Source organism: Mustela putorius, unplaced genomic scaffold (assembly GCF_011764305.1).
Source record: "Mustela putorius furo isolate JIRA1106 unplaced genomic scaffold, ASM1176430v1.1 tig00003853_pilon_pilon_pilon, whole genome shotgun sequence".
Taxonomy (NCBI): domain Eukaryota; kingdom Metazoa; phylum Chordata; class Mammalia; order Carnivora; family Mustelidae; genus Mustela; species Mustela putorius.
Window position 1 is genome coordinate 5,098,410 of NW_025422005.1, and position 141,308 is coordinate 5,239,717.

The following is a 141,308-nucleotide window of genomic DNA, read 5'->3' on the forward strand; positions in this document are numbered from 1 at the left end:
TGTTAGGGAAGTGGCCTTCTGTTTCTAGTTTGCCATGTGTTTTCCTCAGGAAAGAGTGAGCCCCTCCCTGCTCCCTCCTTTTTAAATGAAAGTGTGGCTCAGAGTAACCAAGTGCTGACCCGAAGGGAAATGAGCCCTTTTACTTCGCTGCGAGTTCTGCTTGTTTCCCCTCCCTCTCGGTGTAACTCGGCGTGCTTGCGTCCGCTCAGGTGGTGGACATCATGAGAGTCAACGTGGATAAGGTGTTGGAAAGAGACCAGAAGCTGTCGGAGTTAGATGACCGCGCAGATGCGCTACAGGCAGGAGCATCCCAGTTTGAAACAAGCGCTGCCAAGTTGAAGAGAAAATACTGGTGGAAGAACTGCAAGGTGATTTTCTTTCGCCTGTTTTTACATGGAGTCACCCTCCCTTCTCAGAGGGCCTGCGGGTGTTGGAGAGGAGTTTGATGTCCCGTACGTGGAACTCTGGCTTGACTCTGAGTCTCGAGCCCTGACCGCATGCCCTCTTCCCGTGCCCTCAGCTAGGAATGCTCCGTGAGCCATGGCTGACCTTAAGCAGCGTATAGAACAGGAATGTCCAAAATCGGGTCAGCAGCCCACCAAGGCCCTTCCACATCTCTACCCCCGCAAAGCCCTGCACACACAGTGGCAGGAAAGGGCTGGGGTTGGCAGCCCACTGGCCTGTGGTTCAGTGAAAGGCTCCAGCGGCACAGGATAGGGGTGCTTGAAAGCCAGTATGCTCCACAGAAGTGCAGAAAGCAGCCCCCTAGCAGCGCACCCCAGAGCAGACCTTAACACCTGCCGCAGCTCAGATGTATCTAGCCCCTTAGGGCACACGAGTGACCCTCCCCGATGCACAAGACGGGTTTAGTAGCCCATGCAGATGCCTTCCTAGGGACCACAGATCATTGGACCATCTTCTAAAAAGCAGATAAATAACTTCATACTATAATCGAGAACAGCAAATTTAGGCTTTAAAAACTGAATTATTTCAGATTATAGTGTACCTTAACTTCTCGGTCCATGACTAGAATGTTACAGTCTTCAGTGAGCACGCTTGTCTATATGTTTGGAAATGTGAGATGGTCTCTGTTTTGTCGCAGATGTGGGCCATAGGGATTGTCGTCATCGTCATCATAATCATCATCATCATCGGTGAGTTCTTCTGGCAGAAATCCACTATTCAGGTCTTCTCGGTGTGGTCACAGCTGACGTCACATACAAGAACTTGGAATAAAAAGTTCCCTCAGAATTACTAGTTCACTCCAAAGATTTTCATTTTCTTCAGTAAATATTTTTTTTAAGATTTTATTTATTTATTTGACCGAGAGAGAGAGAGAGAGAGAGATTACAAGGAGGCAGACAGGCAAGCAGAGAGAGGGGGGAAGCAGGCTTCCCGCCGAGCAGAGAGCCTGATGCGGGGCTTGAACCCAGGACCCTGAGATCATGACCTGAGCTGAAGGCAGAGGCTTAACCCACTGAGCCACCCAGGTACCCCTCTTCAGTAAATGTTTTAAGTACTTGATTATTTCATTAAAATCCAAGGGTTTTTTAAATACACACATTGATCCTTTGAAGTCAGAGGAAAATGTGTTCATTTCCACTGCCCCATCTGTTTTTACTCTGACACATTTTCATCCGATACTTCCTCGTACGAGGAACAGTCTCCTCTGTTGATTACAAGCATGACTGCCTGTCCCCTGTGGCTCCGGTCCCGTCCAGCTGCGCAGCCCTGGGCAAGCAACTTAATGTCCCGCGTCCTCAGTTTCTTCACGTGGAGACTGGGGATGTAGTAGAACACCCATCCGCTTGCTGTGGGGACACCGCTGCTCAGTCTGCGAACGGCACGTAGCATGGTCCCGGGCACGAGGTACTGACAGTAGCGGGGGAAGTGCCCCTGTCGGTACGGCCATGCCTGTGCGCACAGAAGTCGGAGTGCCGGAATCCCCACTCCTGCTAGCGTACGTGATGCCGGAACAGGCCGTTGATGTTTGTTGCCCGGGCCCTGGGAACCATTTGCAAAAGCGGTTCTTCCCACCCCTTCTCTTGACAGTGACCTCCAGCCCTTGGCAAAGTGTAGAGACGCCACTAGTAAGAAGGTGGCCTAGTTGACTTGCGCATTCAGACCGTGACGCTTACTGTTAACTCCGGGTTTGCAGTGCGAGACTGAACTGCTGTTTGCTCTGCTTTGTCCTGTCTCCCCCTTAGTGTGGAATGTCTCCTCGTGAAGAACCAGTGCCGCCCTGCCTGCCGTTCAAGAAACCTCTTCGAGACCTTTGACTTAGAACCCGCTATATTCTCGAGCTCGCCTACTGTTCTGTCTAAGCTGATTAGTTTCTGTTTGTTACTGTAAAGTTGAATTTCTAGGCCATGTGCCTTTGTGATGTCATAAACACTCCGAACTTGAAGTGCGGCCGCCCAGCTCACGCCCGGCCCGGTGCCTTCACAGATGGCCGAGTGGCTGATGAAGAGCGGCTCTTAACTTCCCGAGTGTCGTCACCTCGAAGTAAGGTTGTCTGAGGAACTGCCGTTAATTCCAGTTAAGGGACTTTGTTCCAGGCTAGCTGTCCCTGCCGTATGACATCTTCTGAACCACATTCTAAGCCTTTAGGTAATCAGATTTCCAGTTTGTGCCTTCCAGAAAGAACACTACTGCCTAAGCAAATCTGTAACAGTAACAGGTTGTGCCTTACTTTGCTATTTTTCGGATTCCCTAGAAGAGAACTTTCTACTGTTTATAAGCACTACTGACTCTTGCGCTGTATTTAAAAATAAGACGTGGATAAAGAGTTTCTGCTCTTACATTAGATATGAAGATGTTTACTTTCTTGTTACTGTTTTTGTATCACTTGCTAAAAATAGTATTTTAATCAGAAATAGCCTCTTTAAAACATTTTTACAGAACTATGGCTATGACCAAAGTTTCTATTTTGCCAAAAAGTTGAATGCCCAGTACAGTGTCCTTACGTCTGATCCTGACACATAAATTCAAAAAAGTGACAAATGGAACTTAAGGTGCCCTTCAGAATTAAAGTTGTAATACTGTCTGTGAACCCTCTCCATCCTGACAGGCCTGTCTTGCCTCGAGTGCAGTGGGTGGTGCAGCTCCCCGAGTCCGCATTTCTCCCAGGGGCAAGAGCAGGTGTAAGCCAGACTATGAGCATCTCCTCCCGAGAGCCTGAGCTCAGTAGGGCCTCTGATCATTATGGGAGCAGCAGTCCTGCAGCCTTCGAAGGAGACCATCTGTGAACTGGTCATTAACCGGCCCGGTCCGCATAAACAATAGCCTTTGGTAGTTTTGTTTTCCTGTTTTTATCCATATCCCACTTCCTAAATCTGTCTTCTGAATTGTACCTTCTACTGGGCCTTGGTCAGGGGTGGATGATTGTTCCCAGAGGACAGCTAACCAGAGACTCTCTTTCGTCAACGTCAGAAACTGTACAAGATGCTGCTTTGGAAACAGCTTTGTCACCTGAGAGACTTGTGGTGTATGTGAGACTTTTACCATCAGGGCGGGTGGCTTAAGGATGGGAATTCAGGTTGGCATGCATACAGGCAAGGAGGCTCCAAGGGAGAAATGCTGAGGTCTTACCACCCTGACCCGTGGTTACTAGAGGATTCTAAAATTCTTGTCCATATGCCAGCGTGTGACTCACAAAGCAGCAGTTGAGGTGCACCAGGACACGGGCTCCCTTTAACATCTCTCGCCCTGGCCTCACTGAGACGCTGCCGTGTTGAGGACACGCCCCGCACGACGCCCCACAGGAGGAAGGAAGCAGCCATCAGAGTGGGGCAGGCCTTGAGGCCGCCCTCTGCTCAGGGGCTCTGGCCGGGTCTGACTCAGAAACCTTGGTGCGCTCTCCTTGCCTCGTGCCCGGTCCCTGTAACCCGCTGGCTCCTGCACTGACCCGGGGGCACCTTGCTTGTATCTGTGCATTTAGCTGGGAACTTACCCACTCTAACGAACTGAATAAACTGTTTATAAGCATGATTCTGGTATCTTGTGTTGCTTGTAGAAGAATCGCTGTGCGCGGTCCAAGTCACAAAACTGGCATTCCTTGTTGCCGGCCTCCCTTCTCACTTAGAGACCCCCAAATGCACTTTCTCTTCTTCCCAGCCCCCAGCATTTTCCCCTACCCTAGTGAACCCAAGCAAACCCTTCCTCTCGTGAGAAGTATAGGAGATGAGGGGTGGGGGCGCCGGCTTTCCTATAATTGCCAGAATGCTCAGGAGCTGGCTTTTGAGTTTCTTAAATACACGTTCTTCAAAGACCACAGAGCTGGCCCTCTTTGGTGGGATAGCGAGCTGCCTCTGTGGCCCTCGGGGGAAAGGGAAGGTGGACGGTCGGGAACCTTCTCCAAACACAGCTCTCCTTTTGATTCTGAACACCCTTCCCCTAGGGTGTGAGAATTCCACCCTAGTGGAAGTGTATCACTCTTAATCTACCACCTCCAGGGAACAATACAATATGGGTAGAAGTAGCCTTTGCTTATGGTTACAGTGAAATGCCAGTTGCCTATATAAACCTGAGAGAGAAATGGTTGACTTCTTCCATTGCCTTGACCTTGGAAAGATGGTCGCCACTTTTCTTGTCTGCCATGCTATCGCGTCCTGGTAAAGCACCTACAGCAGAATCGTACCATTTGTTCGGGACCTTTATATAATGAGATCTATATAAATTTTGGCTCCTTTCTCAAGATTTTGAAGGAAAATCTACCATAAAGGGCTCTTTTCTGCCTCTCCTGTAAATGTCAGGATTCCTCAGTCAACTGGGTCCTCAGCCAGCCTCTCCATTCTACTCAGTCTCCCCAGGGGCAATCTTATCTCTTCCCACATCTCTATCTTGAATGTACTGAGGATTCCTGGTCTAGTGGACCAAACAGAATTAGGCATTCCCCTGCAGCACGCTCCTCTTCCTACCGTTAACAGAGTCTGTTCCAGAAAATGGCACCACCATCCATCCAGTGTCCACGCCAGACCAGTCCACTGCACTTGCTGTTACTTGTGACCATACAGATCACCCAGAAGGTGCTGGAGCGCTACGTAATAAATGTTTTCCAAATCTCAACAGCTTGAAGTTATTTCCTCACTCATGCCTCATGTCCAAAGCCAGCCAACAGGAAGGTTCTACCGTCAGTCCCTCGGGGAGGGACTTCCTGTAAACTTTTGTTTCAGGTTACCACTGTGGCAGGAGGAGAACATCAGGAACTGTGCGCTGGCTCTCAAAGCTTCCATCTGCAAGTGCGGTTCTTAGTTCTGCTCACACTCCTGGCCAAAGCAAGTCACACGACCCCGCCTAACCTCAGGTGGCAGGGACCACATGTCACTGGAGGGAGAAATGCGATGTTTGTGAACAGTTGCCTTCCTGATGACAATTTCAGTCAAAGGATATGGCAAATTCCCCTCAACTCATATGTATTTTCGAATGAGTTGTGCATCCTACGTGATAATTCCATATTTGCATCACTAAAAGAATGTTTTTTAAAAGTATGATGATTTTTTTTAATTGGTTTTGAGTGAGGATTATTTGTTTAAAATTAACTGGACTGCTCAGTGCATTTAAAAATAGCATCCTTGGGGGCGCCTGGCTGGCTCAGTTGGTGGAGCGTGAGACTCTTGATCTCAGAGTGGTGAGTTTGAGCCCTACATTGGGTATAGAGATTACTTAAAAATAAAATCTTGAAAAAGCATCCTTATTTATAACTGAGCTGCTTTTTACACTAGCAGAAAATTCAATCTATGAAACCACAATTTACTAAATAAGTCAATTATGGCATAATTATTAGAAAACAATTGATTTTTTTTCCCTTCATCCTCTAAGTAGCAAGCTAAGTGCACTGCAAAATCTTCTACTTGTCTTTATACTGTCGGGACCATGGGCAATCTCCTGTTAACACAAGTGCCTGTCTTTAGCCCAGGCTCTGGGTCCGAGCCTAGTGGAAGCCTTCCCTCCAGCCATTCCCTTTGCGGCTCCTCCTCCTGCTTCATCCCTTCTCCGTCCCAATTGGTCACCCCATCAGACCCTAATGTGGTCCCTATGTCCCTCCCTTGGGCAAATAAACACTTGTCTGCAGCCCCGCACAGCAAAACCCCTCCCCAAGGCTTGCCGTGGTTACTGCCCCCCATTGCACTTTTCTTCAGCCAACACCACTGGGACATCCTTAACCAAGGTCACCATCTCGGTGAAGCACCACAAAAATTTCTCTGCCCTTGTCATACCCTGTGCATCACCAGCATTTGATATGGTGAATAGCTCTCTCCTTGAAATATTTATCTAGCTCCCATGACCCAACGTTCTTCTGCTTTTCTTTCAACCTCCTCTATGGCTCCTTATTCTTCACCTGGCTCTCTGCTTGCCTTTAAATCTCCACGCCTCCCCCAGTCTTGGCCTTTGGCCTTCCTCTATCTGCATTTTCCTGTTGAGAATTTCACCCATGACTGTAAATGCTGTAGGGACTCTGGCCTCTTCCAAACGTCAGTCCTCTCGCCATACCTGGCCTCTCCCCTGCATCCCGGGCTGGGACATCCAGTCACCCACCTGACAATCCCACCTGCGTGCTCAAACATAACGTGTGGGAACCAAGTCTCCATTCTCCCCTCGTCAGAACTTACTCTCCCCAGACCTGTCCGTCTATGCTGATGACCCATGACATGCAGCTCTGCTTACACCAAAGACCCAGGAGTCACCCTTGATCACTCTCTCTCTCACACACACACACTCAACTCATCCGCAAGGCTCTGTGCCCCAGATGCCTCCCACGTCTAGACTGTCCTTCCTGGCACCACCCTAGTCCAACCGGTCCGCAGCCCTCTTCGTGTAACTAACAGCCACCTGTTAACCACTCCCTGGGTAGAAGTCTGGCCAATACAGATCGCTCTCTTGCTTCAGATCCTCTTTCTGCTCCCTTTAGAAGAAAACCCAAATCGTGTTCCCTAATTATAATCTGGCCCTTCCTGACTTCCTGATCGCCCCTCAAACTATTTCTCCTCCCTCTGGGAATTCTCCTAAGTAGATGTTCTTTCTGTTCCTGAACAACACACCTGCTCTGCCAGAGCCTCTGCAGGTGTCTTTTGCCCCCTCCCTTCGGGCCACCCGTACCGGCACCCGCACCCCCACCACACACACACTCAGGTTTCAGTTCGCCCTGTCCCAGCGGCTTCCCCGATCACCAGGTTAACGTGTCTGTTGCGTCCCTCACCCTTCACCCCGCTCCCAGCCGCATTTCTTCTTCGTTTCACATTCCACCCAGCCTATCCACTTGCTTGTGTCTTCCGCCTTCATAAAAGGTAGACTTCCTGAATGGCAGGGACTTTGGCCACCACTCTTTCTCCGGGACCACAGTCATCCCGGCCCAGATCATCCGCTCAGTAAGTGTCTGTTGAACGAAAGCAGTGCGACAAAACGACAAAACGAGAGGAGACGGACATCTGCCGTCATTTGGAAAAAGGAGGTGGTTTATCCAATACATGACGTGAACAACTGGCACACTTCACTCACCCCTTTTCTGTACAACTCCTTTCATTTTTCCAAAAAATACTGAACATTTTTCATGTACCCGACACTGAAAAGGGGCGGAGCTCTGCCCTTCGGAGGAGTCGACACACAATCTAAAAAACCTTCAGACTTGATATTTTTACAAAGGGCTTGGCTACACCTTCCTTTTCTGAAACGGTGTCTCTTAACATACACTCGTCTTCCCCCAATTGACAAATCAACCTGTAACTTCAGGAACCAGGGAAATGTTCAAAGTCCGCCGTCAAAATTCCGTTTCTGAAACAGACTTTGATCTTCCCGGGACTGCTCCGGGGTCAACACCTCCGAGCCCCCGGAGCTGGCGGGCGCGAAGCACCAAGGTTGAGCAAGATGCAAAAAGGAAACCCGAGAAGGTGCAGACCAGGCGCTCGGACGTCCAGCGCTTCTTCCCGCGGCCGGGCCTGGCGCGAGGGCGCCCCAGGGGGCCGGCCAACCCCGCTCGGGTCCCGCCCCCTCGTGATTGGCGGCTCGAGCGCCCTATCCCTGTCGCGCTGGCTCCGGCCTCCCGGTGGTCCCGTTCCCCACCCCCCAAGGGGGCGGAGCACTCGACTAGCGCGGCCTGAGCTCCAGCCCCCTCCGGGCCCCTCCGCCCCCCGCCTACGCGCCGGCCTGCCGGGATTGGCCGAGCACCTCCCTTCGCCCGACCCCCGTTATGTAACTCGCTCCCCGGCCTTCTCCCCTCCCACTCGCCTCGGGTTATGTAACCGGGGCGCCCAGCGCGGGCTCCGCCCTCGAGCCAATGGGGGTGCGCAGAGCCGGCCGCGGCAGCCAATCGCGCGGCTGGGGGCGGGGCCGCGTCACGTGGCGCACGGGGGGCGCGGCGCCGGCGGCAGCCAGCACGCGGCGGGCCTCGGGACTGCTTGCTGCCCGGCGGCACGGTGGGGCGAGCGGCGGCGGCGGCAGCTGGTGAGTACTCTGCTGGGGCGGGGAGATCTCCCCGAGTCCGCCCTCCGTTCTGGGCCCGGGGGAACCTGGGGCTGCTGAACTTGGCGCTGGAACTTCCGCACTCCCAGGTCCAGTTTTGGGCGCACGTCGCGGGTGGGAGCCGCGGGTGGACAGGCCTGCGAATGCGGGAGCCTGGAGGGGGGCGGGGTTGTCACAGCCCGGCGTCCGCAGCATATCGCCCGTGTCACTGGACACCTATCCCCTCATTCGCGTCCCCCCCGCCCCCCGCGTCCCCAGGCTGCCCCCGTCAGCCGAGCTATCGGAGACTGCATGGAGATCCTGCAGAGGAAACCGGCCAGGTGACCAGGTACCCGTATCCGCCGGCTCCTGATGACCAGTCATCTTCGCTAAGGCAATGGCGAGGTCCAAAGTGAGAAATAAATTCCTGTCGCTGACTGCAAGGTGAAAAGGAAGCAGGCGACAGACCGAGGGCTGCTGAACAGAAGATGGACTCCTGTGAAGACCTGGAAAGGTCCGGCCGTGAATGTCTGGACTCCAGGGGGTCTGAGCCTCTGGAACTTGAAAGAGCCCAGGCCCGGGCCTCGGAGGCCCTGGGGAGAGGACAGGAGGAGATGTGGAGCCAGAAGTTCCAACTGCAGAGCCTACAGGTGGAGAGCAGCAACAGGTGACAGGCCTGATCTGTTTGTTGTTCTTCCAGGGCTAGTACAGGAACTGGGGGGGGCTTAAATCACTTTATCCTTTTGTTTGTAAGCCCAGGAGAAAGTTCAGGGGGATCCTCAGACAATGGAATGAAAAGCCCTGGGAAACTGTGAGGAAGTACCAAAGAGTGCCGAAGTTCGGGAACAGTGGTTAAGGATTTATCTGAGCCGGGGAGCTGCAGTAGGGATGAGAAAAAATAGAAAAAATGGAAGATGTTTGATGTTTACCAGTTTCTTTGGCCAGGATCCCCCACCTTCCAAAGGGGAAAATAAACCTGGGAACAAAATGAGATGACCCGTAGGAAGCACTTAGAAAGTTGCTTGGCACATTTGATCAATGCGGGCTGCTCTTGTTTTGAATTTTAATTTTATTTGAAAGTGTGAATCGATGGGTTGGTTCTTTGTTTTGTTTTGTTTTGTCTTACAGTGAACAGCAAGATAGAAACAGAGTTTCTGAAGAACTTGTAATGCTTGTGCAAGAAATGAAAAAATACTTCCCATCAGGGAGACACAGTAAGCCAAGCACTGTCGATGCCCTCAACTATGCCCTTCGCTGCGTGCACAGAGTACAAGGTAAATGCGCAGGAGAAAAAGTACAGTCCTGGGAGTACATCATTTTCTTCGTAAACGTGGGCCAAGCCGGGAGAGCTGTCAGTTTGGTTCTGGTCCCTGAAATGTTTTGAGCGTTTGTGGTGCTTGATGTGAGATGAGCAAATAAATCCACATGGATTGTATCATGTCTTGGTTTGGCAAATTAGGAACATCAGGAGAACCTTGTTTGTGTCATAGTTTAGGAACTGTTGTTGTTGAACTGTTGTTCTGCCATGTTTTGATGATTTGCTTTAGGAGAGCAGAGTTTAGCACATTTTAAAGCTCACTTTTTAGAGGATCATGGTTTTCTCAGGGTATTGGGGAAAAAACACATTTGGTAAATACAGCTCGCCTTTCCATGTCATCCACATACAGTTGCAATGCATTCATGGTATATCACGAATTTGCCAAATTAATTTTTTATTATTAACATATAATGTATTATTAGCCCCAGGGGTACAGGTCTGTGAATTGCCACGTTTATGTACTTCACTCACCATATCACATACCCTCCCCAATATCCATCACCCAACCACCCTCTGCCTACCTGCCCCCCCGGCAACCCTCAGTTTGTTTTGTGAGATTAAGGGTGTCTTGTGCTTTGTCTCCCTCCCGATCCCATCTTGTTTCGTTTTTTCCTTCCCTACCCCCCAAGCCCCCCACGTTGCCTCTCCACTTCCTCATATCAGGGAGATCATATGATAGTTGTCTTTTTCTGATTGACTTATTTCGCTCAGCATAATACCCTCTAGTTCCATCCACGTCATCGCAAATGGCAAGATTTCATTTCTTTTGATGGCTGCATAGTATTCCATTGTGTATATATACCACATCTTTTTTATCCATTCATCTGTTGATGGACATCTAGGTTCTTTCCATAGTTTGGCTATTGTGGACTTTGCTGCTATAATCATTGGGGTGCACATGCCCCTTCGGATCACTACATTTGTATCTTTAGGGTAAATACCCAGTAGTGCGATTGCAAGGTCGTAGGATACCCTTATTTCCAACTTTTTGAAGACCCTCCATGCTTTTTGCCAGAGTGGCTGCACCAGCTTGCATTCCCACTGACAGTGGGGGAGGGTTCCCCTTTCTCCGCATCCTTGCCAAGGAATTTGCCAAATTAAAAACGAACCACTGCTAGCACCTTTCCCTTTCTATCTCTGACCTTTCTTTTTCAGGGATTTAACAAAGTACACATTTTCTTTAGCTAGCACAAACCTCTGTGATGTCATGTATGACACACAGGTCCTGAATACGAAAGTAATATTTCTGTCATAAACACACTACGTGCATGTATTTGGGATTTGGGGTTTTCATACCTTATATTGAGCTTGCTCCTTGTGACACAGAACATCAGAAAATCCTAAACACCAAAGTTGGTACACTGGACTACCTGTTTATTTTCCTGTGTTTCTTAGCAAACAGTGGGTTTTCCCAGACCCTCAGTCAGAGTGGAGCACCTCAAGCAGCTGCGACCACCTACAGTCTCGAGGAGCTGGGAATGGCTACCTCGGGCTACCCTTCCAAAAACACAGTAAGAATCCACACATTTTGCCATATCAGCCTGCGTGGTTTTTCCTAACAACTTTATCTAGACGTAGATACTGAAACCTAATAACGTTGGAGCTTCAGTAACCATGATGCAAGGCAAACACCAGAGGCTGCCCAGGAGGCATCCTGTACTTAGTTTCTGCTGCCCTTGCGAGAGCACAGATGTAAACTCAGGCGGCGGCCCGGGGGTGGTGGTCTGCTGGGCTCCCCTCACCAGCCGCCCCTGCCTCCTGAGCACCCCTGCAATCTCTCGACCAAAAATAAAATAAAAAATAAACTGCAGCATAACCGCTCTCATTTTATTCTAATTTCCGACTTGTTAATTTGTATTTATATCATTCTTAGTTCCAATACTTACTCCTTCAAGTTGTAACAGCTGGATTTTAGAACCAGCTGAGTTGAGATGCTGTCATTTTTCTGTAAAATTGTACAAGAGACATGTCGTGTATCTTTTTTGAATCTCTTCGCGTTGGCAGAATCATTCAGCCTCATGCCTCGTTGTTGGGATGGGCATGGCTTGGTTTCATGTTTAGACCTCAGATGTAGAGATCTTGTCATGTCGGAGTGAGAGCGCTCCCTGAGATCACAGCAGTGTTTGTTTCACTGACTGCGGTGTTTATGGGACTCTGGTGGGTGTGGCGGAGTTGGAAGAAACAAGAAGTTTAAGATAACATTTTCCCTTTAAGATCTTCAAGATAAAACTTAGAAGGATATGCCAGTGGTAGGGGACAGGAACAGTGGTCAGTTTGTAAATGTCACTGCTGTCTCGTGGAACAAACGGGAGACATGATTCTTACGTAGCGAGGCATGTCCAAGACAGTGTCTTGAAGGAGGCGGCTCTTGAGCGTGGTCGTAAAGCCTGGAGTTATGTATTGGTCATGAGAAGACAGTCCTGTCGGTTTGCAAATGAGAAGGCATCGGAAGTGGTTACGCCGTATGCACATTTAGTCAATGTAGGATGAACAGGTACATTGTCTGATATAGAAATCAGACCTTCAGAAGATCAAATGTGGGTTTTTCGAGGACCACTAAGGCATATGTTGGAGAATCGCGCTGCCTTTGCAGGGTATGTGCCTGTTTTGATAACATTAGGAGTCTAGAACAAATTGACCTTTCAGGGAATATTATTCACATGTGTCTCAATATTTGCATTTATTTCAAATGTTTTTCCTAGGATACCTTTGTGGCAGTTTTTTCCTTTCTGTCTGGAAGGCTAGTGCACATTTCTGAACAGGCTGCTTCAATCCTGAATTGTAAGAACGATTTCTTGGAGTCGTCTCACTTCGTGGAACTGCTCGCTCCCCAAGATGTGAGGGTTTTCTGCGCACACACTGCCCACGCTCGCCTCCCCCTCTGGAACAGCTGGGCCCAAACAGGTAATGGGGCCGAGGGGCGGGTGTTTACCTCGCCTCAGCACGATCAGTTTCATTCTTTCAGAGAGAGGACCAAAATTAACGTATTGCTTTGGACCTGCAAACTATATGGTTTTTTTAATTTCTTTATGTAAAAAATGAGAACGTGGGGCTCCTGCCTGGCTCAGTTGGTGGAATGTGCAACTCTTGACGTTGAGGTCATGAGTTCGAACCCCACATCGGGTGGATTACTAAAAATAAATTTTTTTAAAAAACAAAGGCACGTAAATGAATAAATAAAAAGTCAGGCTGTGTTGGAAACAGCATTTTAAATCCTCTAATAACAAAATTCCAAGTAATACACTGACTTCGTGAAGTTAATTTTATAGGTTCCATATCATACATGTTTTTTTTTAATATGGTTTGACTGCCTGCATCCCATATAACAGTTTCATTGTTTATAAGGATTCTGTTTTCTCTAATAAAATTAAACGTTTTCCCTCTCACATTGACTTCATTATTTCTTTGCTTGGCTTTGGAGAGAAACTTCTCATGATTAGCTCCCCTTCCAGTTTTGCTTCTCCGCAAAATTTCATGAATCTCATTTTCTTCTGAAATAGTTATTTCCCTGAACTGGGAATGCCTAGTCCTGGTTTGGTTTGTGACTTGCAGTCCTGTGTGATTCTGTAAATAATTCATTATTTCTTTTTAAAGTCAACCTTTATTATTTCATATTCTTTGTGAATATTAGTATATTAGTAATTAGAATTATTAGTAATTAGTAATTAGATTAGTAACATTAGTACAGATCAACCCTTTTCTTTTGATTCCAAGCCCTCTTCTTTTTTTTTTAAATTTTAAATTTGTTTATTATAGTAAAAAAAAAAGTATATATCTTATTAAAGTAAAAAAAAAAATGAAAAAAGACCCATTACCAAATGTACCATCTTAACCATTTTTAAGTATACAGTTAAGTAGTGTTAGACATTGGCACGGATGTGAAACACCCCTCCAGAACTTTCTCATTTTGCAAATCTAGGGCCCCATGCCCATTCTGACTTTCTAAGGCAGGCCGTGGTCCAGTGGGAACAGGCGCTCACGCTCCTTTTTTCCATGGCAGACCTTCGGCCCTGTCTTTTGGGCGTAGCTCATGGACACTTCAAAATGCACACCTGTCTTCCTTGCTTGTTTCCAAGTCTTTCCTGTTCCCCTAAGAAAAGGTTAATTTCATTTCTCTTCCTTTTTCTTGAGCATGTATTTTCAACCTCTAATTGTCCATTTTCCTTTGTCTGATTTTATCCACCTTCCTCTGCTCCATCACCATTTAGTGGGCCAGCGCTGGGGGCCGGGAGCTGTTCAGGGTGCTGAGATGGCCCTAGGCGCCCTGCCCCCACCTTCCCTCCACCGTCAGTGCCCTCTGGGGTCTCTGTCTGCTCCTTTCAGCTGTGTTATCTTTGCAAGTTAGTTATTGCCGTGATATCTCCCCAACATGTAAAAAGGTAACATATCCTGAAGTCGCTGTTTTGGGAACCTGAATTTTGACTTTCTCCTTAAAGAGTTGGTGCTCCTCCTGGCCACTGCCCGCACTGGGCTTCACCTCGCACACCTCTGTGATTCCGGCTCTTCTAGAGCCGTTTCTGGGCTGGGCCCCTACTGCCTCCTTCTGCCCTTCCTCTGAGCTCCTGGAGCATGAAGGGGACATAGGAAGCTGGGAACTCAGCAGATGTCAGCCTTTGGCTTGGCGTCAGAGGATGTTTCCACTTTGGCTCGTACAGACCTCCCGGGAAGATCTGACCACTGATCTGTAGAGCGCACGTCCGAAAACAAGGATTCACCCCCACAGCCGAGGTGTGGAACTGAGAAGGGACTCGTGTCCACTGTTTGAGATCCACAGTCTGGCTCTCGGTCCTGCATGACTCCTAGAGACTGCAGTGCCCGCGTCCTCACACAGACTGCACGCAAGCCTCCCTTCCTGTAGAGTTGCCGTATTTCCTATGTGCAAAGACTTTTAAGCAAGGAAATTGGAAGACCTGAGTTTTAAATTGAGTTTTGTCCCTTCTGGAACCAAGGAGGCCATTTTGCTTCCCACATTAAAATTGTCCTGTCCCACCAGCCTGCTAACACACGGCCGCTGAGAGAAGCACACACGCCGGCAGTTGGAGCACTTGAGGTATCTGGAACATTCTGCAACACGAGGGCTCCTCTTCGTTGCTGCCGTTCTGTTGAACAGTTACTGTTTGCCTGGGCCTTTCTTCATGCTTCAGTGGATTGACTAATTTAATCTTCACAAAACCTTAGGAGCGGTAGACCCCATCACTGTCCCCAGTTGATGGATAAAGTAACTGTGTTAGTTTGGGTCTCCTGAGCAGCAGACGCCAAGATGGGGTTAGCTGTTGAAGCGACATGCTGCAGGGGGTGGGGGACGGAGAGGAGTCCACGGTTCATGCCTGACCCCCGTGGAAGGAGCAGGAACCGGGGGACTGGGGAGGGGGAGGCTTGGCCTGCCACACGGCTCACAGCACCAGTTGGCCGGCCATCAAAGGGAAGTCCCAGCCACCGTCACACAGCAGAGGAGCCCAGCATCTCCATGGAATGGTCCTTAGTACCACTCCGTGCGCGGGCCCTGGGTGGGAACAGCCACCAGAAGTGGGGCCCTGGGATAGCAGCTGTGGTCTGTGGTCAGTGATGACCCCTGAAGCCAGGAGCCATGTCCTTTCACAGTCTCTCTGATCCTGAGGCACAGAGCTAAGGGACTCATCCAAGGTCACGCTCCTGGCAGACTCAGAGCGGGATTTCACCCTGGCGGTGTGAGTCAGGGCCCTTGCTGGGATCTGCTGCCCCTCTGGACCACGTCGGTCCCTTGCAGTGGGAACCATCAAACAGGACGTCTGTGGCCACACGAAGGTGGGCATTTGAAAACGACACCAAGGAATAGGTCCTGTTTATAAAAATCATCTCAAAAAGTTAGGAGTATTTTTGAGACATCCTTATCTTGCCATCATCCCTCCACAAGCTTCTCTGAGCCTCTCCTGGGGTGGTTTTGATGTTTGGGCCCGTTGGGTGTCTCAGAGCCACCAGTTCGGTGAGCTGACAGCTCCGTTCCTCCTCACAGACGAGCTGTAAGGACAGTCTTCTGGTTTCAGAATTCCAGGACTGTGACTTCCATAGTGTTCTGAATTCTGAGAGTTGGATCACTGGTGTCTTTGAAACTGGGAGTTTTTGCGGTTTGGTTTTTCTGGTTTTTTTGTTTGTTTGCTTTTTTAATCATGTACATTTTCCCTCATCGTTCCAAAGCCCATTTTCTGACTCTTCTGTGATCTTCTCAGAAGTGCAAAGACCTGGACCACGTGCCCTGTCTTGGTTCCTCAGAGTTCTCATTGTTTTTGCTCCTTTGGTGTATCTTGTAAAACATCTCCTTGGTTTTAAGCATTTCCTTGGTTCCTGTAACTGAGGCTTTTTCACCCCAGTGGGCAAGTGCCCCAAAGATCAATTCAAGGCGCTCTAAGTAGAGGAGAGCTAAATAGTCGATAAACACTTGGGAAAAGGTTCAGCCCCTCGATCAAGGTAAATTAAACATTTTGGAATTACCACTTGACAAATCATTGAAATTAACATTGAAATCCACAAAACCAGCACAAATGTTGGCATGAGGCTGGTGAGAAGGTGTCCCTAGAGACCCTAGTGGTTGGTACGATCTTCTGTAGATCAGGGAGGCACTCCATGGTGAGAGGCCTAAGACAACCATGTCATTTCTGGGCCCCAACTTTGGGGATTTTGTCCAAGGACAGAAAACAGTGAGACATTTCTGTATCCTGTACCTAAAGGCTGTAAGTGGTCCAGATCGGCAGTTTTTGAGACCTGTGTGGACTATCACCATGAAATAGAACGTGACCACCAAAGTAATTGTGTCCCCAGATCATTGCTTTGACCTTGGAAGGAGGAGCATGGGCAGTTTCAGCAGCTTGATGAGGGAAAGCCCTCAGTCCTACATACATATGCTTGCTGTCTCCCCGAGGGTCACAGCTAGAGTACCAAATCCCCCTGGAAAATACTGGATGCAACTCCATCTCAGAGGGAGGGCAGAATCCCTGTGTATCTCCTTTAAAAGAGGAGTTTCTTATTTGTCTGGGGATAATTGGAGTTTGTCTCTTGGACAGTGAGCTGCTCTGGCCTGTTGCTCTGGGAGGGGGTGATTAACGCTTTGTCTCTGTTTCCTACAGCATCTCAGTACGACTCCACTCCGGTGAAGTCCTTTTTCTGCAGGATCCGGTAAGTCTAGGGGCACGTGAGGGGCAGAAACGATGGGTTACACTCTGATTGGGGGGGGGGGGCCCTTTTTAGATTCTTTTGTATTCAGCTAGCACTGGGTTCTTGCCACAAGAAGTTTGTGTTTTGATTGAGGAGAAGCAGCGTACACTCAAAATGACGAGATAATAAAGCAGTCCAGACAAAGAACAGAGAGATCATTCTTAGCCAGGGGGTGCTCGCGCTCTCTCGTGCTCTCTCTCATGCTCTCTGTCTCTCTTTCTCACTAGGAACCGCTGGATGATGTTAAGTACACTTTCAAATGCCCATTGTTTGGGAATCTGTTGGTTTTTGTTTGCTTTTTGACTCTTGGTCACACTTAAAATTAATTTTTGAAATTTTACTTGATTTAAAAAAAAACTTTTTTAAGCAAGTTCTGTGCCTACAGTGGGGCTTGAACTTGTGACCTGGTGAGATCAAGAGACACACACTCTACTGACTGAGCCAGCCAGGAGCCCCTAACTTCCTAAATTTTAAATAACTAAAGAAAGTAAGATACCTATGTGTAAGGGAAGGATTTAAAAAGTCCAGATGTAGTAAACTGGAAGAAAACTGACCCAAATTTTAATTGTGGTTGGTTTCTGATAGGATTTGTTAGTGATTTTTTTTCTCTTCTGAATTTGCTGTGCTATGTTCATGTTACTTTTGCAATAAGGAAATGTGGTTCAGTGACATCACAATTGCCAGCGTGAGTACTGAAGTTACTAAAGGGTCCAGATGTGGAAAACTAAAGAGAAAAGTCCTTGTAATGGACCAGTCAGCACTCCACAGGGTCGGAGCCCTTGAGCTCACAGCGTTCCAGTGCTTGGGGAAGGCTACCCCAGAGACGGGCCACAGGAGGGAGGGCTGTGTTGGTCCGTTCAGTCCTTCACAGAGGAACTGTTAACGAAGACCTTAGAACAGTGCTGTTTGTGCTTATTTTGCTAGTAAATATATTTCTTTGCCTTTTTCTGAGCCAGGCAAGATTACAGGTGCAAAGTTCTGGCCCCGGTGGACCTTCCATTCTGTGTGTGGAAGGGAGACGGTTAACAAACAGGTACCTACGTGTGTGTCCGCTGGCGGTAAATTCCATGTGGAACAGTGAAGGGGAGGGAAGGAGCGGGGATTCTGGGCAGGAGAGAGATTACTAGTGTGTTCAGGGTGGTTAAGGAGTGTTCTATAATAAGAAGCCTGATTGGAGCCAGAGCCTGAAGGTGGTCAGGGAGCAAGCCATACCTCTACCTGAGGGGAGAGTGTTCCAGACAAGTGCAAAGGCCCTGGGGCAGAGCACGCTTGGCCTGTGGAGGAGTAACAAGGAAACTAAGAAGAAGAGTGGAAGGAGATGAAGAAACATGGACCAGACCACAGGGAGCTTTGACTTCCGAAGGGAATGTTTTGTTCAGGTTAATCATTTTTTTGAAAACTTTACTTTTGGAATTTGCAAAATAACATGGAAGTAGGGGAGAGAGTACAGTGCACTGGTACAGACTCACCATTCAGCTTCAATGACTTTAACCCACAGCCAGTCTTCTGTCGTATCTGTTAGGGTCCGTGATCAAAGGAACGAGACTGATAGAAAGCGAAGGTCAAGCAAAGCTTTATTTTGCTCCAAGCATCAAGAATCAAACTGGCCGGTCAGGGCTGTCTCTTACGAAAAGGCGACGACGATGATCCCGACAAGGTCACTCCCAAGAAGGCCGCTCCGGACGAGGCTGCTCTAGACGAGGCCGCTCTGCAGATGAGGCCGCTCCGTGATCGGAGCCCTCTCAAGAAGAGGCCACTCCGGACAAGGCCACTCCCAGGACCAGGCCACTGCTCGATGAGGTCGCTCCCCGGACAGGGCCGCTCCCAAGAAGAGGCCACTCTGGACGAGGCCGCTGCCCGGACGAGGCCGCTCCCGACGACGAAGAGGCAACGATGACAGCGACGATGACAAGGAGGACAACACGATGACACGGAGGACAACCCGATGGCACAGACTCTGCTCCCCATGATGCCACTCTGTCCAGGCTGCCACCCAGAGGAGGCCACCGCTGCGGACAAGGCCACTCGTGGCTCGGGGTGGCGAAGCATTTTGCGGCGAGGCTGCTGGCGGCTAGGGGCCGTTGGCGACTCCGACCGCTGGCGTCTCAGGACTGCAGGCGTCGGGACCGCTGACAGCTTGGCCGCTGGTGTCTCGGGACCGCTGGCGTCTAGGGGCTGCAGGCGGCTCGAGGCTGCAGGTGGCTCGGGTCAACCAGAGGTGGGACACCGCCAGCAGCTGGAGGCTACAGGCAGCTGGAGACTGCCAGCAGAGGGACCACAGACGGTGGTTCTTCGGCTCCCGCAGACTCTTCCTTCTGCTCCAGCCAACGGCTCTCCTGCTTCCTCGGACAGCCAGGAACACCAACCTTTATGGGGTTGGCTGAGCCCCGCCCCTACACAGGTGGCCAATTGGATCTCAATTCACCCTAGTGGATATACGTGCGCCCCACCGATTGGACGTCTCCACCCGGCCTGCCCCGCCCCTACATCTGGGGTCCACAAGCAAGTTCCTCTGGGAGGGGCAGGCCCTTACAGTATCTACCACCGCCAGCTCCTCAGCCCACCCTCCCTCTGATGCTGAAGCAGTTCGCAGACCGCGGATCATTTCCTCCATCAGCATTTCAGAATGTGAGCAGAAACAGAAGGTGCTCGTTCATCTCTGTGATGCTCAAATGGTCTCGCTTGTGGCCAGCACGAACCCTTTCAGGTTCACTCCAGTGCTGTGTGAGGGTACCCCCGTGGGCGCTGACAGCTGCCTTTGCTCTGGGCACAGCGGCCCATGCGCCACCTAGACGTGTCGTACTGCACATGTGGAGTCTGTCATTTCTCCCATGATCCCTCCTTCCTTGAGGTGGGAGACGGCATTACCGTCTGGAGACCAACCAGGCTTCACACAGCTTCTGGGAATCCTCAGTGGACAGAGACAGGCCAGTTGCATTTTTTAGAGGGACGCGGCTTGGCCTACGAGGACCTCGCCAGGCGCTGCGCTGGAGAAGGGGCAGGGATAGGGGGCAGGAGGGAAGGCCGGGAGAGAAGGGCTGTCACTGGGCAGTGGCAGCAGGAACACATGGACGTACCTTGGGGATTCCAGATACCTTTGTTCGGGAGAGCTGTTGGAGTTCATTAATGGGATCAGTTTTGGGTGTGCAAGAAAAGAGCCGCTTGCCGGAGCGAGGAGGGAAGAGTCCGGCGCCTGGTTTTAGACAGGTTGATTGGCCTTGTCTGGTGGAACTTGAACTCTGCGGTGTTGTCAGAGCATCGGTAGGTGGGTCTGGAGTTCAGGGAGAAGTCCGGGCTGGAGACGGGTGCTCGGTTGGTCAGCGCACACAGAGCATGCAGAAGCCGAGACGGGATGAGCCTGGGAGATGCAGGCCCAGGAACAGGCGGGAGACGCAGGACAGCTGGTGGGTCAGGGTCAGGGTCAGGCTGCTCTTTCCTCAAACGGAAGCAGGGACATGGGAGCGGAGGCACCAGGGTCTGCGTAGAGGCAAGGAAGCGAGGTGGGGTTGGGGGGGAGCACCAGGACACAGGGAGATGGAGCTTCTAGGCAGCTGAAGACCACCTAAAGTGACTTCGGCCAGTGGTGGGAGAGGCAAGGTGTGACCTGTAGAAACAGGGGGGTATGGGTTCGGTTGCGGGCACGTCGCTACTAAGGGGACCACAGTGTATCCAAGGAGAAATGTCCTCTGGGCAGCTGGAGCTATAAAACGGAGTGAAAGGCTGGGAGTCGAGCTGCCCCTGCCCAGCTGGGCCAGGGCTCGGCCAGCAGGTTCTAACCCTGCTTTCCTGATGCCTGCTTCCCCCCACACAGCGCCCTGTGCCCATCCAGGTCGTCGTGAAGCTCTGCGACGAAGTCAGCCCCTCGAGAGAGTGTAGGTAGGAGTGGTGGAGAGCTGGCTTTGGGGGGCATGATCACAGGGAAACCTGATTGCTGTCATGTGGTACTTGGTTGAGGCATGTGAGGTAAGACCAGGAGGTCACATGATTTGGGTCAGAAGAAAAGTCATGGAATGGCAGGTTCCACTTTTAACCCACTAAGCTGGTTCCCCATAACTCCTCTTTTTTATTGGATAAGGAATGAGTATAATTATCCTTGGGCATTGAAAACGTAAACTAACATTTCTTTTTAAAATAAACACATTTAAACATTTTAGATTTGGGTAGGTCTCTTTCAGAAATCACCAAGAAGGCGTCTCTCAAGGCCTTGTTTCACGCTGGGCTCCCTGAATGCATCAGGACAGGTTACTCACCATCTCTGTGCTTTTCAGGGGAGGCCAAGACACAGAGCAAGAGAAGCATTACTGCCCAGTCCGGATTATCCCCTATCTGCTGCATGTACGTAGCTCTGCCCAGCTGGAATCTGAGCCCTGCTGTCTCATCCTGGTGGAGAAGATTCACTCTGGTTATGAAGGTAAGACAGGAGGGCCAGCTTCTGGATCAAACGTAACCTGACAGCAGTGCAGGTAGGAGCAGGTGGAAGCCTGTTAACTGCAGCTGCAGCACCAGAAAAGAGTGCTCGAGGCTTCATGTTGGCCCTGAACTCTTGGGCATTTAGAGCTGATCTGCCCTGGTGTCTCTGTTTCCCGACCCTGACTTCTCCATAGTTGTCTCCTTCAAGGTCAGTGCGGCCTAAGATCTAAGCACAGACTTGGCCACTGATAACCTGGTCTGATCCAATCTGTACTGGTGACTGGTGGCCTCTGGCTTCTGCCGTGTGTGAAACGAGAGCATGGAACTTGGGGTCACCTAGGTGGCTCAGTCAGTTACACGCCTGACCCTTGGTTTCGGCTCAGGTCACGATCTTACCAGTTGGGGGATCGAGTCGTGAGTCAGACTCCATGCCCAGTGGGGAGTCTGTTTGAGATTCCCTCCCTCTGCTTTTCCTCCCCGCCCTCCCCCAGACTCTCTCTCAAGTAAATAAATCTTTAAAAAAAAAAAAAAGAGCATGAAAACTGTTGCATAGTTTCTTATGAGGTCACAAGAATGAATTTGTATTTTTTAAGTATTCTGAAAGGCCTAGAGTGGAAGCTGTAGTTCTGTCCTCTGATGGCAGAACTACATTTCTAAATTCGTGCGTTAATACAGAAGCACTGACCGTATGAGTTTTCTGACCCAGATTTTAAAAACTGACACCAAATTCATTGTACTTAGTCACACAGCACCACCAAATACCACCAGAACCCCCAGGCCTGACCTTTCATTTCCGCCAGCTCGGCCTGCTGGATTGTGATGAGGGATTCCGGGCACACAAACTCGTCTTACAATGAACTTCAGTAGCCATTGCATTTTGAGCTAATCAAAATGTAGTTAGTAACGACAAGTATTATATAATATAACCGTAGCCTTGGCTTCTTGAAGGCCAGGCCCCCGAGTGAGGTTTCTACCGGTTCATATGAGATACTTCTTTAATGTAAGTGGTCAGTTAAGGGCATGACTAATTAAATATTTGCCTTTAGGTGAGTCTTTCTGTTTCTCGTAGCTCCTCGAATCCCGGTGGATAAAAGAATTTTTACCACAACACACACCCCAGGATGTGTCTTTCTTGAAATAGATGAAAGGTAAGTGCTTCTTTAAGCCTGGAAAAAATTTATTTCTGAAAATAGAAATATGACAACATTTACATTATGTTTATGTATATCCACATTATGAAACAGATGTCTAGCCATTTGCATGTTTGATTTGTTAGCTTGAAGTTTATGTTTCAATGTAAGGATCTTGCGTGTTCTACTTATACAGTTTGCAAATTGTGTTTGATTTGACAGTAGTCTGCTTTAGGTAAGTCAGGAATTGGTGTTCCATGTTACACAGGAGGACAGTGAACCTGGACATGGTATGTGATTGTCCTCAAAAGGAGACCAAAACTCTAACTCTGGCCTCCAGCTCCTGTACCAACATGATTTCCATCAGACAAGTGCTTTCCTAAAATACCTTTCGATGAAATGTTTCTTAGTCTGAAGTGAAGGGAAAAACAAAAGGAGAAATAAGAAGTGGTTTGTTTGTTTTTTTTTTTTTTGTAAAGCTAAGTTTACTTAATTTAAAGCATCAGTCATTTTGAACTCATGTCTTTTTTACTTTTTTTTGGTATTAAAGTGCTCTTAAAGAATCATGATAGCAGATAGTAGTCATTGCTTATTGTTTTTTAATACTTTTATTTGGAAAAATAAATACTGTTATCCCCTGTTGAGTACCCTCTGTTTCTTCCCATGTTTATTTTTGAATTTACTTATTCACGAAATCAGAAAATCAGGCATTCAGTGCACCAGGGCACATGGAAGTGGAAACCAACAAAGTCAAAATGGTTGGCACAGTTATGATAGCTTTTCATTTTGATTTTTAAAAAATCTTACCATCTGAAAATAGGTTTATTTAATAATAGGTACCCTGAAACTAAACAGTAATTGATGAAATACTTTGTATCATGGAATCTGTAGGGAGTAAGAATATTTAGCTGCAGATACCCTGGTAATGGCTTAAATTCATTGTATTAGAAACTGATTGTGAAAACACTCATGGAGTCCGTTCTTTCAACTTGACCATGAGAGCTATGCATTCACTGCCTTCCTGTGAAGCTGCATTCTGCACATGTCTTTGTGTTCCTGGTGTCTGTCTGTTTCTACCTTCTGGAAGACACTGTTTCTGCACAGTTTTAATCGTGCTGGATAAATGTGCACCCTGATTTATTCACTTAACACCATCAGCATTCTTCTGCATTGCGATGTAACCTTTGTAAACTTTGTAAATTGGGAGGGGTGTCTGAGACCATTGTGGAACTTGCTAAAAATACAGATTTCTGGTCTTACTCCAGAAACTGATTTAGTTAGCCAGTAGTGAGACTGTGAATCATTTTCTAGAAAGTTCCATAGGCGACTTCAACACATGTCCAGTGCCCAGCATCTCTTAGATTGTGGAACCATTTCCCCACGACCCCTTTTATAAATGCTGGAATGATATCTTCTGCATGCCTTTTCTTTTTCATAGGTAGAATTAAGTTAAAAAGTATTGTTGAAAGTGTATAAAGTCTGAAAATTACTTGCTGCATGTAACACGCTATCTGTGCTCTATCTCTATCCCAGAGCAGTGCCTTTGCTGGGTTATCTACCTCAGGATCTAATGGGAACATCCGTTTTAGCTTATCTGCATCCAGAAGATCATTCTCTCATGCTCACTGTACACCAAAAAGGTAATGACCTGCTTCTTTATAGGAGGAAGATTTTCTGTAACGACTCCTCTGCTCTAATTTTTCATTTCATTTCATGTTAGAGCTTCTCATAAACTCTTTATCTCTAGAGTTCAACCTTTAACAAGTGAGCACTGTGTTGAAGCTGCTAAAACTATTTTTTTTCTGTATTGACATCTGAAGAACTTACAAATAAATTCCTAGAAAAAATATTTGCACTAAATATGCATTCAATAAATTCTAATCTTGTGGTATTATCTTCTACAGTCTTGAAGTATGCAGGCCACCCTCCCTTTGAATACTTACCCATCCGATTTTGTACCCAAAATGGAGATTATGTCATCTTGGACTCCAGCTGGTCCAGCTTTGTGAACCCATGGAGCCGGAAGGTGTCTTTCATCATTGGTCGGCATAAAGTTCGAACGTAAGTCAGTCAGTGTTCATGGTTCTAGAAGACCGTTCTTACCATTCTTACCAAATAGTATTCTTCCACACATGACTCCCTTTGACTCAGTTGACACATAACTAAATAAGGCACAGATTTTTTTTTTTTTTTTTGGTCTGCCAAGGACCTTGAAAGATTTCTACCTCTTTGCCCTCATGATTACCTTATGGAAACAGTCTAAGGAAATGGGCCTAAATATAGAAGAGCTTTATAAAGAAAAGATATATTGCACCATGTTCAATCATAATGGCAGACTTAGAGTAGCTTATATGTCAATCATTAAGTTCTAGACTATTTGTTTGACATGTTGTATAATTGGCCAAAGGAAATTTTTCCAAAGATTATATAACATGAGAAATATATATCAGATTTAAAAGGCAGCATACAAAATTGTTTATACTGTATGAATATAAATGTGTTCAAATGACACATAAACACTGTGAAGTAGGAAGAAGAAGAAAGGAAATAAAATACAAATTTTGACTCTGTGTAGGGTAATGGGGTGAGGTGTCTTTTGTGTGTGTGGGTTTTTTTTCTTTTCTGAATTTTAAAGTTCTCTTTAGTGACCATGTAAACCATTTTATATCAGCTTCTGCTGTCAAATTCCACTTATTTATGTCCATTTTATCAAATCTTTATTTTTAAAAATTAGATGCTTTAGTTTTTCTTTTCCTGACAACATGGCTGACTCTAGCCTCTTTGATTACTGTTACTTGTCCAGTGGCCCACCTCTCTTGGAGCCTAAAATACTCCCAGTCCCTTGCCTTTTTGGCTTAAAATTAAAATTGACCTGTAAATTTCTCAGCTGGGCCATAGGTTCCCCTGTGGTATCTTTTGGGGTTTTTTTTTTTTAAGCATGGAAATTGTACTTAACTCTTTAGAATCATGCTAAGGTTGAGAAATCATGTCTTTTGTGTTTTGTCATACAGCTTTGTGCACATAAGCATAAAACTGAAAACATAGGTGTACCAGTTAAGACTTATTTTGTTGTGTTTTAATACTACATAATACAAGATACCTAACAATGGTGAAAAATGGTCCCAAGGTCCTCCTAGGTCTTTGTGCTTTGGGATTGGCTTCTCAGTAGAGCAGGTCTAGAACCTAATAGGAGAAAAGGGCTCCTTGCTGCCCTAACTCAAGAGACCAACTTCTGCTAGAAAACTCATGTAGTAACTAGGATCAGAAATATGACTGCCAAGTCAGTGTTATTCATGTTGGCCAGAAAGGACCCTTTTTTTTCCTGGTAAGGAAATCTGTAGGGAAAGGAAAATAAAATCAGGTGGTTGCTTAGTAGGACTATAGGAAACCCTAGAGCAAGTACGATTGCTCTCATGAGGTGTCCCCTGGGTGTCTGTCCATTGGTCTTTGTGCCCTCCCCGTCAGTGCCAGAGCCATGTCCTAGATGCCCCAATTGTCCGTTCAGTGTAATTACATGACATATGAAATTAACTGATAACGTAAGTACTCACAGTGTTTGCAATTAAAAAAAAATCCTATCAGCATTTTCACCTCAATTTCCAGGATGATGTGAGGGAAAAATTTAGAGTCTAGTAAATGTTCATTGCTCTTTTGAAATAATCATCCATTATATTTATACAACTGTTTTTACGAGTACTTATGTGTCACCTGCTATGCTGGGCATTGTGCTAGACTCTGAGACTAAGATGGTAGAACACACAGACATCATCTCCCCTGACCTGGGGCCCACAGTGCAGTGGGACCTAGAAATGGCATGTTGAGTGGAGTTTTGGCAAGTGTGAGGTTGAAATGGGAACAATGAGGGGGTACAGTGAGGGTGTTCAGCAGGGAACCTAGCCACCTCTCTGTGGGCATCCTCCAGATAATATCTATATACTTGGCGACAGAGTAACTTGTGTAGAGGTCACTTGAGGAGGAGGTTGGGAAGTGGAGAGAAGAACTAGGTTTTCTCCCTGACTCCTCAAGCAGTATCCTTCCATAGCCAGTGGCCTAGCACTCCATGGCATTTGCCACTTTAGGGTCAAGACTGGATCTCCACAGCCTGCACATTCATTATCTCGAGTTATGTGATTACTGACTAAAGGTACAACCTGGTTTTGTAGAAAGCTTCACAGACAGGAATAGATCTCACAACACAAAGTAGTTGGTTCTATTTCTGTTCCAGAATTTCATTTGACAAGCAAACCAAATGTTTCTGGAATGTATCAAGCTCATAGTGCATAGCCATATTTATCATGGGTCAGATGTAACCTCACCCCCCACTCCCGGCCAAGACTGCTCCTTCACTGATGGATTCATTCTTCTATGTGCCTGGCACAGCTGGAGGTACCAGAGAGGTGAACACAGCAGGCCAGAGAGACTGGCCCCACAGAGCTCACGTGCCAATGGGAAGCTGAGGAGAACGGGTAGCAGACGGGACAAGGGGGTGCTGTGTACAGTGTGTCAGGTGGTGCATTCAAGCACAGTTTGCCATGTATATTCCACATACATCATGCTGTGTTGATAACTATCGGTGGGCACAACCCACGGTCTGCATGCTAAAGAAGACATTGCCATGGGGCTCTGTCTCCAAAGGCAGAGCTCTACCTGACTACTTTTATGACACTGGTAATTAATAATTATTTCAATCTTTGGGAAAGTATCTCAGTTCTTAGGGAATTGAGTTGTGTGTCAAAAGTTGTGAGAAACAGCAGGGTGGTAGAATAGAAGAGGGAAGGCACTGGCTTTGGAGTCAGGCATGTAGATTCAAACCCTGACTGCTGCTTTTCAGGTATGAGTGTCAGCAAGTGACCCAACCTCTCTGGCATCATGATGATTCTTGCTTCTTAATTCCTGAGTTGTGGGGACTCAGGAGATGACATGTCTAACTTAGTGTATCACGTTAATAGTATTTGAGTTACTGAGGTACTGAGAGGCGATACACTGTGGTGGCAAAAGTGTACTCCAAAGCCTAGACTCTGGACCCTTCATGAATACCTGTTTAGACTTTACCAGCTAGGTGACTTCGAGAAGTTTTCAGCTCCAGTGAAGGAGAGCACTTGGAATGGTGCCTGGCACACTGTAAGGGTTTAGAAAATGTTATTCTTGCTGTATAAAAGTGGCATGGTTCCTGTCACATAGAAGGTCCTTAATGAATGTCATTTTCTTCTCTGTGATGTTTTCTGCTGGCACATCTAACTCGTGCTGTGTTCAGGTCATGGTTTTGAAATGCTCTGGTGTAAACAAGACTGCAGGTTTTGACAGCCACGGTTGCACCAAGAGTTGGGTTGCTGAAGTGATTAGGTATGTTAAACATCCAATGTTGTTTGGCGGACCTAGGGCCTTAAAAAATTTCTACAATAGGTTACTCAGTTAAACTTTGAGACCAGTAGTTGTTGCAGATATTTTGGTATCTAAAGAGGTTACTCCTCACTGACTTTAGATTTCTGCAAAACAATGCCGACATAGATGTCGAAAGATTAGCGCTCTAGGGGACCCAAAGTAGCCTCATAACATCTTAGTTTTTTTGTTTGTTTGTTTGTTTGTTTTTGCCTCCACGGATGGGATTTAGCTTTATATTTTCTTTCTTTTTTTTTTTAAAGATTTTATTTGTCAGAGACAGAGGGAGAGAGAGTGAGCGAGCACAGGCAGACAGAGAGGCAGGCAGAGGCAGAGGGAGAAGCAGGCTCTCTGCCGAGCAAGGAGCCTGATGTGGGACTCGATCCCAGGACCCTGGGATCATGACCTGAGCTGAAGGCAGCTGCTTAACCAACTGAGCCACCCAGGCGTCCCATAGCTTTATATTTTCTATTTGAAGTCAAAGAGTTGCTTTGTACAAGTATAGATTTATTATTTGAACATTCTGTTTAAAAATCACTTTAGACTTCATTATAAATTAATTTTGAATTGCCTGACCCCATCTTCTGCTTGGCATTTCGCAGGAGTCCGCTGAATGAGGATGTTTTTGCTACCAGAAAAAGGAAGACAAACAGTCATGACAAAGACATAACAGAACTACAAGAACAAATTCACAAACTTCTCTTACAGGTAAAGTGAGATTTTAAAAAAGCAAACACAGAATTTCCATGATCGTGTTGTAACAGTCGATCTTAGCGAAGTGACCTCGCAAAAAAATACACCACAAGGGGGTAGAAATCTTCACGCCCTGCATTCTGGGAATTTTTATCTTCCTAGTTTTGTCGTCAGCTTCTTATTCATCTTGTTTTCCTTCTACTGAGAGGAGTAAATGCACAGCACATTCTTGTAGGATCGCCCTCTAACCGAGCAAACCAAGCCGGCAGGGAAGACAGGGAAGCGGTTCCTAAACCAGAGCCGCCGTCTTGTTTCCCGACCGGTACCGTTGCACGGAGCTGCAGGGCTGGGCTGCAGCATTTTTAAAAAAAATGATTCCGATTTTAAAGGTGGGGACCCAGGGATGGCAGGTCTCTGCGTCTGGCTGTTACAAGGCGGGCGCGGGGAAAACCACCTGTCGAAAACAAGTGCCAACAACGATTCCTGCTGGAGCTTCCATTAATAAACCGGTAGCCGCGAGCCCGCTAGTTTCCAGACGGGAGTTCACGAGTGATGTTCCGGAGCGAAGCTTGGGGTCTGTTGCATTTCTCCCGTCCGTTCTCAGCTTGGCACAGGGTTTATTTCGTGGTTTGTCACCTCCGTTCTCTGCGGCTTTCTAAAGACTCGCTGTTCTGGAAGCGCCCGCGTAGACTAGAAAACGAGGCCCTGCCCCGAGAAGCTCCGGAAGGCGAGGACGGGCTCTTTCTGTCAGCAGCCCAGTCAGGGGCGGCCGCCTCCGCCCGGGCGCAGGGTATCAGGGAGGCCGCGGCAGTGTAAGCTCTGAGGGGGCGGCTGCCGCTCTCCGCCCGGCGGCGTCGCCAGAACTCGAGCGCGGCTCCTCCTTCCTTCAGCCGGTTCACAGAGGCGCCTCCAGCGGCTTCGGAAGCCTGGGCGGCAGCGGCTCCCACGCGCCCTGCGTCCGCCTCGCGGCGTCCAGGAAGTCCAGCGGGCCCCGCGCCGAGGCCGCGCCGGGAACCGGTACGTGAGCGACGTCGTGCGTCCGTGTGCATGCGTGCGCGCGCACGCGACGTCCTGTCCGTCTCCTACCGGGTGCTGCGAAACGAGATGGGAGCGCGTCTGCCCCTCAGCGCGGGGACTCCTGCCGTATGTTCCTGGCCCGCTGGGACCGTGTTTGAGGAGCAGACGTTCTCGTCCATTTTGGTTTGCAAACTGCCTGTAGAAGGAAATTCGCACCTTCGGGAGGGGCTGCTCGGGGTTCTCGCGGGCCTTCTCGCAGCTACCGTGCTGGGAAGGGGAGTGTGGAGCGGGTCGCGGCGCAGCGGGACAGCGAGTGAACGCGGTTCCCGCGCCTCTCATGGCCCGGGAGAGCCGGAAGGGACACGTGTTCTTTTACTGGGCTTATTGTCTCGCTTTTGATTTTCTAATGTTTGAAACGTATTCTGTCGTTCTTTTTCTCGAAGTTGCCTCCGCAGCAGGTGTGCGCCAGTGGAAACAAAACTACGACTCTGGGACAGCAGCTCTACGTGGAGTCAACGGCCAAGCCCCCAGATACGCGGGTGACAGGGACGCGCCCGGGACGGCTTGGCGGTGAGTCAGCGGGGCAGCCCCCAACCTGTGCCCGCGGGCCCGCCCTCTTCTGCGTGGGCGTGGCGCGTGCGAGCACAACGCCGCCCCCAGTGCTGCGGCCCTTCACGCCGACTTGCGGGTGATGGTGGTAATGATGCTGGTGGTCGCGGCAAATGCTGCTCTGAAAGCCAAACGGCATAGAGAGTGATCTCCGCGTATTTCCACTGAAGAACTCATGTTTCTGATAATACAGATTCGTAGACCACCCCTGCCTCCCCCGACCATGAGGCATCTGTCAACCGAAAGGGTTAATTTTACAGTGCGGCTCTAGTGATCCCTTCCTGTCCTTAACAACAAATGAATATTTATGATCTAAATTGAATGAAAAACTAGGGACTCTTTTTTTTTTTTGGATGCACGTTTACTTTTCTCACATATGAGGTAAGGAACATTCCAGAGGAATTGGATCACTCATGATAACTGACGTTTTTTAGAAAAATCAGCCTGCTCGCCTTATATATATAGTAGAGGAAAGATCTATAATGTAGAGATCAAATTACATTAACTTTTTAGTTTAGCTGTCTTTCCCTTCATTTGTCTTCCCGAATGTTAATATAAGTTTGGAAGCCTTTATTGGTTTGTCCCCCGAATGTTATTAATGGTCTCTATCATTGTCAGATGGGGGTATTTTACACAGTAGGGGTGAAATTCTCTTAAGGCCAATAAAATTTTTTAAAAATAGTAGCTATATTTTTCAAGTCTTGTCATGATTCACAAAACAAAAACGTCCACCTGCTGTTATAGATGATATCATGAGGAGCTCCTAGGCAGCCTCTGGATAGACCATGTCCAGTCTTTGAGAGTTTTTTGTCTCCTTGATAGGGAGTTTAACATACTACTTGTCTCTTTTGCCATGGATATAAGGGCATGAGATAGACACAATAACTTTTTTTTTTTTTTTGGTCCCTTGAAACCATCCAATTCCCTCTCTGCAAAAGAATTTGTGTATCTTCTTTGCTGTTTATTGTTAACCCATGTCCTAGCACTGGAACTTCTTTAGGGGTATTTGAAGGCTAAAATTTCTAAATGTTTTCTTTATTGTCTGGTCCACTTTGTGCTGCTCACTGCTGCTTGGGCCTAGGACCTCATGTTAGGTCCACGATTTTATGTCCTGACTTCTGTGTTTCTTGTCAGAGTACAAATTGTTTCTCACCTTCTGCTTTGTTCCAGTTCTTATCATCTACCATTAGTCTGCAAATGCTATCAGTACCATGGTGTGAAGGCCATGTTTTTAAGCAGACACCAATATTCCATCATTTGCCATTTTATAAAATTCAAGCTATAACTAATTCTGTGTATTTATGATGCTGTTGTAGAGAATGATACCTACTTAGGAGAATAATACCTACTTAGTTATTTGACTCTAACACATAGCATATGACTTTTGGGGAAAAGGGAAAATCTGCCATTTGATACTGTTTGGGGGGAACTAGTGTTACTTGGGCATGATTTTATTAATATTTTAAGACCTACAAGTTTAAAGAGCTAGTAAAATTTTATTACTTCTTACTCAAGAAAAACAAGTATGTAACTGAAAGATAAAATGTTGTAATTTAAATATTAGAAATAGCACAAATCATGAGGAAAATACTGAATAATCATTGTATACATGTTCTATATACAGGGTGTCAGAGCCAACAAGAACATAAGTTTTTAAATTTGTATTTTCACTTTTCTTATGAGGGCAGGTTTGGTTTTAAAATAGAATGAGAAGGGAAATTTTAGAAGTTAATATGGAAAGGCAAGGAGTAATGAAGATAAAAAGCCCTTTCATCAGTTACAGATACTGATGCCAGCTTCCAGAAGCAGTTGGGGAACCTGGGGAAAACGGACTATTTCACTTCTAGAGTGTCAGTGCCTGACGGAGAAACATTGATCCATGAACTGAACTCATTCAGGGTGAGTGTGCTTTGGTTTGTGGTCAAGGAGAACTGGAAAGAGCATCATTCCAAATGGACAAGGGAAAAAAGCCATATGGCAATAAGTTCATGAGCTTTCTTGAACCCGTCAGTGTGCTAAGGCTCCGGGGTAGCCAATAGGCCTAAAATCTAAGGGGGACACATGCATGTAGGGAGATGTGAGATCACGTCCTGGATACTGGTGCATCAGCTGATGGAATCAGTACTCACGAGAGGCACAATGAATGCAAAGGGAAGATCAAAGTCTGCAAGTGGAGCAACGACTGGCAAAGACCCAAAGCTCTGTAGCACACTAGCCACCATGTACGCACAAAGTATCACTAGAACAATTTGAAAGCTGTGATATATGGAGTGAAACCATAGCAACAACAAATCTCAGTCCTGGCCAACAAATTAGGTTAACTTGAACACAGCCCCAGCAGAAGGAGAGGCATGTGCAGTCTCTGCTGTCTTATCAAGATGGTTAGTTTTCAACAAATTATGAATCATATGTAAGGGCAAAGGAGAAAACCCCCAAAAGACAAAGCAGTCATCAGAACAAGAGTCAGACATGACACAGCTGTTGGAAACGATCTGACAGAGAATTTAAAGTAACTACAAATAATACATTAAAGGCTCTAATGGACAGTAAGCAACATGCAAAACCACATAGGTAATCATAGCATAGCGATGGAAAGGATCAAATGGAGACATTAGAGATGCACATATACATCTGATGGGCACTCAACACAACCAAGAAAAGAATCGGTAATCTTGAAGATAGATTACATAGAAATTACACAAACTTGGGGCACCTGGGTGGCTTAGTGGGTTAAAGACTCTGCCGTCGGCTCAGGCCATGATCCCAGGGTTCTGGGATCGAGCCCCGCATTGGGCTTCTCTGCTCAGCAGAGAGACAGCTTCCTCCTCTCTCTCTGCCTGCCTCTCTGCTTACTTGTGATCTTTGTCTGTCAAATAAATAAAAATCTTAAAAAAAAAAAAAAAAAGAATTGTTAGATTTAAAAAATATATATATATACAAACTGAAACACAGAAAGAAACATACAGAATAGAGCTCTCAGAATTTGGAGACACGATCAAATGATCTAACTTAAGAGTGATTGGAATCCCAGAAGAAATACTTGAAATGATGGTCAAGAATTTCCCACAGATATGAAGAACATCAAATAGTGTGAATACAAAAATAAGAAAGAAAAACCAATCACAAAATAAAAATACTACGTACTTGAAAAAAGGAAAAAACCACCACATACTTGGAAATATATTCAAACTGCTGAAAACAGAAGCAAAGAGGATATCATGAAGCCAGCCAGAGCAACAAAGACAGACTACATACAGAGAAAGATAAGAATTAGAGAAGACATTTCTTTAGACACCATGTATACTAGAAGACCAAATGTCTTCAGAGGAAAAATAAAACTGCTAGCTCAGAATTCTCTACCTAGTGGAAAGTATCTTTCAGAAATGAAGGAGATAAAATTTCTCAAACAAAAGTGGGGAGGGAGGAATGTATTGCCAGCAGATCTCTTCTGTGAGAAACACTAAGGGAATTTCTAAAGATGGAAGGAATACAGTACCAGATGTAAAACTTGTATCGGCACAACAAAATGAAAAGAACTGGGAATGGAATTAATGAAGATATTTTATTTTTTACTTATTTTTAGTTGCTCTAGAAGGATCGGGAGAGGCACTGGGAATGTGCTGCTATGGAATCCTTACACCAGAAGTCAAATGTTGAATTAAGAGTCCTTAAAGGTATATGTTGTGAACTTTAGAACAATCATTAGAACTGATTTCTAAAGAAGTATAAATAATGTCAGGAGGAGATAAAGTGGAATTTAAAACATTCAATACAAAACGAGGTAGAAAATAAACACCCAGATGAAATAAATGGAAAACTGCTAACAAAGTGGCATATTTTAATTCCGTTGTTTCAGTAATCACATTGAATGTGAATGTTCTCAGTGTACCAGCTGGGAGACTCAAATTGTCAATTGTATGAAAAAAAAAAATAAGAGGCAGCTGCATAGTATCTGCAAGAACCCATTTTGCAAATAAAAACATAGGGTAAAAGCAAAAGCTTAGAAAAGATATGCATACTAACAGGAATCCAAAGAAAGCTGGAAAGCTGTATTCATATGAGGTAGTGTAGACTTTAGGACAAGCAACATTATCAGGGTTTCAGGGATATTGCATGACAACAGAGGGGTTGATTATCTGAGAGCATGTAACCGTTCTAAAAGTTTATGCACTGACCACCAGAGCTTCAAAATACATGAGTTGTAAACACTGATGAAGACTTTGAAAAATAAATCTGTAGTGGTATTAGAGACTATAATTCACCTCTCTCTGTAATTGATAAAACAAGTGGACAGAAGATCAGTAAAGATGCAGAAGACCTGAACACTGCTGTCAACAAGATTGGTGTAATGGACCTTTATGGAACACCTCAACTGACAATGCGATGCTTATTTTTTCCAAGGGCAGATGGACCATTATCAAAATAGTCCTTATTCTGGGCCATCATACAAGCCTTAGCAATTTTTTAAAAATATAAATCAGACCAAATATATTCTCTGACCTAATGGATTAAACTAGAAATCAGTAACAGGAAGGTTTATCTAGAAAATGCCATATGTTTGGAAATTAAAGACCATACCTCTGAATGACCCACAGGTCAAGGCCTTAAGGGAAGTAAAAACATTTTGAAAAGAATGAATTGAAAACAACAACAACAAATTTGTGGAATACAGCTAAAACAGTGCTTAAAGGGAGATTTATGTAGCATTAAGTGGCTTTATGGGAAAAAGAAGAAAGGTTTCAAATCAATAATCTAAGCTTCCTCCTTAAGAAACAAGAGCAAGAAGAGCAACTTAAATCCAAGGACAGCAGAAGGAAAGAAATCATAAAAACCAAATGTCAATGGAATTGAGAGCAGAAATCATTAAGAGAAAATTAATGAAATTGAGAGCTGATAAAATTAACAAAACTTTAGCCATACTGAATAAGAAAAGAAGACAGAAATCCCCACTATTGGGAATGAAAGACCCTGTAGGTGTTAAAGGGACTACAAACTACTCTATTCCTATCACTTTGGTCTATTAAATAACTTAAAGAACCTATCAACTCAGTGAAAAAGAAACCGCTAGAATAGACATATCTACTACAGATATGGAATTGAAGTTAAATACTTTCCCAAAAGAAAACTCTAGGCCCAGTTGGTTTCACTGGAGAATTCTATCAAACATTCAAGGAAGAAATAATGCCAGTTTTTACATAATCTTTTTCAGAAAATAGAAGACAGAAGAAAATAGAAGAAGGCAGTTTGAAAAGGAAACTCCGGGACTCCTTTTATGAGCCCATTATTACCTTAATACTGAAACAAGATAAATACAATTCAAGAAAACTACAGACCAGGATCCATTGCCAACATATTTGTAAAATCCCCAGTTACATATCACCAAATCAAAACCAGTAATGTATAAAAAGGAGAAATATATTACAACCAAGTAAGAGTTATCCTAGGAATGCAAGGCTGGTCCATTATGTGAAAGTCAGCTACATTTATTGACCATATTAATAGAATTAAAAAAGACAAACCCAACAGGTTATTTTAATAGATGGAGAAAAAGCATGTGACAAATTGAACACCCACACATGATAAATGCTCAAAAATTAGAAGTGGAAAAGGGATTTCATTAACCTAACAAAAAAGGAATCTACAAAAAACCTATAGCTAACATTATGCTTGATGGTGAGAGAATGCTTCCACCCTAACCTGGAGAATAGGTGAAGGGTATCCACTAACCACATCTTAACATCAAACTGAAAGTCCTGCAGTGCAATAGACAAGAGAAATAAAAGACATAACAGATTGGAAAGGAAAAAATAAAACTCTATTTGCAGATGACAGGATTGTCTAACAGAAAAATTCCAAAGAATCTATAAGAAAGCTTCTACTGACTTTAGCAAGGTTATAAATACATGGTCAACATATAAGACCAGTTAAAGTTCTATGTACTAACAAGGAACAATTGGAACAGAATTTTTTTAATTAAACTACTATGTAAATTTTTAATTAAACTATATAAAATACTTATATAAAAAATCCAACAGAATATGTGGAACAATCCATATGCAGAAAACTTCAAGACACTGATAAAAAGAAAAACTTCAAAATAAAAAGTACTAAGTAAATGAAAAGATATATCCTGTTCATGGTTTGGAATACACAATATTATCAGTTCTCCCCAGTTTGATCTGTACATTTAATGTCAGAAATTCTAAGTACACTCTCAGCAGGATTTTGTTTATGAATAAGTATCATCAGATGGATCCCCAAACTTCTATGGGGGAAAAAAAAAAAGAACCTAAAACAGCCAAAACCATTTTGAAAAAGAGTAACAGTGTTGGAGGACTCACTTTCTCTGATTTCAGGACTTAACCATGAAGCTACTGTAGTTAAGACAATGTGACACTGGTGAAAAGATCAGTGGACAGATGAGAGAGTTCCAAAACAGACCTGCACAAATACAGTCAGTTTTTGAGGTGCAAGATCAAATCAATGGACAAAAGGTAGCTTTTCAAAAAAAAAAAAAATGCTACTGAACAATGAGATATCCACATATGTAAAATGAGATATCCACATATGTAAAAAATAAACCTCAGCATACTGCTCACATGTTATACAAAAGTTAACTCAAAATTGGTCATAGACCTAAATATAAAACTTAAAACTACAAACTTCTAGAAGAAAACCTAGGAGAAAACCTTTGTGATCTTAGGTTTGGCAAAAAGGTTTTAGATCCGACATCAAAAGTGTGATCCATAAAAAAATTGATGAAGTGGACTTTATAAAAATTAAAAACTTCTTGAAAGACATTGGTAAGACAATATTTACAAGTTATAGATAAAATTAAAGATGTCTTGAAAGATGTTGGTAAGACAATGAAAAGACAATATTTACAAGTTATAGATAAAATTCATATCCTGAATACTTAAAAAAACTGTCAACATTTAACAATGAGTAGATAATCCATTCAAAAAATGGTCAAGAGACCTAACACTTTTCCAGTGAAGTACACACAGATGGCAAATAGCATGGGAAACAACACTCAATTTCAGTTGTTAAGAAGTTAACACCACATGAGAGGGGCACCTGGGTGGCTCAGCGGGTTGAGTGACTGCCTTCGGCTCAGGTCATGATTCTGGAGTCCCGAGATTGAGTCCTGAGTTGGGCTCCCTGCTCATTGGGGAGTCTGCTTCTCCTGCTGACCTCTCCTTTAATGCTCTCTCTCTCAAATAGTAAAATCTTAAAAAACAAACAAACACATGAGATACCTTCACACACCCATTAGAATGGCTAAAAGTAAAAGAAAAAATACTGGGAATACCAAGTTCTGGCAAGAATGCGGAGGAACCAGAGCCCCCAGGCAGTGCTGAAGGCAGTGTGGAATTGTACATCCTCTTTAAAAAGTTTGGCAGTTTTTGGGACACTTGGGTGGCTCAGTTGGTTAAGCATCTGTCTTTGGCTCAGGTCATGATCCTAGGGTCCTGGGATCGAGTCCCACATCAGGCTCCTTGCTCAGTGGGGAGCCTGCTTCTCTCTCTCCCTCTGCCTGCCACTCTACCTGCTTGTGCACACTCTCTTTCTCTGACAAATAAGTAAAATCTTAAAAAAAAAAAAAAGTTTGGCAGTTTCTTATAAATTAAACATACTCTTACCGTATGACTCCGCAATTCCATTCTTATTTACTCAGGTAAAAGAAGAACTCAAATTCACACATGAACTTGTCTGTGTATGTTTATCACAGTTGTTCACACTCATCCCAAATTGGAAACAACCTAGATGTCATTCAACAGTGAATGGATGTATGTAACCGATCTTTAACCATTTTTAAATGTACAGTTTGGTGGCATTAAATCCATTCACCAGTAGGTGAAAGTGTAAGAGAAAGCCTGCATGGCCTCAAAGCGTGACTTTGAAACATTTATTGTTTACATCATGTATTACATGTAAAATAGTAACTTTATGTGGAAGAAACCTGGCAGACAGACCTTAACCAGTGATCAAGGCTGACACACCAGCAGTGAACATGTCAAGGTCATGTCCCCTTGGCGTGAGGTACTGAGAAGGGCACAGCACCTCTGTGGGACTCTTCCCCAAGAGGCAAGGCCTCAGACTCATCATGATAGAACATCAGGGCAACTCAGGTTGAGGGGCATTTCCACAGAATTCCTTTCCTGCACTCTTCACAAGAGTTGAGGTCGGGAAAGACACACTGACAACTGAAATCACTGTGAGACCCCCAGGTTGGACCCTGGAGTGGAAAATTTCACAGAGAAGCTAGTTTCCCCTTCCATTTCTTAGTTTTCTTTGTTCTGGTAATAGTTCTGTAAGGTGTTACATCGGTAGAAGCAGGGTGGGGGGTATACGGGAACTCTACTCTTTCTGTAACCCTCTTCAAGGCTGAAATTATGTAGAAATTAAAAGTATAGGAGCTCCTGGCTGGCTCAGTTGGTGGAGTGTGTGACTCTTGATCTCAGGGTCATAAATTGAAGACCCCTATTTTTATTATCTTAAAGATAATCTTTTTAAGTATAGAAGTTTGGGGCGCCTGGGTGGCTCTATTGGTTAAGCAACTGCCTTCAGTTCAGGTCATGATCCCAGAGTCCTGGGATCGAGCCCCACATCGGGCTCCCTGCTCAGTGGGAAGCCTGCTTCTCCCTCTTTCTCTGCCTATATGGGTGTATGTGTCAAATAAATAAATAAAATCTTTAAAAAAAGTTAACAAGTGACAGTTAAACAGGCCTTTTTCTGTAATCCCCTCTGGAAGTGAAGCAGCATCTACCAGGCAGCTAAGATGACCTTCACTAACAGCAACAATGGTAGCTAAGTCAGCTTCTCAGCAGTGTTTGACGTAACTGGTTCCTCATTCCTTGACCCAGTTTCCCCGTCTTGATTTCCATGACGCCATGTTGGCGGGCTCTCTCTTACCTTTCTCCATGCGCTTTTTCAGCCTCCATTCTTGGCTTGTCGTTCTCCACACAAGATTTAAGTTTGTCACAGTTCCAACCTGAGGCCTTGTGTCTTCTCTCTGTACCCACTCTGTCCAGTATGGTAGCTACTAGCCACACACTAAATTCAAATTAGTTACAGATAGATAAATCTTAAAATTTAGTTGCTCAGTTGCTGAAGCCACATTGCGAGTGCTTAATGGCCACCTGTGATGTTGGTGGCCACGGTGCAGGGCAGCACAGATGCAGGGCGTTTCTGTCACTGCAGAAAGTCCTGTTGGACACAGGTCTGGAGGGCACTGCCTTGCACTTCACTCTGTCTGGTCACCCCAACCCCGGTAAGGCCACCATCGGTCACTTGGCAGGTAGTGTCAGCTCAGTATCGTGAAGTCCTCATTAGCCTTCCACCTGATAGTTTTACTATTGATCTTTGCTGAAACAACTGATTCACTCCTTTTTTGTTAAAAAAAAAAAACAAAACACATTAATTTAATCATTCCATATGGATATCTTTCTGTATTGGTGCATTTTTTTTTTAGAGCTGAGTTCGTCTTTAATAGCTACATATTATTCTCTTGAATGTATAATGCTAAAGGACCTGATCTAGCTTTGTTGGGTAAATTCTTACATATGTAATAGATTTTTTAGAGATTTTATTTACTTATTTGACAGAGACACAGCGAGAGAGAGAACATGAGCAGAGGGCGTGGGAGAGGGAGATGCAGGCTTCCTGCTGAGCAGGGAACCCAATTCCAGACTCAGTCCCAGGACCCTGGGATCTTGACCTGAGCCGAAGGCAGACGCTTTACAACTGAGCCACCTGAGCACCCCAGGTATATAATGTTTTTAATTACACATCCTTTTCTTCTGTTTCAGATGAGCAGAAGGCCTCATCTACCTTCCAGACATTAAAAAACAATAGTATGCCCCTGGAGTCTTATGAAGATTGGAGAAAAGACCAGCATAACCCATCACACCAGCAAATAAACTGCATTGACAGTGTTATCAGGTGTGAGACATGAGTGTTGAGAACATGTCCGTTTTCTAAAAGTATACATCATCGTAGCAATAAAACATCCCTTTTATTACTGGTTGTCTTGATTTTTCACTCTTAAGTCACTAGATATTTATGGAGTGCCTACTTACATATAGTTTATAATAAACTGAACATTTCAAGGGCTGCAAAAAATTAGAAGATGGAGCCCTTCTTTGAAGGAGCAATGGCATGGTGGAGAAGAAAAGACCTTGATCATAAAAATTAAATGAAGCAAGATTTGGAGATCAATACAAGGTCACAGTAAAAGAGATACGACAGGACAGTGATTGAGGCTGGGATGGTCAGGGAAGACCTCATTAAATATGAGAGTACAAAGTACCCACACAGAAGTGTGAGAAAAGCAGAAATGTGGGAAGTGGAAGAGTTAGGGGACAGGCAGGCATGCGTGATCTAATTCTGTTGTTGCAGATACCTGAAGAGCTACAACATTCCAGCTTTGAAAAGAAAGTGCATATCCTGTACCAATACAACCTCTTCATCCTCCGAAAAAGACAGACACAACCACAAGCCAAATGATGCTGAAGACTTGCATGGTAACACAAATGCCCTCCTCGATAGAGGATGATTACAAGCCATCCCTTTCTGTTTCTAAATTTTTATCTTATTTCATTAATCACAAATGAGGTTAAGTTTCTTATGGCTCTTTTATGGCCGAGAAGTTTTAGCTCGTCAGTCACAAACATCTGCCAACTGAGTCTTCATTGTAAATTTCCTATGGGGATTCTTCTTTTCATTGTGACTTTCTCTTGTGCCCCCAGTGGTGTCTCAGATCCCAGCCATAGCCAACCTGGAGATGCCGACCACCGGGCGGCCCGCACTCGCTGCAGGAGGTACTCCGAGGACCCTGGCCCCCACGGCACTTAGCCTGGGCTCTGGCCTGAACCAGTGCAGCTACCGCAGCACGCTCATTCCTGCCCCACCACCAGAGACAGGTGCTGCATTCACCTTCTGCTCTCAAGTACACTGGGCGGGAATTACACTACCGTGAGAAAACGGAAGCCCTTAACATCAGTTACTTAGGAATAACTTCTAAATTATAATTACATTTTCCTTTCTTTGACTCAGTTAAAGAACTTTTGGAAATACCGTCATGTTTATATTGGTTACATAGTTGGGACTGTATTTCTAAGTCATTGTCATTTGTTGTCACATCAGCTGATGTGTGGGAAGCACTTAGAAACAGTACCTGATAACATAGTAGTAAGTCCTCAGTGTTAACCGTCACTAATGAAGTTTCCTGTGGGGCTGCATTAGGTCACTTTGTTGCTGCCCTTGAAAGAAGGTGTCCTTGTCAGACTCTGTGGTTGTGACTAGATTGACCAGTGTACATCCACATTTTCCTATTGGCCTGGTGATAATGAGGAGGGTGTGTTTAAAATCTTTCAATAACATAATGACTTGGTAAATTACTCTGATGTCTTCTTTTTGTTCCTTTTTACTGCCTCCCATCCTTTGACTTTGTCATTATAACAATTTGGTGGACAAGAGCTGGTGACAAAAGTGTTAAATCAGGTTTTTCAGTTCCTTTACTAGTCTTCAGTGGCAGATCGTCAACACACGTGGAACTGTTACTCTGTGCCGCCATCTCTCCCAAGTCCTTCATAGGAATTAACTCCCTTAATCCTCACATTGACCCTCGGAGATGGCGAGTATAGTATTGACGTGTGGGCTGGGGGTCGGTGGGAAGACGCTGGAGGCACAGCTGTTGGGAGATTAGATTATGTTTCTAATAAACTGAAAATAGTTCTATCAGAGCTAAGCTTGTCCCTCAGGAAGGGGAAGATGCACATTTTTTAGTGTCACTTAATACTTTCAACTCCCATGTGGACATACACTGCCCGTGCTAGTCCGTACGAGGTGGGTCTCATCCAGCAGGGAAAGATTTGTTTGATTATGCCTTTAAACGTTTTGTACTGTGGTATATATTACCATTTTGAAAGAACTCATACTGAAGTCTTTAAGCTTTCATTTCAGGGAATATTTACTGATAATTGTTTCTCCAGATCTAAACCAGTCACAGCATCGGTGGTGCCACCTCTTTATTCCAAGGACAGTAAACAGAATCAGGAGATCTGTAGAGTATTCATATGACTTCTGCTTTCTGGAAAGCTTATATTCCTGTAGCTTACGCCGTGACTCTACTTATAAATGGGGTCTGAGGACTTTGACCACATATACATTTCCCTGCCAGTCATGATCTCCATTATGTATACAGAGCAGTTAGGGCATAAACAGGTTAAATCCCTTAACTTGCCCAAACTCAAACAGCAGATGAGTGGCAGAGTAGGGAATCCGACATTAATAAGTAGCCTCCAGAAACCATTCCATTAACACATATTTTTGAATCTGTAGTAGGGTCAAGTTGGAGTGTGAAATAAAGCCAGGAGATAATGTGTGATTTTAAGAAATACCCAAACCTAGGCGGCTCAGTCAATTAAGCATCCGACTCTTGGTTTCAGTTCAGGTCGTGATCTCAGGGTCATGGGGTCAAGCTCTGCACTGGGTGTGGACCCTGCTTGAGGTTCTCTCTCCCTCCTCTCTCTGCCCCCTCTGACGCCCCACTCACATGCGTGCTCGCTCTAAGAAAAAATAATGAACACACAAAAGAAGGGCAGAAAAGGAGGAAGAGAGCAACAGCCATGACCACCAGAGGGCGTATGTCAAACGAATAATAATCACTCTAAACCCGGCTATGTCTACTCCCATTAAAAGGCAGAAATTGTCAGAACAGATTAAAAAAAGAAAAGACCCAGCCGAATACAGTGGGGAATTACAGCTTAAATAAAAATCCACAAATGGATTGAGAACAAAAGGGGAAAGAAGCACAACACAAATGAGAAGCTTAAGAAGGCTGGCGAGCCCGTATGATTCAGACTTTAAGACAGGGTCTTCCCAGAGACCTTTCGTGGTGGCAAACTGTTCACTGGGGAGACACCGCAATCCAAATATATTATACATATTTGCTAATAACGAAGCTTCCAAGATAGGAGGTAAAAATAGAGTTAAAGAAAGAAATAGACTTTCCATAACCATAGTTGAGGAATGTTACACCCCTTCTGCACAGTTGATAAAACATCTAGACAGTTAAGTAAAATTTTAAAAAATCTGGACAGAAAATGAGTAAAGCAGATGATCTGAGCGATGCTGTCAACGACATTGACTAATTGACCTGAGAGAACACAGTACCCGATACTTGAACAATACTCATTCTTCTCAAGCGCTCACGATGTGTTCGCTGAGATATAGAATATGTTGGGCTGTCATAGGTCTCAAATTTAAAATGACTAGGAATCCGTGAAGCCATGTGGGGTTAGAGTTTTCCTGGCCAAGTGTTGAACAGCAGATTCAGTTTCTGCCGTAGACACAGGGCTGTTCAGGGTTTCTGTTTGTTGAATGAACTTAGTTTGTGTCTTTCAAAGAATTGGTGTATTTTGTCTATGTTGTTAGGTTTATTGGAATAAAAGTGTTCATGATGTTCCCTTATTCTTCTTTTGATACCTGTTAGATCTCTAATGATGCTCCTCTGTCATTTCTGAGGTTGGCCCCTTCTGTCTTTCTTTTCTCTTTCCCCTGATCTGTCTGGCTGGAGTCTGATTGATTTGATTGGACTTCTCAAAGCACAGGCTTACGATTGCACTGGCTTTGTTCATTGTTTTTCTGTTTGCTGCGTCACTGACGTCTGCTCTGATCTTTGTTATTTCCTTTCTTCTGCTTACTTTGCTTTTATCTTCCTCTTCTTCTCCAGTTTTTCAACTGGAATAATCAGATGTCAGACATTTTTTTTTCCTACTGGAGTTTAATGTAAATTAAAATCTGCATCCCATACATTTTGATGGATTGTGTCATTTTCATCGTGTTCTGATACTGTCTACTACCCCCAGCTGTCTCCTTTGAAATCACTCATCATCACGTGTCTCTGGGTTTGTTTTTTATCATACATTACTTCAGCACCAAGATTTGGGGGTTTTCCACGGCTCTGTTACTGATTTCTAATTTAATCGCATTGTGGTCAGAGAAAATACAGAACCCGAATTTTTCTATATTTGTCAAGACTTGTTTTATGTCTGTGATATGGTTTCTCTGGATGACTGTTCTGTGCACACTGGGAAGAACGTTTATTCTGCTGCTGTTGGGTTGAATGTTCTCTGTGTAAACTAAGTCAGGGTGGTTGATACTGTTGTTCAGGTCCTGTCTGTCCTTACTAATTTTCTCAGTACTTGTTCTGCTTCAGAAGAACAGAGATCTCTGACCTTAACTGTGGATTTGTCTATTTCTTCTTGTGGTACTGCTGGTTTTTGCTTCATGCATTTTGAAAGCATTCTTATTTTGTGCACAGATGTTTAGAAGTGTCATGTCTTCTTGATGAATTGGCCTTTTTTTCTTGTGAAATGACCTTCTTTATCCCTTGTATATTCTCTGCCCTAAAATATACTTTGTCTGCGTGCATTCAGGGCTCAATAATTTAAGCATCTGCCTTTGACTCAGGTCATGATCTCAGAGTCTGGGATTGAGCCCTGCATCAGGGTCCCTGCTCCATGGGGAACCTGCTTCTCCCTCTCCCTCTGCTTCTCCCCTCAGTAAATAAATAAAATCTTTTTTAAAAAAAATTAAAATAAAATACATTGTCTTGTATTAATGTATTCACTCTAGCATTTTTTTTTAATTAGTGCCAGCATGTTACATCTTTTCCTCCTTTTTACTTTTGACCTGGGTATGTTAATATTTAGAGTGGGCTTTGTTTTAGTAGTTGCCTTGGGGCTCCTGGTGTACACATTCGATTGTTCACAGCCCACCTTCTGGAAATATTATATCATTTCATGTATAGTACAAAAACCCAACAATAGGGTACTTCTGCTTCCCCCTTCTGGCATTTGTTTGTTGGCTTGTGTTTTCCTTCTACATATGTTGTAAGTCCCGCCCTACGCTGCTATCATTCTTGTGTAGGTAGTGGTTATTTCTGCAACTGTTTACCCATGTAGTTACCTCTTCCAGTGGTTTCATTCTGTTTTGTAGACTCACCTGAGATCATTCTCCTTCTCCCTGCCTGAGTTTCTTAACTACTTCTTGTCCCATGGGTCTAGTGGTAGTGAAGCCTTTCTGTTTTCGTGTGTCTGAAAATGTCTTTGCTGTCCCTTCGTGGTGTAAAGGTTTGCTGGCAGAGCATAGAATTCTAGTTGGCAATTTCACCTTTCAGTACTTTAAAGATGTTGCTCCGCTGCTTCGCAATGCCCTGTTTTCAATGAAATCTGCTATCCATGGTTTACTTGCAGCATGGCTTCTCTCTGGCTACTTGTAAGAGGTTCTCTCCTTTTTTTGTTAAGATTTTACCTGCCAGAGAGAGAAAGCAAGTGCTCGAGAACAAGTGTACGAACGGGAAGCAGCAGGCACCCCGCTGAGCAGGGAGCTCAACATGTGATCATGACCCTGGGATCATGACCTGAGCTGAAGGCAGACACTTAACCACTGAGCCAGATGTTCTCTTTATCACTGATTTGCACAGTTTGAGTATGATATGCCAAGATACCCTGTCCTGGTTCATTGAGCTTCTTGGATTTGTAGGTTTACAATTTCCAGCAAATTGAAAGTTTTCCCTCCCAATTTTTTCCAGTACTGCTCTCTCTCCTCTTTTCCTGCGACTAAAGTTACATGCATATAGGCCGCCTGTGGTTGTTCCACAGTCCACTGACACTGGGTTCAGTTTCCCAGTCTCTTTTCTCCCCCCCTAAATTTGATTTTGGATAGGCTCCTGCTGGGTCTTCAAGTTCGCGAATCTTTTCTAATGCGGTATCTGTCACTTGGATTTCCATTCAGTGTATTTCTCATCTCAGGTATTATAGTTTTCACTTTGAGAAGTTCTGTTCAGGCCTTTTCTTTTGTTACATCTTCCATGTCTCTGACACGATTGATCTTCTCTCTAGCAGTGTGGAGTGCAGTATAGTAATTCCTAATGTCCATGTCTCTGATTCTGACATCTCTGCTAGTCCCAAGGCGTTGACCAACTTTTTTCTGTCTTATGGGTTTTATTTTCCTTGCTTATTTGCATGCCTGGCAGTTTTGGATTGGATGCCAGATATTGTGAATGGGTGCTGATGAGTATCCATTCCCATAAATATGGACGAGCTTTATTCTGGGACCCAGCTAAGTTACTTGGAAACAAATCATTCCTTTCAGGCTTTGCTTTTCAAATTTGTTAGGCAGAACCAGAGCAGTGTGTAGTCAGTGGCTAATTATTGTCTGCTACCGAGGCAAGTTCCTTTGGAGTACTGTACTCAGTGCCCCATGAGTTAGGAGATTTTCAGTCTGGCTGAGGGGAGCCCGGGCTATTCTCCATATAGTGTGAGCTTCGGTGATTGTTCCTTCTCCCATGAGTACACTGGTGAATACACCAGGGGGTTCTGTCTGGCTGTGTGGAGCCCGCTATCTGCAGCTCTCCTCCCCAGTACTCTTCCCTCAAAACTCTAGCCACCAACCAGACTCTCGGCTTTGCCTTGTCAACTAATGGGGTTCACAGGCTTCACCTGGTTTCCCCATCCTGTATCTCAGAAACTCTCAAGGCAGTAGGCTGGGGCAGCCACAGGGCTCAACACGTTTGCCTCCCCCCAGGGGTCACTCTCCGTTGTTCACTGATGTTCAATGTCTTGGAACTTACTGGTTCACATGTTTTGTCCATTTTCTTAGTTGGTTCAGGCAGGAGGGTAAATCCAGTCCCTGTTACTCCATCTTGGCTGTGCTGTGTTGATTTAAATGAATCAGAGTGCACTTCTGGAAGTGGAGTGGGGCCAGGCACATCCATGCTGCCTGGATACTGCACAGAGGGGAGAGGTGGAAGGGATGTTGTGGGGAAGCCACTGTGTCCACCATGAAGCCTCTTGTACTGGGGAGAAGTAATATTTAGAAGCAACTCAAAGTCTGTCTACAGGTGTTTACTTGAATAAATTATGGTATACACAAGAAATGGAAGCCTATGATACAGAAAAAGTATAAGATAGCTGTCATTGAACTGGTAGAAAGGATAGCATTAAGTGGGAAAAAAAAACCCGCTATAGATAATGTACATATTACATGCCTTTGGGGTAAAAAAATCTATATTCTTACTTCTTTATAGGTACATAAGAAAGTGGACTGATAGATAAAGATATAAAAGAAATGGTTTTCTGTGGTGAAAATAAAGAAGAACTAGGCATATAGTAGGCAAGGAGTGGGGAGGATTTAATGACTGCTTTTTCAAAGCTTGTTGATTTTTGAACCCCATGAATATATTACATATTTGAAAAATTAGTTCAAAGATAAAAACATTTTGGAAAAATCTACAAAGCTAAAATATTTACAGTAAGATTTTAATAAATACTCAATATACATATTGAGTATTACAACTCTGTAAAATATATATACAAGTGCACAAAGAGTATAAAGAAAAGCAGAAAAAGGAAACCAACTTATTTGCTAGGTTGATGAAGTTTTATATGCCTGCTGTTGTAATAATAGTTGTAAGAATTTATTGAAAATAAGTTAAATTTAGTGAAAATAAATAAATGCAAATAATTGGTAACAATTAAAATGAAATCTGTCAATGATTAACAAGGAAATAAGGGCTTTGAATGCCACACTGGACCAGATGGACTCCACAGATACATTCAGAACATTCTATCCTAAAGCAACAGAATATACATTCTTTTTAAGTGCACATGGAACATTCTCCAGAATTGATCACACACTTGGTCACAAATCAGGTCTTCAACTGGTACCAAAAGATTAGGATCATTTCCTGCATATTTTTGGACCACAGTGCTGAAACTGGAACTCAATTACAAGAGGAAATTAGGAAAGAACTCAAATACATGGAGGCTAAAGAGCATCCTACTAAAGAATGAATGTGTCAACCAGGAAATTAAAGAAGAATTTTTAAAAATTCATGGAAACAAATGAAAATGAAAACACAACTGTTCAAAATCTTTTGGATGCAGCAAAGGTGGTCCTAAGAGGGAAGTGTATATACAAGGCATTGTATATAAGAGGGAAGTGTATATACAAGGCATTATAAGCCTTTCTTAAGAAACAAGGTCTCAAATACACAACCTAACTCTACACCTAAAGGAGCTGGAGAAAGGACAGCAAATAAAGCCTAAACTCAGCAGAAGAGAAATAATAAAGATTAGAGCAGAAATCAGTGAAAGAGAAACCAAGGGAACAGTAGAACAGGTCAAGGAAAGTAGGAGCTGATTCTTTGAAAGAATAAGATTGATAAACCTCCAGTCAGACTTATCAAAAAGAAAAGAGAAAGGACCCAAATAAATAAAATCACAGATGAAAGAGGAGCAATCACAACCAACACCAAAGAAATACAAACAATTTTAAGAACGTATTATGAGCAACTATATGCCAACAAATTAGGCACTCTGGAAGAAATGGATGCATTCCTAGAGATGTATAAACTACCAAAACTAAAGGAAAATTGAAAACCTGAACAGACCCATAACCAGCAAAGAAATTGAAGCAGTCATCAAAAATCTCCCAACAGACAAGGGCCCAGGGCTAGATGGCTTCTCAGGGGAATTATATCAAACATTTAACGAATTAATACCTATTCTTCTGAAGTTGTTTCAAGAAATAGAAATGGAAGGAAAACTTCCAAACTCATTTGATGAGGCCAGCATTACCTTGAACCCAAAACCAGACAAAAACCCCATCAAAAAGGAGTATTACAGACCAATATCCTTAATAAGCACGGATGTAAAAATTCTCACCAAGATTCTGCCAGCTGGCTCCAACAATACATTAAAAGGATAACTCACCACGACCAAGTGGGATTTATTCCTGGGCTGCAAGGGTAGTTCAACAACCACAAATCAGTCAATGTGATATATTATATCAATAACAGAAAGGACAAGAACCATATGATCCTCTCAATAGATGCAGAAAATGTGTTTGACAAACTATAGCATACTTTTTTGATTAAAACTTTTCACAGTGTAGGGATAGAGGGAGTATACCTCAATATCATAAAAGCCATATATGAAAAGCCTGCGATGAATATCATTCTCAATGGAGAAAAGCTCTCATTTCCCCCTAAGGTCAGAAACAACACAGAGATGTCTACTATCACCACTAGTACTAGAAGTCCTAGTCACAACAATCAGACAATGAAAGAAAAGAAAAGGCATCCAAATTGTCAAGGAAGAAGTCAACTCTCACTCTTCTCTGATGGCATGATACTCTGTGGAAAACCCAAAAGACTCCACCCCAAATTGCTAGAACTCATACAGGAACTCAGCAGAGTGGCAGGGTATAAAACGAATGCATGGAAATCAGATGCATTTCTATACCCTAATAATGAGACGGAAGAAAGAGAAATTAAGGAGTCATTCCCAATTACAATTGCACCCAAAACCATTAGATACCTAGGAATAACCCTCACCAAAGAGGCAAGGATCTCTACTCAGAAAACTATAGAAGACTCAGGAAAGAAATTAAGACACAAAGAGATGGAAAAATGTTCTATGCTCATGGATTGGAAGAATACTTATTGTTAAAATCTGTATGCTACCTGGAACAATCTACACATTCAGTGCAATCCCTCTCAAAATACCATCAACTGCTTTCACAGAGATGGAACAAATTATCCTAAAATTTATGAGAACCAGAAAGACCCTGAATAGCAGAGGAATGTTGAAAACAACCAAACCTGGTGACATCACAGTTCTAGACTTCAAGCTGTATTACAAAGCTGTAATCATTGAGACAGTATGGTACTGGTACAAAAACAGACACACAGATCAACAGAACAGAAGAGAACGCAGAAATGGACCCTCAACTCTATGGCCAACAAATCTTCAACAAAGCAGGAAAGGATGTCCAATGGAAAGAAGACAGTCTCTTCAACAAATGATGTGGGGAAAATTGGACAGCCACATGCAGAAGAACAAAAATGGACCATTTCCTTACACCATTCATAAAAAATACTCAACATGGATGAAAGACCTAAATGTGAGACAGGAATCCATCAAAAATCCTTAAGAACACAGGCAGCAGCCTCTCTGACCTTGGCCACAGCAACTTCTTGCTAGACAGGTCTCCAAAGGTAAGAGAAACAAAGGCAAAAATGAACTATTAGGACTTCAAGATAAAAATCTTTTGCACAGTGAAGGTAACAGTCCACAAAACTCAAAGACAACGGACAGAATGGGAGAAGATATTTGCAAATGACATATCAGATAAAGGGCTAGTATCCAAAATCTATAAAGAACTTATCAAACTCAACACCCAAAGAACAAATAATCCAATCAAGAAATGGGCAGAAGAGAGGACAGACCTTTCTCTAAAAAAGACATCCACATGGCCAAAAGACACATGAAGAAATGCTCTGCATTAGGGGAATACAAATCAAAACCACAGTGAGACACCACTCACACCAGTCAGAATGGCTAAAATTAACAAGTCAGGAAATGACAGATGTTGGCAAGGTTGTAGAGGAAGGGGAACTCTGCCACACTGTTGGTGGGAATGCAAGCTGGCGCAGCCACTCTGCAAAATAGTATGGTGGTTTCTCAAAAAGTTGAAAATAGAACTACCCTACGACTCAACAATTGCACTACAGGGTATTTACCCCAAAGACACAGATGTAGGGACTCGAAAGGGGACCTGCACCCCAATGTTTATAGAAGCAGTGTCCACAATAGCCAAAATATGGAAAGAGCCCAGATGTCCACAAATGGATAAAGAAGATGTGGTCTATATCTACAATGCAATATCATGCAGCCATCAAAAATGAAATCTTGGGGCACCTGGGTGGCTCAGTGGGTTAAAGCCTCTGCCTTTGGCTCAGGTCATGATCTCAGGGTCCTGAGATCGAGCCCCACATCGGGCTCTCTGCTCAGCAGGGAGCCTGCTTCCCCCCTCCTCTCTCTCTGCCTGCCTCTCTGCCTACTTGTGATCTCTATGTGTCAAATAAATAAAATCTTAAAAAAAAAAGAAATCTTGCCATTTGCAATGACGTGGGTGGAACTAGAGTCTATTAGGCTAAGCAAAATAAGTTAGTCTGAGAAAGAATTATCACATGATTTCACTCATATGTGGAATTTAAGAAACAGAACAGAGGATCATAGGGGAAGAAAGGAAAAAAATAAAACAAGGTGAAACCTGAGAGGGAGACAAACCCTAAGAGACTCTTTTTTTTTTTTTTTTTTAAGATTTTATAAATTTGTGTAAGTGCTGGGAGATGTGGAGTTTTGCTTTTAAGAAAGTGGAAGATGGGGGTGCCTGGGTGGCTCAGTTGGTTAGGCAACTGCCTTTGGCTCAGGTCATGATCCCAGGGTCCTGGGATCAAACCCCATGTCGGGCTCCTTGCTTGGCAAGGTGCCTGCTTCTCCCTCTCGCTCTGCCTGCTTCTCTGCCTGCTTGTGTTCTCTCTCACTCTCTGTCAAATAAATAAAAATAAAATTTAACAAAAAAAAAAAAGTAGAAGATGATGATGGAATAAATTCATCTTAGCAATTTGTTATCAAAGATCTTTCTTAGATCCTGGATCTGAGAAGCTGATTTTCTAAGGAAAGTGATTGAGAGATACTGAAATAAGTTTACTTTACAACAGCTTTTATCCGGGATCTTGCTCATGTCTTCAGGAGTAGTGGGAGACATAGTTACTGTTGACAAGTGTCTCTTCTTTCCTAATCTATTTATAATTACCTGCCAGTGGCCTTCTTGTCTTCTTTTTTGGTTTGAGTTTTTAATAATATGCCTCCCTCTCTATGGTTGCAGGAGACTCTGCTTCCAAGCAGGCCGGGTCAGCTGGCTGCAAGAAGGGGAAGCCCGGGCGGAAGAAGCCGTCGGGGCCGTGGAACAGCAGGGACGCCCAGGACACCTTCTGTCCCCGCTTGGGAGGAGACGGCCGGCACAGGCAGCCCTGGAGCCCTTCCCTCGCCTCCAGCCTTCCCTCCCCGGCTGCCTTGATGGCTCCCGACCTGGCTACTTACCTCGTCCCAGCCCTGCCTTCTGTGGGAAGAGATCATGCAGTGTCCCTGACCGCGCTCAATCGGCTGCCTAAGGCCACTTTATGGAATGACTTGCAGACTTTTCCTGCGCTCCCTTCTTCTTTAGATACTGTGATGACCATTTTCTTGCCTGATCCCCATGGCTGTCCCCTGTTGTCACCATCCTTCTGCCCATATGATTTCCTGGGAACAGCGGGCTCTTCTGGAACGCTGGCCTCACTATCTGCCGTTGCTCCACACCTGGAGCCACTGTCCTCTGTCCCCGGCCGGAGGCGGGCAGAGGGAAAATGGGAGATGCGGTGTGGAGAGCACCCCTGCGTTAACTCAGGGAGCAGCTCACCGCTACAGCTAAACTTACTGCAGGCAGACATGCTCGGATCCTGTGAATCTTCAGATCAGACGAGAAGGGATATTTGTCCGGAAGCAAAGTCTGTAAGTGACACTAACCTCCAGCACATGAGCGAGAACATAAATGTGGGTCCTTGTTAAAATTAAGGCTCTTGCCCTGAGACCCAATACTGAAGGCTTAGCAGATAGTTGACTTCATGGCTGGGGTTGATGCAGCTTTGTGTTCCAGAAATATGTACTGTATCTGCCTGGCTCTGTTTCAAAAGCCGGAGTTAAAGAATCTGCTGTGTTCTGGTTTCTTAGACACTTTGTGAGGTTTGTTCCCAAAGTGCTGTCTTTCACGTTTTCTATGTGAACTGGGTTTCCACCCCCTGCCTTTTAAAATTTGATATCCAGGATGCCTCAGTTGATTAAGTGTCCGACTCGTGATTTCAGCTCAGGTCATGCTCTCAGGGTCATGAGATCGAGCCCCACGTCAGGCTCTGTGCTGAGCACAGAGTCAGCTTAAGTTTCCCTCTGCCCCTCCCCCTGCTCACACACACACATGCTCTGTCTCTCTCTAAAATAAAAAGAAATAAAATGTTTAAGAAAAATGATACCCAGTCATTAAACTTAACATACCCATTGCCTGTAAAATGTGTTTTCTTACTTACAACTGGGGTTGTGGGCGGTAAGGCAGGAGTAAACCATACTAACAAGACCCGACGGGAGTGAGTGTGTTCCTGCAGGCACGGCTGAGGGACACCAGCTATGGACTGAGCCGGGGAGTCCCTTTCTGCCCATGACTTCTCAGTAAAGTAGGCAACTTCTAGTCCCACACGAATGCACATCATTTTCAAAACCAAAAATTAAAATGGTCATTTTCCTTTAACTTTTTATCTCTTTTACCTAAAAATCATTCTCAGATGTATGTATCCAGTTAAACTTGGGAATAGGATATTCCTATATTTAGGTACAGGATTCAAGACAAGTGTGAATTTTTACAGTTTTTCTTCAGTCTTCTTTTCAAGGCATAATACCCCTTTTTGACAAATAGTCACAATCTGATGTTCCAAAACAAGAAAATACGCTGAAATTTCAAAGCCTGATATTAGTGTCCTTAGAAATGTGCAGAGTGTATGCCCATGAGCGAAGCCGGCCTGTGCAGCAAGACAGGGACGCAGGTGCTCTGGCCCGGGTTCGGTGTGTTAGCCGAACCACGGCCGCCAGCCTCTCTTCTTCATTCCTCACTTGGAAAATGAAGAGATTAATCCTCGCTGCCTTATTCTGAGGCTTTAACGAAGTAATATTCATATAATGATTCTTCCCATGCACCATAAGCTCAGGATAGCTGGACTTCTGCTTTGTTCATGACTCTAGTCCCAAGTTTTGAGAACAGTGCTTAGAACTTACAAAACGTAAGTACCAGCAGTATCTCTAGTATTACATAGGGAATATTACATGGAAAGGTAAAAGCCACATTCCCCGGGACAGGCTGCACTGTTTGATCTGTCCCTTCTGTCTGCTCTTTATTCTATTTAACGTGAAGTTGAAGATCTGCCAGTTATTTTGTAATAGGATGCTTGAGAGGTTAAAATCTTTCCTGTGTCCTGACTTCCTGCAGCGCATCTCGGGCAGTCGTGGGAAGAGCAGCGGTTTTGCCACAGGTGAGCTGTCCACGGCACTGCTCCACGAGGAGCCGCCGTCTGGAACGGGTTCTGCGGCATCAGGTAGTGGGTCAAAATGTGAATTCTTTCAGCTCTGTGGCCAGGAGAACCCTGTGCGATGGGCCGTCTGGCTTTGGCACTGGTGTGGAAATAAAGTATTTTTTCTTTTTTTTATGAACTTTTTGGGGTACATATACACACAATAGAACTCACCAAATTTGGGTATACAAGACAAGAATTCTGACAAAAACATACGTGAGTGTCAGAGCACCACAGTGAGCACGGAGGACGTTTCCCTCACCTGGAGGCGCTCTCGTGTGACCCGGTAGACTCGGCTTCTGCCCTGATGCTCCAGCTCCCGGCGGCTGCCGATTCGCTTCCTAGCACGACAGTTTTAGTTTTTCTATAATGTGTCAGCCGAAGGGTCCAGCTGCAGCCTTTCGCATTCAGGGCCTCCCAGTTAACACGGTGCTGCCGAGGATGGATCCTGACTGGTGCGTGTCGGTTGCTTGTCCCTTCTTAGGACCGGGCAGGGTTAGATTGTGCGGAAGTCCGTCCCCCGCAGGGTGGTCATTCAGGTGCTTCCCGTTTGGGGCTGTCATGAATCATGCTGCTGGGCCATTGGAGCCTGCGTCCCTTCGTGGACGTAGGTTTTCCATTTCTATTCGGTGAATATCTAGGAATGAAATTGCTAGGCTGTGTATTAAGTGTATGGTTAACTTTATTTTATTTTTATTTTGAAGTCTGGTTTGCACGCAATGCTCTGTTAGTTTCCAGTGTACGACATAGTGATTCAACAATTCTGTCCATTATGCGGTGCCTTGTGTGGCACTTTTCATCTCTGTGACTTACTTGTTTACGACTGGAAGTTCCCGCCTCTTAATCCTCTCACCTATGTTGCTTCTCCCCCAAGCCCCTGCCCTCTGGCAACCACTAGTTCTTTATACGTATGATCTGTTTCTACTTGGTTGGTTGGTTCTTTTGTTTTTTAGATTCCACATACAAGTGATACAAGTTGTGTCTTCTCTGTCTGACTGACTTCACTTAGTATAATGCCCTCTAGGTTATCCATGTTGTTGCAGCTGACAGGATCTCATTCTTTTTTGAAGGCTAAGTAACATTCCAGTGCATGTGTGTGCACACGCATATACACACATATGCATGTGTAAGTGTGTGTGTGTGTGCATGTGTGCTCATCACATCTCTTTTTTTAAGGTTTTTAATTCCAGCATAATTGTAGTCATATACTATACTATATAGTGTATATACTATATACTATAACTAGTAACATACAGTATGAGGTTAGTTTCACATGTACAATAATAGTGATTCAACACTTCCATATAATACCCAGTGCCTGTCTCAGCAAGTATACTCCTTAACCCCCATTCCCTATGTCTCCCCATCCCCCACCCATCTCCCCTTTGGTGACCATCAGTTTGTTCTCTGTAAAGAGTTTGTTTCTTTGGTTTGTCTCTCTTTTTTTTCCTCCTTGGTTCTTTTGTTTCTTAAATTCCACAGGAGTGAAATAATATGATACTTGTTTCTGTCTGACTTATTTTGTTTAGGTTTCTACTCTCTGGCTCCATCCATGTTGTCACAAATGGCAAGATTTCATTCTTTTTTATGGCTGAGTAATATTCCATTGTGTATATATATATACGCTGCCTCTTCTTTATCCTTTCATCTGTTGATGGACACTTAAGCTACTTCCGTATCTTGGCTATTGTAAATAATGATACAGTGAACATGGAGGTGGATATATCTTTTCAAATTAGTGTTTTTGTGGAGGTTTTTAAAAATTTTATTCATTTATTTGAGAGAGAGAGAGAGAGCAGGAGCAGAGGCAGAGGGAGAAGCTGACTCCTCACTGAGCAGGGAGCCTGACATGAGGACTGATCCTAGGCCCCTGAGATCACAACTTGAGCCGAAGGCAGAGGCTTAGCTGACTAAGCCACCCAGACACCACAATGGGATTATTTTCTTAATTTTTCTTTTGGCTGCTTCATTATTAGTATATAGAATGAGACAGATTTCCCTGGATTAATTTTGTGTCTCACACTTTACTGAATTTATTTTTTCTAATAGTTTTTTTTTTTTTTTTGTAGTCTTTGGGGTTTTCTATATATCGTATCATGCCATCTGCAAATAATGATGTTTTATTTCTTCCTTGCTAATTTGGATGCCTTTGATCTCCTTTTCTTGTCTGATCGCTAAAACTAGGACTTCCAGTACCATGTTGAATAAGAGCGGGGGTGGGACACCTGGGTGGCTTAGTTGGTTGAGTGTCTGCCTTCAGCTTGGGTAGTGATTCCAGGGTCCTGGGATTGAGTCCCACGTCAGGCTCCCTGCTTAGCAGGGAGGCTGCTTCTCCCTCTACTTACTGCTCTCCCTTCTTGTGCATGCTTTCTCTCTCTCTCTCTCTCTCTCTCTGACAAATAAATAAATAAATGAGATCTTGAATAAAAAGTTGGGGCATCTTTGTCTTGTTTTTGATCTTAGAATGAGAGCTTTCAATTTTTTCACCATCAAGCATGATGTTAGCTGTGGGTTTGTGGCCTTTATTATGTTGAGGTATGTTCTCTCTAAACCCACTTTGTTGGGAGTTTTTATCGTGAATGGAGGCTGAATTTTGTTAAATGCTTTTTTTACAATTATTAAGAGGATTGTGTGGTTTTTATCCTTTATTAGTATGGTATATATCATGTTGACTGATTTGCAGATACTGAACTATCCTTGCATTTCTGTAATAAATCCTACTTCATCATGGTGAATGATCCTTTTAACATATTGTTAATTCAGTTTACTAGTATTTTGTTGAGGATTTTTGCATCATCAGGGATATGGACCTGTAGTTACTTGTTTTGTAGTGTCTTTGTCTGGACTTGGTATCAAGGTAATGCTGTCCTCATAGAATGAATTTGAAAGCTTTCCTTCCTCTTTGATTCTCTGGAATAGTTACAAGGTATCAGCTCTTCTTTAAATGTTTGGTAGAATTAGGAGTACCTAGCTGGCTCAGGCAGTGGAACATGTGACTCTTGATCTCAGGGTCATGAATTCAGACCCCACATTAGGTATAGAGATTGCTTAAATAAATAGAACTTTTAAAAAAAATTTTAATAAATGTTTGGTAGAATTTACCTATGAAGCCATCTGGTTCTGAACTGTTGTTGGTGGAAGGGTTTTGATTACTGATTCATTTTCATTACAAGTAATCAGTCTGTTCAGATTTTTATTTCTTCCAGATTTTGTTTTCGAAGTTTGTATGTTTTTAGGAATTTATCCATTTCTTCCAGGTTGTCTAACTTATTGCATATGATTTCTTGTAGTAGTGGCTTTTAATCTTTTGTATTTTTGTGGTGTCAGTGGTTACTTCTCTTTCTTTTCTGATTTTATTTATTTAATTCTTCTTTCTTTTTTCTTCATGAGACTGACTAAAGTTTTAGCAGTTTGTTTTTTTCTTTTCAAAGAACCACCTCATGGTTTCATCAATCTTTTCTCTGTTTTCTTTTTAATTTTTTTTAATTTTAGATTTTTTTTTTTGATTTGTCAGAGAGAGAGAGAGCGCGCGAGCAAGCACAGGCAGACAGAGTGGCAGGCAGAGGCAGAGGGAGAAGCAGGCTCCCCGATAAGCAAGGAGCCCGATGTGGGACTTGATCCCAGGACGCTGGGATCATGACCTGAGCCGAAGGTAGCCGCTTAACCAACTGAGCCACCCAGGCGTCCCTTTTCTCTGTTTTCTTAGTCTCCATTTCATGTAGTTCCACTTTGATCTGTATTTTCTTCTCCCTACTAACTTTGAGCTTTTTTTGCTCTTTGTTTCCTTTAGGTGTTATAGCTATATTGTTTTGAGATTTTTCTTGTTTCTTGAGGTAGTCCCTTATTGCTATAAAATTGCCTCTTAGAACTGCCTTTGCTGCTTCCCATAGGTCCATTGTGTTTACGTTTTCATTTGTCTCCATGTGTTTTTTTATTTCCTCTTTGATTTAACAAATTAGTTTTTTAGTAGTATGTTATTTATCCTCCACGTATTTGTGTTTTTTTCCCAGTTTTTTCCTGATAATTAATTTCAAGTTTCATATTATTGTCAGAAAAGATGTTTGATATGATTTCAGTCTTTCTAAACTTACTGAGATATGTTTTGTGGCGTAACATGTGATCTTGCCTGGGGAATATTCCATATGCACTTGAAAAGAATGTATATTCTGCTGTCTTTGGATGGAATGTTCATATGTATCTGTTAAGTCCTGTGTGGTCTAATGTCGTTCAGAGCCATTGTCTCTTTTCGTCTGATTTGTCTTTTAAGTGGGGTGTTAAAGTTTCCCAATATTATTATATTATATATCATATATAATATGTTATATGTTAATAATATATTAATAAATATTATATACATTATTATATTCCCAATATTATATAATTTTACTATTGTCAGCTTCTCCCTTTATATCTATTAATATTTGTTTTGTATATTTAGGTGTTCCTAGGTTGAGTACACAGGTATTTACAAGTGTTATAGCCTCTTGTTGTATTGAGCCCCTTATCACTATGTAATGCTCTTCTTTGTCTCTAAGTCACTGATAGTCTCCTATTTCTTTTTGAAGTTTTATAGCTTTATCTTTTTTTTTAAAGATTTTATTTATTTAATTGACAGGCTGAGATCACAAGTAGGCAGAGAGGCAGGCAGAGGCAGAGAGAGAGAGGCAGGCTCCCTGTTGAGAAAGGAGCCTGATGCGAGACTCGATCCCAGGGCCCTGGGATAATGACCTGAGCTAAAGGCAGCTGCTTAACCAACTGAGCCACCCAGGCATCCCTATAGTTTTATCTTGTTAAACAAAAACATTTAACTGAGTAAATGTGAAGATCAAATTGGCTTTGTTCAGTGTTTCATGAATTGAGCAGCATCCCATCTAGCAAAAGAAAGGAGTTCTGAAGAGCTAAATGGAAAGGGTTTTTTTTTGTTGTTTGTTTATTTTTATTGTTTTTTGAGTTTGGGTTTTGTTTGTTTGTTTGTTTGTTTTTGTTTCGTTTTTTGTTTAGCAGAAAGGGGACAGGAAAAGAAAGTTACTACTAGTAAAGGATGTATTATTTCAGGCAAGGTCACAGTCCTAAGGGAAATGGAGGGGTTTATCAGGCGATTTATCTCATTAGTCCTGACCAGGTAATTCCCTGTGGATTGGTTAAGAGTTACATTCATGGGAACGTGAAACTGTAGTTAGGTTAGTATTAAGTCTTGGTTTGTTGATATAGGCCAAGCACAAGTGACTCCATTTGGGGCTTGTTGTCTTTTTTTTTTTTTTTTTTTTTTTTTTGAGAGAGAGAGAGAGGAGCATATATATGCGCAAATGGGTGGGGGCTGGGGCACTGGGAGAGGGAGAGAGAGAGAATCCCAAGTGTGGCGCTCGATCTTACAACCCTGAGCCAAAGTCAAAAGTTAGCCACTTAACTGATTGAGACATTCAGGGGTCCCTGTTGTGTCTTTTTAAAAAAAAATTTTTTTTAAAGATTTTATTTATTTATTTAAGAAAGCACGAGCAGGGTGAGGAGCAGAGGGAGAGGGACAAGCAGACTCTGTGCCAAACACAGAGCCAATGTGAGGCTTGATACCACAACCCTGAAATCATGACCTGAGCCAAAATCAAGAGTCCCACGCTTAACCAACTGAGCCACCCTTTTTTAACAATCTTTGGTAGCTAGGTCTGTGATCCATTTTTAGTCAATTTTTATATGTGGTATGCGGTAAGGGTTGATATACCTTCTTTGCATTTGGCGCTCCAGTTGTTCCTTTCCCATTTGTTGAAAAGATTAGTCTTTTCCTCTGTTGAATTACTTTGGCACCTTTGTTGAAGATAAATTGGCCATACAGGTTGGGTCCATTTGGAGACTCTCTTTTCTGTTCTATTTATCTATATGGCTAGCTTTATGGTAATACTTATTCTTTTGAGTAATAGAACTTTCAAATAAGTTTTGAAATCTGATAGGGTAATTCTTCCAACTTTATTCTTATTTTCAAAGTAATTTTGCATAGTATAGGTCCTTTGTCCATATAAATTGTAGAATCAGTTTCTTAGTTTCTACAGAAAGTCCTGCTGGGATATTTATTGACATCATGTTGAATCAGTAGACCAATTTGGAGAGAATTATCACCCTAATAGTACTGAGTCTTCTAATCCACAGCATAATGTATTTCTTATTTATGTAGGTCTTTAATTTTTCTCAGCAGCATTTTGTAGTTTTCAGGGCACAAGTTCTACACATACTTTACTAAATTTATCCTAAGGATTTCATTTTTTTATGCTATTGTAAAGGGCATTGTAAAATTTAAATTTCCAAGTATTTGTTTTTGACATATAGAAATCTAATTGAATTTTTATTTTGAGCTTGTATTTTGATATCTTGCTAAACTCATTAGTTTTAGTAGCTCTTTTGTAGATTCTGTAGGACTTTTCTATACAGACAGTCTTGTTTTTCAAATACGCTTACTTCTTCTTTTCTGATCTGTATGTCTTTATTTAGGACTGTTAGGACCCCTAATATTGAACAAGAAATGGTGAGACTAATACCTTTATCTTATTAGCAGTCTTAGGGGAAAATCAGGGAGAATTTCACCATTAAGTATGATGTTAAATGTAGATTTTTATTAAATGTCTTTTATTAGTATAGCTGAAGAATTCTTTTCTATTGCTAATTTGCTGAGATGATTTTTCTGCATCTTTTGAGGTAATTATATGTTTCTTCTCCCTTATTCTGTTAAGATAGTGAATTATACTAATTTTCAAATATTAAACCTTGTATTTGGCCATGCTATTTTATCCTTTATATATATGGATATAATATATATACACACACACCCACATTTTAGATTTCATTTATTTATTTGATATATATTTATATATGTGTACATATGTGTGTGTGTATATATATATATATATATATATATATTTTTTTTTAGATTTTATTTATTTATTTATTTATTTGACAGAGAGGGAGATCACAAGTTGGTAGAGAGGCAGGCAGAGTGGGGGGGGTGGGAAGCAGGCTCCCTGCTGAGCAGAGAGCCCAATACGGGGCTGACCCAAGCCAAAGGCAGAGGCTCAACCCACTGGGCCACCCAGGCACCCCTATCCTTTTTATATATTGTTGTATTCTCTTTCTAAGATTTTGGCAAGGATTATCATTTCTAAGATTTTGGTAAGGATTATCATACTATTAAAGGAAATATTGGCCCTTTGTCTTCTTTTCTTGTAATATCTTTGTCTGGTTTTGGTATCAGGGTGATGCTGGTCTAAAAAATAAGTTGAGAACTGTTCCCTCTCTTCTCTTTTCTGGAAGAGTTTATATTGAGATGATATTATGTCTTCCTTATATGTTTGGTAGAAGTCACCAGTATAGCTGTCTGGGCCTGAAGTTTTCTTAGGAGAAGATTTTTGGCAACAAATTTAATTTCTTTTATATATATGGGCTTCTCAGTTCATCTCTGTCTTTTTGAGTGATGTTTGTGATTTGTATCTTTCAAGGAGTTTGTCCATTTCATCTAAGTTGTTGAATTTATTGACATAAAGTTGTTTATGATATTTCCTTATCCTTTTAAAGTCTGTAGAATCTATAGTAATGTCTTCTCTCTTATTACTGATATTAATTTTCTTCTGATTGTTCTGGCCTTATGGTTCCCTATTTTATTAACTTTTCAAAGAAGCAATTTTGGTTTTACTGGGGTTTATATTCCTACTGTTTTCTGATTCTGTATCTTATCAATTTCTGCTCTAACCTTTATTATTTTCTTTTGTTTACTTTGGAAATTTTTTTGTTCTTTTTCTGATTTCTTAATCTTAGAGCATTGCTTTGGTACTCTTTTTTTCCTTCCTAAATATATACAATTGATGCTTTTTTTTTTAAAGATTTTATTTATTTATTTGACAGAGAGAGAGATCACAAGCAGGCAGAGAGTTAGGCAAAGAGAAAGGGGGAAGCAGGCTCCCTGCTGAGCAGAGAGCCTGATGTGGGGCTCGATACCTGGACCCTGAGATCATGACCTGAGCCGAAGGCAGCAGCTTAATCCACTGAGCCACCCAGGTGCTCCCCAATTGATGCTTTTAATTTCCCTTTAAACACAAGTACATTCCTCAAATTTTGATGTATTTTCATTCAGTCCAAAATATCTTACAATTTCTATGTTTTCTTTTCTGGCCATGAGTTATAAAAATGTTTTTAATTTTGTAATATTTGCGGTTTGCCCCAGGTATTTTATTGGTTTCTAACTTAATTACAGTCAGAAAACATAGTCTATATTTTTAAAAATTCACGGAGACTTATTTAATGGTCCAGTATTTGGTCTATTTTGGTAAAAGTTTCATGTGCACATTGAAAAGCATGTGTGCTTTTCACAAAAGAAATCTCTTCTATAAATGTAAGTCACATCAAGTTAGCTAATAATGTTGATCTAGTCTTCTGCATTCTAACTGATTTTCTGTTTTATCAGTTACAGAGACAGAGCTGTTAAAATGTCCAACTACGGTTTTGAATTAGCCTATATCTTATGTTTCAGTTTTTGCTTCATGTATTTTAATGCTTTTATGAAGTACATACACATTGAAGATTGTTAGTCCCTTTTGATTAATTGATCTCTTTATAATGGAATGTACTTTGCTTTATATCTACTTAAATATTGGTATATCCACTCCAGCTTTATTTTGATTAGTGTTTATCTGGCATATTTTTTCCATTTTTTTCTCTTATCTGTATATTTAAAATTGTTTTCTGATAACCAGCATATGGTTGGGTGTTGATTTTTTAATTCATATTATGGTCCCTGCCTTTTAATTAGAATACTTAGACCATTTACATTTAATGTGATTATTTATATGGTCACGTGTAAATCAAATCTTCCAACTTGCTGCTTATTTTATGTTTTTCTCCTCTGCTCTTTTTTTTCCTCCTCCCTCTTTCTTTTTGATAATTATGTATTTTTAATGATTATTTTTTCTCTCCGTTGCTGTCTTCTCAGCTATACCTCTCATCTTTCCTTTTTTAGTCATTACTCTAAGATTTACAAGTTCATTTTTTTATCTAGCATAGTTAACCTTCAGACCTTATATGTATTACATCACTTTATGTCTAAGAACCTTAAGAGTACTTCCATTTCCCCTTCATGTTTTGTGCTATTTTTGCTTACAAAGAAATATTATTTCTACAGGTATTATAAACTCCACAATAAAATTGTTATTGTTGTTGTTTTAAACAATTATCTTGCAAGATAAGAAAAGAATGATCTGCAAAGCTCCATAACAGCCATAAAGGGATGGGCCTTTATGGATGGATGGATAGATAGCTTCTCTGCTGTAACAGGAATAAGTGAGGAAAGAGTGTAGATATGAGCAAGCTTACAAATAGTGTCAGGATAATGAATTCTGTTTCTAACAGATGAGAGTGAGGGAACGGAGGCCTGGGGCAGGCTGGCGTGCTGGCTGGAGACCATTGCAGAATTACCCAGCATCTGGATGATCCTTTTGGTGATGATGAACCAACGTACCCTATTATATATGACTTTGCTCCATATCTTTGGCTACTAGGGTTGACATAAGAATAGAATTCACAGTTGGCTTTATGAGCATTGACATTTGGGTAGTTGTGAGAAGTCAGAGGGAAGAAGAAATCTTGCAGAGCACGTGACTGAATGATGAGCACTGGGCTCTGAGCTGAAGGGCCAAGGCATGGTTTCAGATTTGTACGTGGTTCACTCAAACAAGCAGACGAGCTAGTAAGGCTGAGTGGAGGTGTAGCGATTGGGAGATGGAGCTGACGTGGAGCAGCTGCAATGAAAAGGAGCGAGGTATGGCCTTGACCACACTCATCACAGGAGGAGGGACGGGGATCTAGCGAAGGCAGAGGAGCCGGGAGGTGAGGTCACCCAGGACCATGGCTGGGCTGTGTGGGGACAGACTGTTAGCTGGTGGCCAGAGTCTTTGAGGAGAAAGTTTGGCAAATCAGCCCCCAAGAGGTATCTGCTAACCTGTAGCTGTTGCTGATCTGTGACAGGAAGCAGGGACAGTAGTGTGGACTTCGCTAGTACTGATTGTCCTGAAACCACCTCCAACGGGCAGCAGTCTGAGGACGCACAGGAAGAGGAAACATTTCCTGGTTTAGCTGACGAGGCCATGTGGAGAAGGAGAAAGCAAACTCCTGAGCGCGTTCTCATGACGTACCAGGTACCTGAGAGGTAAGAACACACTTTAGGAGGCCCACTTTTATGAGTTTTATTTAATGATTTCTTAAGTATGTTGGTTAATACAAGATGATTTTCAAATTGTGTTTTTATACATGCTCTTAGAGAACCAGATTTTATGGATGGTTCATTCACTCATTTGAAGTCAGATGATGAGTAGGCCTAGGACAGCGGCCACGGTGGCGGTGCCCCACACACACTCCGGTCCACACTGAACCCACATGTGCATCATGAGACCAGAAAGCCATCAGACAGCACTTCCAAGAGGGCGCACAAGTACCAGAACTTCTCTCTCTAGACTCTGAATTTTTCTGCATTCTGCAAGAGAGGAGCTCAGGGAAATCTGTTTCCTCTCAAGCGCTGTGCAGATGCTTTCCACCAAGAAAAAGTGCTCTAGCTTCACCCATTGACCAATAGTGGATTTGGTTATTTTTTAATATGTGCATTATATATTAGCAAGAGATAGAAAGTATATCGCAAGCCCAGAATTGCTTTTCTTGGATGACGGAAGAACCCTGTGCTTTATTTCAGGACTAAGGTTGCTCGTTTGTCCTCAGGGTGACAGAGGCTGTACTGAGCGAGGACCTGGAGAAGCTGGCGGGCCTGCAGGGGCGGCAGCCCAGGTTCTTATGTGGCCAGAGGGAGGAGCTGGCCAAGGTGCACTCTTGGATTCAGAGCCAGACTGTCCCTCAAGGAATAGACATCCAAGTAAGCACTGTGACAACAGCTGTGCTGTATGATGTCTCTCTGTGCCAGGCAGTGCCTGAGGCACTTAATATGCATTGCACCATCCCACTGAAAATTACAGTCCTCACAGATGCTTCTACCTTACCAATGAGCAGCAAAGTAACGTGTACAGATGTTAAATAATTTATTTACGGTCGCACAGCCCCCATGATTTTGAATGCCGGTCTTTGGAGTGCAAGTGTGCTTCCTGGTTGGAATGCTGCAGGGCCCCTGCTTTGAAGTATGGCTGATGGGGAGGCGAGGAGTGAGAGATGCGCGTTTCAGATATGCAGGCGTGTTTGAACCGAGATCAAACTCAAGATGCGGGATCCACACTGGAGGGAGTATTCATAGCTAGCAGGATTTTCCATGAGGCCCGGGGGCTTTGGCTGTTAACGAGATCTTCTTAGTGAGAGCGCATGCGAGTGGGTTGGCAATGGAGCTCTGGTTTGCCCGTGGCCCCTGTGGTGGCTCTGTGGAACCTTTGTGGAACTTGTACCAGGAATGAGGACTTTATTCCCTCAAGTGTCAAGCTGTGGATGTGGGAGGTGACAATGTGGGGAGTTACAAACGATAGCAAGAGAAGAAAGCTGGGTGTTCAGAACAGTGTGGTGTCAAGGCTGCGGAAGTAAACAGGTGCCCCCCCTTTAAAGAAGAACAGAGCGCGTTCCCGCAGCCGGCGTCTGGTTAGATGTGGCTTTCCCGAAAAGCAGGAGCTGCGCCCGCTCCTCATTTCAAGTGTCTTCATTCTTAAAACACTATTTTTATGCTTTTTGAATAGGAGAGTAAACGAATGAGCCCCAAAGTGATTTAAGCAACAATTGTGGAAACAATTGTCCTCTTCCTTCTCACAACAATTAGGAGTGAACTGCCACATGGGCTCCTCTCAGACACACAGTGGATAAACTGGGGACTAGACGTAAGGTACCTGGCCAGCATTTTACTGATTCAGTCCTTCCAGATGACATTTCGTCATGCTGCCCACTCTTCTTCTTTCTCGGAGGGCTGTGTCACTTGCGAAAGCCAGGACTCCCCGGGCGACACCGCAGAACCCTGTGGTCAAGCTCCAGCAGCAAACAGCGGATGAGCGGCCGTGGAGGCGCCCCCGCGGGGACCCGTTGGACAACCAGACTTCTTGTGTGGGACGGGAGGGAGGTGTTGTGAGAAATAAAGTCTCCTCGTTCCTCATCCAAAAAAAAAAAAAGACTCTAAGTGACCATGAACTTGTCACTGAATGTTACGGTTTTCCCTTCTTGAGTTTTTAATGGGCTTTGTTTTCCTGAAGCAAACGCCATGTATCCAGTCCTTTATGTCCACGTCCCGGGGGCATTAAAGCTGTCAGTTAGGTGTTTTTTCTAGTTCTGCCATCCTCTGAGGAGATCGGATGGCCTCTAGAGAGGTGTGTGCTCAGGCGGCACCCGAAATCCACGGTAGTCACAAGTACAGCCAGAAATAGCCCCCAAACTTGGCCACCTTCCTTTCCTTCTGGTGTTACAGGAATCAGTTTCCCTGTGAGAGGGCTCGACATTCCACCTGCGGGCCGTCCGCGTTCAGAATCGTTCCCAGAAATGAACTTTCCTCTGGTCCTCGTGCAGCTTGGCCTTTCCCTCCGTAATTCAGGTGGAACGTTCTCGTTTGCCCACAGCACGAGTCACTTCGGTGTCCACTAGTGGTAGCAAAGACCACCCGTCCGTACACTGGAAGTACCTGCTTGTCGGGGTTGGCTTTTGAGCTTTGTTCTTGTAGACGCCTTTCTTTTAATTCTCCGCCTTCCACTGAAGTTCCCGAAGTCCTGCCCTCACAGTGGATCTGCTCACCACGAGTGTGTTCCTCGGAAGCTGAAGTTAGCTCTTGCGTGTGTGACGTTCAGAGAGAGCTCCTCACTCAACCCGTGGTATTCCCCTTTCTGATGTTTTTGTTTTTAAAATAATGACTGCAAAAAGGTTCAGAAGTCAGGTTACAAATAATTATTGTTCTTTCATGCCTCAGTGTTTTCATGTCTCACCCGAAATCAACAGTTAACTCTTTCTTTCCAACCAATTCACACACAAGAAGTCTGGCCATCTTTGCTGGAGATCTGTAAGTGCCATGAAGGGCTGCGTGGGACAGCAGTGGCCCACGGGGACAGCAGTGGCCTGCGGGAGCCCCGCCATCCTCACAGGGGTGCAGCAGTCAGAGATCAGTGCTTCCTGCGTGGCCATAATTGTGTCTTCAAGGAAATGAGTGGGTTGTTTACTTGATAAGTTCGCTCCCTGCTCTTCAGAGAAGTCCGTGGTTCCTGCCCAGACTCTGGATGACGTGGGACCCACACAGAGGAGCAAGAGGACTAGAAGCCAATAATGGAGCAGCAGTGACCTTTCATCTTCTATCTAACAGACTGAGCTTTCTTTTTTTGTTTTATTTTGTTTTTTTTGTTTTGTTTTTAAGAAAACACTCTTCCTCCTCTGAAGTTTTATACCTTTTTATAAAAGTATATCATGATAATGGTTAGGAGACTTAACCTTTTTATCTGTGATTGCATGATGACTGCTGAGCCCTGATTCTCAATTCCCGTAGCTCAGGTTTGCTTTCTAAAATGGGTTTTCCTGGAAGGCAGTTCTGTGCGTTCCAGCCATTTTTGAATGCTGAGCTGTTCCGTGCAAGTGTTGCAGCGTTAGGACAGGGGAGCTCTCATGCTCTGCTCGGTCCGGATGATTTCTGAGCCCTCATCGTGGCGGTCAGGTGGTGTGGTATTTTTGCCCTTGGTGAGAAATCAAATTTTAAAAAACTAACCAGCCCGGATGTTGTCCATCAGTGTACTCTTCATAACCTTCTGCAGGGACAAAAATTTTAATCTGCATAAATCAGAAATGACACGTGGCTGTCAGAGGTCATGCAGCTTCATGCAGCACGTTTTGTACCTTATGTTCTCAGTCGTGGAAGCAACTCTTTTTCAGTCTTTCTGGTACTGGTTTTATCTCACTTTGCTGATCTCTTTGCCTTAGCACACATCTTACGGAGTGCACCTGACACCAGACTCGGTGTGAAACTGGTGCTTGCTGTAGGCAGAGCTGTAGTACCGCGTGTAACTTTCATATGTTGACAAGTAGCTCAGTTGGCGTAGGTAGGGATTGGACCGTGATGCTTGCGCTGCTGGAGCGAGGTGGAGGCTCAGCAGTGACGCTGCTGTCCCCCAAGGGGGCTGTACCCACTTTTACACTTTGTCGTGCAAGTTTATTAACTTTTTGTATTAATAACTACAGGAATGGATAATAAAAATGTGTATTATAGGTTTTGATGTTTACACAAATATTACCCAAAAGGCTGCATTTTCTTGGGTAGGAGGTCAGGATTTATGAAAAACAGAATGCTGTGTGAACGGAGTTGTTATGCAATTAAGTAAAACTTCATTATAATTCTCAAGGTCAATTTAATCTAAACTGAAATTTTGTTTCAGTTTATAATTGTGTGAATTTACTTGTTTTTAATGGTTATTAATACTTCAATCAGATATCTTTTTCAAGTAAAAACAAATAAACTGTGTACATGTAGAACCTGATATACTTTTGCACTGTGTCAATAAACCTTTGTCCTGAATATGTATTTTTTATCATCAGGAAATGTTTACTAAGAGGCATTGCAAGGTGCTCAGATGAACGTTGGTTTTCTCAGCAGCACGGTGTGTGCCGTCCGGCGTCTGAGCTGCTGCTGCGCTGGCGAGTCCCTTACCCCCCCTCCGGCGTCCCTGAGACAGCGCCCGTCGGGGCCTCGGCGTCTGTGCATCGTCAACGCTGTCGGAGCGCCTGACTCCGAAGTCAGTGTCAGACGTGTTGTGTCTGGTTCCCTAGAGCACACGTGCGCGTCACGAAGCGCGTGTGACACTGTGGCAGCAACAGAATCCCAGAGTTCAAACACGGGTCGAGATCCCGAAGCCCAGACTAGATGTTAGAGGCTTCAGGTCGGTGGCACCTTCCTGCCGCAGAGCAGTGATCCCGGGGAGAGGAGACAGCCGCGGGCTTACCCCGGGCGCGCGGCTCTACCCAGAGCCGCTCCGGGCGCCTGCCGTGAATTTTCATGTCCGCAGCCGCCCGAGGCAAAGAGAAGCCTCGCTCGAACCCTCAACTCGCAGCAGCCCGCGGGCTGGAGGGAGCCCTTCCCTGGCGGGCGGACGACTCGCCCTGCACGGCGGGGGCAGGGGTGCGAAGGTCCCAATCCCACCCCGGAGCCCCATCCGCGGGGGTCGTCACCCCCCCTACCCCTGAAACACAGCCCCGGAGTTCCTCCGAGGCCTTCTGGTGTCGAAAATATGAACCGGCTTTGTGGTGCCCGCGTTGTGCGTCGGGCCGGGGAACGAGCATAGCTTCGTTTCTACAGCGCGAGATACCAGTGTTCCCACGGCCGCTTCGTGGCCACATGGCCCCCGAGGTGACGCATCCGTTCTTCGAGCTTGAGACGTCTATCCCTACAGATTTGTCCTTGAGGTCTTAAATCCAGGAAGTAAAAGGTTTTCCTTTTTTTTTTTTTTTAGATTTTATTTATTTCAGAGAGAGCGAGCGCAGACACACACACACACACACACACACACACACACACTCACACACACACGTGTTCTTGCAAGGGGGTTTGTGTGGGGCAGGGACAGAGGAAGAAGCAGACTCCCCAGTGAGCAGGGAGCCCTGGGAGACCCAGAGCTTGATCCACGGACCCTGGGATCATGAACTGAGCTGAAGGCAGCCAGCTTAACTGGTGCTTAACTGACTGAGCCACCCAGGCGCCCACAGACTTTTTTTTAAGCAATAACATTAGTTGTGATTTTTAAGGTTGAGAGGACATAAAGGTAAGATAATGTTTAAACAATTTGTAGTGTAACTCTCTTAGCTAAATTTTACTTTTGCTTCTGTTCACTTACTAGCTTCACTTTTTAAATTTTCAGAGAATTCAAGGATAAATTGATGGAAAGAAAAGTAATAAATTTTCAGGATACATTTATAAGTAAAATGACCACTCATGATATTTGCAAAACATACAGGATTTATTTTCCAAATAATAATGAGCAGGGTTAAGTTTTTTTCTATACTATTTTCAAATCAGGCATTTTTGTTTTTAACTTTCTAAGATGGTTGTTTTTGGGTTGACTAGTAGATGTTCATTTCACTTCAGACACAGTATTTCCAGAAGCATTCAGAAGGAGACCCACGTTTCTCATCTTGTTTCCTGTATCTGGCCAAAAGATGACTCAGGAAAATGTTAGGATCTCGTCCAGAGAAGGCTTGAAACTAACCCCACAAACAAACAAAAAAAAAGAGGTTATCAATGTATTAAGACCCCAACAAGTAAGAGGAACCATAGTTAAGACTTAGGACCTCTGAAAAGTGTCTGCTCTGTCATGTGGTGTGTAATTGCACTAGGAACCTGGAGTGTGGTGGTTCTGGAAAGGGGTCCAGCCCACTGATGGCTGTGAAGTTCCCCAAGCCCTCACTGACCCATCTCTATTGAAATACTCGGTCAGTAACATGTTCTGTCCATTTATTTATTATCTTCTTTGTGAAACAGATCTTGTATTTCCCCTGAAATGAACTTCTCTTGAAGTGTGGGCCCTGAGTATTGTCGCTACTGCAGAACGGCACGAGCAGATCCAACTAATCACCTTTGTGATTTTAGAATCTTAGCCATCTTCCTTCTACTCAGAAGAATATAAACCTGAGAATGATGACTTTTACTTCGTCACCTGCAGACACCACACCGACCCCTGCTGGGTGGTTTCGCCCCATTGGGACCACAGGCCGTGTCTGCCGTCTCTAGGATGCAGTATGTCCGGTATATTTTTACAAGGATGCTAGTGGGTACTACACCAAAAAAGATGTCTCTGGCCAAAATGTTTGGGAAGTTCTTGATTAAAGTTAAATAAGTTTACCTCGGGATTTCGTAGAGGTTTCGGTGTGCTGACATAACAGAGGATCACCGAGGTGGGAGAGGCTAGAACAGTGGGCATGGTCGATTGGCTGCTGGGACTGGTGTACCCACAAACCCTTCGGGAAGCACGTAGAGTTTGGGGGTGTTAGTGATGATGGTCAAGTGCAGACTTGCCTTTCAGCATCGGAGGCCCTCCGGGAATTGCATGCCATTTCTAGCCATCTACTATTATCATTCCCCGGTTCCCTCTCCCACTCTTTCCCCCACACCCAGAGTACAGCGGGTGCCCCGCCCTCGGTGGCCCGTGCTCCACCTGCGTGTTTGAGCACAGCGCTCTTCCACTTAGACCCTGCACCCAGCGGCTGGAATGCGCATGCGAGTCACCCGTGGTTCGTGCTGGGGCGGGGATTTTGACTCCCTATGAGATTCTGCATTTCTCACGAGCTTCCCAGTGACACCAGGGCTGCCGGCCCCGGGCCACGTGGGGGGATGATGAAAGAGCTCGCACAGGGATGACAGACTGGAGAGTAGGGACTTATCTATTGTTCATTCCCTTAAACTTATTACAGTAATTTTTACCCAAAACAGGCTCTGGGAAAATGCTTGTGGTCACATCTAATACGGATCAGAATTTAGGAAAGGTAATGCTTTGAAATAACACCGATTGGCCAGTTACTTGAAGGGATGATTTCCACCCAGGACACAACCCAGTTCAAGAATTCAGGATCCTCTAAAGTCAAGGTATAAAATGCTTCACCTGACCGTCATAAATAGAGCCACTTACCTTTTTCATGCTTCCTCTGGTGTTAGCAATGTTGGTACCGAGACCTGGAAAACAGTATTCGGAAACCATTCATCATCAGATCTGTGATTTCCGGTTTATGCTTGTTTTTCTTAGAATATTACTAAGTCACGTCTAACTTCTGATCTTCCTGTTTTCACGCCGCAGTGATGTTTCCTTGAAGGCCGCCAGGCAGGGCCCCTGTTCTTTCTTGCTGACGGGAGTCCACAAAGGGCGCTGCTTTCTCCCCAGGAAGTTAGCAGCTCAGTAGTTTATTGGAAACATTTTAAATGAATGAACTTCTTTCTAGTAAATGTTCCATTCATTTAAAAATGTTTCCAATAAACTACTGAGCTGCTAACTTCGGGAGAATGCAGCGCCCTTTGTGGACTCCCGCTGCCGGGGTGGTTCAGTCAGTTAAGTGTCAGACTCTTGAGTTGGGCTCAGATCCTGATCTTGGGGTCAGGCTCTGTGCTCAGTGTGGAGCCTGCCGAAGATCGTCCTCCTCCCTCTGCCCCGCACCCCACCCCCTTCTCCAGGGAGAAAAAAAAGGCTTCATTTCATTTCCAGAATGTCCTGGGAATTTGTGTCTGTGCGTAGAGTACAGTCAGAGAAAACCGTAAAAGCGGACAGTTGATTGGTGGCCGTGTGCGACTGCGGGGGGCCCTTTACCCGGCCTGTCTCCTTGCCTTCACAACAGCCCTCGGAGGTGGCATGTGTCCCAATCCCACCTACTGATAAGAAACGGAGGCACCAGGTGATTAAGTAGTTTGCCTAAGATTTTAGCAAGAGGGAAAGTGGGATTTCAAATTGCACTTACTGGAAACTGCGATAACACCCCCCTTCCCCTCCATATAAATCCGTGCAGGATAAAATATATATATACATAAGCTGGGATGGCACAGAGAGCGCGATGCTGGCGAGGAGTTGGGGAGAAAGAGAAAACACAAGATTGCAGAGCCGTCTCGACCCCAGAAGGGGAGAGTGGCGGGCAATTTATTAGCCTGTTTTATAGGTCATCTTTCTCTTCCAAAACGGGTTTTTACCTCATCTAGTGGAGAAGAGAGTAATTCAGTAGCAATAAAATCAGACCACCGATCTGTGCAAGAATTCTTTTACCTGCCTTCCTGAGACCATCACCCCTCTCTGCCCCTGACATCTCCAGCAGCATTTGCAGGAGGGACACTCTCTCCAGTTCATCCAAGGCTGATCTCGTGTCTCCATCAGGTGCTACTTAGAGTAAAATAGAGGTTAGTCACGCTGTTCACCCTTCAATTACCTGTTCCCTATTGTGTTCAGGGGGGCTCTGGGGCAGGGAGGGAATACTAGGGAAGCCTCCAGTGCTGTGTTCGTGAATTATCATTGGTATCTCAACAGAGAGGTGGGGAGGCTACGGTCCGATTTGTGAGCCGGCAGCACAGAAAATCAAGAGAAGGGCATCTAATTCTGACTCTACGCCTTTGCCCAACTGCTCAGCCGCCCCAAATAGGAGAGCAGAGGCTGAGCCACAGGGCCCATTGAAAAATGTTTCCACTGGAAAAGTGGTCCTCTTTTGTTCCTATTTCTCTTCTGCTGCCCGTTACCTTTCACTTGTGGATGATCTGAGTGATAGCATAGGTAGGAAGAGGGAAGGGGTGCTTTTCTGCGAGCCAAGACTGTCCATGTTCTTCTGATAACCAAATAAGATGTCAGTACTCCTTGTCTCTCTGGCCTTCAAGACTTGAAGACCGCCATCATTAGAACAGATTCAGCCTTTAAAATCCTCTTTAAAGACTTTGATAGTAACATTTTTAATGTGAGACTTGGTCAGCTGAATATAAGATGTATGGCAAGTGTGCTTGGGATGCGTATGGGTCGTGCGTGCGAGGTGTGGGACATGGGAGGAAGGCGGAAGGTATGCTGCGGGGACACTTGGCACCAGGATGGCTCTCTTGGCTGGCAGCCGCGGTGCTGAGATCAGAGGCTCCGGGAGCCCCAGAACGCCAGCTGGCTTTCAGCTTGCAGATGCGGTGCTACGACCTCAGCTAGAAGGCATTACAAAGACATCCGAGCACATTTGCAATATTTCTGAAGCATATTAATAAAAAACCTGTAAAATTCGGCCACGTGTCTTGAGGCTCATTTATGTAGGAACAACTAAATTAGAAAAACTGAGACAAGAACTTGAAGGGAGGCTGTCACCTGTTTAGGGTTTGAGCAAGATGCTGCACTCATCAGAGCTTTAAAAAAAAACCTTAATATGTACATTTTTTAAAAGGACAGTGATAGAGCCGGTCTTGATTTCATCTTGTGCTTGCCTCTCACTGTTCTTTTTAAGTAGCAGAGATTCAATAAAGTTAATGCCTGTTTTTGGCCGCTAACACAACGGGAGGTCAGGGGTTGCAGCCATGGACGGGGCATGTGTGAGTAGCCAACAGTGCTTGGCCATCATCAAAAAGCCTCTTGGGAGAAACTTTGGAGACTAGGAGTGATAAAATCAATGGCATAGAAGAGTTTTTTCCTTTAAAAAAAAAAAGTTTAAAAGTACCCCAAATTAAAGACAAGATAAAATCCAGTTAAAATGTTTTATTCCTTAAACTAAATTAAGAGGAAATAGCCAAATAAGTACTGACCGATTCTTTTTTTAATTCAACTTATACTTAAACTGAATGAGATATAAATCAAAAAGGACAAGATACTTGACCTGGAAACCAATGTCATCCCAAGCTCCAAACTGTCCCTTTTTTATTCCTTAACGAACATTTGTGTTTCATGTAACACATATCAGATGATTACTTTTAACTGAAAATGGTATAAAATAATCTATAATTGGAACAAACAAATTCTACATCCAACCAGTTCATTTAAAATAGAAACCAAAAGGAATTGATGTTTAAAATGTCATACAATTTTTTAAACTGAAAAAAAAAAAAGTTGACCAAAACAAAAGTTTGGGTTACAGAAATAACAGGAAATAAGCAAAGCTACCCTTTTTTTCTCTTCTGTTTTAGAATGAAAAAAAAAAAAAGCCTAAAATGGATTGTAAGGGTCCTCTAGGATTCTATCTATAGCTAGGACTGAAAAGACTTCTGCAAACAAGAATTCCCATTCTTATCTCTAACTTTGCATTTAAGACCCTTGAAGACTCTTCCAAGACTAACAGAAGGGAAACAAATTCAATTTACCTGAGAGCCGCAGGGTCTCTTCCCTGGAGTCAGGGACAGGTAGAGCAAGGAGAGGATGTAAACATCCCATGAAAAGCAAACACCAGGGGATCAGCTTATACATGCTGGGCAAGAGACAGGAGTCTCCCTTCTTGGCTTCTGTTGCTCGGAACTTCCAGCTTACTCCTTATTCTGTGATCAGTGGTTATATATATGATCCTATGACTCATTCACCCCCTCCAAAAAATTAAATTTATTGGCTATGAAGGCTAAAAGGCAATCACTTTGCATTGATGTAATTTTTCAAGGTAACAACTCACAGACAATAAATAAATTTGCTGTCAATGCCTAGTATACAAAGTAGATATAAAAAGAATAGTTACATTTATGAATCTGGGCAAAGGACTGACAGCAATAAGTCATAAGTCAAAGAAAGGGTCACGCATGAGTTGAAGTGGCCAAGGCAAGGACATGGATGTCTGAGTCCTAGCAGGAGTGACACAGAGCGTGACATGGAATGTGTTGGTTTCCCTTTTCTTAATCAAGAGCGATAGATGAATTGTCCTGTTGTATCGCAGACTGCCATGGCCGAAGAATGACAATGTGCAGATTAACACTTAAAACCAGTTCTTTAGTGAAGTTAAGTTAAAATGCACAGCAAACCTTCAGGCTCAGAGCAAGTCTTGAATTTCAATATTGTTCATCAAGGAGGAATGAAACACACGCCTGAAAACCTCACCAATGAATATTTCCTGTGACTGACTGCTCCCCTTGGCAGTCTGCTGGCCTGGCCCCAGCCTGGACCATCAAATGGCCTCACCGTGGGTGTCCTTGGGTCTATACTCCACCCCACCAGCGTCTACACAGCACAAGTCGAATCATGTCAGGTTCTTGCTCAGAACCCCATATGGACCTCAAATAAAAGTTAAAACTGTGGAATTACTAGAAAAACAAAATCACGAGCCCCTTCCCAACCTTAAGGCAGGTAGAAGTTTCTTAGCTGAGACATCAACCACATAAGCAAGAAATGGATCAATTTGACTGCTCCAGAATTAGAAACATCTGCTAAGAGATACCGGTAAGAAAATGAAAAGACCAGTCCCTTCTAGGAGAAAAGTCAGAATACATATGCCTGATGAAAGATTTCTCCATAGATATAAAATATATATACATAGAAAGAACCATAACTCAGTAAGCCAAAAACCCCATGAAAGGAATAAACACATACTTCAAAAGAGAAGGTATACAAGTCTCTAATAAGGACATGAAATATTCCACATCATTCTCATCAGAGAAATGCAAATTAAAATCACAGTGAGGGGCTACCATACACCCACCCCAGTACAGCAGCTGTGATCAGAAAGACTGATGATCCCAAGCATTAGAGAAGGAGCGAGCCCGTGGGGGAACGCAAAACAGCACAACCTCCCTGGAAAACAGTTTGTAAGTTTCTCATAAAGTTAAATATCCCTTAAACTGTGCAAACCCTGAAATCCCTCTGCAAGGTCTCCACATACTCGAGGGAAACAAATGCATTGATCCGAGAATCACTTGCACGCAACATTCCAAGCAGCTTTATTCCCAACCCTGGAAAACTGCAAGCAGCCCAAGGTCCACCCACAGACGAGTGGACAAACAAGCCGGGCTGAGCTGGAGGATAGAATTCTACTCAACAGAACTCTACCCAACAGTGGCTGGTAAACATGACAGGGTGGGTCTCAAGGATTTTGGGCAGCGTGAAGTAAAGCCAGACCAAGGACAGTACATGTGGCATGATTCCATTCAGATGACATTCTAGAACTTGCAGCACACTTCTGTGGGAGGTGGAGGGTTGACTGTGCAAGGATGAGGGAGCTTTCTTGGGTAATGAAAATGTCCTCTATCTTGACCAAGGATAGGGCTACATGGTCATAGATATATGTGGACCAAAACTCATCAAACTCTACACTTGACATGGGTGCATCATCTTGTACGTGACTGATCCCTGATGAGGCTGATTGTCTCTTAAATCCCCTGTAGCTCCTATTCCATGTTTCAGTTCTTCCAGTGCTGTTCTCTGCTTACAGCTAAACTCGACTGCTTCCTGAACACATTCCTGCCTCAGGACCTTTGCAATGGCTGCTCGCCACCTGAAATGTTCTTTGCTTGATGTGCACCTGCCTCCCTTCCTCCCCTCCTTTGAGTGTTTGCTAGAATGTTACATCCTCTGTGAGGTCTTCCCTGACGGCGCTACTTAAAAATCGCAACAAACCTATCCCAGGCATTACTCATGTTCATGCCTCTCTCAGCTTATCCCACCGCACTGAGCCCTCCGGCCTGGTTACATATTTCAGGTCCTTATCAAACTAGAGGCACTTAGTAAATATCTGCTGAGTCAGCGAGTGGGGCACCATCCCGTGTCGGGCCATGTTTCGGGGGAAAAGCAGAGAACAAAGTAAGTTTCTACTCTCGTGAACTTTCCTGCCAGAGGCAACAGACAGCAAAATGAGTATTTGCGATGATAATTTTTTACTGCTACGGGGAATAAAGCAGAGTGAAGAGACAGTGCAGCAAGGCTGGTGGGCAGACAGGCAGGCAGGAGGCCTCTGGAAAGGGGGACGGGGGAGCACAGACCCAGGTGGAGTCAGGGAGCCATACACGTGCAGGATCTCCCAGAGGAAATGGAGGAACGGCCTGGAAGCGGATGGAGCACTGGCGGGAGAGTCGCATCCCCGGTGGGGGGTCGGGGGCCGTACTGCTCATGAGCAGGATTGGTCCAGCCCAGACCCCTGGATGGGCAGCAGGGCGTTGTCAGTGCTGGGACAGGGACACGGACAATGTCAGGGCAACTGCGCACACAGTTCTGGCGGGACAGAAGGTGGTCATCTTCAGACTCCTCTAGCCATTCAGCAGACGTCTCAGCGCCCACAACACACCTACACTGCCGGGTGCACGACACAGCTGTGGACCAAGATGACAGAAAGAGGCACTCAACCTGCGGGTTGGTGCCAACAGAAACCACGCTTGCCTCCCTCCGTCCGTCTCTCTGGCTCCACACTTCCTTGCCTTGATAAATCTCTGCCCATTTTAGCTCATTCTTTGTTTTCTCTTTGCAAAACTGGCTTTCTTTTCTTTTCCACATGTATTTGACCAGACATACACCCCACTGACCCGTATTTGCCTTTCTTCAGTTGAAGGAGATCAGCTCCGACACAGTATCTTTAAATCCAATTTGCAAATTCCTAGAAGAGAGGGTTCAACAGGCCCAGTTCAGCAGAGCTTTTGCTGAACATCCCCATGGAGGGTTCCTGGGGCAGCTCATACACAAGAGAGGACTGTGGCCCCACCAGACATCCCAAACTGAATACAGTATGGCAGGAGAGAAAATACACTTACACCTGGTAAGCCTGCTTCCAGAAATTTACCCTAAGGAAATAACACAACAGCAGCAATGCATCAGCAGCAGCCTTAGTTATGGAGGCCAAGACGTTAGATCAAAGACCGCAGACTGAACTGCATACAGGAGTCAGAGGTGATCATGTAAGTGAGCGAAGCCAGCTTGGTGAATGCAATAGGGAGTGGTGGGGAGTGTGGCAAAGTAGAGAGCTTATGCTCTCTCTAAAGGTGGACTCCTGCTGCTAGTTGCCAAATCTTGATATTAGAAATCTGGATTTTAAGGGCTATCCCTTTCTCTTGGCAACAAATTCAAACTAAAAAACAAGAATGACAGGGACGCCTGCATGGCTCAGTTGGTTAAGTGTCCAACTCTTGATTTCGGCTCAGGTCATGATCTCAGGGTCATGACATGGAGCCCTGCATCGGGCTCTGTGCTCAGTGGGGGGTTTGCTTGGGATTCTCTCTCTCCTCTGCCCCTCCCCTTGTTTGTGCACAGTCTCTAAATTAATTAATTAAATTTTAAAAGAATGACAAAAAAAAAATGTAAGCCCACTATGTCTTCAAATAGTACACACCGACAAGCCATAATTCACCTTTCAGGCACCTGGTTCTGCCCTAAATACCTAAAATAAGCATGTAAGTTTGAAGATCATGGAGCTTAGAAACTTGGAAAACAGGGCTGACTGGGTGGCTCAGTCCCTTGGGCACTTGACTCTTGGTTTCAGCTCAGGTCGTGATCTCAGGCTCCTGGGATGGAGCCCCACATGCTGGCTTCACGCTCAGCACGGAGTCTGCTTGAGATTGTCTCTCCCTGTCTCTCTTCTCCCTTCTGCTGCATATTCTCTGTGTGTGTGTGTGTCTCTCTCTCATATAAGTCTTTAAAAGAAAAAAGAAACTTGGAAAACAGAGTAATGTTAAGGAATTAGAATACAAGGAGACTGTGGGAAAAGGACAGTGGACAAGAACTGGCATGTAATCTCACAAAGGTGAAAGTAGCTGTGCGAGGGTGACGGTGGTTTCTTTCAGGTGCTGTTGCATTGTACACGTTGCATCGCTATTTATTATGTCTGTCAGTTACACGCGTCTGTATAAAGCATTCAGGAAGCCAAGTCCTGCCGTGGGGGTCAGGAAGCAGGCAGGCAGGGGCTCGGGGGCGCTGGTGCCCCTTGAGGACGTTTCTGGGAGAGGCTCCTCTTCTCTATGGAAGGGGCTCCCTGCCAAGCTTTGTCATCCTCCGGTGACTCAGGGGTACTTCTGACGGTTCTTAGTGATAATTTTACAGGATGGCCTAATTAAGTTACTACTAAAAGCTTAAGCTCAAAAGAAAATTAGCTTCTTTCCTTCAGCAGACCATCAATGACAATGTCACCTTGTCCCAGAAACATACTGATACATCACTCAGTCCTAACGGTCCTTGCGTTAAGCAACGCAGCTCTGTGGTTACAGCAGAACAGGTACGACTGATGATGACAACCTTTCGTGGTAGGGAGGTCCCTTTCATTAGTTGCAAATTACCTTTTTTTCCCCCAAGGATTTTCATTTCTTTACTTGAGAGAGAGAGAAAGAGAGCACAAGCACAGGGAGGGTAGAGGGAGGGGCGGACTCTCCACTGATCAGGGCCCCCCACCGGCCCACAATGTAGGGCTCCACCGGGGGCTCGATCCCAGGACCCTGGGATCATGGCTTGAGCCAAAGGCAGACGCATAATGGGCTGACCCACACGGGCACCCCACAAATTAACTTTTTAAACCAGAAGGGAATTTTTTGTGTCTTTGAAGAAGCAAACAGTGAGTATGACATATTTGGAGTGACTCGTGCCCATGGAGCACCAGTGTCCACTGGATAAACATCGGAGTCAGAAATCTCTGGTCTGTTTTGAAACTGATCTGAGTTCACCAAAGCTGCTGCTGTGTCTGTCTGTGAGTCCCATGGGCCTAACTTTTGCGGATAGTCCTCAGTTGTGAGGAGAATTTGATAGAAGTGACTCTGCTTAGTGTTTCAAGCCTGTCCGGTGCTTCCTTAGTGAGCGCTGTCAAAATTCAGGACAGTCAATCAGAAATGCGTTTGTGCTCTTCAAACACTACAGCGATTATGCTGTTTTTGAAGCCGACCTGGGTCCCTGACACCAGCACAGCTCCCATTCAGATGATGTTTCAGACATCATAGGGGTCCACTCTTACTTCTATTAGTTGCAGGCTCTTGGGTTCATTTGCATGAATGCATATTCATGAAAAATTTAACCTAATCTATATTGGATATAGACTTAGTTTATGTTAATGTATATCTGGAGTAACCATTGCGTGTAAAGAGCTCCTGAGTGCCTCCCTTGTCAGTCGCACTGGGGCAGTATCCCTCGGGAATCACAGTCGCTCCCACCCCCCAGGAGAATTGGGGCTTCGTGGGAGAGGTGATCGGGGGCCGAGTGAGAACACAGCCTGAACCGAAGCCCTGACGATGTGCTCGGTGTGTTTGCAAAAGGCTGGACCCAGCTTGCCAAGACCAGAGGGGTAGTCACCTAGATGATTAGATCACATCGCCAAGTTAAGGAATTTGGATTTTTGTCCTTTAATAGAAAAGAGGAGAGACAAGGAAGGGTTTGAAACAAGGGAGTTGTGTCATTCAATATCTAGGGCATCAGAAGGTGACAGGTGCTGCAAAAAACTGAGTAGGCTCAGGAGGGTGGTGGTAGGGCACGGGGCCATTTTGGGTAATCAGTATAGAAGGAAAGGAAGAGAGTGCCATGTGCTATCTGGGAAAAAAACAAAAACAAAACATTCCAGGCAAAGGTAATAGCAATTGCCAAGGCCCTGGGGTAGGATTGGTTTATGCCTTTTTGAGCTTTGAGCAACACCCAGGAGGTCAGCATGGGTCCAGCAGTATTAAGGGGGAGAACAGTGCGGGCTGCAGACAAAAGATGGTAGCGGGGCAAATTTTGGTTCTTTTTGGTTATTTTAAGGACTTCTGGCTTTAAAGTGAGTAGAACAGAAGCCCTTTTGGAGCAAATATATGGCCGAATGTGAATGATGTTTTAAAAGATTCAGTCTGGCATAAGGAAGTGGGCACGGGGGACAAGGTGGAAGTGGAGAGGCCGCTCTCTGGAGGCTGGAAGGGCGGGGTGAGAATGGCCAGATTCTGCAGCTGCTTGAAGGACGAACCACTAGGATTTGCTGGCGAATTGGCTGCCACACACAGACAGGCATGGAGGATGCCCCAGCGCCCTTGGCCTGAGAACCTGGAAGGGCGGCCTCGCCCGTAACAAAACGGGGACAGTCGTGGGGAGCGCCGGCTTGCAGGGGATTGTCGGGAGTGGTTTGGACATATTGGTTTGGGGGTCTGTTAGCGCCCCCCCCCCCCGCCCAGGCAAAGGTCGAGAAGGAACTGGACGTACACTGGGTCCAGGAGGAAGACCTGGGCTGTAGATAGAACCTGGAGTCAGCAGGGGGTGTGTAAAGGCGTGTGGCCACACACATCACCAAGGACGTGAGGGCAGACAGGGGAGCAGCGTGGAGCAGGTGAGGGCCCAGGAGACTGACCACATCTTTGGCAGGAACAGTTTTGATGGCACCAAGGGTTGAGAGGCTGATTAGAATGGGCTCAAGAAATAATGGGGAAAAGCCTAGCAGGTTGGGCACTTCCTCTGTTGGTGGAATAATATCGATGATGTCAGTGCGGGTGTCCAGGTTCTGCGTGTTGTGCGCAGCACATGCCCAGGTCTCCAGGGTGGCAGGCAGAGCTGCGGCAACATCCCTGCTTTTCAGATGATGGAAGGGAGGCTGCTCGAGGTCCAGAAGCCTGCCAAGCTCCTGCGGCGTGTGATGAGCACTGGGCCTGCTCTAGGACCCCGTGTCACCATACTTGACATCCTTCACAGGACCTGACACTGTGGGAAGTGGGGAGCTCTGTGACCGACCATTTTCAGGGTAGCCCCGGGTGCTCAGGGGTCCTTATGCTGCAGGGGTACATGAGAGGAGCCACTTTGTGGAACTGGGCGAGCATGGCCCTGCCCACCCCTCCCCGGAAGAAGGGTGACCACACGAGAAAACAGCAACGTGTCCAGTGATACCCGCCCTACTCAATGGGGCTAGATTTTTATAAACTCTAAAAAATAAGCCCTTCCATTTGCCTTGAAAATGTCACATTTCCTCGGGATCTCGCGTTGGTGGTATAGTGGTGAGCATAGCTGCCTTCCACGGGATCTCGTGGGCAGCCGCAGGAGGGCTGGGTCTTCACTCTCAGGCATTGATTTTCTAGCAGAGACGTCCATCCCCATCCCTGTGACCTAGAAGGCCACTTTCCAAAGGAGGGTGAGCTGCCAAAGCAGGACACTCTGGGTCTGGACTTCACGCGCCAGAGGATGCGTCACGAGTGACGGCGACAGGAAGGGTGCTGGGCAAACACCCACTCTTGTTATTGATTGGATCCATCCAATTGCCTGGGAGCCCCGTGTAGGCATTGTTCAAGGGAATGACTCAAATGTCACCTGAATGATGCCTGAACGGCTTCAGCCAGCGCTTTCCACATTTCCGATGTCACAGGAGACTTTTCATTGCAGAGAATCTTAATTGTGACTGAGGGCTGGATGTGGGGTGAAGCAGAGTGATAGGTCTGCTGGGAGAGTGGGCGCTGAGCCGAGCTGGGCCAGTGGGGTGACTTTTTCATGATTACCGTTTCTATGTCCCTTCCTTAACTCGTAGGTAATGGAAGGTAGCCTGTATCCTTGACACTTCTATTCCGACTCAGATCATGACATTAAAACTAAATTCTTCACAGGGCACCGGAGTCCCTAACTCATAGAACTATTTGATGTTTCAGCTGAGAAAACCCTCTTGTCCCCTGAAACAGTAACGCAGCTTTCATTTCCAAAGTCCTCCTATATTTCTTGCAGACCTGCTCTAAGATCAGAATTTAGTTCACCTGAATCCTCCAATGTAAAGATGGAGAGAATCTCTCAAGTTTCTAAAAATATAGAATATTGAACTATTGTTTCCATGAAAATCATTTCATTTTTATTACTTGATTTTTTGCAATGTCTTCTAAATAAAAACAAAACAAAACAAACACCAAGAACACAGTGATAGCCAAAGAAAGTTGGGGGTTTTTTGACTCATCTTAATAAAACCTTATATCATGGGGAACCATTCGGTATCTCAGTAAGGAGGCATTGAAAAGGACCTAACTGATCTGGGGTGGGGGATTTGGGGGGCTAGGGGCTCCAAGAAGTAGGGCTGTGCTCTTGATTGGCGGCTATCTGGAAGCAGAGGTGATCCTATGCTTGGATATCTCAACCACTTTTATCCAGAAAGTAGGACAAACCGTGTGAGGCTCAAGCTTTGATGGAAGAGAAGCAGCCGTCTCTCATGTTAGCCAGGATAGCGGGTGTTGGATCATTCCTGTGGTTCAAACGAGCTCTTGTTTTTGTCTGAGCAGAGCTGCTTGCCTGTGCTGTTGTTTTGTCCTGGTCCAGCACAGACACAAGGTGACCTCGTCTGATGGTGCTCGTGAAATCAGTGCTCAGCAGGACCAGCTGTGAGGGCCAGAGGCTGCTTTCCTCTTGCCATCCGTCCACGTGCTTATTATTCAAATACGTCATGCAGTATGCTTCCTCCGGGACGGACACGCAGTGATTTACAAGCACAAATCCATCTAATCAAAAGCTGCCTTAGGATCCTGCCTCAGCTCCTGTGCCCCCTCACCTGCCCTGGCTTTTCTCCACAGCCTCAGACATGCTGTGGGTTTAATCTGGTGTCCATGCGCTTCTGCTGTATTCTCATTGCCTGCAACAGAGCAGTGCTCAAACAATATTTGTTGATGCCGACCTTTAATTAAAGAATGTGTCGTCTGTGTGATACATGGCATGCCTGGCCAAATCACAGCTAGTCTTTTCTAGTAGAATTTTCCAGTGTCCTGATTCCCAGGGCCACTATTCTAAAGTGGTCTCATCCACCCGGCCGCCCTTCACCCATGCAGTCACCCGTCCCTCCCTCTGCCCAAGCTCCATCCATCCATCCATCCACTTACAGCTTTTACTGGTTTGTACATAGTCTTACTATGTACATAGTTTTACTGTTTGTACAGTAAAACTATGTTTTACTGTTTGTACATAGTCTCATTCAGAAAGTGAACGTACTTGGACAATTTCCAAAAGATCAGTTTTCTTTTCTGTCTGCTTGTCTTTGGGTCTATAGGGCTGCTTTGTCGGGCGCTAGCACCTGGACTGGGCCCAGGGGTCTGGGAGACAAACATTGTCGGCCGAGCACGAGGTCCCTGGGCCCTGGAAGTGCAGGAGAAAGCCCGGCATAGTGTCTGTCACCTGGGGTGTGGGGAGTGGGGTGGGAGGACTTGGGCACGGGGGCGCCGCCTCCCGCACCTGCATCCAGAGCGGAGGCGGGGCCTGGGCGCGGCTTGGGGGCGTGGCGAACCGCGTAGGCCGGCCCTGGAGAGAGTGATGGGGCGGAGCTGCGGCTGGGCTGGGTCCGGCAAAGGGTGACGTGTCTGCAGTGGTGAGGCGTGGCGCGGCGAGGGGGCGTGGCACATGTGTAGGGGCGTGGCCAACTCTGGTGCGGGTCGGGGCCTTGGTGGGCGGAGTGGGGTGGAACTTGGCGGCGGGGGTCCAGCCTGGGCTAGGCCTCCCAGGACCGCGCGCGTGGAGCCGGGTGAGTGAGACGGTGAAGTCCGCAGGGATGTGGCCAGGAGGCGCGGGGAGGGCTCGTGGGGCCGAGCGCCCCCCGGAGGTGGGAGGGGTGTGGAGCCCCCGGCCTAGGGCTGAGGGGGCCCCTGGCAGATGGTTGTTGGTACTTGGATTGTTGTGCTTGAAACACGCCCCCTTTCTTGCTGCATCCCTAAAATCAAGCGATCTGGTCTCCCGGCCCATCGGGCGTCACCTGCACCGCACCTGTTCTATGGCATCCCAGGTGTCCAGGTTCAGTCTCCGTAGAGACCTGCGCGCTACCCTTGCTCCCGCACAAAGACGCCGGGAAGATCTGACAAAGTCCTTCCTGCCCTGGCCGCGTCTGGGGGACCTCAGAGGCTTTCAGGCCTCTCTGGCGCCTTCCTGCCATCCGCACTGCTTGCTGCAAACCCATCTCGGCCCAGGCTGCAGGAACAGAGGACAATTTGCCACAAGCGACGCGGATGATGACTATTTATCTACTCACACAGAGAAACAATTTTACCATTTCCAGATAGCCCTATTCAGCTCAGACAGGGATGCTTAAGATAGTATTCGAGCTAGCGTTAATTTTAAATAAATATAAAAGTCATTATTTTTAATGTTAATCCACAGGACGCAAACCCATGCTACCTCAGTCGAGGTAGGCCAGATTTCGGTCTGTGAGCTGTCTGTCCTGTCACTGACTAGAATATTCCAAACAAAAGAGATTGGTTCTAACAGGGTTTCCCTATATCACGTTTTAAACAATTCCACACCTTTATCATAGATAAACTTTTTTTTCTTTTCTTTTTAAAAAATATTTTATTTATTTATTCGACAGACAGAGATCACAGACAGGCAGAGAGACAGGCAGAGAGAGGGGGAAGCCGGCTCCCTGCTGAGCAGAGAGCCCGATGCGGGGCTCCATCCCAGGACCCTGAGACCATGACCCGAGTGAAGGCAGAGGCTTAACCCACTGAGCCACCCAGGGACTTCCATTGATAAACTTTTTAAAAGAAATTACATCGGTATTATTTAGAAAGCTAATTCTGGGTCCATTTCTAGATTTTATTTTATTTTTTAGATTTTATTTATTTATTTGAGAGAGAATGAGTGAGAGAGAGCATGAGAGAGAAGAATGTCAGAGGGAGAAGCAGACTCCCCAAGGGGCTGGGAGCCCGATGCGGGACTCGATCCTGGAAGTCCAGGATCATGACCTGAGCCGAAGGCAGTTGCTCAACCAACTGAGCCACCCAGGCGCCTCCATTTCTAGATTTTATCATAGAATTGAGCATCGTCATAATTGCACTCTATGGTTCTTGTAATTGAAAGTAAATGAAAATGTATGAATTTCATAGTCAGAATTACAGGGCGGATATATTTTTGTCTTATTAAGGAATTTTTTTATACTTGATATTTAGTCGTATGTTTGCACACCATTAAAACTTTTGAGTCATCACCTGGGAACAAAAGTTATTTTGAGAAATTGCTAAAGAAAATGGTATGGTTTTGCTTTTTAGTAAAGGGCCCTGTTATCCTGTGCTGTAAAATTACACAGTACTTACAGAACATTCCTGTTTACAAAATGCTGAAAAAATATTTGTTCTTAATGGTCTGTACCATTCGATGGACTTATGTCTTCCACACACAACTGGCCCTAGCCACAAGCCAATTCGTGGGCGTTCCTGTTGGGAAGACTTAGATACAGAATACTTCCCAGAACAAATGCACATGCATCTAATCTATAGCTTCCAAAACAAATGACGACCTAGCAGTGGTGTGGCAATCGAAGAACAAAACGAAAATATACTGTGGTGTGCTTGCATTGCGTGCTGAAGATGGAGTTGTCTAATTGTACAGAAGCCATTGCTGCACTTGACCTACATTTTACTCTATTGTGATTTCAAGCACAAGGAAGGAAGGTAGCAGTATCAGTAGCTCTCCCGGAATAAGAAAAACAAGGAGAAGGATCCAAAAATGGGAGCATCCCGTGAAATTGGTTATGCATGTAATATAAGGAATCATGATATTGCCTTATTGAGCTCTTCAGTATTTTTCTTCTGAACGAAATACCCTCTGACTTAAAAAAAAAAAAAAAAAAAAAATTCCAGGCGCCTGGGTGGCTCAGTGGGTTAAAGCTCGGGGTCCTGGGATCGAGTCCCATATCGTGGTCTCTGCTCAGCGGGGAGCCTGCTTCCTCCTCTCTCTCTCTGCCTGCCTCTCTGCCTACTTGTGATCTCTCTCTCTGTCAAATAATAAATAAAATCTTTTAAAAAAATCCATCAACAGGTGTTGGTCATCTTACTATTTTTATAACATGATGCAGCACATTTATTTTCCCTCTTTATTCTATCAGACTAAAACAACAACAAAAATGGGTTTCCCCTAGTGTCCTTGATTTAGAACCCTGCTTTGCAATCCTACTGTGTTTTGAACTGGACTGGTAGCTCCAGTTGGACTCAGATGAGGAGTGTGGATTTCATTCTCTTTTTTTTTCATTTTTAATTTATCACGCAGTAAAATGTACACTTTTCGCCAAACAGCTTTGTGAGTTTTGATAAGTTAATAATCAGGAACCCACCACAATCAAGACTCAGAATAGTTCTGTTCACCCCCTAAATTTCCCTCAAGCTGACCCTTTGTGGTCTGTATCTTCGTCCTACCCTTCGTCCATCCCTGACAATTCGTCCTCCATCCCTCAAGTGTTGTCTTAAAAAAATAATAATACATAAAAAAATAAAGTTTTATATCTACAGGACTATCATATAAATGGAATTATCATACAGTACATAACATTTTGAGATGTGCTTCTTTCATTTAACATAATGCATTTGAAATTCATCTGAATCAACATTTCAGTTCTTTTTATTACTTTATATTCCATTTAATGGTGTGCCGTGATTTATCCACTCACCATTTAAAGGGCAGTCTCTGACAATTATGAGTTATGATGCTATACACACCAGCATACAGATTCTTGATCAATCTAAAATTTTTTTCACTTGGGAGTAATAATGTGGATTTTGGTGCTATTGGAATGGTCCTGTCTGTGTAATTCCTATTTTTAAATTGCTCACTGCTAGCATATAAAAATACACTTGATTTTTGGATACTACTTCATATGCTGTGACCTGGTTAAATTTACTTGTTAGGTCGAGGAACTATCTTGTAGATTCCTTCTAAGCACTGTTTTAGTTGGATTCCACAAACCTTGATATTTTAAAATTTTTTCATTCAGTTCAAAATATTCTCTGATTTCCTTGTGACTTCTATGACTCATAGATTATTTAGAAATGTACTTTTTAATTTCAAAGTGTTTCAGTGTTTCCCAGATATCTTACTGTAATTGATTATTGGTTTAATTTCATTATGATCAGAAAATATACTTTTATGATCTCAAGTTTGTTAATGTCTGTTTCATGACTCAAAATATGACCCAGTTTGATGAATGCCCCATGTGCATTTGAAAAGAATGTGCATTCTATTGTTTTGGATGGAATGTTAGTCTTTTTAAAAAATATTTTATTTATTTATTTGAGAGAGAGAGCGCATGAGAGGGGGAGGGACAGAGGGAGAAGCAGATTCTTCATCAAGCAGGGAACCTGATTCGGGGCTCTATCCCTAGACTCTGGGATCATGACCTGAGCCAAAGGCAGACACTTAACCAACTGAGCCACCCAGGCGCCCGGGTGGAATGTTTTCTAAATCTCAATTAGATCAAGTTGATTTATAATGTTCACATCTTGTATATTTTACTGATTTTCTGCACTAGAAATTATTGATTATTAAGAGAAGACTGTTGGAATATCCAAGAATAATTATGAGCTTTCTTTTTCATTCTATCATGATTTGCTCCACAGATTTTAAAGCTCTTTCGTTGTGCATGCACATTTAGGAATGGTGTGTCTTCTTGGTGAATTGGCTCTTTTACTATTATTAATGTTCTTTTTAATTCCTTTTTCATCATTTCTTTTTCTGAAATCTACTTTCTCTATATTAATATAGCTGCTCTAATTTCTTTTGACTAATATTTTCATAGTATACCTTCTTTTTCCTTCTGCTTTTAACCTAAGTCATTATACTTCTTTATTTTTTGTATCTGTTAGAGCTTTTATTTTATTATTTTCCCTTTTTCTTTTATTTTTTCAGTGTTCCAAGATCCATTGTTTATGTACCACACTCAGCACTCCATGCAACACGTCCTCCTCAAGACCTTCCACAATCTCGCCCATCCTCCCACACTCCTTCTTTGAAAACACTGTTTGTTTCTCAGAGTCCACAGTCTTTCATGCTTTGTCTCCCCCTCTGATTCACCCACTTCATTCTTCCTTTCCTTCTCCTAATGTCCTCGTGTTTATGTTCCACAAGTAAGTGAAACCATATGATAATTGACTTTCTCTGCTTGACTTATTTCACTCTGTCCCTGTTGATACAAAAGTTGGGTATTCATCCTTTCTGACGGAAGCATAATATTCCATTGTATATATGGACCACATCTTCTTTATCCATTCGTCTGTTGAAGGGCATCTTGGCTCTTCCCATAGTTTGACAACTGTGGGCATTGCTGCCATGAACATTGGGGTACAGATGGCCCTTCTTTTCACCACATCTGTACCTTTGGGATAAATTCCCAGTAGTGGAATTGCAGGGTCATAGGGTAGCTTTATTTTTAAATTTTTGAGGGATCTCCACACTGTTTTCCAAAGTGGCTGTACCAACTTGCATTCCACCAATAGTGTAAGAGGGTTCCCCTTTCTCCGCATCCTCTCCATCACTTGTTGTCTCCTGTCCTATTAATTTTGGCCATTCTAACTGGTGTAAGGTGGTATCTCAATGTGGTTTTGATTTGAATTTCCCTGATGGCTAATGATGATGAACACTTTTTCATGTGTCTGTTAGCCATTTGTATGTCTTCTTTGGAGAAGTGTCTGTTCATGTCTTCTGCCCACTTTTTGACATGATTATCTGTTCTGTGTGTGTTGAGTTTGAGGAGTTCTTTATAGCTCTTGAATATCAGCCCTTTGTCTGTATTGTCATTTGTGAATATCTTCTCCCATTATGTAGGTTGCCTCTTTGTTTTGTTGACTGTTTCCTTTGCTGTGCAGAAGCATGATATGTCTTTAAATACAGCATATATTTGGGTCTTGTGTTTTCAGTCCTATCTGACAATCTCTTTTAGTTGGTATAAAATAGACTGTTTACATTTAGTGCTTATTGATATGGTTGGATTTAGGCCTCCCACTGTGTGTGTGTGTGTGTATAAAATTTTTTTTTCTTTCTCACTGTGTTTTGTTCCTCTGTTCCCTCTTTTGTACATCTTTTTGGATTATTTGAATGTTTTTAGTAGTTCCTTTTAATTTATCTATTTTTTTGTCCATTTCTCTTTATGTTATTTTATAGTGGTTGTTCTAGGGATTATGGCATACATACCTAACTTTTTTGTGGTCTATTTAGATTAATATTTTAACAATTCAAGTAAAATATACAAACTTCATAAGCATCTAAGTCCATTTACCCTCTCTCTCTCTTCAAGATTTAATTTATTTACTTAATTATTTATTTATAGAGTGTGGGTTGGGGGAGGAGTAGAGGGGTGGGAGAGGGAGAGAATCTCCAGCAAATTCTACACTGAGTGCAAAGCCTGAAACAGGGGTCAGTCTCACAACCATGAGATCACAACCTGAATTGAAACCAAGAGTTGGATGCTTAACAGACTGAGCCAGCAGGTACTCCCTACTCCTCTCTCTCATATTATAGTCGTCCATATGTATTACACCTCTATTCACTGAAAATTCTACCAGACAATGCTATAATTTTTTTTTCTTTCAGTGGTACACATATTTTAGAGAAATTAGGAAAATAGTCTATTATATTTGGTCAGATATATACCACCTCTATTGTTCTTCCTTCATTCCTAAAGGAATTCCTGCAGTACCAAGTTTCCCTGTGGCATCACTTCTCTTCAGCTGGCAGAACCTCCTTTAGTATTTGTTTTTGAGCAAGTGTCCTGACAACAAATTCTCTCAGTCTTCCTTCATCTGAGAATGTCTTTGTTTTGTTTTTTCATTCATAAAGAATATCTGCACTGAGTATAGAACATGGTTCTGCTGTCTTTTGTCTTCTGTAGGTTCTGGTGAGGAATCCACAGTCATTCCAATTGTTCCCTGTACACGGTGTCACTTTTCTCTGACTGCCATCAAGATCTTTCCTCTATCTTTGGTTTTCACCAGTTTATTATGCTGTATCCCAGCCTGTGTTCCTTGAGTTTATCCTGTCTGATGGGTCACAGAGCTTCTTGGACATGTAGATTTATATCTTTCACCAAATTTGTGATGTTTTTTGGTCACTATTTCTTCAGATATTTGTCCATACCAGTCTCTTTCTCTTCCCTTCTTGGACCTCCAGTGACACAAATATTAGATATTTTGATGTTATTCCAGAGGTCCCTGGGGCTCTGTTCAATTGTTTATAATTAATCTTTCTTTCAGTTTTTCAAATTAAATAATTTCCTTTGATTTATCTGTGAGTTTACTGACTCCTTCCTCTGTCATTTCCATTCTGTTTTCTTCCAGATATTGTATTTTTCAGTTCTAAAGTTTACAATTCTTTATATAGTTTTTGTTTTTCTGCTGAGACTGCCTATCTTTCCATTTATCTGAAGTGTATTTACCTTTACCCCATGGAGCACAGTTATAATACCCACATTAAAGCCTCTGTTAATTCCAATATTGGGGTCAACTCAGGGTTGGTGTCTGTGGATTTTCTTTTCTCTTGAGGATTGGTTACATACATACTCCTGGCTCTTCATATGCTAAAGATTGTTTGACATTTTGATGATTTTGTTGTGAGACTCTATGTCCTGCTAAAATCCTCTGAAGAACACTGACTTGTTTAGCTGACAGTTCCCTGGCTAGGCTACTACCACAAGTTCTATTTTGCCTTTTGTGAATAGTGATTTCAATGCCACTTAAGTTTTTCAAATCTTGCTGTGTTCCTTGGTGTCTGTTTCATGCATGTAGCACTTAGAAGGTAGGCTGTGTTTATGTTTGTAGTTTAGTTCTCAAAGTCTTTACTGTGTTGATCTGGGTCTCTCCTGTGCGTGCACAGCCCTAAGGCACGCTAAAGACTCATGCCCATATAGACTCCTGTCCAATAGAATTAAGAGATCCCCTTCACCGGCTCTCTCCTCTCTATAATCCCCTGATCACTCTTTGCTCCCAGGGGCCCCTTTCTCAGTCCTGTGGCTAGAAATCAAGACTTTCTCTTTGAGTTATTACTATGCTCTCTGCTACCTTTTAGATCAGAGATGGGGTTGCTCTCAGTCCTTTCTCCTTTTACTCTGGAAAAAACAAACAAAACAAAACAAAAAACAGAGCTACACAATTGCTGTTTTTTAAGATTTGATTTATTTATTTGACAGAGAGAGAGAGGGGGAGAAAGGGAACACAAGCAGGGGGCGTGGGAGAGGGAGAGGCAGGTTTCCTGCTGAGTAGGGAACCCAGTGCTATGCAGGGACCTGAGCTCAAGACAGACACTTAATGACTGAGCCGCCAGGTGCCCCAGAGCTGCACAGTTTTATGACCAGAGCTGCCCTCAGGTCAAATGTAGCAAAGAAAAGAGGAAAAACAACGAGAAACTTACTACTTACTCTCCCGAATCTTCAGATTTAATTTCCCTACTTGTCCACCTCCTTGTTTAGTTGTTCTTTGCACTTTGACTTCTCCCCTTCAGGATGTTTCATTTGCTAAGAGGGCTTAATAGTCACTGGAGTGGAGGCTTTATCTAAGTAATTATCCTTTTGGACTGAAAATTGCTTTCTCCCTTTTTCTTCATGATGTCTCCATGTTACATTTTGTGCAAATCCTCAAATAATAACGTATGCATTTGGAACACAAATGAGTAAACTGCACACAAACTCACCTTTTTTGCCCAGTTTGTAGACCAAATTAAGTTTCTAAAGAGGTGGGCTCATGAAAACATGTTCCCTGCATGATCAGTTTTTTAAACGCCTGGAGAATGCATCTGTTGTTCCTTTGACCTTTGCAAGGTCAGTCTCATGTTTATCCTGCATCCTGTTTCCCACACACACCCCAAAACCCCCGTTTTCTTGGCCTGCATATATGAAGCAGCATAACTTTATTAGTGTGAATCAAAATGCCTTTTAGAGAACAGTGTTTGCCTGCATTAGAATATAATTACATGACAACAGGAGATCCCACTTCCAGTAAATACAACTCCTGAGTTTACATGAGTTTTTTATTAGTCTTTAGAGTGGGCTAGGGTTGGAGACCCATTCCTTTAGTTCTTCTCCGTGTAAGCAGGCTGATTGTGTTAATTGTTTGGGGGAGCCAAGGTTTTTACAGGGTAAAATAGTCGTACTTGTTGGAAAATGTGAAATGTCAGGATGTAGCTGAAGGATTCAATGGTTTCTTTCCTGGTCATTGAGCCTGTAAGTTTCCAAGCATGAGTAGGTCTTACAGTTCAAAGACTACCTCCCCAGCTTTATCTCTGTCTGCATTTTTGTGCACAACATTTTATTTAAGATGTGTTCAATGTGTTATGAAATGACTCAGTTATGCTTTATTCTCTTTCATCCTCTTTTTTGCCACTTATATATAATCATATATAATCTAAGAGACATTGCTTATTTAAATGTTAAATTTCTTTCTAAGAATCCTAACCGTTGAAACTGGTTTTGTTTGGATTGAGAATATAGAATTCAATATAGAGTTGGGGTGGAAGGGCAGACTCTGGGTTCTGATGACGTGTGAATGGGCGGGTGGTCCCGCTCACCCACTGGGGACCACAGACAATCTCTCCGTCTCTCCTTGACACAGTTTGCTCATCTGCCAAAGGGGAATTGCGGTCAGTCTTCTCATTGCAAGAATTAAAAGAGATGGTGTGAAACGTGCTTAGCATGTTGGTGTCAGCTCTTATTGTTGTCCTCTAAGTGTGGAGGTCACACCATCATCACTGTTTATGGACAGGCAGTGCTCCTGATGTGCCAGATGCTGGCACCAATGTGAGAGGAGTAAGACACAGTCCCTGCAGCACATCCCAGTGGGGAAGACAGACACACAAAAACAGATCTTCATAACACAGGGTGGTGAATACAATAAGAGAGTTCACCGGGGAGTTCCAAGCAGTTGGGGTTCCTAGGAAGTCTTTTTTCCATGAGTATACTTTGGGTGTGGTGGATTCCTGGCCTCGGACACAAAGGACGAATAGGAGTTAGTTTCCTACTAAAGGAAATGGAAGAGGCGAGTAGGGACCAGCCTGAGAACAGTGAGATTAAAGGTGAGACCAAGCATAATCTGTTCAATGAAGCTACTTGAGAGAAACTCCAGAAAAAGGAATTATATTTTTCGTCAAGTCAATGTTGGAAGGTCAGCTTCATCAAGACCTCTCTTTTCTTTGACCAAGTAGGGACCCAGGATTCCTAACACATGTGACTGTTTTGACATTAAGAAAAACAAATAATGAAAGGGGGGGTTTTGTGGTGAAGCTTCCATGGAACGCTTAAACTTGGTGGGTGCATGAGGAGCAAAATAATTATTGTTCCCTTATGAATTAGGACACTTTGAAAAAGGATCCACAAATTCTTTTGCACTTTTCCCATTGATAAGGAGAGTGTAGGTCACCTTCCCTCGAATGTGGCCTGGCCCTGTGTTTTGATCTTCTCTGCAGAGTAGCAAGTTATCCTAACACTTAGCAGCTTAACACTGTAGGTATTTATCATCTCGGTCTCTGAGCACAGGAACCTGGGGATGGCTTAAGTGGGTAGTTCAGGTTTAGGGTCTCAGGTTATAGTCAAGATATCAGCTGAAGGCTTGATCTGGGCTACAGGCTGAGTGTCCATGTCCCCCCCCAAATTTGCATTGAAACCTAATCCCCAAAGTGAAGGTATTTGGAGGTAGAACCTGGAGGTAATTAGGTCATGAAGTTAAAGCCTCCACGAATGGAATTCGTGCCTTTATAAAAGAGACCCCAGAGACCTCTGTCACCTTTCTGCCAGATGAGGACACAGCAAGAAGATGGTCATCTATGAAGAAACCAGCAAGTGTTCTCCAGGCACCAAATCTGTCAACACCTTGATCTTGGACTTCCCAGCCTCCAGAACTGTGAGTAATCAGTGTTTGTTGTTTAAGCCCCCCAGCACATGGTATTTTTATAAAAGCAGCCCTAACAGACTCAGTCCACATCCAAGATAGCTGGCTCACGTGACTCTTGGCAGGACAGCCCCCCTGGGCTTTTTGAGGATCATCAGACATGGCCTCTGGCTTCAAGAATGGGGTAGGGGTGGGTGTGGAAAAAGGGAGCTGTGTGCCTTTCATTACCTCATCTTGGAGGTCATATACAGTCACCCCTGTCATATTCCATTCATGAGACATGAGTCACTAAGTATAGAGCAGGAGAATTAGGTGCACCCTGGGGAGGGAGGATCAAAGAATTTGTGAACATTTTTTAAAACTCCTACACACTGTGCTGCGTGATTTCTGAGGCTAGGGCCTAAAGGTGATGCATCATCTTCATTGTTCACTGAGACACTCCCCTTTGGAAGTGTGAGTCACCATGCAGGAAGTTGACTGCCCTGAAGTCACTGTATTATGAGGAATCCCAGGGCACATCAGAGGCCATGGGTAGGATAACAGGCAAGCTGGGCTCCCACTGAGAGCTGTCATCAACTGAAGAAGTCTCTGGATGACCTCAGCTCCCAAATAGCCTGTTACTTTCAGCCATGGAATCTTCTAGCTAGAGGACCAGGGCTGGTAAAGCAGAGGCAAATCTTCCCCCATCTGGTTTCCTGACCCACATAATCCACGATCATATGAAAGTGACTGTCTTATGCCCCTGTATTTGGGGACCTTTGTTACACAGTCTTAGAACTAGAACATGGGTGAGTTTTCAGTTCATACAGACTCAGCCTCTGATGCATGCCTAAAGGTTCCCTTTCCTATAGATTCTTTCCAGCTCTTTATCTGCTCATTTGGCACAATTTCTTTGTCCTTTTGGATATATCTAGGAGGGCATCTAAAATAATTTCAGCGATAACTTCTATAATCCCTAAAAAGGAAATCTCAGAAGAGCTAAATTGACGTTCCACATATGACAGGCTCAGAATGAATACTGCTGTCAGACTCAAGTTTTGTTAGATTTGAAAGTAGTTAAAAACTATTCAAGCACACTCATCACGAGGGAAATGCAAATCAAAACCGCAATGAGATATCACCTCACACCCATCAGAAGGGCTAAAATCAAAAACACAAGAAACAACAGGTGTTGGTGAGGATGTGGAGAAAAGGGACGCTTTGGGAACTGTTGGTGGGAACGCACGCTGGTGCAGCCGCTGTGGGAAACAGTGTGGAGGGTCCTCAGAGCCTAAAAAAAGGAGTACCCTATGATATAGTAATTGCACTGCTGGATAATTCATCCAAAATTATGAGAACATAATTCACAAGGACACATGGACCCCATGTTTATTGCAGCATTATTTACAACAGCCAAATTAAGGAAGTTATCTAAGTGTCCATCAATAGATGAATGGATGAAGAAGATGTTGTATAGATACAACGGACTGTTGCTCAGCCATAAAAAGAATGGAATCTTGGGGCACCTGGGTGGCTCAGTGGGTTAAAGCCTCTGCCTTCAGCCCAGGTCATGATCCCAGAGTCCTGGGATTGAGCCACACATTGGACTCCCTGCTCAGCGGGGAAGCTTGTTTCCTCCTCTCTCTCTGCCTGCCTCTCTGCCTACTTGTGATCTCTGTCAAATAAACAAATAAAATCTTTTAAAAAAATGGAATCTTGTCATTTACAACAAGGATGGAGCTAGAGAGTATTATGCTAAATGAAATAAGTGAGAGAAAGACAAATACCGTAGCATATGATCTCACTCAGGTGGAATTTAAGTAACAGAACAAACAGAGAAAAAAAGAGACAAACCAAAAACAGACTGAACTACAGAGAACACACGGATGGTCACCAGAGGGCAGGTGGGTGGGTGGTGAGGCTGAAGGGAGCCCCTCCCCTGGGGAGCACTGAGCGCTGGAGGGAAGTGTTGAATCTCTCCGTGGTACGCTTGAAGCCAATACAACACTGTGTGTTAACTACACTGGAATTTAAAATACAATACAATACAATACAATACAATACAATACAATACAAATGAATCTACTTAACCAGAACAGTTTTCATTTACTTCCATTAACAAATGCACACCCCACCTCCAGGAGCCCCAAAGCCCACGTGGAACTGTCGGTTTACGGACACCAGCGCGTGGTCCCAGCGCGAACGAACACAGCCCTAAAGCAGTCGTTGCACGTTCTACCTCCCCGGAAAGAGAAGCAGCAGGGTCTGCTCTCCTCAAGATCCGGGGGAATCCAGAGTCCTCGTAGACTTGGACGTTCTCTTTGAAAGGTGGGGGCTATGGGTGAGCTGAGCGAGGGGCCGGACCTGCCCGGAGGAAGGGGGGCGCGCGGCCCACGGAGCAGCTGCCGCAGCCGCGGGCACCAACCCTGGAGCCGAACTTCTCTTCCCCTCCAGCCCGGCTCTCCCTTAGCGTCCGTCCTTGAGCCTGCGCAGCCGCACACTACACACGGACTCTTCTAGGACTTTGATTGTTTTAATTGTCGGGGGGCGGGGGGGGATGGCAAAAATGAGCTCAAATGTGGCCATTCTGTGGGCTGTCTGCCTGTGGTTCTTTCTCCCACATCGCAGGCTATCCGGGTCCAGAGGAGCTCCCACCGCATCTCTGGCCTCAGGCACATTTGCAGGGTCCAGAGGCAAAGGCAGGGATCAAGGAAGCAGAAGGAAGAATGAATCCATCTCCTCCCTCCCTCTCTTCCTCTCTTCCTCCCTTTCTCTCTCTCTCTTTCTATGAGCCTGGGGGGTGGCGGGGAGAGGGGGAAGCAGGCTCCCCGCCGAGCAGGAGCCCTACATAGGACTGGATCCAAGGACCCCGAGCTCATGACCTGAGTGGAAGGCAGACGCTTCACCGACCAAGCCACCCAGGCTCCCCTAAATTCTTCCATGAATGAATGCGACCACACACAGGTCAAGTTTACATTTATATCTGCAACAATGAATGTAGTATTTAAAGAAAAAAAAAAAACCTAAAATGTAAAAACAGATTAGAAGTGAACTTGGGAAATTCAGGAGTGATCATTCTTCAAAACTGAAGTCAGCCAAGCTGATATTTTATAGCATTTATTTTATATACTTTACAGCTAAGCTCAAAGGGCAAAAACCACACCTGCCCCAGGAGCGGTAGGTCCTCCTCTCAAAGCCTAAACCAAGATGTCAAGAATTCTTGCCTGGTTCTGGCAGAGGCGGGCTAAGATTCTGGGGAAACATTCAAGGAAACAAGCACGTGAAAGGAAATCAGGGCTCCTGGCTGGCTGGGTCCGAGGAGCACGTGACTCTTGGTCTCGGCGTTGTGGGTTCGAGCCCCATGTTGGGCGCAGAGATTACTTAAAAATTAAAAAAATTAAAAGAAAAAAAAGAATTCAAATGTTAAATTCTTGCATCTCTCCAGCAACTGAAAACACAAAAGCACCCCCAGCACCTCCATCCTGGGCTCTGCTTTGTTGGGTCTCACTTACATTTGACCTTGTGTGTATGACCCACATCCGTCTCTCTGATTCCTTTTCCACCTAAACTGTGTTTCCAGCTACACAACTCACTTTCACGCACACAGCGCCTTCCCTGAGCTGCAACCCCTCCAAAAGGCACGCAACAGCCTCAGCCTTCTCAGCCCCAATCCCGCCATCCCGCCTGCGGCCCTCGCCCCTGTGCCAGGCAGTGGGGACCAGCCTCAGCTCCTGATGCGTCATCTGCACGTCACCATTCTCCTTGCCCGCTGCCGGTCACTCCACTGCAAGTGTTTCTTGTTCACACCCTTCACCATGCCCTCTTCGTTTCCAGCACTGTGTCTGCTTCAAAGTTTCCATTGTCGGAAGGAGCCCACGTGGGCAAACGGCTCCTGAAAATCCTCCGGTCATCTCATCCAAGACACTATGTCTGAGATGAAGGAGGCTAAAGTGCTGGGCCCCTGCCTCCTCAGACCCCATGGAAAGCGTGAGATTTGAGCCTCACATTTGATAAACCCAAAGCTGTGCGGGCAGTGGCTGGGTGGGTGGAAACCAGCCCTCGGACTGGAGGGAAGGTGAAGCCGCTGTGTAGGGCCCCGGGGGCTGTTTGCTGACATTGTGATGGTACAGCCTTTAAAAATGGAGCTTCCAGGGTGCCCAGGTGACTCCTTCAGCTGAGCATCTGACTCTTGGTTTCAGATCGGGTCATGGTCTCATGGTCATGAGATCGAGCCCCACATCGCCATCTGCACTCGGCGTGGAGTCTGCTTGGGACGCTCCTTCCCTCTGCCCCTCCTGCCCGTGCTCTCTCTCTCTCACACGTGAATGAATGAGTAAATCTTTAAAAATAAAACAAAGATAATAACGGAGCACCTCTGCCCAGTCTCCCCAGCACGGCACTTCACTAAGAGTTCAAGAAAAATGCCAAAAACAAAAACCAACTGCAAGACCATCTTCAGAACTAGAAAGTTCTGAAAACCTCTCCCACATCCTTTCTGATCTCGGCTTCTTCGCATACCTCCCTTTCACTCTCCTGGCTTGGCTGACTGCGGCTGACTAGAACCGGGTTTTCCTCTCCCTCAGAGTTTTTTCAAGTAGACATCTGAACGTGCGTCTTCCTCCCAAGGGCCATGCAAGCTGAGGGCTCTTCCGTCCTCAGAACCAAATTTGGGACTGTGGCTTAAAAAATCTTTAAAAAATAGATCATGTTTGACGTGGTAATACCACTGCAAAGAATCCATCCCGAGGAGATTATTAGAGAATGTGCAAATGTGTACTTGCCTAGATGTTTCTAGCAGCATGCAAACGATGAGGCCAGTTGGCTATTGACCTGGAAAGATAGACGCTCACAGCAGAGTGTAAAAAAAAGTCACATTATGGCGGTGCTGAGAGGCTCAGTGGTTTCAGCATCCAGTTCTTGGTTTCAGCTAAGGTTGTGATCTCAGAGCCATGGGTTGAGCCCCATGTCTGCTTCATGCTCAGTGGGGAGTCTGCCTGAGTTTCTCTCTCTCCTGCCACCTCTGCTCCTCACTCCTGCTCTCTCTCTCGCTGAAATCAATACATAAATCTTTTTAAAAACCATATTATCTATACCTTAAAAAACTACACATAGGGGCACCAGGGTGGCTCAGTTGTTAAGCGTCTGCCTTAGGCTCAGGTCATGATCCTGGGGTCCTGGGATCGAGCCCCATGTTGGTCTCCTTGCTCAGCGGGGAGCCTGCTTCTCCTCCTCCCTCTGCCTGCTGTTCCCCCGGCTTGTGCTCTCTCCCTTTCTCTCTAATCAAATCAATCAATCAAATATATATTTTTTAAAAACTATTGATTTTATCAGAAAGGCTATGGCTGAAATTTATGAATCTTGACTTTCTATTTAAATGTCTTCATGATAATATGTTAGAACAAGATCTGCAGCAAATTAATAAAAGAATACTTAGCTAACATTTGCAGTTTAAAAAAAATTCTGTGAGCACTGCAGAGCAGATAAGTCTCCAAGTGAGAAACGAAGATGTGACTCACCGATTAAACATTGTCTTTGTTCTGACAACCTTTCCAAAACTGGTTCCCTTAAGACCTTTCAATAGGGGCACCTGGGTGGCTCAGTGGGTTAAAGCCTCTGCCTCCGGCTCAGGTCATGATCTCAGGGTCCTGGAATCGAGTCCCACATCGGGCTCTCTGCTCAGCAGGGAGCCTGCTTCCTCCTCTCTCTGCCTGCCTCTCTGCATACTTTTGATCTGTCTCTGTCCAAGAAATAAATAAAATCTTCAAAAAAAAAAAAAAAACCTTTCAATAACTCCGAAATTTGTTTAGGAGGATGCTCAAATAGCCAGAAAGCCGAAAGACACGACGATGCAGGAGAGAAACGCTTCCCAGTTCCACCTTCAACAACTAATGTATGAAAAAACCCTAATTGCTCTCTCCGAACCTTCATCACATCTACAAAAGTATATCTTAACTTTTATTTCTTCTTTGTTCCAAAAAGGAGGTGTATGTTTGGCCGCAAAGCTTCTTTCGGTAACTGCTGTCCTACTCTGCTGCCTTCCTTAGGATAAGGTGAGTAATGAAGCTCCCCGGCCCTTCTCGAGGTTCGCCTTGCGGAACACCCTCCCCTTCTCTATAGGTGACTCATACAGGGGCACCTGGTCTCTGCCAGGCGCTGCGCTGGGCTCCTGGAGTCCCTCCGCCATGAGCAGGAAGGCTGCTCAGAGGGCTTGGAGGTGCAGACGGCATCCAGCCAGTCTAGAGATCCTTCCGTGAAAAGAAAAGCAAAAGACGGGAAGGAAGACGCGGATTGTGTGTGTTTGATCAACAATGGACATAGGTAAGAATGAAATGAAAAAAGAAACCTTCTCTTTAAAAGGAATCACGCAGCCCAAAGCCCAGAGGATCGGACCTGGCCGTGTGCATCGTAGCTGGGGCCGCGCTGCGAGGAGCAATGTCACTTCTTGGTCCTCAGACCAAGCAGCCAGTGCGCAGACAGTGCTCCCGACGCCTGCTCCCAGAGTTCAGGGGTCAGTCCTCCCGGGCCAATGTTCATAGAAGGTCTGAACCGACTGTGGTCCTCTACTGCCATCCCCTTTGCTCTTAGGGAAGACAGTGGCTCGGAGCTGGGTGATCAGTGCAGGAAATTCACAGCATAGATGCTGGTGGCAAAGCGGGGTGGGGTGAGGAGCACCACGGCACGGTTTTAGAATCAATAACTTGTCGGTGCGCTCGGGTGGCTCAGTCGTTGGGCGTCTGCCTTGGGCTCAGGTCATGATCTCAGGGGCCTGGGATTGAGCCTCGCATCGGGCTCCCTGCTCAGTGGGAAGCCTGCCTCTCGCTCTCCCACTCCCTCTGCTGTGTTCTCTCTCTCGCTGTGTCTCTCTGTCAAATAAATAAATAAAATGTTTTTTAAAAAGAATCAATAACTTGTCAATTATTCATTTAAAGATAACTATCATTTGAAAAATAGTCCTTGACTCAGAGCCAAACAAAGGTCGAATTGCTCAGTCCTCATATCTTTTTTTTTTTTTAAAGGAGACGTGGCTTCTTCTTCTTCTTCTTCTTTTTTTTTTTAAAGATTTTATTTATTTATTTGACAGATAGAGATCACAAGTAGGCAGAAAGGCAGGCAGAGAAATAAAGGGGGAAGCAGGCTCTCTGCCAAGCAGAAAGCCCGATGCAGGGCTCGATCCCAGAATCCTGAGATCATGACCAGAGCTGAAGGCAAAGGCTTAACCCACTGAGCCACCCAGGCGCCCCTCAGTCCTCATTTCTTATTCAACAATTGTTAGAATTCATTAAATAGTTTCATATTCTAATGGGGATAAAAGACCTGGGTGGACATCATGGGACACTCTCTTCATTTTTCAATTTTTAAATTTCAGAAGCAACCCTGTCTGTCTGTCTGTTTAAATCAGAGCTTGAGATAAACAACTGCATTTCTGTCATCCAGACAAGGTCATGGGTGTGGGGGAGTGACTGCCACTTTCCCCATTTTAGCTCATTCTGAAGACATTTTCCAAGGGACATGTCTCAAGCGCAGAGTCGAATTATTTTCTCGGCCTTATTTGAATCCTAATGTGTGAATGAAGCCCAAAACCTGTGTTTTCACTTCATCTGTAATTAGATTCTGAGTTTTCAAGAGGGACTTTGCAGATTAAGGGGGGAAAGCTTCGGTCATCCACGTAGAAGTGGAATGGAATCCTTACCTCACACCAAGCATAAAAATCAGTCCTAGGTGCATCAATAACACAGAGGTTAAAACTCTGTCAAATTAAGCCTCAAATCCAGACGAGTTCACCATTCAGAATAGGCTCTTATTACATGGCCAAGCTCTTCCTACTTCGATTATTTGACCTGCTGTGTAGAGCCTGGATGGGAGGCAGGCTGCTGGGAGTCAGCTCCCATGATCCAGGCAAAAAGTACTGAAGGCACAGATTAGGATAGTGGCTTTTGGGACCGGATTCTGGAAATGTACATTGAGATCTTTTGGTTAGTTAAATGCAGATGGTGAAAGAGAGAGTCGAGGGATGCTAATCGGTTTTGTTTTGTTTTGTTTTGTTTTTTCCTTAGGAGAGGAAGTAGGAAAGCCTGGTGTCTGGCGGAAAATGACACCCGTTACTGAAGAAGCTGCCAGGCATCAAGGTGATCACACACCGGGCCACGTGATGCAAACAATCTAATTGAATGTGTAACCTCACTGAAGTCTCAGGAAAAATTTGCGATGCAGATGTTCTTATCTTAATTTTATAAACGAGAGAGGCCAAGTAACCGTCCCATCGCCATCACAGTGAGGAGGGTCCACCCAGTGCCGTCCACCCCCAAGCAGGAACCCTACACCAGTTTGGAATATCTTGAGTTTGAGATGTCTGTGCAAATCTACGCTAAGCCCCGGAGGTTAGGTAAGGGGAAGGCATTCCAGGCAGAAGGAACAGCAAGTTCAAATGCCCTAAAGCAGGAAAGAGTTTCTCATTTCCTGTCCATGAGCATCTATTTTCTTTCTTCTGGGAAGTTGTACGTAATCATCAGATAGCTGAGTTCTTGGGGAAGAGCATCCCTGAGTAGCCACCTCCTGTTTCATCCTGGCACTTGGGGACATGTTAAACTTTGAGGATAACAGACTCTGAGAACTCCACCCTCTCAGACAAGTCCCCAAACCTCTTGAGCATCTGTCCTCTGGTCCACAGAAGGAGAGAGCTCTTCTCCCTGGATCCCCAGCCAGCCCTCTGCCGGGTGGTGTTTACTGCCCTCTTGTGGCCGCCGGCTCTCGTGCTTTCCAGTTGATCGACTTCAAAGCGCCGGGGATCTAAGAAAATCAAATGTTGCAAGAGTAAAGGCACATGTGTTACTATGTTTATATTTGAGTGTCATGCTTGCTAATAACAAGAGAAAGGAGCTGGCGGAAGGAAAGGAAGGAGGAAGTGAGGAAAGGAGGGAGGAAGGAAAGAGGAAGGAAGGAAGAAAAGAGCAAAGAAAATGAGAAAGACAGCACCTTTTAGATTCTGAGCAGGAACCAAAGCGGCTCAAGAAAAAAAAAAAGTTACCTTGCTCATACTCTGAATTTGGATTTGGAAAATCCAAGCTTCCCGTGTTTCGTTACCCATGTGGACCTTTCACAACAAAGTAGAGGTGAAAGGATTTTTTTCTCCTACAACTGCCGAATTAAAATTAAATTAAAATTAGAATTTTAATGTTAATTTTAGAATTTAGAAGTTAGAATTTAAATTTTGTGGTTACTAAAGTCCAGATCTTAGGACAGTTGTTTCCCCTAAATTATATTAGAGTCTATTTATTATCAATTTCAATATATTTTAATTTTTATGGTTCTAATAGAAATTTGTTTTTTATAGTTGGTTTTTAAGGAATGTGTCAAATAAAAATGTATGTGAGCCAGGGTTTGTTTTTTTGGATGAAGCTGAAACAATGAATGACAGTCCTTGAAAGGAAGCAGAGCTCTGACTGTTCTGGGTTGTCGAGAAAGCAAGTTGCACAAAAAAGTTCACGCAGGACTCAGCAAAGAAGACCGAGTCTGCGGTCGGCAGGGAACAGCTTCACAGGCTGACCTGGGAGCCGGTTCAGCCCTGTCTACACGGGGGCCTCTTTCAAGTCAGACCTTGGGCAGGGAAGCAATCATGTGAAACCAACTTCTATAAATTATGCCAGAAATGTTGTGATTGAGATATTTGTATAATCTGGAAGGGTTTTTCTCTTTTAATTTTTTATTAAGTGCTCATTCAATTCCACTAATGTTAGTTATATTTAATTATGAATTCCAGTGTACCAGATACTGAGTCAACAATTCTGTACATTCCTCAGTACTCGTCAGGACAAGTGCCTCTTTAACCCCAGCCCTTACCACACCCATCCCCCCTTCCCTCCCTCTGGGGACCCTCAGTGTGTTCTCTGTAGTTAAGTGTCATCTTGGTTTGTCTCTCTCTCTATCTCTTTTTCCCTTTGCTCATTTGTTCGGTTTCTTAAATTCCACATATGAGTGAAATCATGCGGTACTTGTCTTTCTCTGACTTATTTCGCTTAGCGTCATCCCCAAGAGCTCCATCCATGTTGTTGCAAATGGCAAGAATTCATTCTTTCTATGCCTGAGTAATATTCCACTGTGTGTGTGTGTGTGTGTGTGTGTGACATCTTTATCCATTCATTGGTAGATGGACACAGGGGTTGGTTGTTTCCATAGTTTGGCTATTATAAATAATGTCACTATAAACATGGGGCGCATGTATCCCTTTGAGTGAGTGTTTCTGTATTCTTTGGGTGAATAATCAATAGCACAATTACTGGTTTGTAGGGTAGTTCTAATTTTAACTTTCTGAGGAATCTCCATACTGTTTAAATCTGGAAGATTTTTAAACTTCCTAACTGTGTACCAACTCTAACTAACTCGTACATGGATTATATGGGGCAAATTGAAGATCCCGGGTCGGTGAGCATTTACTGCACGAGGATATCCATAGAGAACGTCATATGATAAGAGCATAAACGCAAGAGTCAATCTGTTTAAAACCTTAGTCAAACACACCTTCCTAGGTCAGTTACAGTTCAAATAGAAATGTCTCGATTCTCACACCACTGCTGTTTTCTTTAGCTCAGGTAATCAAGAATTTACTAACTCTCTCGGAGGAAACTGCTGGTAATTGTCTAGAATTACCAAAATTTTAGCCAAGGCCGATAAATCTATTTTCTCCTTGTAGTGTTCCTTAAGGTAAAATGTAAGGTTTCCCCCCACTTCTGTTTTATTTTATTTTTTTTTAAGATTTTATTTGCTTATTTGTTTATTGAGAGAGAGAGCATGAGCAGGGGGAGGAACAGAGGGAGAGGGAGAGAGAGAGGGAGATGGAGAATCCCAAGCAGACCCTCTGCTGAGCTCAAAGAGCCCTATGCAGGGCTTGATCTCACAACCCTGAGAACATGACCTGAGCCAAAATCAAGTCCGAGATGCTTAACTGGTTGAGCCACCGAAGCACCCCTCCCCCACTGTTTTAAAGGAGACAAGCAATATTGTTAGGAAGCACTTATTAAGCACATACTGTATACTACATAGGAATCGAGGGTTCAGAGATGAGTAAACCACAGTTCGTGCTCTCAAGAGGTTTACAGCGAGGTAAGAAAGACCGATGGACGGACACAGGGCAATATGCCGGGTGCGGGAGGCACGGGATGGGGTGACATAGGAGGCCCAGGGAAGAACCCAGGCGGGAGAGGGGGCTGTACAGAGGGAGGTCAGACTCACAGAAAGAGGCTGCTTTGGCAGATGTTGAAGGAAGAGCGGGATTTTGTCAGGCAGATAAGAGCATTTCAAACAGAAGGAAAAGCCGTCAAACCCAGAGTCATGGAACAGCATGGTGTGTGCAGAGAAGCGGCGATTCCATGGAAGGCGGGCTTTGTGCTGGCTAGGATGCTGAACTGGGATTTTGAACATGACCTTGGGGATGCTGGAAAGTCCTTGATCAAGGGTAGGCAGCACAGTGACGTAGTCACATTTGTTCAGTTGGAGGCATGCCTGAAGGTGTAAATTGGTTTGATGGTGAGGGGACCCAGGGGACCGCCAGACTCCTTGCCAGGGAGGGAGCTTGGCTGGAGGCCTCCTGGAGCGAGCAAGAGAATGTTGGAGGAGGGGCAGGTTCAAGGGATTATACAGTGAATTCAGCTTTGAAATCCACCACACTCTTTTGTGTGGATTAGAGGTTTTATCCACTGCCTCTGTCCAGCCAGCCCTCTTCTGTGTGTCCATATGCATCTACGTACGTACGCAGGTTTCCATCTGTCTGTCCAGTTTGCAGTCTCCAGTTTTATCTGATGGTTCCATCCTTTAATGATCTTTGTCTGAACGAATTATTGCATTATGGGCTGCAAAATGGTGGCGTTGCTGTTGTTTTCTGACATCTCAATTTCCCTCCTGAACTGGGGTATTTGGTTGCTCCGAAATATGGTGGAAATGGGACAGGCGCACTAAGTGTTGGATTCCCTTTCTTTGATGGGGACCAGAACATTTTCATTCAACACTCAGATGATCCTAGGAAAAACTTAGACAAGATGAAAAGGTATTTTTTTTCTTCTCTTGTTATAAAACTGACGAGAACATGCCCTGATCCACATCCCAGCATCATACGCGGAGGACAGATGCTTCCTCCGTCACACAAGCCATGTGAGCAAATGGTGGCTTTATTGTTTTTTAAATGTGTAAGTATTTCTTAATTATCTATAAAAGTTATTTGTCCAGTAAAAAAAATCATAGTTAGAAAATTAAGGCTAGGGCCTTAAGATGCGGCTTATCTAAGCACAAGTACATTCCACTTACGATCCTGGGGTCTGTTTGGATGCCAGTCCCTGGGAGCATGGCCCCAAGGCCTGGATGGGCAGAGGAATGAGCTGGAGCTTCCAAGAAAGAAAGGAAAATGTCTGGCCGGGGAGGAGGGCATGAGGAGAAGGCCCCCAAAGTGGGAGCAGACAAGTTCTTAGCTGCCATCTGTTTTTCTTGAGTTTTTATTCAATGTAATATGTCGGGGGGTGGGGGGAGGCGTGTTCTGCCAAGCTGGATGGTTTTTAGAAATGCTCCTGAGCACTCAAGGAGGAGAGAATCAAACCCAAGAACACAAGAGTATGAGTGCCTATGTGGCCAGATCGCTTGAGTTACCCTCTGGCCATCTCTGACTCTTGTCTGAATTCAGTCATGCTCTCTTCCACGTGTTTGCTATACTTTTACTGAAGCCCTACTATGTGCCGGGCTCTGTGCGGGGCATGGGGGGACACAGTAGTCAACAGCAGCTTGTCTCTGCTTCATGATTTCTGCTTCATAATTTAAAAAATTATTTATTTTTTTCAAATTGAGGTAGGATAGACACAATGTAAAATTCACCATTGTAACCATTTTTTAAAAGATTTTATTTACTTATTTATTTGACACAGAGAGAGCACAAGTAGGGGGAGCAGCAGGCAGAGGGAGAGGGAGAAGCAGGCTCCCGGCTGAGCAGAGAGCCCAATATGGGGTTCAATCTCAGGACCCCGGGATCATGACCAGAACCAAAGGCAGATGCTTAACCCACTGAGCCGTCCAGGCGCCCCTACTGTAACCATTTTTAAGTGCGTAAGTTATAAGCACGAAGCACATTCGCCTTGTGCATCTCCCACCACCATGAGCCCCCATCAGTTTTCTCATCTTGCAAAACTGAAACTCTGTCCCTGGGAAACACTAATGCCCCACTTCCCAGAAGAGGCTGCTTTGTAGTGCATGGCCACTATCATCACCCCACGTGTTTATTTTCATTAACTTGTCTTCAGAAAGATTGAATAAGGGATTAAGATTACTCTTATAGTAAGTACACAATTCCTGTACAGAATTGGAACATGGAGTCCTTTTGCTATGCTCTTGCCAGCATCTTCAACCTCCTTGTCCCTCTGACCTTCTGTTGCTCCCTCCTGGAAAACCTCAACCTGAGGGCAGTTTGTCCCACCTCTTCTGAGCCATGGCAGGAAACTGCCCGCAGTGTATCTGCCCACACCCCTGCAGGGTGAGGGCTCTCCTGGGTCCTGGTAGGAATCCAAGCCTCCAATGAAACAGGTCCCATTCTCCCATCCTCCAGCCTCCCCTGAACCCTCCACACCAGCGGAGGACTCAGAACCTCCTAGCAGGCACCCCTTTTGTTACCCTCCATCAAGATCAGGAAACTATGAGCCTTTGCATTCATCTGGCCCCATCCTCCTATGAAACTGGAATCTTCCATCCTCCCTGTTCCCTAAGTTCTGGGCCATCCTCTGGGTCACCAGGCACCGACTGCTGCAACCTTCATTCTAGACTCTCTCAAACATTTGCATCTCACCTTATTCCAGTCTCTCCAGTTACAAGAGAACACAAGAAGGTGCCTGGGTGCCTTGGTTGGTTAAGCATCAGACTCTTGATCTCAGGTGAGGTCCTGATCTTAGAGTTGTGAGTTCAAGACCTACACTGGGCTCCATGCTTGGCATGGAGCCTACTGAGAGAGAGAGAGAATAGGTGAGAAGGAGGGGGGAAGATGGCAGCACAGTAGGAAGACCCTAAGCTTGCCTCATCCCACAGACACAACTAGATAACCATCAAATCTTCCTTAATACCCCAGAAATCAACCTGAAGACTGGCAGAACGAACTCCACAACGGAAGGGAGAGAAGAAGCCACATTGAAGAAGGCAGGAAGTGCAGAGATGTGGTTTGGGGGACAAACAGATCTTGGGTACTGTGGAGAGGGAGGAGCCCTGGTCATGGAGAAGAATGTGAGAGAGGAGCATATAGGGCAGTGCACAAGAACGTTGCCCCAAAGCCACTGGCTTGGAAAATGAGAGGGGCTGAATTTTGTGAGTTCCTACAACCAGCAAGGCTTAAAGCCTGGAGTTCTAAACGTCAGTGGGCTTGGTGTGGATAGAGCCCAGTGCTCCAGGAGAGAAGCCAGACAAATAAACTTGGAGCATATAGCATGGAAATACCCATCTGAAGATGTTCTCAGAGTATATCCCTGGGAGGCAGCCTTAAGGGAGACACTTCTTTGGGAACAAAGGAACCGGCTGGCATCATTTCCCCCCCGCCCCCAGCAAAAACACAGAACCGGTCTTCAGGAAGCAGGCAGCTCAGACACTGGCTACCTAGCTTGCTTACACCAGTTATCACCCCTGCCCCCCACTCTGGTGGAATTGCGCATCTCAATCACACTTACCTCCGTCCTAGCAAAGAAGGCTTCTTCTCCAGAAAACCAGCACAAACCCCTGCCCACACCACATCTTCTGACCAGAGAGTTCTACAGGGTCTCAGTTCTGGTGGAGGTGGTTGTCAGGTCTCATTTCACAAGCAGAGCAGACCACATCTAGTATGATGTGATGTTCCACCCAAGATTGCAGGCAGCCCCCAGGTCTCGCACCATCTCCTTTCTTTCACCGTCTGACTCTTGAAAAGTGAGTGCATTTGCTCTCACTCCCCATTCCTCTCTCAGCCCCAGGGCTTGGCTTTCATGGTTAACACTCTCTTGAAGGCCTTCTGGGAAGGTTGACTGTTTGTTACTAAACCTAAGGTATATTTTATTGTCACCTCCTGGTCTCTTGGTGACCTTTGGCCACCCTGAGGCTTCTCTCATCTACTGGATTCTGGAAGCCTTGCCCTGGCCTCCGCGAGACCACTTTCCTCCATCCCTCTTTCCCACCTCCAACATGGCCCTGTGCGGTAAACGCCCCCAGGGTCCGTGCTGACACTGAACCAACTCCTTCCTCTTCCAGCATCTCCTTCAGGGCTTTGGCTCTGCGTACACCCCAGAAACCAGGTTTCATGCCCCACCCCAACAGTCTCACCCCGACTCCTGTAGGAGCCCCTTCCTCTGGCTTGGAGTCCAGTCTTGCCTCTCATTAATTCATTTTCCTGACTGTAATCAGGGAGACCTTTCCCAAGAGCATATCTGATCAAATCCCTTGCCTTGTTCCAAAGTCAGTGTCCACAGTTTAACATCCAAGCTTCCCAACGTTGCCTATAAAATCTGGGTATGTGGTCGCTGCTGGCCCTGAAGCTTCTTTCATTAGCCCTCAGTTCCCAGGCCCCGCCCTCCCTCCCCTTGGCTTGGACCCTTTGCTTCTTCTGGGAAACACAGTGGGAGTAGATAACCCCTCCTCGCCCCACCCCAGCCCTGCACGGAAGCCTTCCCTCCACCCCTTCTCCAGTGGGCCTCCCATCACACAGAGCCCCAGGTCCATCCCATCACAACAGCTGCCTCCCTACCAGGCTGGGAGACTCTTTCCAACTACTTTCACAATGGTATTCGTGGCATACAGTAGGTCTCGGTGACACTATGGCTCTTTTCGGGTTGTACCAGTCAGTCCCCTGGACTCAAAGTCCTCAGATGGGCAGCGAGTCCTTTATCTCTGTGCCCTCGCATGGTGCCAGGTACAGAGCACTGGAGGGATGCTAGTTTGGTGGAGGGGTCATCTGTATTTCAGAGCCAACATCAACCTCTCCAATGAATATGTGAGAAACATATTTGAAAGGTTTCAATGACAATTCATTTGAAATACAGCTATCAGAATCTATATTGATAAAAAAAAATAGCCTTCATTTTTATGTAACTAAAATGTTGGGAGCAAGAAAAGCCAAACTCTTAATCTTTCACATACCCAGGCACTAAAGTCTGTTTCCATGGTTTACAAAGAATGGCATGTTATTTCATGATTAAGCCTTTATGATTTGATGTTGCCATAGTAATATGAAGTTTTTTTAATAAGCTTTTTTTCTAAGATATTCTTTTTTTCTGTGAAAATAATAGCTTTGGGTTTTACTTTAGAGCCCTTTTTAAAAAATGTCAGTAATGACCAGTTTCCCCACCCCAACACACACAGACCTCATTTAACTCACCCGAGCTGAGGTCCATGGGTACTTCTCACCCACAAATGGAAAGCTCTGCTCTGCACAGAAGAAAGAAACCCATTCTAGCAGCCATGTGCCCCTCATATCAAAAGTTACCATCAGAATGATACCTTCCACCAGACAAGAAAATAAAAATTTGTTTCAGAAGTAACCTAAGCTTGCCTTTAAGCATTTAGAAAACTGTTTCCAATTTGTACATCCCAAAATATGCTCACTTATTTTTGTAAAAACTCATGTCTATAAAACTTATCAGATTCCTAAATTAATCCCTAAAAGGGATCATATTATTGTGTCTTGATTTTTTTCTTTGTCATCTGTCACTTAGGGGGAAAATGACTCATACCCCAAGTCCCTGTGTTTTTCCCTTTTAAGTTTCATACATTATACCAAAATATACTATGACAAAGTATTGTACAGTCTATGTAATAAACACAGAATAAACTGGACTTTCTATGGTTCTAATCTGGGACAGATGAGTTATCAAGGGTGACCCGAGATGGTAGAGCATGACCAATCCCTTTGTGTATGTGGGTAATGGACCACAGAGAATTTTACACCAAATGTCCAAAGCTGCAGGGAAATCCATGTTGGAATCTATACCCCAGCCTTGTTCTTGGTGGCACTGGAAATCCACAAGATCCCAAGAGTAATGAAGGTACTTTATTTAAATTAAAACAAATTTTTTTCTGAGCACATTTGGTCTATGAAGTAATTACTTCAAATTGCACCAAATCATTAAAAAAAAATTGCATCCTTTAAAGAAGGGAGGAAAACAGAAATACCTATTATTACATTAGATTTCTTTCAGGCAGTAATTTTCTTGGATTGTGGCTGAAGTTCAGATCCAAGTCAAAGATGATAGAACCATGGGCTGACTCATCAACAAATTACTCTTTTCTCCCCCAGAAAAATCATTTGGTAAAAGTCAACATGTATTTGTGATTTTAAAATATCCTCTTCACAAACCAGGAGCAGAAGGGAACTTAACCTGATCAATTGTGTTTTTTTTAAATTCCTGAAAGTATCCCCGATCCATAAGATGGAAAAGATCATCACATTGTACTGCAAGACCCAGCACGGAGTCAAGCAGAAAAGACATAAAAGACAAAGGATCAGAAAAGGAAGAAACTGGGGCACTTAGGTAGCTCAGTCATTAAGCGTCTGTCTTTGGCTCAGGTCATGATCCCAGAGTCCTGGGGATTGAGCCCCGCATACAGGTTCCCTGCTAGGCGGGAAGCCTGCTCCTCCCTCTCCTACTCCTCATGCTGTGTTCCCTCTCTTGCTGTGTGTGTGTCTCTCTCTCTGTCAGAAAAATAAATAAAATCTTTAAAAAAGAAGGAAGGAAGGAATAAAGGGAAAAAAGGAAGAAACTATTTTTATAGCAAGTAATATGATTGTCTGAACAGAAAACCCAAAAGAATCTACATATGTAGTATCAGAAATAATAAGAAAGCTGAGCAAGGAGACTGGCTATAAACTAATATAAACAAATCAACTACATCTTTATACTCTGGCAACAAACAAAACCACCTAAAAATCAAACAGCAGCACCTAGTTGGCTCAATCGGTAGAGCAAACAACTCTTGATCTCAAGGTTGTGCGTTCAAGCCCCATGTTGGGCACGGAGCCCCCTTTAAAAAAATAAAAATAATAATAAATAAAATTATAAAATAAGAAGCCAACACAAAGCAAGCTACCTAGAAATAAATCTAATAAATGATATACAGAGTTTCTGCCCAGAAAAACTTTATGAAACTTTGTGCGATGTTAAATTAAATACTTGTCCTACCAGGTATCGAGAGCTTTTATAAACCTTCTGTGACAAAGACAGTGTGGTATTTGCATGGGGACAGACCCCTTGACCGATGGAACAGAACAGAGAGCCCAGGAACAGATGCGAGGACATGTGGAAACGGTGTAGGACAGAGGCGGCGGTGCAGATCCAAGGGAAAAAGATGGACCATGGAATGAAGGGCATCAGGTCACAGAACTCATAGTTGGACTATGACCTCAACAACAAATGCAGGAGACAGTTCTTGATAGATTAGACTTAAATAGACAAAACTCCCAGAATAAAAGGTGAGAAAGTATCTTTAGGGTACTGGGGCAGGGAGGGGCTTCTTTAATCAGGAGTCCAAAAAATGTTAACTATATAAGAAATGAGCTGTACATTTGACCAAATTAAGGTAAGAATTTTTTTGCTTATTACTCAAAAGACTGAAAAAGCCACAATGCAAAAGAGAAAAAGGTTACAAACAAAGCAGACATTTGTAATATATACAAGTGACCCAAAATTATTATCTAGATTATGTGAAGAACTATGACCCAATAAGAAAAAGACAACCATGGTTTTTAAAATTCCACAGGACACACACACATAGGAGCATTCATATCAACATTGTCTATAATTGCAAAAAAACCCAGAAACAACTCAAATGTCCTTTGGTTCAGGATGGATCGATAAATTATGGTGTATTTGTGGGAGACTTGAGTGGCTCAGTGGGTTAAGCCTCTGCCTTTGGCTCAGGTCATGATCCCAGGGTCCTGGGATCGAGCCCCACATCAGGCTCTCTGCTCAGCAGGGAGCCTGCTTCCCCTTCTCTCTCTGCCTGCTTCTCTGCCTACTTGTGATCTCTCTCTGTCAAATAAATAAATAAAACTTTTTAAAAAATTATGATATATTTATAAAATCATACGATCATCAAAAAGAACGCATTCTAGTTATATACAATAACATGAATGAGTCTTTATAAATAGAATTTTGAGAGACTAAAGCAAGTTACATGCAGCATAATACCATTTTTATAAAGCTCAAAAACAAGCAAAACTAAATAACATAGTTTTGGGGTACTTAAATATATGAGCAATGATTTTTTTTTTTTTTAAAAGCAAGGGAATGGATTGAAGGGACATTCCTGAGGAAGGTGCTTGGGGGCCAGGTAGGGATGTAGGCAGATGAGGGAGGAAAGCAACACACAGATGGATGCTCTGACCTTGACTCTGACCCTATGAAAGGTCAGATGTTAAACATTTTAGACTTCCTGGGCCTTACAGTCTCTTATCTCTACTCAACTCTGCTGTTGTAATGCAAAAGCGACCTGAGTGTGGCTGTGCGTTCTAATAAAACTTTATTTATGTACTCTGAAATTTTAATTTACATACTTTTTCATGTCATGAGATATTAGTCTTCTTTTGATTTGTTTTTTACTATTTAAACATGTAAAAATCATTTTTAGCTCATAAGCCATACAGAGACCCATGACTGCTCAAATTCGGCCTGTGGGAGTTTGATGTACCAGATATTATTTTTAATGTTCTTAAGAATTAAAAACACATAAGCCAAATCTCAAAACTGGGCAAAACGGATGAAGAGGATTAAGAGACACAAACTTCTAATTATAAAATAAATAATTCAGAGAGATGAAAAGTACAGCATCAGGAATATGGTCAGTAATACTGTAATAATGTCGTACGGTGACAGATGGGGACAGTACTTACTGTGGCAAGCTCTGAGTAATGTGCAGAATTGTGGAGCCACTATGTTGTACAATAGAAACTGATATAATGTGGTTTTTCAATTACACTTTGGTTATAAATAAAAAAAACTTTAAACAACAATAAAGAACCAAAACATAAGCTCTGGTTCAGAGAGGAGCAGTACCAAGCAGGAGATATGAAGATGGAGGTGACCACAAAATGTGCAAAAACATTGGAACTCTTTCCAAAACTCTTCCTCAACTTTTGAACTATTTTTCCCTTGACCTCAAATCTGGGCACTGTCAAAATATCCCCCCTCACATCAGTAGAGCTCGTTGTGCTGAATATCTAAACCAATGGAAAATTTGGTTGGGGGTATTTCTTGCATCTTATGGCTTTTTGTCATTTGTTCTATTAGCACTCAAAAAAATGGAATTGATTTTAGACTGTCATTTTAGCTAGACCATTGGCCTACATGATGTAATTTTAAGCATACTTCTCTTTGGATTTCAAAAACAAACTAGTGAAGCCTATTAAGCATTATCTAGAAAATGCCCCTTTCCCACCAACTCTGTCCCATACATGTGCTAAAAGGGGGTACATTTTTAAAGGCCAATCCACTAACATTTTGAGGAAACTTAGGGGTAATCCTGAGTCTTATCTAGGATGGTGTCTTCAGTTTAGAAAGATATGATGGTGGAATCAATCATGTTTGTCCTGTGATTCTTCTCAAGACAGGCCCAGTGGAGGTTTGGATTTCTGATTTACAGCTCACATTCTCCTTCTTCTTCTTCTGGAAATCGGCAACTACAGGCATCTTCCTCTTGGGCAGTTTGTACTGGTCTCATAAATGCTGAAAAGTAATTTAAAAGCAACTTATCTTTTGCTGTTTGTTTTAACCATTTTACATCTATTTTCTGACATCACAGTCACAGGACATCTCTAAGTTGCAACCATGCTCAACTCTAATTTGAGCAAGTTTATCAATAAGAGACATGATAGCAAGTAGGAACTTTTCCCCAGGATTATTTACAATTTCTTCTTACCATGTACTCTTACTTGTCTGCGATTTTCTTTATTTTCTACGATGCCCAATCTTGAGCATGAATCACTATAGCACAAAATTAGTCATATCCCAAACATAACCATAGTTTCAATTCAGCAGTATGGATTTTAATCTTGAGGGTTACTCACATTACACACTAGACAGTTTCTTTTGAGTGAAATGCTTACAGCACCAAGATATTAAAGATACTCCCACTACTTCCATCTATCGACAATTAAAGAACTGATTTGTGTGTTGGCTTCCTGGTTCCTTTCACATGTTAGTATGAAGTATTTGTGTTACTGTTGAACAATCTTTCATCTTTTTTAGAAATTATTTATTTATTTGTGAAAGAAAGTGGGGGAGAGAGAGAGTGTGTGTGTATGTGTGTGCGTGCGTGTGCAAGTGGGGCTGGGGGCAAGAGCAGAGGGAGAGGGATGAGCAAACTCTGTGCTGAGTGTGGAACCCAGTGCGGTCTCAATCTCAGGGCTCTGAGATCATGACCTAAACTGAAATTAAGAGTCGGATGCTTAACTGACTGAGCCACCCAGCCCCAAGCAACTGCTCATTTTAAATAGATTTTTTTTTATAGCCCAACAAAGCAAAAGGGCCTGCCTCAATATTACATGCTTCTTACTGTAAACAAAATAATCAAGGAGAGTAATATTACAAGAAGGCAACATGACTCCTTCATGAGAAGAACAACTCACAACTATTCAAGAAGAAGAGACCCTGGCAGAATCCTAGAACATGGGGATGAGGGCTGCAGCAGCCCCACCTCAGCACTACAGAGACCAAGACAGACTGTATTAGGAAGTTAAGAGAAGCAGTTACCATTGACCACATTGCCCCTCATGCAGGCCAGTGCATCACCACACAGAGAGGTCTCCCTGAGCCTCTGGCTCCTCCAGTGGGAAAAGAGAACTCAAAGGGAACACCAGCTTCTCCCAGCATGGGGGGTCCCTTACGGGAGCACCCAATCTGATCTCACACCACAGGAAAGGTAGGGGAATATATAGGGTCCAACCACTAGGAATCTGACCGTGGTGAAGGGAGAGGAGCTTGCAGCAACCAGCACACAGATCTTGGCAGACTGAGAACATACTTGCAGTGTCCAAGGAGCAATCTCAACCAGAATCTTTGTTTATCTTCAGAGCCAAGTTGAGGGCTCACCCTGACCAGGGAAGTTGATGGTGTGCAAATCTGCCTGCCTCAGACCCTCAAACAAGGAGTTTTGTCCACCATAGCTCCTGGTTTGCCCAATTCCAGGCAAGGAGCTGAATCACAACACCACCTACTGTGTAGAATGTCTTCCAGCCCTGTCTCACCAGAAGGACTGGTGACAATTCCTGGAAGCCCAAATTCAATACCTGGTGAAAATATCTTTCAGGAATGAAGGAGAAATCAAGACATTCTCAGATGAAAACTTAAGAGAATTTGTCACCAGAAGGCCCACCCTAAAAGGATGGCTAAAGGAAAGTCTCTAAATAGAAGAGAAATGATAAAAGAAGGAATCTTGGATCATCAAAAAAGAATAAAGAGAAAAGGAATGAACAAATATATGGGTAGATACAATAAACTTTCCTTCCCTTGAGTTTTCCAAATTATGTTTGACAGTTGAAGCAAAAATTGTAACAGTGTCTAATATGGTTCTCAAAGTATGTAGTGGTAATATTTAAGATAAGCATATTATAAATTGGAGGAGGTTAAAAGGATGCAAAAGGAGGTAATGTTTTTATACTTTACTCAAAGTATTAAAATGTTTATACTAGTAGATGGATAAATTGTGTATAATAACTAGAGCATCCACTACAAGATTTATACAAAGAGATACACTCAAAAAAACTATAGGCAAATCCAAGAGGATTTCTAAAAAAATGTTCAGGTAATCCCAGGAATGCAGAGAAATGAAAAACAGAGAAAGCAAACAGAAAACAAAAAATAAAATGGGGGAGGAGTCAAGATGGCGGAGAAGTAGCAGGTTGAGACTACTTCAGCTAGCAGGAGATCAGCTAGATAGCTTATCTAAAGATTGCAAACACCTGCAAATCCATCGGCAGATCGAAGAGAAGAAGAACAGCAATTCTGGAAACAGAAAAACAACCACTTTCTGAAAGGTAGGACCGGCGGAGAAGTGAATCCAAAGCGACGGGAAGATAGACCCCAGGGGGAGGAGCCGGCTCCCGGCAAGCTGCGGAGCAACGGAACACAAAATCAGGACTTTTAAAAGACTGTTCCGCTGAGGGACATCGCTCCAGAGGCTAAACCGGAGCGAAGCCCACGCAAGGTCAGCGTGGCCTCAGGTCCCGCAGGGTCACAGAAGGATGGGGGGTGTCTGAGTGTTGCAGAGCTTGCGGGTATTGGAACGGGAAAGCCGGCTACAGAGACAGAGCCGACAGTAAGCTCGCAGCTCGGTGTTACCTTGAACCAGCCACAGGCTCGGTGAGCTCGGAGCGCGGCCCGAGGTCAGGCAGACAGGAGTAACTGGGCGCTGTTCTCTGAGGGCGCACTGAGGAGTGGGGCCCCGGGCTCTCGGCTCCTCCGGGCCGGAGACCAGGAGGCCGCCATTTGTATTCCCATCCTCCGGAACTCTACGGAAAGTGCTCAGGGAACAAAAACTCCTGAAAGCAAACCCGAGCGGATTATTCAGCCCGGCCCCTGGTAAGGGCGATGCAATTCTGCCTGGGGCAAAGACACTTGAGAATCACTACACCAGGCCCCTCCCCCAGAAGATCAACAAGAAATCCAGCCAAGACCAAGTTCACCTACCAAGGAGTGCGGTTTCAATACCAAGGAGAGCAGCAGAATTCCAGAGGAGGAGAAAGCAAAGCATGGAACTCATGGCTTTCTCCCTGTGATTTTTTTTTTCTTTTTTCTTTTTTCTTTCTTTTTCTTTTTCTTTTTTCCTGTAATTTTTTTAGTCTTGCAGTTAATTAATTGTTTTTTCTTTTTCATTTTTTTTCTCTTCTTCTGCTAAAATTTTTTTAACTTTTACCCTTTTCTTTTTTAACGTTTTTTAACTAGTTTATCTAATATATATATTTTTTCCTTTTTATATTTTTCTTTATTCGTTTTCCTTTTTAAAATTCTTTTCTTTTTTTTCCCTTTTTTTTGTTGTTGTTTTTTGTTTTGTTTTGTTTTCTTTCTTTCTTTTTGAACCTCTTTTTATCCCCTTTCTTGCCCCTCACGATTTGGGATCTCTTCTGATTTGGTTAAACCATATTTTCCTGTGGTTGTTGCCACACTTTTAGTATTTTACTTGCTCCTTCATATACTCTTATCTGGACAAAATGACAAAGCGGAAAAATTCACCACAAAAAAAAGAACAAGAGGCAGTACCGAAGGCTAGGGACCTAATCAATACAGACATTGGTAATATGTCAGATCTAGAGTTCAGAATGACAATTCTCAAGGTTCTAGCCGGGCTCGAAAAAGGCATGGAAGATATTAGAGAAACCCTCTCGGGAGATATAAAAGAACTAAAATCTAACCAAGTTGAAATAAAAAAAGCTATTAATGAGGTGCAATCAAAAATGGAGGCTCTCACTGCTAGGATAAATGAGGCAGAAGAAAGAATTAGTGATATAGAAGACCAAATGACAGAGAATAAAGAAGCTGAGCAAAAGAGGGACAGACAGCTACTGGACCATGGGGGGAGAATTTGAGAGATAAGTGACACCATAAGACGAAACAACATTAGAATAATTGGGATTCCAGAAGAAGAAGAAAGAGAGAGGGGAGCAGAAGGTATACTGGAGAGAATTATTGGGGAGAATTTCCCCAATATGGCAAAGGGAACGAGCATCAAAATTCAGGGGGTTCAGAGAACGCCCCTCAAAATCAATAAGAATAGGCCCACACCCCGTCACCTTATATTAAAATTTACAAGTCTTAGTGACAAAGAGAAAATCCTGAAAGCAGCCCGGGAAAAGAAGTCTGTAACATACAATGGTAAAAATATTAGATTGGCAGCTGACTTATCCACAGAGACTTGGCAGGCCAGAAAGAGGTGGTATGATATTTTCAGAGCACGAAACGAGAAAAACATGCAGCCAAGAATACTATATCCAGCTAGGCTATCATTGAAAATAGAAGGAGAGATTAAAAGCTTCCAGGACAAACAGAAACTGAAAGAATTTGCAAACACCAAACCAGCTCTACAGGAAATATTGAAAGGGGTCCTCTAAGCAAAGAGAGAGCCTACAAGTGGTAGATCAGTAAGGAACAGAGACAATATACAGTAACAGTCACCTTACAGGCAATACAATGGCACTAAATTCATATCTCTCAATAGTTACCCTGAATGTTAATGGGAAAAATGCCCCAATCAAAAGACACAGGGTATCAGAATGGATAAAAAAACAAAACCCATCTATATGTTGCCTCCAAGAAACTCATTTTAAGCCTGAAGACACCTCCAGATTTAAAGTGAGGGGGTGGAAAAGAATTTACCATGCTAATGGACATCAGAAGAAAGCAGGAGTGGCAATCCTTATATCAGATCAATTAGATTTTAAGCCAAAGACTATAATAAGAGATGAGGAAGGACACTATATCATACTCAAAGGGTCTGTACAACAAGAAGATCTAACCATTTTAAATATCTATACCCCCAACGTGGGAGCAGCCAACTATATAAACCAATTAATAACAAAATCAAAGAAACACATCAACAATAATACAATAATAGTAGGGGATTTTAACACTCCCCTCACTGAAATGGACAGATCATCCAAACAAAAGATCAGCAAGGAAATAAAGGCCTTAAATGACACACTGTACCAGATGGACATCACAGATATATTCAGAACATTTCATCCCAAAGCAACAGAATACACATTCTTCTCTAGTGCGCATGGAACATTCTCCAGAATAGATCACATCCTCGGTCCTAAATCAGGACTCAACCGGTATCAAAAGATTGGGATCATTCCCTGCATATTTTCAGACCACAATGCTCTGAAGCTAGAACTCAACCACAAGAGGAAGTTTGGAAAGAACCCAAATACATGGAGACTAAACAGCATCCTTCTAAAGAATGAATGGGTCAACCGGGAAATTAAAGAAGAATTGAAAAAAATCATGGAAACAAATGATAATGAAAATACAACAGTTCAAAATCTGTGGGACACAACAAAGGCAGTCCTGAGAGGAAAATATATAGCGGTACAAGGCTTCCTCAAGAAACAAGAAAGGTCTCAGGTACACAACCTAACCCTACACCTAAAGGAGCTGGAGAAAGAACAAGAAAGAAACCCTAAGCCCAGCAGGAGAAGAGAAATCATAAAGATCAGAGCAGAAATCAATGAAATAGAAACCAAAAAGACAATAGAACAAATCAACGAAACTAGGAGCTGGTTCTTTGAAAGAATTAATAAAATTGATAAACCCCTGGCCCGACTTATCAAAAAGAAAAGAGAAAGGACCCAAATAAATAAAATCATGAATGAAAGAGGAGAGATCACAACTAACACCAAAGAAATACAAACTATTATAAGAACATACTATGAGCAACTCTATGCCAACAAATTTGACAATCTGGAAGAAATGGATGCATTCCTAGAAACATATAAACTACCACAACTGAACCAGGAAGAAGTAGAAAGCCTGAACAGACCCATAACCAGTAAGGAGATTGAAACAGTCATTAAAAATCTCCAAACAAACAAAAGCCCAGGGCCAGACGACTTCCCAGGGGAATTCTACCAAACATTTAAAGAAGGACTAATTACTATTCTCCTGAAACTGTTCCAAAAAATAGAAATGGAAGGAAAACCTCCAAACTCATTTTATGAGGCCAGCATCACCTTGATCCCAAAATCAGACAAGGATCCCATCAAAAAAGAGAGCTATAGACCAATATCCTTGATAAACACAGATACGAAAATTCTCACCAAAATACTAGCCAATAGGATTCAACAGTACATTAAAAGGATTATTCACCACGACCAAGTGGGATTTATTCCAGGGCTGCAAGGTTGGTTCAACATCCGCAAATCAGTCAATGTGATACAACACATCAATAAAAGAAAGAACAAGAACCATATGATACTCTCAATAGATGCTGAAAAAGCATTTGACAAAGTACAGCATCCCTTCCTGATCAAAACTCTTCAAAGTGTAGGGATAGAGGGCACATACCTCAATATCATCAAAGCCATCTATGAAAAACCCACCGCAAATATCATTCTCAATGGAGAAAAACTGAAAGCTTTTCCGCTAAGGTCAGGAACACGGCAGGGATGTCCATTATCACCACTGCTATTCAACATAGTACTAGAAGTCCTAGCCTCAGCAATCAGACAACAAAAGGAAATTAAAGACATCCAAATCAGCAAAGAAGAAGTCAAATTATCACTCTTCACAGATGATATGATACTATATGTGGAAAACCCAAAAGACTCCACTCCAAAACTGCTAGAACTTGTACAGGAATTCAGTAAAGTGTCAGGATATAAAATCAATGCACAGAAATCAGTTGCATTTCTCTACACCAACAACAAGACAGAAGAAAGAGAAATTAAGGAGTCCATCCCATTTACAATTGCACCCCAAACCATAAGATACCTAGGAATAAACCTAACCAAAGAGGCACAGAATCTATACTCAGAAAACTATAAAGTACTCATGAAAGAAACCGAGGAAGACACAAAGAAATGGAAAAATGTTCCATGCTCCTGAATTGGAAGAATAAATATTGTGAAAATGTCTATGCTACCAAAAGCAATCTACACATTTAATGCAATTCTTATCAAAGTGCCATCCATCTTTTTCAAAGAAATGGAACAAATAATTCTAAAATTTATATGGAACCAGAAAAGACCTCGAATAGCCAAAGGAATATTGAAAAAGAAAGCCAAAGTTGGTGGCATCACAATTCCGGACTTCAAGCTCTATTACAAAGCTGTCATCATCAATACAGCATGGTACTGGCACAAAAACAGACACATAGATCAATGGAACAGAATAGAGAGCCCAGAAATAGACCCTCAACTCTATGGTCAACTCATCTTTGACAAAGCAGGAAAGAATGTCCAATGGAAAAAAGACAGCCTCTTCAATAAATGGTGTTGGGAAAATTGGACAGCCACATGCAGAAAAATGAAATTGGACCATTTCCTTACACCACACATGAAAATAGACTCAAAATGGATGAAGGACCTGAATGTGCGAAAGGAATCCATCAAAATCCTTGAGGAGAACACAGGCAGCAACCTCTTCGATCTCAGCTGCAGCAACATCTTCCTAGGAACATCGCCAAAGGCAAGGGAAGCAAGGGCAAAAATGAACTATTGGGATTTCATCAAGATCAAAAGCTTTTGCACAGCAAAGGAAAGTTAATAAAATCAAAAGACAACTGAGAGAATGGGAGAAGATATTTGCAAACGACATATCAGATAAAGGACTAGTATCCAAAATCTATAAAGAACGTAGCAAACTCAACACCCAAAGAACAAATAATCCAATCAAGAAATGGGCAGAGGACATGAACAGACATTTCTGCAAAGAAGACATCCAGATGGCCAACAGACACATGAAAAAGTGCTCCATATCACTCGGCATCAGGGAAATACAAATCATAACCACAATGAGATATCACCTCATGCCAGTCAGAATGGCTAAAATCAACAAGTCAGGAAATGACAGATGCTGGCGAGGATGCGGAGAAAGGGGAACCCTCCTACACTGTTGGTGGGAATGTAAGCTGGTGCAGCCACTCTGGAAAACAGCATGGAGGTTCCTCAAAATGTTGAAAATAGAACTGCCCTATGACCCAGCAATTGCACTACTGGTTATTTACCCTAAAGATACAAACGTAGTGATCCAAAGGGGCACGTGCACCCGAATGTTTATAGCAGCAATGTCCACAATAGCCAAACTATGGAAAGAACCTAGATGTCCATCAACAGATGAATGGATAAAGAAGATATGGTATATATACACAATGGAATACTATGCAGCCATCAAAAGAAATGAAATCTTGCCATTTGCGACAACATGGATGGAACTAGAGTGTATCATGCTTAGCGAAATAAGTCAAGCAGAGAAAGACAACTAACATATGATCTCCCTGATATAAGGAAGTGGTGATGCAACATGGGGGCTTAAGTGGGTAGGAGAAGAATCAATGAAACAAGATGGGATTGGGAGGGAGACAAACCATAAGTGACTCTTAATCTTACAAAACAAACTGAGGGTTGCTGGGGGGAGGGGGGTTGGGAGAAGGGGGTGTGGGGTTATGGACATTGGGGAGGGTATGTGCTTTGGTGAGTGCTGTGAAGTGTGTAAACCTGGCGATTCACAGACCTGTACCCCTGGGGATAAAAAATACATGTTTATAAAAAAGTAAAAAAATAAATAAAATGTATCTTAAGTCCCAAACATATGGATAATTACATTAAATATACATGGCTTAAATATATCAGTTAAAGGGCAGAGATTAGTAGAGTGACTGATATAAGTTGTCTACAAGAAATTCACTCCAAGTATGAAATGGGGGCACCTGGGTGATTCAGTTGGTTAAGGGTCTGACTCTGGGTTTCTGCTCAGGTCATATCTCAGGGTCATGAGATCAAGCCCTGTGTCTGGATCTGCAATCAGTGTGGAGTCTGAGATTCTCTCTCTCCCTCTCCCTTTGCCCCTCCCTTCAGTCATGTGCATGCACTTTCACTCTCTCTCTCTTTCCTTCTCTCAAATAAATAAATAAAATCTTTATAAAAACATATAAAATGTAGTTAGGTTGAAAGCAAATGAATGCAAAAAGGTAAACCATGTATACACTAACTTTTTTTTAAAGCAGGGCTATATTAATATAAGATAAAGTAGATTTCAGAGCAAAAAAAAAAAAAAGATCAGCATGGAGAGGGAACTTTTATAATTTTAAAGAAGTCTCTTTACCCAGGAGACCAGGATTTACCTGGTATTTAGCAATACTGTGTGTACCTCAGACAATCAAGCTGCAAAATAAATAAAGCTAAACCTGATAAAACTAAAAAGGAAAACACATAAGTCCACAATTATATTGGAGAATTAAGTAAATAATATGAATAACTTAAACACATACATTTCACAGCTTAGAGGCAATGTGGACCAATTCCTTAAAAAAACATGAACAATCACAACTCGCTCACTATGAATAACCTGAATAGTTCTGTAATTATTAAGGGAATTGATTTTGTAATTAAAAATCTCCAAAAAGAAAGTGTTTGGGTCCTGACAGTTTCACTAGAGAATTCTACCATCTATCTTAAGAAGAATTAATACCAGTCTACACAATCTCTTCCAGAAAATAGAGAAGGAACACATCCCAACTTATTTCAGGAAGCCAGTATTACTCTGATACCAAAATAAGACAAAGACAATTCTAGAAAAGAAAACCACAGACTGCTATCCTTCATGAATATAGCTATAAAAATTCTTTTTTTTTTAAAGATTTTATTTATTTATTTGACAGAGAGAGAGATCACAGGTAGGTAGAGAGGCTGGCAGAGAGAGAGAGAGGGAAGCAGGCTCCCTGCTGAGCAGAGAGCCCAATGCGGGACTCGATCCCAGGACTCTGAGATCATGACCCGAGCCGAAGGCAGCGGCTTAACCCACTGAGCCACCCAGGCACCCTAAAAATTCTTAACAAAATATTAGCTAATACAATTAAGCAGTATATAAAAAGGATTATATACCATGACCAAGTGAAATTTAGTCCAGGGATGCAAGGCTGATTTAATATTCAAAAATGAATCTATGTAATCCTCCATCTTAGGCTGATGAAGAGAAGTCACATGATCATATCAATTGATGCAGAAAAAGCATATGACAAAACTAAACACTCATTCATGATTTTACAAAAATATTAGAAAACTAGAAATAGAGGAAGGACTTCCTCAACCTGGTAAAGAAGATCTACTAAAAACCTATAGCCTACAACATACTTACTGGTGAAAGACTGAATGCTTTTTCCCTAAGAGTAGAAGCGAGGCAGGGATATTCAATCCCAGTCCTGTCGAATAAGGATATTCAATTTTATCCGACATAGTGCTGGAAGTTCTAGTCAGCACAGTAAGTCAAGAAAAAGAAATAAAAGAAATGCAGATTGCAAAGGAAACAACGAAAGTGTCTCTATTTGCAGATGACATTATAGTCCATGTAAAATCCCAAAGAATTTACAACACACTCCTAGAACTAATAAGTAAGTGCAGCAAAATCACAGAATACAAGATCAATCTATGAACATCAGCTATACCCATAGAATAACAATGAATGGATGGAAACCAAAATTTAAGATAAAATACCACGTGGAATTTTTTTTTTAATGTATATGCTAAAGCCTAAATTTAACAAAATACGTACAGGATTGGTGTGCTGAAAACCACAAAATGCTGATGAAAGAAACAAAAGAAAAAGAAATAAAAGAAATGTCTTTACTATGTTAAGACATAAATACTTAACACAGTAAAGACATAATTTCTCACCAAACTAATATACAGATTTACCACGGTTGTTATCAGACTCCCAGCTGACTTTTTATAGTTACAGATAAGATTATCCTAAAATTTATTTGGAAGTGCAAAGGAACTAGAATAGCTAAAACAATTTTGAAAAGGAAGAATGAAGTGGGGAAAAAGCTTCCTACCCTCCACGTAATTTCAAGACCTGTTTTATGGCCACAGTAATTAAGACAGTGTGGTACCCGCAGAGAATAAACAACCAGATCAGTGGAACAAGAGGGAAAAACCAGCAATAGCCCCCACACCAGTATAGCTAACTGTTTTTTGAGAAAGCCACAAAAACAATTCAATGAAGGAAGGATGGTGTTTTCAGCAAATGATGCCAGAACAACTAGACATCCCTAGGAAAAAAAAAAAAATTCTTGACCTACCTCTCACACCTTATGTAACACTTAGCTAAAACTAAACCACAGGTTCAAATGTAAAACATCTAGAGGATGACATGGGAGAAAATAAAAATCTTTGCGATCCAGGATTTGAAGAGTTCTCAGACATGACTCCATAAATGGGGAAAAAAAAACCCCACCTGGCAAATTGTACTTTACCAAAATTAAAACCTTTTTCTCTGCAGAAGACTCCATGAAGAGGAGGAAAAGTCGAGCTACAGAGTGGGCAGAAACGCAAACCACACACGTGCTGAAGGACTCATCTAGCAGGTACCAAGAATTCTCCAATGTCAATATAAAATAAACAAAAGTCTAATTAGAAAACAGATCAAAGACATGAAGGAACATTTCACTGGGGAAAACACACAGGTGGAAGATAAATACGTGAGAGATGCCTGGGTGGCTCAGTGGGTTAAGCATCTGCCTTTAGCTCAGGTCATGACCTCTGGGTTCTGGGATCGAGCCCCGCATCAGGCTCCCTGCTTAGCAGATAGTCTGCTTCTTCCTCTCTCCCTCTGCCCCTGCTTGTGCTCTCTTGCTCTTTCTCTCAAATAAGTAAATAAAACCTTAAAAAAAACAAACAAACAAGTACGTGAAAAGATATTGTACCCTTAGGGGAAGGCAGATGACCAGAGTGGGCTATCACTGTATTCCTCTTCAAATGGCTGGGTAAGAAACTGTGGTGGTAGAAAATGCTGGCAAGGGTGAGGAGAGATGATGGCTCATAAGCCACTGGTGGAACGTTAAATGGTACAACTCCTCCAGAAAATAGTTAGGCAGTTTCTTAAAACAACAAACCACATGGCCCAGAAATTGCATTCCTGGGCATTTATGTGAGCACTACGAAAACTTCAGTCCACACATAACCTCTACGTGATTATTCACAAAGGCTTGATATTCAACAGTTAAAAATTGGAAACAATCAAAATGTCCCTTAATTGGTGAATGTTCAAACAAACAGAAGTTGGTTCAACGATGCCTCAGAATGCTGATCAGTGGTAAAAAAGAAAAAAAATTTAAAAAAATTTTAAAAAGAGCCCACTGTTGAAGCACATCATGCCTTGGGAGGATCTTGGTGGCATTAAGCTGAGTGAAAAAAGGCAATCTGAAAAGGGCACATGCTTATAATCAACTTATACATTGCATGCTTCTATTTATATAACATTCTCTAAGTGACAAAAGTGTAGAGAAGGGGGACGCCTGGGTGGCTCAGTCACTTAAGCGTCTGCTTTCAGCTCAGGTCATGATCCCAGGGTCTTGGGATCGAGTTCTGCCTTGGGGTCCCTACTCAGTGGAGAGCCTGCTTCTCCCTTTGCCTACCATTCCTCCTGCTTGTGCATTCTCTCTCTCAATGTCTCTGGCAAATAAATAAATAAAATCTTTTTTTAAAAAAAGTGTAGAGATGGGGGCGCCTGGGTGGCTCAGTGGGTTAAGCTGCTGCCTTCAGCTCAGGTCATGATCCTAGGGTCCTAGGATCGAGTCTCACATCGGGCTCTCTGCCCAGCAGGGAGCTTCCTCCTCTCTCTCTCTCTCTGCCTGCCTCTCTGCCTACTTGTGATCTCTCTCTGTCAAATAAATAATAAAATCGTAAAAAAAAAAGTGTAGAGATGGAAAACAGACTTATGCTATCAGGAGGAACAGGGAGGGAGTGGAAGTGATCACAGAGGACCAGCCAGAGGGGATCCTGGTGGGGAGAGAATACTTCTGTATTGGTTGTACTGGAGGTTATGCCAGTCTACACGTGCGATCAAATGACATACAGCTTGACACACACAACGTGCCAATGTCAACTGCCTGGTTTTCGTATTGTGCTCTAGTTCCAGAAGATGTACCCCCATGAACGACAACTGAGACTTTTCTGTACTGTCTCTACAACTTCCTGTAAAACCTGTAATTATTTCAAAATATAAAGTTTTTTTTAATGGTCTAAAATATTTTAAAAATGCATTACAGCTTCATCGCAACTCGCTAATTACTCCTCACCACTCTTGGCAAGGCATTTGTGTGAAGGACGATTCTTTAAATCAGAGATTTTGGTGAAAGCTGGGGGGGGGGTAACTGTTTTCCTGTACGTTGTAGAATTTAAGCAGCACCTCCAACTCCTTCGACTAGATGCCCTCCACACCCCCAAGGTTGTGACCACCAAAACTGTCTCCAGACATTACCAAATGTCCCCTTGGTGACAAAACTGTCCCTCCTTGATAACCTCTGTGCTATACTAACCAAAAAAAAAAAAAAAAAAAAAGAATCTTTTCCTTTCTACGGTGAAAAGTGTTGCCTCAAAAGAGCTCATATTGAATACGCTTATATGGGTCTTACGTTGTTTGAATAAATACATGAGTTTCTTTCTGCCACGTTTAAGGACCGAGAAACGGAGCACTAGAAACAACAGCAGGAACAGCACAGCAGCCGATGTCAGTGCAAGGAAGAAGACGATGGTCTGCGGGGTATGACCTTTAAAAAAGAGCAAAAGGAGAAATGCATGCAGATATGTAGTTTTGCAAATATGCGTATATTTATAGTTACATTGGTAAATCCCTAATCACAAGGAGAAGTGGTGCCTTGGGCATCTCTAACCAGCTAACTGAATAAACTTCCTTGCATATAAGAAAACTTTAAAAAAAAAACCTAAATATTTTTTTCCAGAGGCCCACAAAAATTAAGTGGCTTGGCCTCTCTAGAATATGGAAAATATGGGACTCTATAATCCCCTTAATCTGACATTATCAAAGGTGGAGTGTTTGTCTGCGTAGTTTCACCTTGTTCTGATTACTAACATGCGTCTCAGATTGCGTGACAAACACTTGAAAAAATTTGATGGGTTTCTTGATGCCAGAACAAAAGAAGGAAGGCATGCAGGAGGTGCCCGTTGCAGGCAGAGATGTGAGGCATCACAGTATTGGGGTGATATAAATTCCAATCAGAATAGCCATGATACATCCACTCTGGTTAGATAACAATGAACCAGCTACCTGGATCTCTTGCAGGGGCAGGCATGGTGGCAGAGGTTGTACCTGGAGAGAAGTCAGCCAACGCCGGTCCACATACTGCATCACTTTCCTTCGTCCCATTCACAAGTACAGACTTTCCATCCAAGGAACAGCTTAGACAGCCCAATGAAAAGAGTTCAAATAATTAATTTAGGTACAGGTCATTCTAATTAAAAATATTGACATTTTCCATCCAAGAAAGTAGCCTAGTGCAAAGATGTGTGGGTCTGGGTATAAAGATATTATGGAAAACATACACTTGGCTGGCTCGTTTCTCCAATTTTCACAGTTCCATAATTCACCCTATTCCATCCAACTAACTGGATTCTTCTTTCTTCCCAGGCTGGGGAACCTGTCCCACAACTCTCCCCAGACTGTTTTGCCTGGCTAGTCTCTCACCCTCGATTTCTTTATAGATGTTTTTTTGTTGTTGTTGTTTAAAATATTTTTTAATATTTTATTAATTTATTTGACAGAAAGAGAGGCAGGCAGAGAGAGACAGGGAAGCAGGCTCCCTGCTGAGCAAAGACCCCCGATGTAGGGCTTCATCCCAGGATCCAGAGACCATGACCCGAGCTGAAGGCAGAGACTTAACCCACGGAGACACCTAGGTGCCCCTCGCTCTTAATTTCTTAAGCATATTTGACCATATATGAAGGACAGACAACCTAGCATAAGGGTTGAGTTCCTAATCCTATGATGTGTTGGCATCAGACAGACGTGGATTTGAGGCCGGTGTCTTTCCCTGTGCAGAATGACCATGGACAGGTTAAGAACATCTCTCTAAGCCTGTTTTCTCATCTGTAAGAGAAGGTGTATTTACTCCCAAGGACTGTTGTGAAAAGTAAATGAATGGTCCCAGGGACACACTTGCAGGGGCTGGGCTTTATGAACCCAGACCCACACATCCCAATAAATGGTAGCTATCATCACCATCACCACCATCACCATCCCCATTATCCACCCCCATCACCATCACTGATGCCACCACCATCATCACTGTCCTGTGTCTTTTCCCTCATCCTGTTACCTGATGCAAACTCACTCTTCCTCTGAAACAAGTTCAATCCCACTCTCCATGCAGACTCATTGACCTCTCTGAACTATTTGTGTTAAAAGACCTTAAAAAAAATTCCCAATCTGTACAAACCAATATTTCTATAAAACCTAAGAATCTAAATGTAAAATAATAATCAACATGATTTTCTAGTAAGAAAATAGAATGAAAAAAACAGAACGAAGGCATACAAAATACAAGCCCTCAATCTTTATGAGCTGACAGACACACATGACTCTGCCAGTTGCCTTACACATTTCTAAACGCTCACTCTCGGAGCGTGTCGTGTTCCTGCTGCAGGTACCACAAACTGTCGGCGTGCCAGCACCTGTTCTCAGACCACGCTCTGAGTAGCTCTGCTCCTGATCACACAGGTCAACAGGCCTGTTTCCATGGATGCCGTTGGCTGTTTTACTTCCGTGATGGTCTTGTTTGCCCGAGTAGGTGTTGGGTTTTTGAGGGTAGAAAACATAGTTTACCCTTCTTGTATCACTCTCAGTGCTGGCCTTGCACCCTTGAAGATGGGCTCAGTGATCAGTGAGGAAAAGCAAGAGGCAGCAAGGAGATTGGAAGGAAACAGAACGGAACAGCTGGGGCAGACAGTAGCAAAGTTCCAGCAAATTTGATCTAAGTGCTCTGGGCATTGTTTCTGGAGAAAATGCTCACTCTGTGTATCCAAGTACTACAACCTCATACTGTTCACACACTGCCTATTTGTATGCTGTTCTATGCCTATACTTGATAGACTTAAGTAGGTGCCATGTCTACATGGGGCTGGAATTCATGACCCTGAGATCAAGAGTCACACGCTCAACCGATGGACATCAGCCAGAGCCCCAGGCAGATTTTTTTTTTTTTAAGATTTTATTTATTTGACAGAGATCACAAGTAGGCAGAGAGGCAGGCAGAGAGAGAGAAGCAGGCTCCCTGCTGAGTAGAGAGCCCCATGCGGGGCTCGATCCCAGGACCCTGGGATCACGATCCGAGCTAAAGGCAGAGGCTTTAACCCACTGAGCCACCCAGGCGCTCCCGCAGGCAGATTTTTTAAAAACTTCAGTGATAACATTCTTTCTCTTTAAAAATGTTAACTCAGGGATACCTGGGTGGCTCAGTCAGTTAAGCATCTTCCCTCAACTCAAGTCATGATCCCAGGGTCCTGGGATTGAGGACCTAGTCAGGCTTCTTACTCAACAGAAAGCCTGCTTCTCCTTCTGCCTTCCATTCTCCCTGCTTGTGCGCTCTCTCTCTCTCTGACAAATAAATCTTAAAAAAAATAACTTCATAAAAAATAGATACATAAACCGAAAAGGCTAAGCCAGATTCTCTATTTTGAAAGCAAAAGGAAATTATATGTACTTTGTCCAGGGTTGACAGCTGCCGTGTTTCTGATCATTAAATGTCCCAAAGCGACAGTCTTTACAACCTGCATAAAAATTAAAGCAACAATTAAAAAGGGGAATATTTTTAAAATTTCATAACTTTTCCTGTGATGAACATAATCACACAATAATAAAGTCATTAACAATACAATCGCCACAGTCTGCTCAACAATACCTCGGGAAACAAAACCTGAAGATAACTAAAGTTGTTGTTCTAATTGTACATAGACAATTGTGTATAAATGTATGAAATGTATGAAAATGCATGATCCTGGTGAATAACAAATATTGTGGTTTCAAATTATTTCCATTGATCAAAAAGTAATTTTGTAAATATATGCTTGAGTCAGTGGTTCATTGCATGTTACTTTAAGGTTCTACTCATCTATGTGTTACTTTATAGTCAAAGGACTGAGACCTAAACTAATGACGTATGTCTAGATAAGCAGACTTGCCCTAGATTGAAGAAAAGCAAACCTACCCTCCTTGGCTAATTCTTGACCTTGTTTACAATCCGGTTCACACATGGCACATCCTGTCCCCAAGCAGTGGAATCCTGAGATGCACTCACATTCTGCATTGCTGATGGGGGAACACATCTTCTTGGTCCTGAAAACACCTACAAAATTTCCCAAGTTATATTACACTTGACCTCTGACTCCAGGAAGCAAATTGATGTTCTGCAGTAAAAACCATGCTAAGAAAGAAAAAAAAAAAGAAAAGAAAAACAATCCTCCCCCGCAAAAACCATGCTTACTCCTACAATGTTCTTGTTGACCTTAAAGTATAAAGTTCATTTTTAAATCTCTATAGAAGACATTTTTATATTTACCTAATTAAATGCTTCTTTCTCATCAAATGAGTGTGTCCTCTAATATTTAAAAGGTCAATCTACAGATTATTTCTTTTACAGCAGATTATTTTACTGGACCTGCCTTGTGACGGAGGAATCTGTTAACACTTAACATTCTCCAGAGAGGTCAACACACTAGGGAACAAAAACCTGTCATTCTAACACATATCTGGATCAACATACATCTTTTAAATCATACCTTCACACCGCCTGCATATGACACAGGACTTTTGTCCACTGGTGCTGGAGAAACTATTTGGAGGACAAGGAATGCAGATCTGACCCTCGCTTTTCCCACAGAAAGTCCCTAAGAAGGTAGATAATGGGTATACTGTTTGACAATGCACAGCCATCGCCCAAAGCATTCTGAAGTTCACAAGAAAACTAGAGTAAGAAACAATGATTAGTTTCTAGGTGGTACAGTGATACACTTTATTTTGATTGACTTTTATAATTATAATTACACTTTTGCAAGATTTCCCTTAGCATGGCCACAGAATTATAAATAACAAAGTGTCGATATTGCAATAAACCAAAAGAAAGAAAACTGTTTCCTTTAACTATTGAACAAAAATGAATTTCTCTTCACTGATCCAGGAGATCCCTATGATGGGATTCATGAGATCAGCACCCTTCATCAGGATACTAAAATGTACATGTGTCTGCTTCTCCCCACTCTACGAAGCCCCCTGCCCCTTCTTAATCTCTGCTGTGCTCCCCAGGCTGAGTACAGGTCCTCACAGATAAGGCTGACATTTACTGATGTCTTGCCCTGTGCCATGCACTGCTCAGAACCTAGCATAGGATCCTCCCAGCAGAGCTATAAGATAGGTTCTTTCATTATCCCCAGATCCCAAAGCTGGGGCACAGGGAATTAAGTGACACGGCCACATTCACACAGCCAAGATGCAGCATGCAAGAAATATTTGTAAGTGAATGAATAAAAAAAAAATCAAAACAGAACTTAGTAACCCTGACTACTAGACTACCTGAACCATGAGTTCAACAGAACAGATCAAACACACATGTTCATTTGATTCTTACCAGCTGGGCATTTACTACAGGAATCCTGTATTGATCTTGTCCTCTCAAAATTCATGACCAATAATACAGCAGCCACTATGTTGAAATAGCCACTGCCCATGGTGAAATCTTGCATAGATATGATACGACCAAAGAAGATTCCAAGGGTAGCTGGTTTCACAAACACCGGTCTGCAAAAGGTAAAAATTTCCAAGAATGAAGTGGTTTCTCCTTTTAGGATTATCTACATTTCAACCATTACCTATGCCATCCACATGATAACTCGGGGATTTTCAGAAACAATTAATGATGGGAGATTATGGAAAAGCTGGCAAATGCATGGACAGTTCTATGATAAGACAAACCAGACTACACACATAGCTTTGTGCAAGTTTGCCAAAATCTAAGCGTGCACTCTCCAACATGTTTTGCCAAAATGGAGAAATAACAATAACAAGAATTTTTGGGGACTTTCATAGACACTTAGCATTTCTTCCAGATTTCAACAATGCCAGCTGTTTGCTGGCTCTGAGATAAGGTTCTTCAAATGACAATCCGTCAGTCCTATCTAACAGTGTAGCTCAGTGGGGAGATATCTCATGACTCTTTCCCTGTTGTCACAACAACATGTGAACATTTCAACATTGTTAAAATGCTGAAGCACCGCTCTGCTCAACTCATGATCACATTTTCTTAATTGGCATATATTTGCCTATTTTGAGATTTGAAGCTCATATAGTAAGAGAACTAAGAAGTAAGAAATCTCCTTAGGCCAGGTGCTTGATCTTTATTTAATAGACTATGGAATAAAACTTATTAGAAATTAAAAGGGCAAAAAGCTTAGACATGGAGAAACGGAATAAAGCGTCTGTCCTTACCCCAACTCCGTTCCCCCGACTGGCCCAAATGGACAAACCTTGAGGTCTCAGGGCTGGTGAAGAACTTTCCACTCCTTCAACTTCAGAGCAGTGAGGTTGTGCCTCTCCTTCTCTGCAAGTCAGACACAGGGGTTTGGTGACTCAGCTGGGGGCGGGGCCTCATGGGAAATCCCCAACACGACTCTGTGAGGTCGCCCATTTGATGTTTGCTGACCCCAAAATCCCCAGAGCCCTCACCATCCCTTGATAATGGCTCTTAAAAACCATTTCTTGGAAGCAGCTATGTACTATTAGGATATCTCTCAGATGACTTCGGGACCAGGATGTTGTCATTAAAGTCCTTGTGAAAGTCTTTCAATGCGTCCTATACATATTTGAGATTTGAGGGATGAAATCCACTTCTAAAGAAATGTCAGTACTTTTGCCATACCCTACCCCCTGCCCTATAATAATATGATGCTCCAGCCATAATCGCTGAGGCTGCTGATGTACCAGGCATCACTCTAATAAGCACTTAAATGAATACTATCCTCAAAAGAACCCCAGAAGTTGACATTATCATTATCATTAGAGTAGCATTATGCAAATGAGAACATTGTGCCTTTGAATCTAGCCAGATAATCAGCAGGATGGGGAGCGGGGATTGGAACCCAGGGCAACCAGAGCTCTACTGGGCTCCTTGCTCTGTGGGTGAGATGGGGGAAGAAGAAGGGAGAAATGAAGTGGAGACAAGGAAGACATAGAACTTATATGGCGGATGGCTTTGGATAAAGTTGAGATCTACGAGGGTTTGTTGTTGTTGTTGTTTTAATTAAAGAAAACCATTGTTTCAATTTTAAAAGGTCGGGGGAGAAAAGGAGCACCTGGCTGGGCCAGTTGGAAAGGTATGCGACGCTTGATCTCGGGGTCCTGAGTTCAAGTCCCATGTAAGGTGTAGAGATTGCTTAAGTAAACAAATTAAAAAACTTAAAAAAATTGAAAAGGAAGAAGAAGAGGAAGAGGAGTGCAGGAGAACGAGAGGAAGGAGGGGTGGAGAGGAGGAGGGAGGAAGAGGAGGAAGACGCTCCAGGGACACTAAGATGAACCTGTCCAGCATTGGGAGGCTAGGGCATCCTTAGGAAGACAACCAGGGAAACTATAACAAGAGTGGTTTCAACTAAATCAGGTGGCTTTCCATGAGGAGCCAAAGAGAAAAGACCTATTTTCTCCCAGGAGACACTCTAGGGCTTAGTGTCAAATTGGGGAGGAAAAGAGGGGAGGAGGGAGCTAATGTTTATTAAACACTTGCTCTGCAGTGAGCACTTTACATGTTTCCACAACCCCTATCATACCGCCACCCTTCTTAGAAACTTTCAGTGCCTCCCTGTTGTCCACTAAAGGAAACCTAGATCCTATAGCCCACTATCCAGACTACTGGGACCTCACCAGAAGTCACCTTTAAAAAAATTAAGAAATAACTCACACGACATAAATTTTACAATTTTAAAGTGCTTGTTTCACAGAATTCGCTGATATTCACTATGTTGTACAACTATCATCAGGATATCATTCCAGAACATTTTCATCACTCCCCAGAGATAACCATGAGCAGCCACTCCCCACTGCACCCCAACCTTGACCCTGGTAACCACAAGTTTGCTTTTTGTCTCTGTGAATTTACCTGCTCTGGACATTCCACATCCATAGATTCATCCAAAAGACACCTGGCACGTAGGTCTCAAGAAAACAGTAACTGTTATTGCAAGACTTACTGCTTTAAAATTTTCCTTCCTTAGCTCCCAGGCTGGTGATCAGTAAGGGAACCAGAGCAAGTAGCCAAAGAGAAGGAAAATGCTTGGGTTGTCCACAGAACTTATTCCCAAATTCTGAGAGTCCTCGGAGACTCACTTTACCTGTGATAATTATGGGATCTCCTCCACTGGTTTCAGGAGAATTGGCCCCAAGTAGGAGTTTTCATACCATAAAAAAATGACATTGCTGATCACCTAACATTTTCAAAGTCACCCATCTAATCAAAGTGCCTCCTCATTTACATGTGGTCCTCTGTTTAACTTTGCCGTGTGACATTTAACTGGACTCTATTTTCATTTAACTAAATGTTACTAATGTTACTTACTAATCTACCTTTTGGATAGTCTGTGGGCGGAGACAATACCTCCTCTGAAAGTGACGTCTGTCATTTCCCAGCACAGTAATTAACTCACTTTTTCAGGCAGGGCTAGCGACATAAAAGTCTTTACTGAGAGGAAAGATTCTCAAGATTAGTTCCCCCACCTGTGTTACACAAAGTCAACTGCTTCACAGTCTGCTGAAGGCTATGCACAGTTCCATTCAAGGGTTTAAGGAGTTGTATACTGATCATTTAACATACTCTTGTTTGATAAAATCATCACAGGAAGCTAAGGCAAATTTTGTAGTTAACCTGAGGCACGTGCTATCCACACTAACCAAAGGTAAGCGTGGCTCTTGGTCTATGGCCGAGAAACACATGGTGATAGCATCTCTGTTCTGGGCTATGGCCTCGGAGTGGCAGGTACGGTGTGAGCCCCAGAGTGCTGCAGCTGGGAGAGGCAAATTAGTTAGCCACATCCTTGGAGTATAATAGATTCTCGTATAATCTATTGTTTTTGCAATACCTGGGATGTAACAGATTCTCATGTAACCTATTATGTTGCAAGAATTTTACGGCAAGTAGAGTTTCCAGAAGTCCCAAGTGTCCATCTTCTTGATCTTATTAATGTTCCTGTTTGCGGTTCTGGGAGTTCTTGTGGATTAGCGTGGAATTCATAACAGTTGCACATGAAGTCTGAGGATCCCTTTGCAATATTTATTCATATTACTTTTAAATATGTATATGCAGAGTAAGTAACATAAGAACTGCAGGGTTGGGAGCACCTGTACAGTCTGTACAGAATGTGACTCTTAATCTTGGGGTCATGAGTTCAAGTCCATGTTGGGTGCAGAGATCATTTAAATAAATAAACAAGTAGGGGCACCTAGATCGCTCAGTCACTTGAGTGCCTGACTATTGATGTCGGCTCAGGTCATGATCTCAAGGTCGTCAGAATGAGCTGCGTGTTGGGCTCCACGCTGAGTGTGGAGCCTGCTTGCGATCCTCTCTCCCTCTCCCCCTACCCACCCTTGCCCCACTCACATGCTTTCTCTCAAAAAAAAAAAAAAAATTAACGAAACTTAATTACATTTCAAAAATAAAAAGCCTCAGATACATTGAAATAATTTTGGCTATTAGATGTTTATCAATTATTTTTTTTATTTTAATAGATAATTTTAAAGCTTTTAATAGAATAGCTTTTTAAAAACAAACATGAAAAATAATTTTATTTGAAAAAATTCTTATTTACATTTACATTTTACATTGCATGCATATAAATTCTGTATGCTTTGAGTACAATTATATGGTTTTTTACTCTTTTATCAGCCCTGTTGACAAGACACAAATTATGTGAATTTCTCAATTAAAAAAATGAAATAAAGGCAAGAAAAAAGAAAATTTTATGGAGCAAATACATAAAACTTATGAATTATCTGTCTTTACCGCCCATTAAACATTCCCAGACCATCCAAGTCCATTCAGTTAACTGCAATAATTAAATTCAGTTATCATTGGCATTTTCCCAACAATTACTATTGTTATTTTGAAGACATCTCTGTTGGAGTAGAAAAACAGAACACATTTAACACATCTTTAGCTTGATTTGCCACTGTTAAATATTCAGACATATGGTATGTGAGCTCTATTTCTACTACTCCTGCTCCAGACTCCACAAGTGTTAGCAAAAGCATCGAGAGGCCCGTGGCAGGCATTCAAGAAACCTTTATTGAATGAATGAATGAATGAGGACATGAATGCATGAGTTTGTTGACTCCAGTCTCATAGCCCGCCTACCTCCTCATGCCCTAACCTTTTCTTTCTCTCTCTCCCTTGGGAAATCATTCTGGCATGTGTACCCTTCCCTTCCTTGGGTCTCCCACGAGATGCTTTTCTGCCGATGGCTGACATTTGCAGAGTGCTTACTCCCTGTGAGGCATTATCCTACATGCTTACATCATTTTCCCAATTATACCTTCCAATAGCCTTTGTCCTTACTTTACAGATGAGAAAACTGGGACAGAGACAAGCTGGGTAACCTGTCCAGTGTCACCGGGCTGGTAAGGAGCAGAGAAAGGGTTCACCTCACTGTGTGGCTCTGGAGTTCATGCTCTTGACAAGGATTCTTAGCCTTTTTTTGTGCACGGTGTCTCTTCATTCTGTGATCTCTGTCTGTGCTTACCCCTCACCGGATAATGTTCTTAAGTTTGTAAAATACAATACAAAGGATTCCATAGGAAACTAAGTGTTTTGAAATCTACTCATGAAATACTTAAAAGGCCAACTTGCAATGTGGTACTATGTGGACTTCGTCATTAACGCACACCTGTCACAATTTCAGATTAACCATGAGTCATAATTTCAAATTAATCATGAGTGTAAATGGTATTTTGGATATCTGCAATAACTGTAACGTGATATGAAAATAACTGATTTCCACTGGTGTGATATCATAGATACCATGCCTCTGGCTATGCTCTGTTGATTTTTAAATTCAAGATTGAAGGAAATGCTAGATTTCTGCTGGAAGTTAGTGAAAATAAAAGACGTAATTTTTCCCATCCAAGTTCACAGATCCCTGAGTTTTATCAGTGCCCCTTGGTCTTCCGCGGACCCCGGGATCACAAGCCCGGTACCTCGCCTCCTTGCAGCCTTTTATATCTTGCTTTGAGACGGATATACTCAATGCTTAGCTTTAGATCTGGGAACCTGCTTAGTCTTCAGTTCATTCTTCTTTTGAATCCTTACGTGGATCTTGTCACCACAACTTAAGGCAAGAGCTCATCCATCTATACAAATTGTATCCCTCATCATCCCCATCAAGATGGCATGTTCTTATGGTCTATCGCTTTCTCTGTTCCTCTCCTATGGGCCCTTCCCAGTGAATTTAAACAGATTGTGACCATGACAAATGTTTTCTAGTACTTGAGAATAGCCAACACTTACGGTTGCTTCCTGCATTTCAGACGTTGCACTTGGCATACTATTCAGCCTCTTAGCAATTCTACAAGGCAAGAACTACTGTTACTCTTCCAGTGTTGAAGCTGGAAGAAATTCAGGTGACCAAGCCAAGTGTCAATGGAAGCCTTGGAGTGTCCACTACGGGCCACTGTTGTAACTTCATCTCTGTTAATGCCTTTCACCCTTAGAATAACCCTGTGAAGTTATCCCCATTGTATAGGTGGGGGACGAGGCATGAGGGTCCTCGGATCTGTTCAGGATCATCCCGCCAGCACGGGGCAGAGCTGGGCTTAGACACTGACAGGCTGGAATCAGGACAGCAGATCTAGCCGACACACCAACAGCTGCAGTTAGGCAAAGAAGCCAGCGCCGGAACTCCAGCTGTTTTCACTCCGACATTGGAGTCCTGGCTAACTCAGGAGCTATTCATTCCTGTGAATGAATAAAAAAGCTCTGTTGACTCAGCAGCGGAACCTGAGACTGCCGATGTCGTGGTTTGAGAGCTGAGTCGGAAACCACATTTGAGCTCATCTATGTGAATGATTGCCAATAAACTGACAGTCGATTTCAACTTTGAGAAAGATGATGAAGAGTGCAATCAGTAGTAGCCACTTTCTGGAGGAAGCTAGATTGACTTCTAAAAATCTAAGAGCATGTAACCAAAAATTATTAAGTACAAAAGTGTTCTATATTTAAAATCCCACTGAAGATCGCTGCCACAGGCCACTTAGGGGGAAATGTTCTTTGGGCTGCAAGTGACAACTGTGATTAAAAAAAAAAAATCATCCCAACAAGCAAAGTTGTCTTGAAGCTTATGACTTTCTGCTGAAAGCCAGCTTCTGCCTGTGGCCACTCTCCCTAGCATTCACCTTAGCCCTGGGGAAGGATAATGGTTTTTTTTTTGTTTTGTTTTGTTTTTTAAAGGATAGTGTTTTTATAATGAACAAATACACAAATATATCCAATTATTTCACAAACTCAACTAACATATAAGTTTTCTTTTTCTTCCAAATCAAAAGCAAGACATCAGAAGACGGATTTTGTTTCCTTCTGAACTTTTTTTCTTTTAGATTTTATTTATTTATTCATTGGACAGACAGAGAGAGAAAGAGAGCACACAAGTAGGTAGAACAGCAGGCAGAAGTAGAGGGAGAAGCAGGCTCCTCGCTGAGCAGAGAGCCTGACCCCTGGACCCTGGGATCATAACACAAGCCGAAGGCAGACACTCAACCAACTGAGGCACCCAGGCAT

The 141,308-nt window shown here is 43.6% G+C and overlaps 4 protein-coding genes and 1 long non-coding RNA gene across 6 annotated transcripts in view; 3 read left to right on the top strand and 2 right to left on the bottom strand.

Moving 5' to 3' along the window:
* The window catches only part of VAMP3 (vesicle associated membrane protein 3), a 9,381-nt gene extending 5,391 nt beyond the window's left edge, over positions 1-3,990 (top strand). The window contains exons 3-5 of the mRNA XM_045063682.1: positions 210-368; positions 1,103-1,154; positions 2,208-3,990. Coding sequence (XP_044919617.1) covers positions 210-368; positions 1,103-1,154; positions 2,208-2,227 — 231 coding nt within the window. The 3' untranslated portion in view covers positions 2,228-3,990. The remainder of the gene's footprint in view (positions 1-209; positions 369-1,102; positions 1,155-2,207) is intronic.
* A 4,725-nt stretch (positions 3,991-8,715) lies between these two features.
* On the top strand, positions 8,716-68,683 carry PER3 (period circadian regulator 3). Its single transcript, XM_045064929.1, is given in 22 exon segments — positions 8,716-9,103; positions 9,565-9,710; positions 11,150-11,265; positions 12,457-12,658; positions 16,855-16,903; positions 21,211-21,353; positions 22,422-22,500; positions 24,016-24,122; positions 24,387-24,543; positions 28,464-28,569; positions 29,445-29,574; positions 29,576-29,754; positions 30,015-30,141; positions 39,993-40,125; positions 40,582-40,706; positions 40,932-41,105; positions 51,928-52,592; positions 54,112-54,358; positions 63,575-63,679; positions 64,190-64,370; positions 64,934-65,084; positions 66,106-68,683. Coding segments are annotated over 22 exon segments (3,585 nt in total). The 5' UTR covers positions 8,716-8,924; the 3' UTR covers positions 66,190-68,683.
* Positions 68,684-70,194: 1,511 nt separating this feature from the next.
* On the bottom strand, positions 70,195-84,018 carry UTS2 (urotensin 2). The gene is given in 7 exon segments (XM_013064591.2): positions 70,195-70,357; positions 71,779-71,822; positions 72,895-73,005; positions 74,940-75,043; positions 75,329-75,385; positions 75,387-75,497; positions 83,987-84,018. Coding segments are annotated over 7 exon segments (579 nt in total). The 3' UTR covers positions 70,195-70,237.
* A 16,997-nt stretch (positions 84,019-101,015) lies between these two features.
* Positions 101,016-103,868, top strand: LOC101685059. Its single transcript, XR_001182132.2, has 2 exons — positions 101,016-101,348; positions 103,085-103,868. It is a non-coding gene; the product is annotated as an uncharacterized LOC101685059 (long non-coding RNA).
* A 10,259-nt stretch (positions 103,869-114,127) lies between these two features.
* Positions 114,128-135,111, bottom strand: TNFRSF9 (TNF receptor superfamily member 9). 2 transcript variants are annotated; one of them, XM_004768634.3, is made up of 8 exons: positions 134,987-135,111; positions 134,130-134,299; positions 133,285-133,392; positions 132,714-132,851; positions 132,210-132,276; positions 129,821-129,909; positions 129,126-129,260; positions 114,128-115,726 (listed from the first exon to the last, which is right to left on the bottom strand). In XM_004768634.3, the coding sequence occupies exons 2-8, from the start codon at positions 134,242-134,244 to the stop codon at positions 115,638-115,640; spliced, it is 741 nt and encodes a 246-aa protein (XP_004768691.1). In that variant the 5' UTR covers positions 134,245-134,299; positions 134,987-135,111; the 3' UTR covers positions 114,128-115,637. The 2 variants fall into 2 exon arrangements, with proteins under 2 accessions (XP_004768691.1, XP_004768690.1); XM_004768633.3 differs by having other exon boundaries at positions 129,779-129,909.
* Between the last annotated feature and the right edge of the window lie 6,197 nt (positions 135,112-141,308).

Coding starts and splice junctions, on each gene's coding strand:
- TNFRSF9 (XM_004768633.3), bottom strand. CDS start 134,244: ATGCAAGATTTCACCATGGGCAGTGGCTATTTCAACATAGTGGCTGCT. Junction 133,393..134,129: donor CTGTAGTAAATGCCCAGCTG/GTAAGAATCAAA, acceptor CTACCTTCTTAG/GGACTTTCTGTGGGAAAAGC. Junction 132,277..132,713: donor TCAAGAATTAGCCAAGGAGG/GTAGGTTTGCTT, acceptor ATTTTTATGCAG/GTTGTAAAGACTGTCGCTTT.